The sequence below is a fragment of the Saccopteryx bilineata genome, chromosome 4 (genome assembly GCF_036850765.1).
Source record: "Saccopteryx bilineata isolate mSacBil1 chromosome 4, mSacBil1_pri_phased_curated, whole genome shotgun sequence".
NCBI lineage: Eukaryota > Metazoa > Chordata > Mammalia > Chiroptera > Emballonuridae > Saccopteryx > Saccopteryx bilineata.
The window spans coordinates 135314267-135457275 of NC_089493.1; the positions used below are offsets into that span (position 1 = coordinate 135314267).

The 143009-nt window shown below is 46.7% G+C and overlaps 3 protein-coding genes across 6 annotated transcripts; all 3 read right to left on the reverse strand.

Moving 5' to 3' along the window:
* Window positions 1-7588: 7588 nt before the first annotated feature.
* On the reverse strand, window positions 7589-34266 carry LOC136336590 (organic cation/carnitine transporter 2). Of its 3 annotated transcripts, none has more exons than XM_066278400.1 (10): window positions 33628-34266; window positions 26119-26222; window positions 19547-19720; window positions 18404-18466; window positions 17172-17298; window positions 15053-15153; window positions 13250-13464; window positions 11721-11903; window positions 10589-10724; window positions 7589-9920 (listed from the first exon to the last, which is right to left on the reverse strand). In XM_066278400.1, exons 1-10 carry the CDS (start codon window positions 34018-34020, stop codon window positions 9833-9835), a joined length of 1584 nt encoding a protein of 527 aa, XP_066134497.1. In that variant the 5' UTR covers window positions 34021-34266; the 3' UTR covers window positions 7589-9832. The 3 variants fall into 3 exon arrangements, with proteins under 3 accessions (XP_066134497.1, XP_066134498.1, XP_066134496.1); XM_066278399.1 differs by having other exon boundaries at window positions 7590-9920; window positions 18404-18575; window positions 19566-19720; window positions 33628-34265; XM_066278401.1 differs by lacking the exons at window positions 18404-18466; window positions 19547-19720 and having other exon boundaries at window positions 33628-34265.
* Window positions 34267-51918: 17652 nt separating this feature from the next.
* On the reverse strand, window positions 51919-104985 carry SLC22A4 (solute carrier family 22 member 4). Its single transcript, XM_066278408.1, has 10 exons — window positions 99593-104985; window positions 82630-82733; window positions 81169-81323; window positions 72759-72930; window positions 67826-67952; window positions 64089-64189; window positions 61942-62156; window positions 60497-60679; window positions 56706-56841; window positions 51919-54155 (listed from the first exon to the last, which is right to left on the reverse strand). The coding sequence occupies exons 1-10, from the start codon at window positions 99983-99985 to the stop codon at window positions 54080-54082; spliced, it is 1662 nt and encodes a 553-aa protein (XP_066134505.1). The 5' UTR covers window positions 99986-104985; the 3' UTR covers window positions 51919-54079.
* Window positions 104986-119917: 14932 nt separating this feature from the next.
* PDLIM4 (PDZ and LIM domain 4) lies at window positions 119918-134681 on the reverse strand. Of its 2 annotated transcripts, XM_066276462.1 has the most exons (7): window positions 134471-134677; window positions 129675-129826; window positions 125704-125785; window positions 121156-121334; window positions 120792-120955; window positions 120365-120482; window positions 119918-120241 (listed from the first exon to the last, which is right to left on the reverse strand). In XM_066276462.1, the coding sequence occupies exons 1-7, from the start codon at window positions 134561-134563 to the stop codon at window positions 120037-120039; spliced, it is 993 nt and encodes a 330-aa protein (XP_066132559.1). In that variant the 5' UTR covers window positions 134564-134677; the 3' UTR covers window positions 119918-120036. The 2 variants fall into 2 exon arrangements, with proteins under 2 accessions (XP_066132559.1, XP_066132560.1); XM_066276463.1 differs by lacking the exon at window positions 120365-120482 and having other exon boundaries at window positions 120032-120241; window positions 134471-134681.
* Between the last annotated feature and the right edge of the window lie 8328 nt (window positions 134682-143009).

Below are 143009 nucleotides of genomic sequence, written 5' to 3' on the forward strand. Positions count from 1 at the left end.
TGGAAAACTTGAAATCAGAATCAGAAGAGTGAATTCTCTGACTTAAATATTTCTGATATCAGGCCCTGGCTGCTGGCTCAGTGGATAGAGCATCAGCCTGGCATATGGATGTCCTGGGTTCGATTCCCAGTCAGTGCACATAGGAGAAGCAACCATCTTCTTCTCCACCCCCACCCCTTCCTCTTATTCTCCTGCAGCCAGTGGCTTGATTGTTTCAAGTGTGGCCCAGGGTGCTGAAGATAGCTTGGTTAATCGGAGCATCAGCCTCAGACACTAAAAACAGCTCAGTACTCGAGCATCGGCCCCAGACAAGGTTGCTGAGAATCCTGCTCCGGGGGCATGTGGAAGTCTGTCTCTCTAGCTTCCTTCCTCTAACCTAAAAAAAAAAAAATGTTTCTGCTATCAGCCTTGGGCAGCCTAGAGTGTCTTCCTCCACATTGAAGGTCAAACAACCTGCTGGGAGGTCTGGTCACTCATTCCCGCTGGCCTGGCTGGCCCTTCTCCATGGGAAGATGACCGGTGGATACTCCATCTGTGTTGCCCAGCCCCTCTTTATTATGCTACCTGGGCTGCCCCTCCTCAGGTGGACACATTTCTTTTCTTAGATAAAGCAAGGCCTGACAAAGTGTAATAGTACTGTTAGGCTCCTGGAGTCCTTATTTCTCTTTATGGAAACATTTTGTATATATCTTTGCTCTGATTTGCTAGATATATAATCAAACTTTCAAAGAGCAATTTTGTATCCCAACACTTAGGAGGAAATCCACTTTCTTTTCCTTCCTACTCTCCCTCACCTTCTAGTTCTAGAATGAAATCTTGTGCAAATAGCAAGTTCTGGAACAAGCACTTTCTCCAGGCTGCAACACTCATCAATGAAGACCCAAAATTCCAAGGCCAAGGCCAGTCCTCAAAGATGTTGTTACCATTAGGGGGCAAGGTGGGGGCAATCAGGCATCACAGCTGGAGAACAACATCAATGAAAAGAAAGAATTTTCTGGTTAGAAAACACCTGGTGTATGATTCAAATAAAAAGAAAGAAAATGTCAACCCTTTTATAGACTCCATTTATTCAACAAATATCTTGTGAAACTACAAAATGTAGCCACTCTGCTAATGCTACCATTCAGTAATGAGCAAAAATAGACATGGTCTCTATCCTCAGGAAATAATACCTCAGTGAGGCAGTCAGACAGACACACATTCAGTAAAATATAGAACACTATCCTAGATGCTACAAAGTGGAGTTCATTCTATGAGAGGGAATAACAAAGGATTTGAACTTGTCTGGGGGTCAGAGAAGTCTTCCCTGAAGTGTTGTTTGAATTGGGAGCAAAGGAATGAGGATTAATTAACTGAGTAAAGGCGCATGGGGCTGGAGAAGAGAGAAATGGTGGTGGTGGAACAGCATGTGCAAAAGTCCTCAAGCAGAAAAGAACTTGGAGCATTCGGGGACTGGAAGCAGGTTCTATTTGAACCATTATCTTCTATCTGATTCTCAAAGGTTAAATGGAGCAGAGAGAGTCCACAGGAGGCTGGAGAGTAAGGCAAAAACTGTAACAGTTGACTCTTTAAGGTCATGCTGAGGACTTAGGTCTTTATGAGCATTGATGTTATGTAGGGTTTTATCTTCTGACCTATGTTCTGAAAAGACTGCTCTGTTTGCTGTTTGGCAAATGAATTCAAACATAGTCACTGTTTGGGAGCAAGATGATTGTGGTAGTGGTGGAGGAGATGAAAAGAAATGGACAGATGAGAGAGATTTAGAAGATAAAATGATCAGAAACATGGTAACCTGACCTGTGGCAGTGCAGTGGGATAAAGTGTCGACCTAGAACGCTGAGGTCGTCGGTTTGAAACCCTGAGCTTCCCTGGTCGAAGCACATATGAGAGTTGATGCTTCCTGCTCCTCCCCTTCTCTCTCTCTCTCTCTCTCTCCCCCCTCTCTGAAAAAAAATTGAATAAGAAACATGGTGAGGGGTTGGGTGTTAGAGATATAGGAGAAGGAGATATCAAGCACACTTGAATGAATGTTGTGGCTGCCATGTAGGGACTCAGCTCTCTCTTCAGCAGAACCTTCTACAAAGAGCATAGTTAGCCGCCAGCGGTCACACTTTCCCATCTCTGCAGTGTTCTCACAAGGCCACACTTTTGGGCTGCTCCCAGCCAATAAATGAGCATGGGGGGGGCAGAGCTACATCATTTCTGCCCAAGGTGGGACTCCTCTAACAGGCAGCTTCTACTCTAGGGGTCCCATCAGTGTGGCTAGCACTTTCTCAGAACTGCTTGGTGTCTGCTCTAGGAGGACCCAAACTAACATCATGATGCCTTTTATTGAGCTCAATGATCTTAGAAAAGGACCAGGTTTTGGAGGGCTTTAATTTTGCCCATGTTGGGTAATGTATCACGTGGGTAGGGGACCTCCATATCTGCTTTCCCACTCATAAGATATGTGTTTGTGCTTTGCTATGAAACTATCAGCTATGTCCTCTGTGTGCACCAGTGTCTGGTCTTTGTGAGATGCTTGTTGCATGGATAATTTCCAAACTTCAATTTGGACCTCGATACTAGAACTATCTGCCTCTAGAAAAATATGACTTGCCAATAGCAAACATATTTTGTAACCTCCTTGAGGAGAAGGCAGAAGTAAATAAATAGAAAGGGAGTGAGCGATTATTCTTGAACAGTCAAAGGTAAATCATTTTGCTTCGGGATTAGTTTTCTGGGAAAAGGAACAGTCTTTTAAAAGCGTTCCTCAAGAAAAGCAATTACATATTTGGCAATACAGAGGGAAACCTCTGTTATATTACGTGAGAAAAAGGAGCTAGTAGTCCAGAAGGTACTCTTGCTCTGCCATCTGTCTCCCTGAACAAGGTGCCTTTGTAGAGCTTGGTGGCATGGGATGACCCTTGCACGGAGACTGCAGTCACGACCAGCCTGTCTGGGTGAATCACTGTGAGAGGGCGGAGCTGTTCAGGTCCAACGTTGGCTCATCCTATTGAAGCAGACTTGAACAAGACCATGATTGCTATATGATATTTGAACACTGAGCGCTCTCGTAGGCCAGACATTTCCTTCACTAATAGCAGACCCCAGACAGCCCACGTCCATCTCACAGTGAGGTGTGGAGGCTGTCAGAAGGTGAGTTACACCTTTTGTTAGCACTTTCAGGAAGCCCAGAAACCATTAGTCTGCTTAGACTGAAAAAAGAAAGAAGTACGTGTGTAGGTGTGGGCATAATGAGGTATGTTTCCTGGAGACTTTGTCTCTCATTGAATGATGAATGAGTCAATATGTGTGTTAAACTTTAACAAACTACCAATTTAAAGTAAATGTACTACCTAACCCTTAGGGACAGGAGACCTGTTTTTTCTCACAAAGGTAGTTACAATGTCTCTCATAGAACCAATCAGACTACAATAAGGAGGAATTATTTGTAGAGTCAATAATTACATTAGGGAGGTCAGAAGGAAGAGCAAAACTATTAGTGTTAACACAAATTTAGTACAGTACTGCTAAACACTTTACATACATGATATAATTTAATCCTTTAAAAACCCAATGAGATAGGGTATCTATTTTACATGTGAGGAAACTGAGTCTCAGAGGAGAAATCTACTTTTGGACTGCATGGATCACATATCTGCTCCTGGTGTGGGCACTTCAACAATGAGTCATAGTGCCTCCCAGAACAAATAGGTGCTTGAGGTGAACCTCGAACATGGGTAGAATTGGGATAATCTGAGACAAGGGAGGGCAATATGTGGATGGAGTCAGGATTGCCAAGGAGAAATATAAAACGTCAGAAGTGTGTCGTATCAGGAGTTGAATGAACTACATTAAAAGTACGTGGGCCCTGGTGGGTGGCTCAGTGGATAGAGTGTCGACCTAAAGTATGGACATCTGGGTTTGATTCCTGGTCAGGGCACACAGGAGAAGTGACCACCTGCTTCTCTCCCTCTTCCCTTTCCGTGGCTCAATTGGTTCAACTGTGGTCCTGGGCACTGAGGATAGCTTGGTACTCAAGCATTGGCTCCAGACAGGATTGCCAGGTGGGTCCTGATTGGGGCACATGCAGGAGTCTGTCTATCTCCCCTCCTCTCACCTAAAAAAAAAAAGAAAGTTTGGGAAAGGATTGGAGTTTTTAAAAATACTGAAAAGTACACAGAAGAAAATAATTCATCCTTGTCCTCATTTTGTATATTTACTTCATTATATTTTTATTTAGAAATTAGATTTAATGAAGTGACATTGGTCCAGTTTTACTTTTTAATTAAAAACTACTAACCTTATGCATGCTCATTATAAGGAATGTAAACACTATAGAAAGTACAATATATGCTTTAAAAGCTCCTCCCAACTCTGACCATCTAAAAATGAGTATTATTGTTAGAAAAATATGAGATACCTTTTCCTTTGCATTTATACAGAAGAGAACGGATAGGTGAAAATGATATCTCAATATACTTCTCATATGTATTGCTCTTATTAGGAGGGAGATATAGGACTTTTTCATATGTTTAAAAGTTACCCTTATTTCAATTACTGTATATTATTTATATCTCTTGGGGTTGTTGATTTTTTTTCTTAATTATTTGTAGTTTTTATTTTAGGCAAATTGGCTCTTAGTTATGAGTTGCAAATAGATTCCTTTATTAATGAGCTGTATTTCATTTTTAAATACTTTCTTTCAAAAAGGATTCATGGTTACCTTATAGCTTGAATTTAATGTTTAAGAATGTTTGTTTATTGCCCTTATACAGTACATGAACATTTAAAAAAATTAATTGTAAAATATTCATAACATAAAACTTACAATTGAAACCATTTAAGGTACATATTTCAGTGGCAATGAGTGTGTTCAAGGTGTTGTGCAGTCAATACCCCATCCAGCTCCAGGACTTCATCATCAGTTCAAACTGAAACTCTGCACCCGCTCAACACTGATTCCCATCACTTCTTCCCCTCAGCCCCTGAAAACCAATCTTCTACTTGCTCTATTAATTTGACTATTCTAGGTTTCTCATATAAATGGAATCACAGGATATTTAGCCTTTTGTGTCTGGTTTATTTCACTTAGCATGTTTTTAAGGTTCATCATGTGTGGCATGTATCAGAATTTCATTGCTTTCTAAGGTTGAATAATATTCTATTGTATTTATATACCAGTGTGTTCATCCACTCATCCATTGATGGGCACTGACTTGTTTCCACCTTTAGTCTATTGTAAATAATGCTAGGAACATGGGTGTTCAAATAAGTTTGAGTCCCCGTTTTCAGTTTGTTTGGGTACGTACCTTGAAGTGGAATTGCTGGATCATATGGTAATTGATTTTTTTGAGGAAATGCCACACTGTTCCCCATAGCAGTTGTTGCACCATTGTACATTCCCACTAGCAATGTATGAGGGATCCAGTTGCTCTACATCCTTGCTAATACATGTTGTTTTTTATAAATATTTTCAGTAACAGTCATCTTAATGGTTGTGAAGTGGTATCTTACTGTGGTTTTGCTTTGCATTCCCTAATGATCAGCATATTTTTTCATGTGCTTATTGACTATTTGTATATCATCTTTGGAGAAATGTCTACTCAGTCTTTGGCTCTTTTTAATTTTTTTTGAGTTGTAGGAATTCTTTATATATTGTTAATATTAACTCCTTATTAAATAGTTGCAAATACTGATACTGATACATGTGTGTAGCAGTCTATCCCTGCCGTCCTCCACACATCCACGAGGCGGCTCTCCTGTGAGACTTCTTCTAGGATAACAAGTGTCAGGTGTCTGGCTCTGCCCTCTGGCTATCTCAACAGAGATGTGATGGTCCAACGTCCCTGGCAGCTTCTGGCACTACTGTCCTTTAGATTAGGTCCCTTCTTCCCAAGGTGAGACCGTCTGGGGTGGATCTGCCTGAGATTTCAGTGATTTCTGCTGAGAAACATCTGCTTCTGTCATCCTGGGCATCTTTCATCAATCTCATTGGATTTTATGAAGGGCAAATGAGAAAATAGTGTTTTGTATTTTCCAAAGTACTTTTTCTATAGCAATGGCACACAACATTAGGTATTGCTAAGGTTGTTAGTATTGGATCGAGCCTCTTTGTTTCAGCCTAAATTGCATCGAGCCTCTTTGTTTCAGCCTAAAAGCCCTCTAGGGAAAAGAATGAAATGAAACACCCATGGAGAGATGTGTTGTGCTACTTCCCAGCTGACAGAACAGGCCCTCTGCCCCACTCATTTACCATCACTTAGACTCAGTGCTGAGCAGAACAATTCTCTTTGGCAAACATCAGCCCTTCTGGAACTCATGAGTATGTTCAGGGAACTCTGATGGAGACAAAAATTAGTTCCTAAGAATAGGAAAAGATTGAGGTAAACCATTCTTTTTACTATTAATGTGGTAGATTGTTAATTGTATTTATTTATTTATTTTTTTATTTTTATTTTTTGCATTTTTCTGAAGCTGGAAACAGGGAGACAGTCAGACAGACTCCCGCATGCGCCCGACCGGGATCCACCCGGCACGCCCACCATGGGGCCACGCTCTGCCCACCAGGGGGCGATGCTCTGCCCATCCTGGGCGTCGCCATGTTGCGACCAGAGCCACTCTAGCGCCTGGGGCAGAGGCCACAGAGCCATCCCCAGCGCCCAGGCCATCCTTGCTCCAATGGAGCCCTGGCTGCGGGAGGGGAAGGGAGAGACAGAGAGGAAGGCGCGGCGGAGGGGTGGAGAAGCAAATGGGCGCTTCTCCTATGTGCCCTGGCCGGGAATCGAACCCGGGTCCTCTGCACGCTAGGCCGACGCTCTACCGCTGAGCCAACCGGCCAGGGCCTGTTAATTGTATTTAAATTCTTTTATCTTTCCTTTCCTTTCCTGTTTTTAAGTGAGAGAAGGAGTGATAGTGAGACAGACTCCTGCATGCTTCCCAACCAGGATCTACCTGGCAACCCTCATCTCAGGCCGATGCTCATATCAACAGAGCTATCCTCTGCACCTGAGGCTGATGCTCGGACCAACCGAGCCACTGGCTACAAGAAGGGAAGAGAGAAGAGGGAAAGGGAGGGGTGAAGAAGGGCCACTTCTCACGTGTGCCCTGACTGGGAATCGAACCTGGACGTCCATTTGCTGGGCCAGCCCTTTATCCACTGAGCCAGCCAGCCAGCCAAAGCCTGTTAATTGTATTTTAAATCTGAATTGTTTCTCCACCTCCTTTGCTTTACCCTTCTTATTTCTATGGGTATCCTGGCTTCCAATTCTTACAGGTATTAACTGAGCACCTCATTGCTTATCAGCCATTCCTGTGACTATAGGTTATGCATACTTCTCTTCCTGAGGGTGCTCCCTGGTCAGGATAACTTGGTCAGTCATCCCCAAGTCATGGCCCTGATGGAAACAAGCCACACATGAGTCCAGGTGGTGGACAGAGGCCTGGATTTCCAGACACTTGATTCATCATGGGGAGTAGTGACTTAAGCCACTATAAGATCTCAAAGCACTGAGGTAATTATGATTTTTTGCTCCCAAAGGCCACAAATAACTGGGGTCAGTGACATTGAGAATAAGAAGGAAAACTCAGAGACTCTTTATTCATCAACAGGAGAAAGAAGAGCAGGACTGTAATCCATATTCTGAGCCACTGCATGGTTAGTGATCAGGAACCCAGCACAGGGTCAGGTCTGAGAGTGGAGAAACCAACAATGTTAGAGGCGACGAGCTTCCTTCCTTCCCACCTGAGTTTGATGCTGCTTTTGTTTTGTTACATAACACATTATCACGTCTTTTGAGTTATCTATCCAACACTGGAGCTTTTTACTGCGATCTATCCACATATCCTAGCTCAAACTGCCCTGTGACAAATTATATACATACACGCACACCATGTCTCACCCTTGTCCTCTCAGCCCCACCCGCTGTTGTTGCAGTGACCAGTTCGTAGCAGCTCTGACCACTGTAGTGCAGTCTGATGGGGCATCACCTCAGGCCTGCCATGGATTACCTACTGCTTTCTAGGGGACAGGACCTGTTGGGACTTATGCATGTACAACCTGGAAATGTGGGAGCTGACACCTATGGGGTACCTTTGATGCATGAGGGATGGAGGCCGTAGGCCGTACATAAATGCTTCCCCCTTTTTACCTATGTGCAGGTACTTTTGAGATATATTTCATAAGGTTCCTCAGACGTTTTGGCTGGATGGAGCCCTTGGTGCTGGTCAACCTGATAATACATCCCTGTGTTGGTTCTTGCTCCTTCCCTGCTTCCTCCCCTTCTCCTTTACTCCTGCTCCCTGGGATGCTGTCCCCAAACACCAATGCAGAAGTGTGGTCTCAGTCTCTGCTTTCAGGGGAACACAGGTTAGGACATTTATGTGAAGGCTTCTAGCACACAGAGATGAAATCTTTGCCTTAGAGACTAATCACAAACCTCTGCTAGAATTAGCTCAATGTGAAATTGAGAAAAGTCAAGTGATGGTGTGGTATGACTCACCAAATTGTGGAAAGAAAGGTTGTGGGCAGGTGCTATTATTAAAAAAATCATTTTATTTATTAAAACATCTTAATTTCCCAAGGCACTTGAGTAGCTTTCCCCCAAATGTGGTTTTTTAACCAGCTGAAGCCTATGCTATTGGAGTACCATGTTAACAATTACAAAAGACAGTAACACTGAACACAAAGGATTTCCCCATGTCACATGACTGAAGTGAGCTACCCTGAAAGACTGTGAAAGTGATCGAACTTTCTTCTTTGTAATTTTCTTCCAGAATTAGGTATCACAAAAGGAATCCACACAATGATGTCATTTTGGACACTCAGAGAAGTGCTAGTGGCTACAGTTGGCAAAGCTTTGCACAAGTGACAACTGCAGACCACTGCCAGTGACTCTGGGTTGGAAAAAAAAAGACACAAATGAAGAGGCTAAGGAACCAGTCTTTCCTAAGTCTATTCTGAAGGGCAAATAACTTAAGGAGAAAAAGAAATAACAAATAAAAAACAAATAACACACATACAAACAAAACCCACATTATAGTTTGAAAGACACAAATTTGCTGGTCTCTTTTTCACTGATACACTTCCTTCAAACCATACTTTGAAACCACAGTAGCTAAGAGGTTTGATTCACATGGTATGAAAACAAGAATAATAGGTTCAATGATGCATTTGTTATGAGCCTGGACAAGCCCAGTGCTGTGATCAGATGTAAACAAGTCTACTTAGTAGTCACACTGAGTGGTCCAAGAGCTCACAGTCAATGCACTGGCCTGTGTTTGGTACCTGCTCGGTCCCCTTCATGTTAATCACCTGCAGGTTCCCCAGACCTGGGCTCTCCTGTGCTGGGGAAGCAACAATTTCAGTTAATAACCTTTGAAACTGAGAAAGTGTGAGAAACCAAACTCCCTGTGAAATGATTTCTTTTCCTCTAAAGTGCACCATTAGAAGGAAAGGGAAAAAAGATTTGAGGGTTGAGATTTAGACTGCCAGTTTTATCAGGGGGCCTTTTCAGAAGTCTGAAATTAAATATGTAAATTTAACAGATGCCTCTCATATTCTTCCAAATCCCACTGGTTCTAGTTAATTTCTTAGGAAGTGTCCCACCCATCACTGTATTATGACTTCTCCAAAGTTGACTGTCGGCAGCCACAGTGTCACTGGAGAGAGGGGGCGTTCTAGGACCACACACAGTCTCTTGAGTCCAGGTGCCCATCTGCGAGCAAGTCAGACAAAGGGTCAGCAGAGTGATCAGAAAAGACCTTTGTCACTGAAGGGCCTGGTGTTTACACAAACCATTTCTGATGAGACGCAATCTTTCCTTTTCACTTTCTCACTCCCAGGAGGTTGTTAGAAGGCTGTGCTCTTGAGGACTGTGGGGCTGTCTTCACTATCTTTTAATATCCTCGTGTGGCTTGGTGTTTGCCTGTATTTTATTCTATTAAAAACAAGAAAAACAAATGTTAGTAACAACTCTTAAGATGTCCACTAGTCTCTGCCTGACTGGTACTGATGCAGTGGATAGAGCATTGACCTGGGATGCTGAGGGGCCAGGTTTGAAACCCTGAGGTTGCCGGCTTGAGCATGGGCTCACTAGCTTGAGCAAGGAGTCATTGGCTTGGCTTGAGCCTCCTGGTCAAGGCACGTATGAGAAGCAAGCAATGAACAATGAAAGTGAAGCAACTCTGAGTTGATGCTTCTCATCTCTCTTCTCCCCTTCTCTCCCTTTCTGTGTCTCTGTCTCTAAAAAAATAAATAAAATAAAATAAAATAAAATAAAATAAAATAAAATAAAAAGATATCCACTAGTCTCAAACCAAATAAACAAAACCTAGAACTGAGGATAGCTCACTCAAGGGGAAAACCATATAGCAGATTCTGAATGGTTTCTCCTATTCTCTGTACCATCCCAGAGTTCCTGTTGCCATGGAGATGGACATGATGACATGGTGGTCTGTGGCAGATCAGAGAGGAAAGAACATAATATCCTCACCATTTCTAACCCTCTGATGGCTAAACTAGTCCATGGCGTTCGTGAGAGTTTGAGGGGAACTCTCTGCCAGGCCCAGACCCAGTGCATCAACATGGTGAAGAAGGCCTCCTTACCCTTTGACCCTTAGCATCTGTTCAATGGTGTCTGGGAGGGGGGTACCGAAGCTCTCTGGGAGGAATAAGGTGAGGATGGCTGTCAGGATGGTCAGACTGCCCATTAGAATGTAAGGCAGGAAGCGGTCATAGGCACCTAGGGCAAAGCAGACAGAGCCCCAAGCCGGGGGTACAGTTAGACACTGTTTCCCTCTATCCCGTGTGCTCTCTAAAAGGGATCATCCACTCTCTCAGCCTCAGCATGTGCCACAGTCTGAGCTGCCAGATGGGAGTCTGGCATGTAGACAGGTCTCAGATCCCAGTGGCGCCAACATGCCCAGAATTCCAGCAGTGCCTCATGGTGCAGGGGAGGGGAAGGGAGCTATAATGATTACTATTCCTGTTTCCCAATGCTGGGTTTCCACAGAATTCAAGATACCTGTCCGGGGACAAGAATAGCTCCCTCACCCCTCCAGATGTGTTACAACCCATTCGATTTGCCTACAGGCCAAGCAAAAAGGTGTTTCTGCTTGTCAGATCTATGGAGTGTGTTCACCAAGCATTCCAGGTACTCTCAAGGTGGGTGCACCCCTTCCCTGAGATGTGCCAGCGAGGGACGTGCAGGGCACAGCAGCTGTCAGGAGAAAATAACTCTGAGAAAGAGAAACAGTGCTCAGCTACAGCAGATGGCTCTTCACACAGAATTAAACCAGTGTGTCACATGCTCCAAGTCACAAAAATTCTCAGTTCATCAGAACTTTTAAACGGACATCTTTCCTTCTTTCTGTTCCTTTAAATTCTGATTCCAAGAAAAGATTTCCCCAATTGAGCACACTGGCTCCCGAGGCCACTCTATAGTTTCTAGGATAGGGGAACTCTGTTCTCCAATGAGGTAGCTAAACCAGGAACAGTACTTCTTACTTTTCTTGCCAATTTCTAGATAATCTATAGGCTGTTTTCCATTTACAAGTGGGTGCCTCCCCACAGCACACGCCCCTGGACAGAACCTTCTCCAGGCACAGATCCAGTCTTAGATGGATCCCATTTGCTGTGTGTGCTGTTTTCCTGTTACCAAGCCGCCTCCAACTCGTATTAAAGCTCACCAGTGCTTCTGCCCCATCGCTCCTGCGTGCCCTCGGCCCATGGGACTTACCAAGGTAAACGAAGTAGGGAGACAGGATGCTGCCCAGGCGGGATGCCGTGGAGCTCACTCCCACGCCCATGTTTCTGACCACGGTGGGGTACAGCTCAGCTGTGTACACATAGACCATGGAGAAGGCAGCAGTGACTCCAAACTTGCCCACCATCACCAGGACAGTCGACAAATAATACAGGTCTGGAAAAGTAAAGGGAACAAAGTATACTGATCACAAAAATTAGGGGATATTCTATTGCTTCATATTAATTTTGAAATATCCCCTAATTTTTGTGAGCAGTATAAAAGGAGGAACCAACCCAAGGTACATTGCTATTGAGAATCTCATTTTTTTTTTTTTTGCCCAAAACATATTTTCTCCCTTTTGCGGGGGGCAGTTTCTGTAACTTCCTATTATTGGATAAGGGGTTACAGCCAAGACATCCCTCCAAATTGTTACTTCTGAGGAGGTTGGGACCTATAGCTGTGTGAGGACATGCTCTTCCCCTCATCCTGACAACCACCAGAGTGAGCCCCTCAACAGCCCCACAAACCTGCTTCTAGCCAGAAGTCATCAAACACACATCTGTCAAGGGGTCAGTTGCGTCTGGAACTAAGGGCTCGTGAGGACTGGGAAGCTTGGTTCTAACCCATTTCAGGCTTTTGTTCTATTCAGACCTCAACAAGTCACAGACCCGCAGATCCCCAGAATGGCCCTCCAACCTGTCCTGCCCATTGTGCTGACGAAGAGATGCTGTGAGGGATTGTGGTTGCCCTGAGCTCAGACATGAACCTGCACACATTTCTGGGCTCCCGCCATGCCACAGTGGGGGCTGTGCCTGTGTCACCAGCCCCAGGGACCCACAAACGATCCCACAAGCCCCCAAATCCATGGGTACACTGACAACTAACTCTAGGTACCATAGTGAGTCCATCAACTGTTCTATGAATTGTCGAAAATGGCTGTCTCTCCCATCTCTAGGGACACTGTCTATGACTACTCTACAGAAACTGGCTCTCCAAAGCCCTTTCTCATTATTGTAAAGGTGACAATAGCCTGTACTCTATTAAGCCTTGTTTGTTGCCAGTCTTCTCAACTAGAGTGCAAGCTGCAGAAGGGCCTGGGGTTCTGCTTGACCCTTTACTCCAGCACCTCTGGCCCCAAAACCTCAGTGCCCAACAGGAACTCCCTAGCTACTTGCTGAATAAATAAATGCCTCAAGACCAGCTTAAAAGTAATGGGGAGGCTATCTTTCCCTCCCCTGATTTTTTAGAGAAAAACAAGTATGCAGAGACTATCCTAGGTAGAGAAAAAACTAACGACCAGCCCCACCTGGCTGCTCTGTTCACTCCCCCCAAGCCAGGCCATGACAAGTGTCTGGTCTCAGGAGACACTAGCTCTTGATTTTTGGGCCAAGAATGAGGCTATGCAGGTGAGCTGTGATGGCATGCTTTTATCTGCCTTATTAATTGGGGGAGACAGCTCCCAATTGTAGAGACTGAGTGACTCAAAGAAGACCCTGACCCCAGATGCACATGATCCCTACCTGAGGGCACCAGCTGAACGAAGAGGAGAACGCTGCCACCCAGAAAGAGGGCGGTGGCCATGGAATAGCGTCGGGGCAGGTATTGCAGCAGCAGCCAGGCCAGCACGTATGCCGGGACTTCAACCACTGCTGATAGGAAGCAGTTCAAATAGACGTCGCCATGCAAATTTGGAGTGTCAAGGGAGAGCCCGAAATAGCCCACTGAGATGGTCATCCTGAAACCGAGTGCAGGAGAAAGCTTAAAGGGCCACATCCACCGGGGTGCCTCCCAACCGGGACAACTTTTCAAATACAATTATTGCAGGAAGTTCAAAATGATCCCTACAGGAGGACAGCATATGGAACTAAGTCTTATTTCTTAGAACAGAAGGTAACTCCCCCAACCCAGTGTAAACTTGGGGCAGAGCATTTTCAGAGCGTCCCAAAGAGCAAAAGGACTTATACAATTCAGACAGATTTATTTTGTTGGGGAAAAAAAACAACACTCCAACTCGAACCTGCCTACTGGCTTTAGAAATTTGAGACTGAAGCTCTCACAAAGCCCACTTCCCAACTCTCTGGACCTTCCCAAAGGCAGCAACTACAGAGGAGCTGGGGAATGAGTCAAGAAGCAGACTGCAAGTGGGGTGGGATAAGATTGGAGGGATAAGACCAAATAAGGAACAATCAGCATTTGGAGAAAGAGCCCAAGCAGACCCTCTGTGGCAACCAGCCAGGAAGAGGCTGGTCAGAGGCAGCTGACCCCAACACCACCATGCTCGTCGAGAGGAGAGGGCGCTCCCAATGGTGGGGCCTCATCATCCCTCATCTATATGCTCCCTGGTGTCCCTGGCCTAGTCCCTGACCCTAGTAGGTATTCTCTCTGGCAGACTGGACTTTATGGGCTAGACTGGACTCCTCTGCAGGTTGGAAGCACAGCTAGTCCAATCCAGGAACAGGGCACGTACAGAAGCCTGGGAAACCCAGGGCTGCAGGAGTGCGGGGTGAACCCCAGAGCTGTCAAGTCTGTGGTACAGACTGTCTGAGACCAGCTACTGGGCAGGGCATTGCCCTGGGGGATCCTGGGCTATTCTTTGGATATGGGTGACTCATTGTAATCTCTAGGGAACAAAATGGCTGGCTTCCCAAAGACTAGTTGACTCTAGTAGTAAGACTCTGAGGTAAAGTCCACCTTCCTCACCAGAAGGATCAGGTAGTGGCCTCTAATCCCAAGGGCCTGGCCACTGAGCAAATGCTCGTCCGGCACTCAGATGTGTTCCCTCTCTGGGCAACTCAGCTCCCCTCCTAATCCACTTGACGAAATGCCTGTGAGAAAGAACCTGACAAGGACATCCAGGCTGTGGCCCTGCTTCCGGGACAGTGTCCAAACATTACAGGAGAGATCCTGCTTCCACATACATTTCCAGAAAGTACTTAGCATCCTCTGTAACTGAAAGAACAAGGTCTCTTCACTTAGAGTCTTCCTGAAGGCTTCACCTGGCTTCCTCTATCACGCCTAAGGCACAGGGGACAGGTACAACCCAACTAGGACCCAGAGTGAGCAAGGATTTGCCACAGGGCCTAGAGGAATCCCCAAAGGTCCCATATTTTCCCAAAAAGCCTTCACCGCAGTTTTTATTTTCCTTTTCTGAGATTCCATCAAGAATTGTGACATGTCCATTTCTCTGATGGCAGGACATATCCCTTTCACTTTATGATGATGTGGGCTTTCAGTTTTGGTCTGGGACACATCTGCCAACAAGAGGAATGGTAGCCACTGCTGAAGGCTCTGCATGGAAGCCTTAGGCAGTCTCACTTACGCACCACAAAATTATGGACATGATGGTGACCATTCGGATATTCCGGGTTCGGAGGAGATCCAGAATGCTGTGGGACTGCTGCTTCTTGGAACTCAGGTCTTGGAGCTGTAGACATGAAATGACAAGAGTATAGGAGGGAAAGAAATTCAGAGACTCAGAGATCCAATATCAGCCCCCAAACCCTGGCATCTTAGCTTTCTGGTCTCTGAGTTGGAAAGTGATTTATTTCTTTCTTGAAAAGAAGAGTGAGTATAGTGACTGTACCTTGGGCAATGGAAGACTTCCCCGACCCTGTCAGTAACAAATTAGTGATCAAGAATGAGGAGGAAAATAGGTGACCAGTCCCTCAGAGGCCGCAGCCAGGCTGGAGGCCCAAGCTGACTGCTCCCTCGGGGCGCTGCCCCATTAGTGGCCACCTTCCTGGGAGGCCTCTACGCGTTTCTTCTCAAGGCTGGACCACTGCCCTCGCTCAGAGAGAGAAACTGGCTGTGCAGTTTATTGATCTGCTATTTTAAAAGAATGAATGTTTTGAGTCTTCATACCATGTAGTTACTGGTCTACTTCCAAAAACAAAAAAACATTTCAGATAGAAAAACAGGAAAATTGACCTTAGCTTCACCCAGAGTAACTTCCTCTGAAATTTGGCACAGCCAAGGACATTAATAAACCACACGTCTAAACACACTGATGTTTCTTTCTTAAGCAAACCCAGCTTTGGGGCTTGTTTTTCCCGAGTTAGCAGTTCAACAAAAGGTCAACTTTGGACTTAATGGATCCCCTGAAATAGCCTCATTTCCTCAAGGGTGCCAGTGGGACTTAGGGTTTACCCAGACTGACCCCTCACTGAAAAACTCTCTCTGCCACCTACTCTTGCCCGACCTCTGCACCAGAGCCCTTTCCACTCCACTGGGAGGGAGTGGCTGCAAGGCTACCACTTAGCTGTGAGCCAGGCCAGGCTGGCCGCTTCTCTGCTGCGTGTCAGTGGTCTCTCTTTCCCAAGCCCCACGCCTGCATCTTGAGTCCCAAGTGTCTCTAACATGCCTTCCACACACATGACTGCCGGTGACTATTCTCACAGCCAGTCCCCTTTCTTCCTGTCAGATCAGACACACATTTCAGACTGCAGCAGCCAGCAATGACATTGTCTGACCTCTCACTGTCACAAGACTGAAGAGAGCTTCCTGCTGCAGAGGGTGGAGAGTTGGAGAGAATAGGAGAAGCAATGCCCAGAACAAGGAGGAGCTTGGAGGTCGCTCATGGCGTGAGAATAGGGTTTGCAAGGAGGGCTGGGATGGGGCAAAGGGTCTGATATGAAAAAGGACCTCGCTGCAAGATCATGCAACCACTATCCACTGGTGGTGGAAGGAGACAGAACACTTCTAACTGCAAATCTGTGTTTGCTTCAGACTTTATGTACTGCATTTTTTTACAATGAGAAACTACCTAATAGCAATTTCCCAAAATGTCAAATTCATGAAAGGCCCATTACTCATAAAAAATGCTTATTATTAAAAGTAATGGCCCTGGCCGGTTGGCTCAGCAGATAGAGCATCAGCTTGGCATATGGACATCTTGGGTTCAATTCCTGGTCAGGACACACAGGAGAAGCGACCATTTGCTTCTTTCCCCCTCCCTCATCCCCTCTTGCAGCCAGTGGCTTGACTGGTTCAAGTGCTGGCCCTGGGCACTGAGGATGGCTTGGTTGGTCCCAGCATGTCAGCCTCAGGTGTTAAAAATAGCTCAGCTGATTGAGCACTGGCCGCAGATGAGAATTGCTGGGTGGATCCTGGTCAAGACACATGCGAGAGTCTGTCTTACAATCTCCTCTCTTCTTACTTAAAAAACAGTATATAAAAATAAAAAAACAAGTAATGGCAAAACTATATGATTGCCTAGAAGTGTATAAAGTGGAAAAACCTAAAATCCACAGAAAAGATGAAGAGATTCAGGCAATTGGCACCTTTTCCTCAGCTTCTGAAATGTAACAGGGCCTGCCGGGGACAGCTGGGGCTCAGGGGGAGAGAACTGGGCTCCTGTACAAATGGAGGGCTTCTAGCCTTTGTAGTGCTGCCCTCAAATCATGGTCACCAAGACCCTCCCAACAACTCCCATGCAGTGCTTACCTCACTTGGTTCAAAAATGGTTGAGGGCACGACAATCCCATTGATTTCAGCAGCCCTGTGGATGATCACCTCTGCCTCTTTAAATCGTCCCTGAGAGAGGAGCCATCGGGGGGACTCGGGGATGAACCTGAAGGACAAGAAGCAATCTCACTGAGGCAGTCCTGCCAGCAGACCAGCTGTGGCGTGAGTGGAGGTGGGAAATAGGATCTCAGAGCCAGAGCAGAGAGGTGGGCCGTACCACACCCAGTAATGCTCTGAAGTGTGTGCTTTTGAATATACTGGAGTGCACAAAATTTGGATGGGACTGCTCACCAGGATGGGAGCCACCTCCATTTCTGAGGAGCGGTGGTGCCACCTGCTGGACACTGAGGAGACCTGGCAGGATGGACTCCTGAAGCCTAGCTTCTGCAGCGGGCTCAGCCCAGCCCAGGTCCTTGCCCACTTGTACTCCCTGCTCATCTCTGGCATCTACAGAAGTTTCCACACTAGCCTCTAGTTTTCCCTCATCCCCACCAGATTCATCCAATTGACTTGTCAGACTCTCTACCTGTACTTATCAAGGCACCTGGTGCTTTGAGATTATGTGGCTCTTTTCTACCTCACCAGGTGGCCACTGTCCTGTGGTGGTGACCAGGACCCATGCTGTGCTCTGCATCCTCTCCCACTATGCTCTGAATGTTTGCTGTGCCATGTGGGGCAGTGCTCTTACCACCCCACCTGCAAGGGGCGATGCCGCCTCAGGCCCTCTGCTGTGCCCCCTCCCTTGGTAAGGACTGGTCTTCTCTGGCCGGCCCAACTCCTGCATCGGAGCTGGCTGCCTCTGTGGAGCCACCTGGAAACTCCCGCTTCCATTGCCCTTCCTCTCCTCCCAGTGCCCGTGTCATGAGGCCTTGGCGGTAACACAGCCAGAAGCGGGACCCATGCGGCCTTGTTCTGCAGTCTGGTAACTTCCTGGAGGTCATGGAGGACCCCATCCAATCGCAGAAACTGCTTCTTCCTCTCCCTAATTCAAATCAACCCAGCACAGGGCTGAGGACAAAGCTCCTGATGTCCAGAGATTTTGTTTTGTCTTTTGAGTGGGGAGAAAACATTCTGAAACAACTTATAAATAATGTATGCTTCCCGTCTCTGGGAGCTCAAATAGGGATTTGTGGGTTACTGCTGCCCCCTAGTGAAGACCAGGCAGAAGATACCCTGTTGGTGGTCACCCTTGGGCACAGGGCCACACTCACCACCAGAGCGCTGCGCACAGCAGCCCCGGCACCGTCAGCGCCAGCAGCAGCATCCGCCAGTCTCTGATGAAGTAAGCAAACAGTGGCAGCAGCATGTAGCCAACTGCATAAAATATGCACACTCCTAACGTAGAGAATATAATACGCACTGACTTGCCAAGAATTTCTGTTCCTGTTCAAAACAAGGGAGGAGTCACGTTAGGATTTTATTTACTTCTTTATTAATTTTCTCTCGTATAATTGTCAACATAAAGACAAAAAAGCAGCCAGAATAACCTCTAAGTTTTCTAAGCCCTCGTGCGGCATGGAATTCTGAACCCAGCCCAGTCCGACCATCCGCCGGGAGTGCCTCATTGTGGCCCTTCAGGCCCCTCACTGACACATCTCTCATGAAAATTTTACCACTTCCTGAAGCCATATGTAAAGATGCCACATTAGGGCTCAAAATTTAATTCCCACATGAATAAAAACTGATTAAAGGAGAAATCATTACTAAGGCTATGCACACTGACTTTAATCCTTTAAGGAAAAAGTATTCTGTTAAATGTGAAGAGAAGAAAATAATCCTTTCAACAATAATACCCAAGGAACCCAAGACCAGTAGCTAGAATTAGACTGCTCCAAATAGTAAGGCCGGTCACTTTTCAGTGAGAACAGGCAAAGCTCTGCATGGTGAACTCTGAATGAAAACCCAGAGGTCACACGACTAAAGCCCACTACTCTTAATTCCTTCTTGCCAGTCGATCTCACTGGCCACAATGCTTTGCAGAAGAGGCAGTTTACTTCCTTGGCTCTTGTTCCTCATGTCATACCTTCCTTTCTCCTTGGCCAGCTCAGCCCTGGGCAGTGACAGGCCCCTTTTTCTTTGATGGAGGATCTTGGGTGAACGCTAGTAAAATGGCCTTCGAGTACTAACAAGACCAAGGTGCCACATCTTGGAGGCCAGGAAAGAACTAGAATGCAGCAGTTAGGCTACTGTGCTTCTGGGGACCCAGGGCTGGGTAACTGGTAGGCTCAGTTTCTCTGGGTCCTCCAAGAAGCTCTCGTCAGTGATGCTAGAGACCACTTCCCCTTGAGGGGCATCACAGCTGTCTCTAGAAAGTGGTGGTAAGATGATGGGGAAACACGGTTCAAGTACTCAACTCCAACTTGATGGTCATACCCAGGACAAATGCTGCAACATAGTTGGAGATCTGGCCCATGCCTACAAGGACAAACAGCAGAGCAAACATCTCGAAGTTCTTGGAGAAGATCTGCAGGAAGCTGAAGCCTGTCTGCATGCCCATGGTCACAAATAGCACGTTCTTCCGACCAAACCTGGGAAGGAAAGGGGAGTGGCAGAACCAGCTGGGAGAAGGCGGATGAGCTCCACCAAGAGGGGCTTTCCCCAGGACCATTCAGGGAGGGGTCATGGACCATGCTGCCAGAGAACCTGGTGCACAGACAGTGCCAGACTGCCGGCCCCTATGCTGCTATCTACCTTGCACTCCCCACCTCAGGACTAATATGCAGCCTGGGCACCAGAGTGGCCCAAAAGGCAGTGCCACAATTATGATAATGATTGCAAAGGATTGCAACACATTTATTATGCTTAAATCCATACATTCTTAATGCATTTAAAAAAAGAAGTCGTTTACTTTGCAGGGTGATGGAAAAAAAATTCAGTACAAATGAAAACTGGTAAATAAAGGGAAAGAAACATTTGTCTTGACTTTCCTATGTAAACTCTTTGAATAGTAACCAATCATAGATGGAGGGAAGCATTTTATAAAAGTATTCCAACTATTAAATGAAAAACAAGTGATCAAATTAGAACATCACTATTTTACAACCCCCAATCAAATGAACAGATATGGGCATTATGTTTTAACGACTATTCACATCATAAAAAAAGACAACTAAACATTGTGAGACTCCTATAGTCTTTCTAAAAGGACTGAACCTGAATCTTATCAAGTCTCTAGATCTAGCTGCCAATCTGCAAGAAATAGAAAAGAGGAATATACTGACTGCACCATATTATGCAATCAGCCAAACCAGTCTGGGAAATTGTAGAGGTGGAACAGCCCAGGGTTCTTTGGAGGGAGAGTCTCTAGATTGAAGTGATTATTACAAATGTCAGGCTAGTGGTTAGTAATGAGGGAAGGACACATGGACAGGGCCCCTTGGTGGCCAGCAAAGTTCTATTTCTTAATTTGGTAGAAGTTATGAAGTTCTTTCCCTGAAATAATTCACCAAGCCACATATATGTTCTGTGTAGTTTTCTGTATCTGTGTTCACTTTAAAATTTAAAAAAATAATTTTTTTTTTCAGCAAGAGAGAGAGAAAGAGAAACAGGAAGGGAGAGAAATGAGAAGCATCAACGTATAGTTGTGTTACTTTAGTTGTTCATTGATTGCTTCTCATACGTGCCTTGACCAGGGAGGTCAAGGTGAACCAGTGATGCCTTGCTCAAGCCAGCAGCCTTGGACTTCAAGCCAGTGATCTTTGGTTAAGCCAACGACCATGGGATCATGTCTATGATCCCACACGCAAGCCAGGTGAGCCTGCACTCAAGCCAGTGACCTCAGGGTTTCCACCTGGGACTTCAGTGTCCCAGGTTGACACTCAATCCACTCTGCTACCACTGGTCAGGCTGGTTTGTTTGGTTTTATTTATTTATTTATTTTAAATTTAATTTATTGTGTTTACATAGATTGTGTCACCCTGAATGTATCTCCCCTCCCCACTATTCCCCTCAACATCTCCCTTGCCCCCTTCCCATTATCGCCCTCCCCCCTTCCCTTCAGGTTTATCCCATCCTATCATCCCCTTTCCCTCTGTCCTCTTTTCCTCTGGTCTCTTTGATCTCTCCTCTGTCTCAATTCCGTTCTTCAGTTCAAATTGTTCCTTGGATTCCTCAAATGAGTGAGGTCATATGATATTTTTCTCTTTCTGCCTGGCTTATTTCACTCAACATAATAGTTTCCAGCTCCATCCATGTTGTTGCAAAAGGTAGTATTTCCTTCTTTTTCATGGCCCCATAGTACTACATTGTATATGTAATACAGCTTTTTAATCTACTCGTCCACTGATGGACACTTGGGCTGTTTCCAGATCTTTGCTATTGTGAACAATGCTGCAATAAACATGGGGGAGCATTTCTTTTTTTGAGTCAGTGATATGGTGTTGTTGGGATATATTCCTAAAAGTGGGACGGCTGGGTCAAAAGGCAGTTCCATTTTTAAATTTTTTTGAGGAATCTCCATACTGTTTTCCACAGTGGCTGCACCAGTGAAATAAAAGACAGGATAAACAAATGGGACTATATCAAACTAAAAAGCTTTTGTACAGCTAAGGACAATAAGAACAGAATAAAAAGACAAACCACACAATGGGAGAATATATTCAACAATATGTCTGATAAGGGGTTAATAACCAAAATTTATAAAGAACTTGTAAAACTCAACATCAGGAAGACAGACAATCCAATCAAAACATGGGCAAAAGAAACGAATAGACACTTCTCCAAAGAGGACATACAGATGGCCAATAGGCATATGAAAAAATGTTCAACATCAGTAATCATTAGAGAAATGCAAATTAAAACCACAATGAGATATCACCTCACACCAGTCAGAATGGTGCTCATTAACAAAACAATACACGATAGGTGCTGGCGAGGATGTGGAGAAAGGGGAACCCTCCTGCACTGCTGGTGGGAATGCAGACTGGTTTGTTTGGTTTTAAAGACAGTGCCCAACTGGGGAGGATTAAGTCACCCTGATGGGTTCATTCAACCCATCAGATTCAGCTTGAATCTGGCCAGGGCAGGCTGACACCCATTTTCATTCAATGAATGCTTATTTGAACATCTATTATATACTAGGCAGTAGGGATATATCCGAACAAAAAAGGATGCTGTTTCTGCCCTTGAAGGTGGTAACATAGACGGTAATCACATTTTAATCAAACAGCTACATTACTGACTACACAGGTGACACACTAAGACAAGCACACTGAAGGAGCAGTTCCCAGGCCCATGAGGACACAACAAAGGAACCTACGCTGGCCTGGGAATGCAGGAATTGAGGGAAGGTCTCCCTGATGATGGGACACTGAGATGAGGCCCAAAAGGAAAGTATTTGTTGACAATGAGGAGTAGGGATTCGGACCAAGCTTCCAATGCTATTCATAGGACAGCGGGAAGACCAACATTAATCATATGTGTACACCTTCCATTCAGCAACTTCGGAAGGTTGCTTGGAAGGAATGGCACATGGAACCAGTTAATGTAAATCAGGGACCCTGAGTCAGCCTGCAGGGTCAAGAAAGAGCCTGGGGTTAGGGTGAAGAATACCTCAGACAGAGAAGCACATACAACTGTGGTTGGAAGGGGCATGACAAACACAAGGGGCCAGTGTAGCTGGAGCCAGCTGTTCACCAGGAGACTGCAGAGGTGAGCAGGGGCCATGCTGCAGAGGCCTTGCAGTCATGTTAAAGACACTGGTGCTTCTACTGTACTGCAACGGTGTTGTTTTGTTGTTGTGGATTTTTTTGGGGGGGAGGTTGGGTCTGCTGGCATCTAGTAGGCAGAAGCCAGAGATGTTTTAGACATCCTAAAATGCCCAGGATAGCTCCCCACCCCAACAAAGAATTCTATGGCTCAAGATATCAATAGTGTCAAGGTGGGGAAACCCTAGCCTAGAAGACTTTGTCCCCTCTACCCTCGCCAGTGTTTCTTGTTACAGAGCACCTACATGCCAGTCCCTTATGGTATGCAGAGCCAGAACCTCTACCCTTGCCTTCTCTGCCTGGAATGGTGGGGAAGAGAATGACCTAGGGATCCCTGACATAGCAGCAGTCCCTTGGCAGTCTGGGGTCAGAGCCAGAAACACTCACTTTTAAGTGAGTCAACAAAACACCAAACACATGCATGCCTACAAACCAGGAGATAACATTCTACTTCCAGGTGTTCCTCTCATAATTCATGCATAGCAAGGTAACTCAATGTCAGATAAAAGGTTTTGACAACCCAGGACTATTTTAGAGTTCTTGAATTTCAGCCTCATCCACACTGTCAGACTGAAGGCTAACCCTCTGTCCCATATACAAAGTTATTCCTGGTATCCCAGGCAACAAGTTAAGGTGATGAATCCCTTGCTCTTAGGTAATCTGTTTGACTAAGTTTTAAACTGGCTTACTTAGAGGTAACGAGAAAAACTCCCACAGAGCCCTGTGCCCCCCATCGGGTGCAGACAAGCCTGAGGAGTGGCACTGGAGCTGGCAGCGGGGGCTGTCATATACTGGACTCACGGGTCATACTTAAAAGAAGTCTGCTGACAAAAAGTTTTAAAGTTTTAAAAAACACTGTCAAGGACTTCTGAAGACTAATGTAGTCTTTAACATAGCCGTTAATTTTGTTTGTTTCCTTGGGAATCCAAACATTTTCCTCAGATGATCAGGGTGGTACAGGCTAATCAGGGTCTTAGGCTAGCCCACAAAGACCTACCTAACCCTTGACACAGCTGGCCCAGAAAAACGCACAAAACAGAGGAGCACGCCTCTCTGGGCCCAAACCCTAGCTCTGCCACTTGCTGGCTGTGTGACACTGGGCAAGTCATTTACCTCCCCTGGGTTTCATTCTCCCCTTCTGTAACATGAGAATACTAACACTTCCTGCTTCATAGGATTATGAAGTTATTATTATTTAATTTGTACAGTGCTTATAAGAGGGTCTGGCACATATTAGGTGTCATGTGTTTGTTAAATAAATATCAGTGGCCCTGGCCGGTTGGCTCAGCAGTGGAGCGTCGGCCTGGCGTGCGGGGGACCCGGCTTCGATTCCCAGCCAGGGCACATAGGAGAAGCGCCCATTTGCTTCTCCACCCCCCAACCCCCTCCTTCCTCTCTGTCTCTCTCTTCCCCTCCCGCAGCCAAGACTCCATTGGAGCAAGGATGGCCCGGGCGCTGGGGATAGCTCCTTGGCCTCTGCCCCAGGCGCTGGAGTGGCTCTGGTCACAGCAGAGCGACGCCCAGGAGGGGCAGAGCATCACCCCCTGGTGGGCAGAGCGTGGCCCCTGGTGGGCGTGCCGGGTGGATCCCGGTCGGGCGATTGCGGGAGTCTGTCTGACTGTCTCTCCCCATTTCCAGCTTCAGAAAAAGAAAGAAAAAAAAAAAAAAGAAAAAAAAAATCAGTAATCAGCTGAGGCTTGCTGCTAGGTTGAGGATCTGGGGGAGCACAGCCTTTCCCCCAAAGGAGCGAGTGGAATCACCAATTGGTGATCATGGCCTACTTTTTTTTTTTTTTTTGTATTTTTCTGAAGTTGGAAACAGGGAGGCAGTCAGACAGATTCCCACATGCGCCTGACCAGGATCCATCCAACATGCCCACCAGGGGGCGATGCTCCGCCCATCTGGGCCATTGCTTTGTTGCATCTAGAGCCATTCTAGCACCTGAGGCAGAGGCCATAGAGCCATCCTCAGCGCCCAGGCCAACTTTGCTCCAATGGAGCCTTGGCTGCGGGAGGGGAAGAGAGAGACAGAGAGGAAGGAGAGGGGGAGGGGTGGAGAAGCAGATGGGCGCTTCTCCTGTGTGCCCTGGCCGGGAATCAAACCTGGGACTCCTGCACGCCAGGGCAATGCTCTACCACTGAGCCAACTGGCAAGGGCCCATGGCCTACTTTTAATGCTCACTGGTGACTATAGGAATTTGTCCCTTTTTTTAATCACTAGATGATACTCTAGAAAAGGCAACCCTAGTGAGAAATGCGTGTATTTCTCATGAGGAAAGGCTTTTCAAGTAAGAACAATAATCCATAGATGTAAACATGCCAAAACATCACCTGAATGTGTGCTACAGGATAGAGTGGCTTTGTTCTTATGTAGTGTGACATTCCCATCCTGAACTTCTCTATTAGAGACCCCAGCCAGCTGGGACAGCACACTGGGTGACACAGGTGGCCAAGGACCTTGCTGAAAGCACTCTTCTTGCATGGGTTTCTCCGACAGACCCTGAAGCTCTGGGCTAGGGAGGTAACAATATAACAGACCCTCTGAGAGCTCCACAGACACTCCAACCACTCTTCAGAAAAATGCTCACATACAATCTCTAAAATTTTGCCAATAATTTCAAGAGTATATGAACTCCCTAAGTCATGAATGGACCGTGAGTTAACAGCCTTGGAATTCCATAAAGAACCTGCTTATGGGTGAAAATAGCACACTTCTTGCTTGCTGTGAAGTGAATGCCATAGTCACAGGCCTCCTAGCGAAGGGGCAGCAGTGCTGTGGACACGAGTTTTGCCTATCACGCCACTGCTGGCTACTGAGATTTCCTCTAACCTTGCAGAGAGAGCAGTGGCTTTGGGAATACAGAGACAAGTGATATATCTTAAAATCTACAACACAGTGTATGTGGTGTCCATCTCACCCATGTGTGGGAACATGGAAGAGTTACACTCACCTAGGGAGGGCCAGCCAGGCTGGTATGGAAGTGAATAATGGCATATTCCCTGGTCAAATTCGGTTGATTCAGCATGGATACACTCCGCTCAGGTTGTTTTGTTCAGCAAGAGTTAGGGAGAAGGTTGTAGCTCTCTTTACTACAAACTGGGCTTCCCTTAGGCTCTGGGCTGAATGAACACTACCATTTGAAGTCACGGGCCAGGCACATACATACTCCCTGGGCAGTGCTGGGGTCCCCTGCAACTGCAGGAGACAGACATCCACCTTACCTGTCTGAGAGCTGCCCCGAGATGAAGGAGCCCACCAGCACTCCCACGAAAAACAAGGAGACTGTGAGCGGGGCCTTCCAGTCATCTTCACACACCAGGTTCCACTGTAAGAAGAGCAAAGGGATGCATCACTCACTTCTTTTAAAAATGTTTTAAATTTAAGCTTTCTTGGAATATGAAATCAGAACATCCTGCATCCCTGCACTCTGGTTTGTTTAGGCAGCAATAGCTGATCCGGGCAGCAAAGCAGGGAATGGGCTCCCCTCACAGGGAGACTGGGCTCCCTCCCTGTCCTGTTTTTTCATAGCTTTTAGCCCCCAGTGTTTCATTTTTAATTTGAGGAAAAGAGAGGCAGGAACTAAGTACTCTGCCCATCCTCCCATCCAGAAGGCAAGGCCTCTCATCGGCAGTCTGAAGTATCTGGGCAGAGCCCTGGGCTGTGGAATTCAGGTCATTGGCAGGACGGCACAAGAATGGGTCTGGAGCAGGGCTCTAAGGGTCAAGGCATTCAGCAAGGAACCGAGACCAGAGGGCCTGAGATGTGGCATCTGGATCTGTCCCAGCTCTGCGCAAGCCCCTGCCCTGGGCCACTGGCTTCTGGGTCCTTCTAGTGATGTTTAGAGCTAGGATCCCTGACACTCCATTAACACGTGGCCTCACTGTGGCCAAATCTCTGAGCTGGGAGTCAAGAAACTGGGTTTAGCTTCTATTCTATTGTTAACTGGTTAACCAACTTCAGACAAGGTCTCCTCACTGTGCCTTAATTTCTTCATTTGTAAAACACAAATTGGTGCAGGGAATAGGCTACACAGCACCCTGTGTTTCCTAGCACCCAAAGTGTAGTTTCATGTATGGTTATTATAAAAAGGTCTACAGGCTTAGGGAAGCAGCTGAACACCCAGAGGTGAGGTCACTCCAGCCTAATAAGGAGCCAAAAGGAGAAAGAAAGCCCAAACAGGAAGCTTGGTGGTTCCCAGAAAAATGTTTTCCAGAGCACAGAGATGGTGTTCTGCAATACCCAAGAAGGCCACCCACCAGGGAAGTCAGACCCCTGCTTGCCTGGCGCCAGGCTGCTGGCCAGCCCTCCATGGAGTCTGCAAGCTCTGCAGTAACAGAGAAGCAGGGGACGTGTGTGGCTCTCAGGCACAAAGCACCTCTTCCAGGCCAAGTGACAGAGGGGAGCAAGTCTCCTTCTGTGCTTGCTGGGTATGTGTGCACACAGCCTTTGGGCGCCTTACCTCAGTGGGGAGAGCAGCCCTCAGGTTGAATGACAATCCTACAGCCTGGCCACACAGCTGACTCTCCACTCTGGGCTTTCAGATGGGCTAAGAAAAGGGTGGTATTCTCACCCTGGGAAAGAATTGGGTGTCTCCAATTCCTACATCCAGTGGAAGTCCAGTCAAGCAGAAGGCCAGAATTTCAAAGCATTATGGCCTGAATGCTCCAGCTATGGCCGCCTTCCCTCCCCGGCAGCCTCAATGGGGCCGGCACCCAGACACTTCCATGCAGACAGGGCTGCTAGAGTCAGGATAGGAGCAGCAGGGGAGTCAGAGCTGAGGGCCTGGTGATGGGTGCTGGTCTCTGGATATTAGGCAGAGTGTTAGGCAGAGTTTCATGGGCCAGATCATGGCCACTGCTGCTTTGAATGCAAAGGGAGGTATTCCCAACTTAGCACACATTACTCTTGTAGCAATGGAGATGAAAAAAATGAATAAAGATTTGAGTAGCTATTTCTCAACAAGTTTCTCATGAAGACTGGGCACTAATACAGCTAAGCTAGACTAGAAAAATATAAGGGCTTCCGCAGTGAGTTCTGGGGGGACAGTCCCCCCAGCCCTTGTCAGGTCTCCCAGCATAAGCTTTCAGAGAAATCTGGGCTGGCGAGGAGCCAAGGTAACTAGTGCTCATCTTGGGACAGGTCCCCAGCTTACGTCTCCAGCTCCAGCAGCTTCACTGATGCCACTTGGTCCAACCTGTTCTTACTCTGGGCAAGCGTGTAACTCCCTGGAGTAATTGGGCTCTCTATCCACCACAGACAATTCTGTTTTCTTTTTAATTTTTAAAATTTATTGATTTTTTTAGAAAAAGAAGGGAGGGAGAGGGGGAGAGACACACACACAGAGAAACATCAATTTGTTGTTCCATTTATTTATGCATTCATTGATTAATTCTTTTATGTGCCCTGACTGGTGATCGAACCCATAACCTTGATGTATCAGGACGATGCTCCAAACAACTGGGCTGCCTAGCCAGGGTCACCACTGACAATTCTTGACCATTCTCGGGGCCTGGCTTTGGATAGTCCAAAAGCAAGCATGAGTTAATACTTCCTACTAGCCACAGGGGGGGCTGTGTATAGGGTTGGGAAAGGTCTCAAAAAATAAACACACACGGATTAGGTTCCACCTAGCCAACCTGTTCACTTACCTGTCAATCACCAAATAGATTGCAGTGCGCTCTAGGACTGAGCTTGAATTATCCTTAGGAGGGGTGGGATGAGAAGCCTGTAGAGTGCAGGCTATGTACCCTGGGTTTGTTGTATTTACAAAGGAATCTAGGGTTCCTGCATTGAGTTCCTAGCTCCAGACTAAAGCAGCTCATCAATGCCTCCACCTGGTACAGTGAATGGATTGGGCTGGCTGAGGATAACAGGTATCAAAGCTAGAACTAATGTGTGGGTTTAAGATTCACGTCATGCCTGACCAGGTGGTGGTGCAGCGGATAGAACATCGTAATGGACGCAGAGGATCCAGGTTCGAAACCCCAACGTCGCCAGTTTGAGCACGGGCTCATCCGGTTTGAGTACAGACTCACCAGCTTGAGTGTGGGATCATGGACATGACCCCATGGTCACTGGCTTGAAGCCCAAGGTCCCTGGCTTGAGCCCAAGGTTGCTGGCTCGAGCAAAGGGTTATTTGCTCTGCTGGACCCTCCGCCTCCATCAAGGCACATATGAGAAAGTATCAATGAACAACTAAGGTGCCGCAACAAAGAACTGATGCTTCTCATCTCTCTCCCTTCCTGTCTGCTCCTCTAGCTGTCTCTCTCTCTGTCTCTGTTACAAAAAAAAAAAAAGATTCAGGTCATGAGTCTAGGCATCATGACCCCTTAGTTCGGTGAGCTGTGAAAGGGGGATTCTGAGGACTCAACCTGAAAAAATCTGGACATGATTCTGGCATGATTCTAGACTTTTTCCTTCGAAGAAATGTGCCTTTCATATCCATGAAAGTTTTTCATATTGTACATTTTAGCTATGTGCAGTTTATTTGATGTCATTTATACCTCAATATATGATAGTTGTTAAACAATTTTTAAAAAAAATTATTTAAGTGAAAGGAGGAGAGACAGAGAGACAGACTCCTGCATGCGCCCTGACCAGAATCCACCCTGTGACCCCCATCTGGGACTGATGCTCTGCTCATCTGGGGCCCAAGCTTGCAACCAAGCTATTTTTAGTGCCTGAGGCAGAGGCTCCACAGAGCCATCCTCAGCGCCTGGGACCAACGTGTTTGAATCCAGCAAGCCATGGCTGTGGGACTGGAAGAAAGAAGAGAGAGAGAGAGAGAGAGAGAGAGAGAGAGAAGGGGGAGGTGGAAAGAAGCAGGCAGTAGCATCTTCCATGTGCCCCAACTGGGAATTGAACCTGGGACTTACACACGCTGAATTAACACTCTACCATTGAGCCAACTGGCCACGCCTATTAAAGTTTTTAAGAGAGAGCAGTGTGTCTTTTGTATGTAGTACACAGTTGGTGCTGTTTCTTGGTTATGGTAAGTAGAGAGATGATGTTTCCTGGAACTGTATGTTCTTACCTGTGACTTGGCTGGAAGGGAAAAGAGATAAGATCAGTGCCCATAAGGCAGAAACTCTTCTGTAAGACGTATCTAGCCTGACCGCCTCAATAGACAAGTAAACTGGTAGGCACCACTTGTTACTGAAGGCCGTGTATTCCTGCTGCAATTCAGGGCAGGTCCTTGCCCCAAAGGCTGTCAGGGCAAGGAGAAGAAGTACCTGCTACCACATCCTCTACAATGTCTGGCAGTGCCCTGTACAGGTGAGGCTCAGTAGCTGTTTGGTATATAAGTGAGTGAAGAGATGGACAAAAAAGGGCTGTGAACCTTCAACAACACAGGATGCTTCGGGCTTGGGCTTTGGGATGAACCCTGAACTTCGATCTCTAGAACAGATTTTCTTCCATTCCTCAGCCCCTTCTCTGTGTCAACCAGCTGAACTTTGACCCAGGGTGTGAGGCTCTCAGCTAGCTAGAGAGGAGCCAAATCTGGTTTTGGTGCCAGATGGGTCTGCTAGGACTGCACGTGCACAGGGGCCTTGCTACGACTGTGTGTGCACAGGGGCCTTGTAACAACTGCATGTGCACAGGGGCCTTGCTACTACTGTGTGTGCACAGGGGCCTTGTAACAACAGCATGTGCATAGGTGCCTTGCTATGACTGTGTGTGCACAGGGGCCTTGTTACAACTGCATGTGCACAGGGGCCTTGCTATGACTGTGTGTGCATGGGGCCTCAGAGACCCAGCAAGGGGTTTCTCTGGCCGGCCATGAGGTGCAAAGGCAGGGATAAGGGTCTGCATTCCCCTTAAGTTAGACAAGTCAGCAAGGACATAGCAGTGAGGTACAAGCTCCACGTCTGCCCTGATTCTCCACCCCAGAGTCAGCCCAGCCCCACCTCCCCAGCTGATGTGGCCTTTCTTCAGGTGATGTGGGCTAGCAGGTGACAGTGGGGACTCTCCTATCTTACAAGACTATCTATGTATGATATGGGCTGATAGAAAAGCTAGTTCAGAGAAAGAGGCTTTCTAGGACAACAGAGAATGAGTCCTGCCAAGGCTAAGCCAGGGGGCTTCTGGGAAGCAGAGACAGGCAGGGGGTAAGGGGACAAAGAGGACTGCCAGACCTTAGCTGAAGCGACTCCAACTCATGGGTACCAGAGCTGGAAGTTTCTATAGGAACTTTTCTGGCTGCAGGTTGGGCTTCGGAGACACCAAAAAGCCGGTGACCCAGGAAGCCTGAGAAATCACCCAGGTTGCCAGAGGAGGGGGCAGTCCTTACTCAAGAAGCACTCAGGGATAGGAGCAGTATAGCAAGGTGGGTGCTGATTCCCCAACACCAGGGATGACTGAGAGGCCAGAGAAGGGGCCAGCAGAGAAGCACGTGTTCCTGAAATGTGGGAGAACAACCTCTTTCATTTCATAAACAGTGTTATCTTCTGTCTGCCAGTCCCAATGCTTTGTTATCGATCCACACAGGTGCAAGCCCCAGTCCGTGGGGTGAGAGATTACATTTCCTTTAAAATATTTCAGTCAATGCTTTTCAACCACCTTCAAGTTTCCCTTCTATGAATGAAATGGTTCTCGCTTCTTTAGTTTTCAAACTTTTGAAAAGATTTCTTAAATTATTCATTAAACCATTCAACAAGAATTTTCCTGATTACCCACCCTCTGTATCCAGCATCACATCAGGACCTGCAGGAGATGCAAAGATGTCAATCCACCACCAACTCCAGCACTTACATGTACACACTTTAATTTCAACAAAGGCAAAAATCAAACAGGAGATCTGAGGTTTTCATCTTCTGTTGAAAAACATGACTAGAAATTCAATACCAGTGTTCTTAGAACACCTTTACATGTGATGTGTGACAGAGGGCAGGCCTGGGGACACTCAGCAGGCGCAGGCCTAGCGGTAGTGATTAGCACACCGTCTATATTGAAAGAAAACAGGCCTTCAAAAAATGGAGTCGGAATGTAACATGTAACAGCTTCTAACAGTGACTGTTCACCTGAAGGAATGAGCAGCCCTGAATGTCAAATCAGGCATTCCAGCATCCCCAAACAAAGGGCTAAGTAAGGTATTAATCTGGCCTCCCAGCAAAGACTGACAACCTGTCAGTAGGTAAAAGGGCACACAGCTCTTATGAAACTGCTAAGACAGTGAAATAAATAGGCTAAGTATAAAAATGGAAAAGCTGACATTGGCAGCAACACAGCTCAAGGACCCTTCTGGCAGTCAGCCTTGGGGAGCTCATCAGTGTCACCACCACTGTCAGCTGAGGGCAGGATGACAGCAGCAAGGCAAGAGCAAATAACTAGAGTAAGGTGAAGGATCCTAGGAGTCAGGGTAAAATCCAGAGATGCCATGAGCTTCTTCTGAATTCTTCCTTCCACAGGCAACTAGAAGTAAAATTTGTAGGGACGCCTGTGTTATGGAGTATAGCTTCCCTCTGTGGTCTCTGCCTGCAAGAGGGACAGTCTCTGCCTTCACAACTCTTTTGGGCTTCTTGGATGGTGACAGACTTCTTGTGAGGCTAGGAATGAGGAATTGTGATGAGGGGAAGTTCTGATTCTCTGTGTACTCTTGGATCACAAAGCACAGCCAGCAACCTTTATTCAGTGACTCTTTTGTCAACACCTCAGGATACCAGAATGATGTCACTAGCTGTGAGTTCCCAGTGGGGTTCCCCTTCAGCCCCCTCCCTCTTAACTCTGCCCTACTTCTAGGTTGTTTCTTGCTGTTCCAGACTTTGCATCTGCTGAGCTGAATATCCCAGACTCACCCAAAGGCATCCTATTCCAGGAAGCCTCCTCTAATCTGCAAATCCCTGGTCCTGATACTCAGTGAACCTGGATGCCCTAATGCCTAGCAAGCAGGTCTCTTTCACTGCCCTGCCTGCTTAGTTCTGCTTAGACTCCAGGGACTTAATGCCAGTGTCTGATTAAGATGCAAAGCACATCCACACTCATTCATTAACATTATGTCATACATCCAGCTCTAAATGACTAGGGGATCACCATAGGATTGACAAAGCCATCCAAAACAAAAATCCAAGGGGCTGGGGAATGAGAAAGCCTTTTCCCTACTGACTATGAACTAAGGTTGTGTGCTTTAGCTGTAACATTTCAAGTCAACAAGTCACCCTGAATGCATCTTCAGATGCATGAATCCTCTAACAGGTTAATAACTAATCAGGAGCAGAGTAAATAATTCCTTATATGACGTGATCAGACTGTCATTTTGCGGTGAGGGTGGGTAAGGAAGGAATAACTGGAAAAAGGAGCAGAAATCAGTTTTAAACACACACTTCCCTTAACTTTTAAAGTTTAGTAAAGAAGTATTTCCCTTCTCTCTGAACAAGTTCCAAGAAGCATCTGTAAGAAAAATGATGACAGTCCCTTGGCCCAAGCCCTGGTTCTGCTCCTCAACACCCGACAACAAGAGGAAGTCTTTGACAACGCAGGGCCTTCATGGCTCCCTCTCCAAGATGACCATCAGGATAGATGGCCAGCTTGACACCCTGCGGCAAGAGGGCATCTTTGGTTTCGAGCCATCTGTATGTTGAATGGATGACCATCACCTGTGTGCAGTGTGTTGGGGGAATGGGAGTGACAATAATAGCACGCACCTTGCGCGGGGCGGAGTGCGTGAGTTCCAAGACTGCGAAGATCCTCCCCCACACCCCGGTCCTAGGCACCGGCGCGGGACTGGTACCCACCTCGGTCACGATGGTGGACAGGTAGACGTCCTGGCTGAACTCCCAGCCATCCAGACAGCCCTCCTGCTCCACCTGCTCCAGGTCTACGTCGCGCCCCGGCTCCAGCCCGAGCGCCGAGAAGTTGGCGATCGCCGCGAGCCGGTAGCGCCGGCAGCTGTGAGGCACCTCGCGGCCGTCCTGCAGCCGCAGCGGGACACTGTGGTTGCGCCAGGCGCTGCTCAGGTTCGCGGTGTCCGGCACCCGGCAGCGGTGCTCCGGGGTCCCCGCCAGGAACACGGCCGATAGGCCGTTGAAGCCGTTGGGGATGATACTGGCGCTGAGCAGAAAGAAGATGAGGCGCTGGAAGGGCCCCCACTCGCCCAGGAAGGCGGTCACCTCGTCGTAGTCCCGCATGCCACCCTCTGGACCGTGGCGCGCGGCGCGGGGTCGTGGGACGCGGCGGCGCGCTCAGGTGGGGCGCGGAGTGCGTGTGCGTGTGCGCGTGCACACCGGACGTCCACCGCGCGGCCGAGCGAGGGACGGACCGGTGCCGGCCGCCGACCGTGCAGGCTCTGAGCTCCCGCCGCTGTGACAGCCCCGCGCAGCCCCGACCTCACATTGAGTGCGAGGCCGTAGAGGGTTCTGGGCTTGGCGGCAAGGCCCGCCCCTAGGCCGCAGTGCGGCGCTGGCGGGGGCGGGGCTGGGCGGCGCGTGACGGCAGGTGGGCGGGCCCGGCCGCCGAGTGCACCTGCTGCTCGGCGCGGGGGTTCCAGCCCCAGAAGCCCTGGCTCCAGTAGGAAAGGCGGGAAGACGGGTGGTCCCCACGTGGAAGCTAAGAGCGCTGCCCACCGCGCCGGGGGGCGGAGAAGATAGGGGCCGGCACACGGTGGCTAGCGGGTAGCGAGACTCAGTTACAGTTTTAAAAATACCGCCCACCTGGAAGGAGACTTGGCTTGGGTTAGTGACCATACAATGCAATACACCTATGATGTATTTATTATAGAACTATACACCTGAAACCTACATAATTTTATTGACCAGTGTCACCCCAATAAATTCAATTTAAAAATACCTCCCTCACCCTACAACTTTTTGCGGAGGCTGACAAGGGAACTGGGACTGGCCCAGGGTCTCACTGTGGTTAGCTGCTGCTGACACCCATATATGAGTGACAGGGGTTATTTTCAAACCGGAACTGTTAACTACACAAATGGAGAGACTGGGAGCAATGACTTTGAATTCTACGTCGTGTCCTTTCCATGTTTTGGTCTGTAACAAGTCCTTTTGTTGTCCTTTAACGTGTGGGAACAAATGTAAAAATTTATCTTCAAGGTTATTGTCTATCCTACCCTAGGATTCTTCTCAGATTAGTTGTTTCTGCACAGATGTTAACTCGGCAGTTACTGGCAATTAAAAAAAACAAACAAAAACCCAAAAAACCATAAGGCGATTCTAAAACTTCACTGTCCAACAAAGTAGCTAAGTTTGTAATTTAAAATTTTCTAGTAGCCATATTAACAAAGTTACCAGATTTAGCCACTAAAAATATAGGACATAGTTAAAATTTGAATTTCAAATAAACAATAAATAATTTTATTATACTAAAATATATTAAGGAACATATGAAACTCAAATGAAACTGGGAATCCTGTATGTTTTCTGGCAACCCTACATATTAAAAAAGTAAAAAGAAATGGGTCAAATTAATATTAATATACTTAATATGTCCACAATATTATCATTTTATCATGTAATCAATATAGAAATTATTGAGACATTTTACATTCCTATATTAAAAATATTGATCAGCCTGACCAGGCGGTGGCGCAGTGGATAGAGCATTGGGCTGGGATGAGGAAGACCCAGGTTCGAGACTTCAAGGTTGCCAGCTTGAGCGCGGGCTCATCTGGTTTGAGCAAAGCTCACCATCTTGGACCCAAGGTCACTGGCTTGAGCAAGGGGTTACTCATCTGCTGAAGGCCCGCAGTCAAGGCACATATGAGAAAGCAATCAATGAACAACTAAGGTGTTGCAATGAAAAACTAATGATTGATGCTTCTCATCTCTCCATTCCTGTCTGTCTGTCCCTGTCTGTCCCTCTCTTTGACTCTCTCTGTCTTTGTAAAAAATAAAAAATAAAAAAATCAAATATATATAGGTCAAATATATATAAATATAAATTTTATTTATATATAAATAAAATCACACACACACACACACACACACACATATATGTCAAGAAACCAGTGTGTGGTTTTATAGCACATTTCAATTTGGATTAGCCACATTTTACGTGCTCAGTAGCCACATGTAGCTAGTGGCTGTTCTATTGGACAGCACTGTTCTAAAGCCTGTAAGAATTAAGGCTGCTAGCCAAGGCTCCATTGGAGCAAAGATGGCCCAGGCGCTGGGGATGGCTCCTTGACCTCTGCCCCAGGCGCTAGAGTGGCTCTGGTCGCGGCAAAGCGACGCCCCGGAGGGGCAGAGCATCGCCCCCTGGTGGGCAGAGCGTCTCCCCTGGTGGGCGTGCCGGGTGGATCCCGGTTGGGCACATGCGGGAGTCTGTCTGACTGTCTCTCCTCGTTTCCAGCTTCAGAAAAAATAAAAATTAAAAAAAAAAAGAATTAAGGCTGCTAAATTTAAAATTGCAGCATATTCCTTTTTATAATAATAGTGGCTTAGTGATAGAAAACTAAATGTACATTTTGAAATGTAATCTGTTGGATAAACACTTCAATAGTGATTATATTCTAAATTGAAAATAAAGAGAGAATAAGAAGGTAACTTTGCCAGTGTGTTTTACACAGGAAATATTAACATTTCCATAAAGCATAGTAGATTTTTAAAAATATTAGGATAAAAAATGTTAACACAGGTTTTAGTCATTTTATTTACATTTACTGTTCAGTATTCCTGCTTCCTGAGGGTGGTTTGCTATCTCTTCAGAAATGTACTTCTTTCCAACATCTTATCTCAAGTAACAGTCTTTTTCTGGAACTAACTGAAAAGGAAAACCAAGCTACTTAAACATAAACTTGTTTCTTGTATGGACTGTCAAATTTATTTGACTATTTCAAAATAAATGAAAGCTTCTACCAGAAGGCTGCTGATCTCTGTTCAGACTAAGGAGTACAGTGAAGAAATATAGTCAATCTGCTAAATCACTAAAAGTAAGTAGGTTGAGGCATGAGGCAATGATTCTGTTGTTGTTCTAATAGCTGATGGGCTTGAACATTTTGAACTTTCTAGTCCCCGAGTCAGTGCCTGGATATACATCTGGATGTATAACAGACCTTCAGAAATCCCTCTAATTACCCCCCCCCCCCCAAGGACCTAACAAGACCATCTGACATCCATTATCCTGACCACCTGGCATCTGACTGAAAGCTGTCTGGGACTAGTCCTGGATCAGTGGGTAATTTGCACTACAATAAGAACTTTTAATGTTTCTTTCTTCTTTGGGTCGCTTCTGGGCTTTTTGCCTAGCTGTGTTCCTATTTGCAAACTTAAGACCTTTGAATAAACATCATTTATTTCTAGGCAAAGCCTCCAGACTCTGAGTTCCTTTGACAAGATCAAACAAGTTGAAAAAAATCTTATTCTAAGAAATATCAGTTGGGCAACAGAAAACAATCCTGAAAGGGTCTGAAAATAATTTGATAGGCTACCAAAGAAGAGGCAGATCTTTAGAAAAGAAAAATTTGTCATTGATGGCTTGTCTACCTGCACAAAGAGCAACCTGGGAAGGTACCTTCCAGTTCTTGGTGGGGCAGTATCTGAAAGTCTTATTATTATTACTTTTTGTAAGAGAGAGAGGAAGGGGCAGGAAGAAGAGAGGTGAGAAGCGTCAACTTACAGTTGCTTCATTTTAGTTGTTTATTAATTGCTTCTTATTTGTGCCTTGACTTGGGGTCTCATGCCAAGCCAGTGACTCCTTGCTCAAACCAGTGATCTTGGGCTCAAGCCACAGACCATGGGCTTCTAGCTAGCCAGCAACCCCATGCTCAAGCTGGCAAGCCTGCATTCAAGCCGAGGAGCTTGGGCAACCTCAGGGTTTTGAGCTGGGGCCTTGAACATCCTGGGCCAGTGCTCAATTCACTGAGCCACCACCAGTCAGGTATGAATGCTATTATTATTTAAATTACATTTTTTAAAAGACAGATTGAATTCTGAATCTGAGAGACTCAGTTACCTGAGGCCCCTTAACCTTCAAGATTTTGAATTAGCACGTTCTTATCTTACACAGAGAGAAAATAAAACATATACAGTGTGTCTGTAAATTCATGGTGCTCTTTTGACCAGTCACAGGAAAGCAACAAAAGACGATAAAAATGTGAAATCTGCACCAAATAAAAGGAAAACCCTCCCAGTTTCATACCTATTCAGTGCAGTTCGATTGTGGGCTCACGCACAGATTTCTTAGGGCTCCTTAGGTAGCTATCTCATATACCCTCTACAGACTCGTCACTGACTGATGGCCTACCAGAACGGAGTTTCTCCACCAAACTGCCAGTTTCCTTCAACTGCTTATCCCACCGAGTAATGTTATTCCTATGTGGTGGTGCTTCCTTATAAACGCGCCAATATTCACGTTGCACTTTGGTCACAGATTTGAATTTAGCGAGCCACAGAACACACTAAACTTTCCTCTGTACTGTCCACATCTCGACTGGCATGGCCGTGGGCTGCTCCGCTGTATACACGGTGTTAAGTCATCATCTGCGCATGCGCACATGCTGCCACATCATCCTACAGAAACTTGGAAGGGTTTTCCTTTTATTTGGTGCAGATTTCACATTTCTATTGTCTTTTGTTGCTTTCCTGTGACTGGTCAAAAGTGCACCATGACTTTATGGACACACTGTATATGCAAAGAGCAGATTCAGGGTTAGAACTTTAGATTAAATGGATTAAAACTCTAGCAGATGTGGTAGTTGGTCTTCAAGATAGCACCCAATGATTCCTGGTATTCATACCTTTGTTAGGTCCCTCCTACTTTGTACCAGGATTGGTGACCAATAGCATTAGCAGAAGTGATATTTTGTCACTTCAGTGATAATATTTTAAAAGATTTCCCCTTTCTCTCTTTCTCTTTCTTTGGGAGAAGCAAGGTGCCATATAGGCCCATGTGGTGGCAAGAAATGGAAAATCCTGCCAACAGCCAGTGAGGACCCGAGGCGTCTGACCATCACATAGGTGAGATTGTTAGAGCCACTTCAGCACTTGAGTCTTAAATGGCTGCTGCCCAGTCAAGAGCCTGACTGCAACCTCAGGAGAGACCATGAGCTGGAACCACCCAGCTAAGAGGTGCCCACATTCCTGACCTTCAGAAACTGTGAAAGATAAAAAATATTTGTTGTTTTAAGCTGCTAAATTTGAGGGGGTAATTTTTTATGCAGCAATAAATCACGAATACACAGATTATTAATACATTGAATTAAAATTAGCTATACTTATGAGTTTAATTTTGATTATTGAGCCTAAAGAAGCACCTTATGAACTGTGTTCTCCATAGATTTGGATATGTCTATAGGTTATATGGATTAGAGCAGTCAGCAGCTACTTGCCTGAGGAAGAGGAAACTTGCCAAGAAAGAACTGCTCTGGGAAAAGAGAGTAGAGAGTCCAGACTAAGCCCAATATTCCAGCTTCAGCATCAGAATGGAGGATGATGCAGAGGATCTGGCTTGTCCAGCTTCTGCTGCTGATCTCAGAGTTTTTGGAAAGTGGACCTTGAGTAAAATCTGAAATATCTATTTTTTTTTTGTATTTTTCTGAAGTTGGAAATAGGGAGGCAGTCAGACAGACTCCCGCATGCGCCCAACCGGGATGCACCCGGCATGCCCACCAGGGGGCGATGCTCTGCCCATCTGGGGTGTCACTCTGTTGCAACCAGAGCCATTCTAGCTCCTGAGGAAGAGGCCATGTAGCCATCCTCAGCGCCCGGGCCAACTTTGCTCCAATGGAGCCTTGGCTGTGGGAGGGGAAGAGAGAGACAAAGAGGAAGGAGAGGGGGAGGGGTGGAGAAGCAGATGGGTGCTTCTCCTGTGTGCCCTGGTCAGGAATCGAACCCCGGACTCCTGCACGCCAGGCCAATGCTCTACCACTGAGCCAACCGGCCAGGGCTGAAATATCTATTTTTGCTAAGATCTCTCTGAGACATTGTTTGCTGCGGCCCCAGAACATCAGTGTAGGACCCAAGAATGGAGGAACAGGAGTCTGTCCACCTCATCAGACAGCATTTCTGGTGGCATGTCATCACCCATGCATGTCAGCCTTAGGGGCCCAGTAGAGCAGCTGCAGTGGAGCCTGCGCAGCAGGACTTCATCATCGGTGGGTCTGCAGTACTTTTGTGCTCTTCCTCAGGTGCCCACTGCAGACTCCTCCAAAAAATTGACAGAAAAGGCTGCCCAACTGTGAGCATTCATGAGCCCGACTGTGGTGGAGGTTTGACTCAGAGGGTGAGGGGGGTTGCATAAATAGAAGGGCCAGAGAAATCACCTTACTACTGTTAGTGGTCCTGCATTTTAACCCCGAACTGAATTGGTCTGGACACATAGGTAACTAATTATGATGAGAATGGGCTTTGTAACATTCTGCAGATTAGAAAAGTTAGATTATCAAATACTTTGAGAAATTTTTTAAGGACCTGGATATCCAAACTTTCACTTTGAATGTGTGTAATTTCCAATGTGAAAGTCCACAATTAGGCTTCATGAGCTACAGGAGAGTTTTATAATCTCATATAAATAATTACACATTGCTACCAACTTGAGTGACAGTAGGAATCCAAACTCATTCCCTTCCAAGTATACTTACAAAAAATAAAATGTGAAATATATTGCTTGTATTTTAAGGACTGGTTATCACATTCTAGAATAGATGGAAAAGACACTCATAATGGCTAATTTTAGAAATACAAGTTTTCCGAAAAGGGTTTTCTGTATATATATATGTGTGTGTGTGTGTGTGTGTGTGTGAGAGAGAGAGAGAGAGAGAGAGAGACATAGAAGGAAAATTGGATCACTAATGTTATTTACTTCTTCATTCATTCAGCAAATATTTGAATAGAGTGTTATGTGCCCAACACTGCTCTGGCTTATGAGAATTGAGAAAGAGACAAGATATTTGTTCTCTTGAAGCTCATATTTGAGTTGGGGGATAGGGAAGCTGACAATAAACTTGAAAAAATAAAAACAAATTTCCAATACAGGTATACCTTGGAAATATTGCAGGTGCAGTTCCTAAATAAAGAAAATACTGCAGGCCCTGGCCAGTTGGCTCAGTGGTAGAGCATTGGCCTGGTGTGTGGGGATCCTGGGTTCAATTGCCGGCCAGGGCACACAGGAGAAGCGCCCATCTGCTTCTCCACCCCTCCCCCTTTCCTTCCTTTCTGTCTCTCTCTTCCCCTCCCACAGCCAAGGCTCCATTGGAGCAAAGTTTGCCCGGGTGCTGAGGATGGTTCTGTGGCCTCTGCCTCAGGCGCTAGAATGGCTCTGATTGTGGCAGAGCATCGCCCCCTGGTGGGCATGCTGGGTGGATCCCGGTCGGGCACATGAGAGAGTCTGTCTGACTGCCTCCCCGTTTCCAACTTCAGAAAAATTAAAAAAAAAAATTGCAGTAAAGCAAGTTGAAACCTTTTTGCTTGTAGACGGTCCTGCCTTCTATTTGTAAAAATCATAACATCTGTCAAGTGCAATAAAGTGAAATGCAATAAAACAAGGTCTGCCTGTGGTGGTCAGGGCAAAGAAGAAATAAAAGAGGGTGATGGTATAAAGAGTTACCATCTTTATAGGGATGAGAAGAAACCTATCATGTGAAGATCTGGGAAGAGAGTGTACCAAGCAGTGGGGCAGCGAGTGCAAAGGCTGTGAGGTAAGGGCATGCACTTGAGGGGTTCAAACCGCAAAGGGAATACCAGCATGGTCAGAGCATACTGATCAAAGAGAATAGCCATGCAACATGAGGTCAGAGACCTTGACCAGAGGCCAGTACATATGGAGACCACATCATCTAGTGCCTCGTAAACAGTGGCACAGAGTTCTTTTTTGTTTGTTCTTTGATTTTTCAATTGCAAGTGGCAAGAAGTATGAATTTTATTCCAGGCACAATGAGAAACTATCAGAGTCTGTTTAAGCAGAGAAAGGATAAGATGTGATTTCTAATAATAAAAAAAAAGGAGCACTTTTGCTGCTATGTGGAGAGTTAACTGAAAGGATTAATCAGGTTGATGAGTTAGGGAATTATTGCAGCATCATAGGCAAGAGCATGTGATGGCCTGAACCAGAGTAGTGTCCCTGGAAGCTATAAATGGATTAATGTAGGATACATTTTGGAAGCAAAAGGTAACATGACTGGATATGGGCATGAAGGAGGAAATTAAAAATGACTCCTAGATTTTTGGACTAAACAACTTGGTTGCTTTGGTGACAGTATTTGAAAGGAAAAAATTGAGTGTTTGGGAAATTAAAATTTTCCTTTAATTAAAAAAACTTGTCTGACTTATGGTGGCACAATGGATACAATGTTGACTGGGACACTGAGGTTCCAAATTTAAAATCTCAAGGTCGCCAGCTTGAACACACTCATCTGGCCTGAGTGCAGGCTCACCAGCTTGAGCACAGGGTTGCTGACTTGAAGCCCAATGTTGCTGGCACGAGCAAGGGGTCACTGGCTTGGCTGGAGCCCCCTGGTCGAAGCATGTATGAAAACCAATTAATGAACAACTAAAGTGAAGCAACTACAAGCTGATGCTTCTCATCTCTCTCCCTTCCTGTCTGTCTCTATCTTTTTTTTTTCTGGCAAAAATAATTGTTTTTATTGTGGTAAAAGACATAAAATTTATCATCTTAACCATTTTTAAATGTGCAGTTTAGTAGTATTAAGTATATTGTGTACAACCATTACCCACGATCCATCTCTAGAACTCTTCATCTTGAAAAACTGAAACTGTACCTACTGAACAATAATTCTGCATTTTCCATCCTCTTCCAGCCCTTAGCAATCATCCTTCTGCTTTCTGTCTCAATGAATTTGACCACTCTAGGTACCTTATATAAATGGGATCATACAGTATTTGTTCTTTGTGACTGCTTTATTTCACTCAGCATACTGCCTTTAAGGTTCCTTTGTGCTATAGTATATATCAGAATTTCCTTCCTTTTAAACACCGAATAATATTCCACTGTGTCTATATGCCACAGTTTGTTTTTCCATCCACCTGTTGATGGACACTGGTTGTGAATAATGTTGCTGTGAACATGAGTGTATAAATAGCTCTTCAAGACCTTGCTTTCACTTCTTTTGGGTATGTGCCCAGAAGAATTTCTGGATTATATGGTAATTTTGTGTTTCATTTTTTGAGGAACTGCCACACCATTTTCTATTGGGACTGTGCTATTTTATAGGTCTAACAACAATGCACAAAGTTTCTAGTTTCTATACATTCTCACTAATATTTATTATTTTCTATGCTTTTATAGTAGCCATCCTAATGAGTGTGAGGTTCTATCTCATTATAGTTTTGATTTATATTTCCTTAATGATAGTGATGTTGAAGATCATTTCATGTGCTTGTTGGCAATTTGTATATCTCCTTTGGAGAAATGTTTATTCAAGTCATCTGCTCATTTTAAACTCAGGTTGTTTGCTTGTTGTTGAGTGTAGGAGTTCTTTATTCTGAATATTAACCCTCTCAGCTATATGAATTGCAAATGTTTTCTTCCATTCCATAAGTTGCCTTTTTACTTTCTTGACTATGTCCTTTTATGTGCAGAAATTTTAAATTTTTATGGAGTTCAATTTATCTATCTTTTCTTTCTTTGCTTGTTGTGCAAGAGTTTTATTTAAAACATAAAAAATAGGCCCTAGGTTGGCTCAGTGGATATAGAGTGTCAGCCCGGCATGTAGACATCCCAGGTTCAATCCCTGGTCAGAGCACACATGAGAAGCGACCATCTGTTTCTCTTCCCCTCCCTCTCTCTGTTCTCTCTCTCTTCTTTTCTCTCAGCCAATGGCTTGATTGGTGCAAGCATCAGACCCAGGTGCTGAGGATAGCTTGGTTGACTCAATCATTGGCCCTAGATGGGGGTTGCCAGGTGGATCCCAGTAGGGGCGCATGTGGGAATCTGTCTATCTCCCCTCCTCTCACTTAAAAAAACACAAAAATAAACTTATATTTAATATATTAATATTTTTTACTTATTTTAAAGTATAATTTGGAGACAGCTGAATATATGGACCGAAGGTCATAGAAGAGGTTAGCATGAACTGTAAATTAGGGAGTTATCCACATGTGGACAAAAAAGGGGCCACACACTAAACCTGACAGGCTCAGGGGAGGCTTTAAACAGTCAGAGACCGAAAGTAACTTCATAAGGTGGTCTGAACATAAATAGTCCTCACTCAAAGCAGGTCCTAGGCCTGTAGCTTCCTTGATAAAGGTCAATCTTTACCTTAATGAGCCTGTCTATTATCTTTTTGCATCTAAGATAATATACCTTTGAAGTGTCACAGTAATCTTCTTTCCAGACCCCTCAGAGCACAGTCTCCCGCCAGAACAGGAGACCGCAGAACTCCCACTGTTATCTTGTTCCTTACATAACATCTCTGTGTGCTGTGAATGATGACTGTTAAGTATTCTGTACCCATCAATGTAAAAGAAGTATGCATCTCTCCATTTCACTTTTTATTCAGCCCCAGAGATTTTCCTGTTTTGCTTTTTCTCCCCTCCCTAATCTACCACCAGTGTATCCCATGTAACCCTCATCTCTCTTCCTTTGATTCTAATGTAGAAAATGAGGGCAAAACTGCCATCCTTCAGAGCATTTTCTGAGTCTGTTGAGATTTTGCTTCTCAGCCCTTGTCAGTTTGGCTCAATTAAACTCATAAAAATTTTCTATAGGTTTGGACGTTTCTTGCAGTGATACACATGTTGATGGTATTTAAAGCCACAGTGTGGCCTGACCTGTGGTGGCGCAGTGGATAAAGCATTGACCTGGAATGCTGAGGTTGCCAGTTCAAAACCCTGGGCTTGCCCAGTCAAGGCACATATAGGAGTTGAAGCTTCCTGCTCCTCCCCCCCCTTCTGTCTGTCTGTCTGTCTCTCTCTCTCTCAATCTCTCTCTGTCTCCTCTAAAATGAATAAATAAATAAAAATAATTTTAAAGCCACAGTGTGGACAAAATCACCCAAGAGAGAAGAGACATAGGAATTAGGTCTCCTTATCAGATAGAGTCATCTTTGAGTAAGATTCCATAGGAAGGTATCAAGAAGCTTTTACTCAGTTAAATTTGGATAATATAAATTGATGATCTTAATATGCTCTTCTGAGCTAGATGCCAGGTTAGGGTGGAAGTTAGAAAGCCCTGGGCAAGTATTAAACCTGCTTGCTATTGTATTATTACAATAATAACATTAAAAATAGCCCAAATTAGAACACTGGTTGTTCTGCCTCCAAGCCTACATTCTTAATTATTAATCCTACATACATCTCAATATACTAAAAAAATGGAGTCTAGCCCTCAGCCCTTACCAACTTACTACATTTGATCTCCTTGGGTTTCATTCATATCACCACTGTCACATCTTTGTGGTGCCAAGACAGATGGCACTGAACCTGTCACCTTAGTTAGGCTGACTTTCAGTCTCTTGTTTGTAACACACTGGATCTAAACTTAACACTGAGCCAAGTTCTCATACACACCAAATAAAGGAAAAAAAGGTAGATGGACAGAGCATATTAGGACCAACAGAAATTGTTGTACTTTTTATACCGTTTTCTCTTCAATCTAGATACTATGGTCTTTTGCTTTAGTTAATCTCAGTTCCTCCATTGTCTTGTCGTCCTCACCTGGACTGCAAAGCCTCTGATCCAACCATTAATGCATATCACTCCAACCCTGGGACACTGGGGGAAATCACACAACCATGTGAATTGGTGTCTCTACAAATTTACATTTCCAATCACAGCTGGACCTTCAACACACTTGAGCCTCTGCCAACCTATATGGTTCTCCAACCCATAATGATGGCCCTTCTCTCCTGTATCTTAATTCGGCAGCTTTGATTGAGAGTAAAAGTCAAATGGTTTGGCTTATCATGGGCTTAGATTTTGCAAGATGAGTAAACAAAAGGACTAGGATATCATGTGAATGAATTGAGGGGATCATGAGTGGAAGGGAAAGGAAAGGATGTTAAGGTCAGAGCTGAAGGGTCAGGAGGAAAATAAAAGGTCCTGGAATGAGGTGGTTATTGTGACTGATAGGGTCATCTAAGGTGTGCCCTTGGCAGGGAGGCATTGAGGTACAGGTAAAGATCAAGAGCTATGAGGTTGAGGTGCAGGATTACTCAGCCTTCTAAGCACGAAATGCATCACTACTCCTGGATGGGTTCCAGAAAGCTCACAGAATGTGGACAAGAAACTGGGCAGATTGTTGGTAACAGCAACCAGAAGGTACAGTGCAAACCTTGAAGGAGGCATTTTATAGATGTGAAGGTGAAGAAATTATGGTTTGGAAATGGCAGTGGGGAACAAGCAAAATGCTGAGACCTTAACCGGCTCTGAAGTCTCAGGAAGTGGAAAATGAACAGCCTCCATTTGAGAGGAAGAACCCTGAGGGAAGTGGAGTGATCAGGGGAAGGCAGGTCTCTGTCAAGGCCAGGAATAGAACAACAAGGGATGTACTTGCCGGAGGAGATCTGTTTGTCCACAACGGAATGTGGGTTTCACAGTAGCAGGGAAAGCAACAGTTGGAGGGTGAGATGTGTATGAGTACAAGAGAGTATTTGACAAGAAGGATTATATTTGCCATGTTGGAGAAAGATGATTTCAAGGTTCTCAAATTTGGGCTTAATGCCTGACTGGTGGTAATGCAGTGTATAGAGCTTTGACTCAGAACTCTGAGATTCCGGGTTTGAAACACCAAGATTGCCAGCTTAAGTGTAGGATTATCATAATCCCAAGGTTGCTGGCTTGAGCAAGGGGTCACTGATTTAGCTTGAGCACCCTCTACCCCTACCCCTGCCCAGTTAAAAAGCACGCATGAGAAGCAATCAATGAACATCTAAAGTAAAGCAACTACAAGCTGATGCTTCTCATCTCTCTCATTCTTCTCTTTCCCTTCCCGTTTCTATCTCTAAAAAAAAAAAAAAAAAAAAAAAAAGGACCCACCAATGAATGCATAAATAAGTGGAACAATAAATCGATGTTTTTCTCTCTCCTGCTCTATCTTTTAAAAAAAAAAAAAAAATCAAAACATTAAAAAAAAATCGGGTTTAAGACTTCTGGCCAGGGCCAGAATCTTTCCCAATGTTCCAAGGCATTGGGTAATAGTTCAAATCCTAATAACATTTTATAATCCATTCAGTGGCCTGTTAAATATAACCTCAGTGATAAGGCAATTTGCCTCAACGGAACAAGTTTGGCTGGGTCCAAATCAGGGGAGAGGTGACTGCTGCTCACATTGAGTGGAGAAAAGATATAAAAATGTCCAGGCCTTGGAGGGAGAAAGGACTTTGACTTGTGTTTCAGTTCTACAGAGCTCTGCCCCAAGTTGGGCACTGGGCTAGTTGCTGGGGCCACAAAGGATTTACCATCTGGCTGGACGGAGCCCACTAAGATCAGGAACTTTGCATTTTTCATGGTCTTCATTTTTGCTTCCTAAGACCTCATACTTAGTTGAAACTCAATAAAAGTTTTTATTTTTATTTATTTATTTTTGACAGAGACAGAGTCAGAGAGAGGAACAGATAGAGACAGATAGGAAGGGAGAGATGAGAAGCATCAATTCTTTGTTGTGGCACCTTAGTTGTCACTGATTGCTTTCTCATATGTGCCTTGAATGGGAGGCTACAGCAGAGTGAGTGACCCCTTGCTCAAGCCAGCGACCTTGGGTTCAAGCCAGCGACCTCTGGGCTCAAGCTAGCGACCATGAGATCACATCTATGATCCCATGCTCAAGCCAGTGACCTCGCGCTCAAGCTGGTAAGCCCATGCTCAAGCTAGATTGATGAGCCCATGCTCAAGCCAGCAACCTTTGGGTTTCAAACCTGGGTCCTCCACATCCCAGTCTGAGGCTATATATCCATTGTGCCACTGCCTGGTCAGGCAAAAAGTTTTTATTTTTAAACATCTTTATGATTATAAAAATAATTTTTTATTTGTAAAACACTTAAAAAAATTTAAATTATTTATTTATTCATTTTAGAGAGGAGAGAGAGAAAGGGGGAGGAATAGGGAACATCCACTTTCATATGTGCTTTGACCAGGAAAGCCCAGGGTCTCAAACCAGTGACCTCAGCATTCCAGGTCAACGCTTTATCAACTGTGCCAACCCAGGTCAGGCAAAAATAATTCTTAAACACTGCTGTTTTTAAAGGGTGAATAATCTTTCTTTCTTTCTTTTTTTTTTTTTTTTAACTCAGTGAGAGGTTGGAAGGCAGAGACAAACTGTTGCACACACCCCAACCAGGATCCACCTGACAAGCCCACTAGGGGGTGACTCTGTACCCATATGGGGTGTTGCTCCATTGCTCAGCAACCAAGCTGTTCTCAACGCCTGAGGCAGAGACCATGAAGCCATCCTCAGTGCCTGGGGCCAACTTGCTCCAATCAAACCATGGCTGCAGGAGGGGAAGAGAGAGGGAGAGAGAGAGAAGCAAGAGTAGGAGAGGTGGAGAAGCAGATGGACACTTCTCCTGTGTGCCCTGACCAGGAATCAAACTCGGGACATCCACATGCTGGGAAGATGCTCTATCTACCACTAAGCCAATCAGCCAGGGCCAGAATACTCTTTCCTAGGGACACACCATTATTTATTTAACATTATCATACTTGTTTTTTATTGAGGTAAAAAAACCACTTAACATTACATTTTACCATCTTAAGCATTTTCAGTATACAGTTCAATAATGTTAAGTATATTTACATTGTTGTACACAGATCTCTAGGACTCTTTCATCTTGTAAAACTGACACCCACTAGTGCCCCCTCCTCCTTTCCCACCAGCCCTTGGTAACCATTTTCTACTTTCTGTTCCTACAATTTTCAGTATTTTGGATACTTCATATGAATGGACTCATATAGTATCTGTCCTTTTGTGATTTGTTTAGCATAATGTCCTTGGGGTTTATCCATGTTATATAGCATGTGACAGGATTTCCTTCTTTTTTAAAGACTACATAATATTTCCCTGGATGTATCTACCACATTTTCTTTGTAAACATATGGGTTGCTACCAGCTTTTGGCTATTATGAAAAGTGCTTTGATAGACATAGGGGTGCAACTAGCTGAGATCCTGTTTGAATTATTTTTGATATATACCCAGAAGTGGGGTTGCTGATCAGATAATACTTCTATATTTAATATTTTGAGCAACCGCTATACTGTTTTCCACAGTAACTGCACCATTTTACATTTCTACAATGGTGCACAAAGATTTTAATTTCTTTAAGTCCGTATGAACATTTATTTTCTGTTCTTTTGATAGAAGCCATCTTAATAAGTGTAAAGTGGTATCTCGTTGTGGTTATGATTTGCATTTCCTTGACGATTAGTGATGCTGAGCAGTGTTTCACATGCTTGCTGACCATTTGTCTTCTTTTGAGAAATGTCTATTCAAATCCTTAGTTCATTTAAAACCAGGTTGTCTGTTGTTGAGTTGTAAAAGTTCCTTTTACATTCTGAATAGTAACCCTATGTCAGATATATGATTTGCAAATATTTTCTCTCATTTCATAGGTTGCCTTTTCACTCTGTTATTTCCTGGGGCACTGAGAAATGTTTAAGTTTGATGCACTCCTATTTGCCCTTGTTTGTTTTGTTGCCAGTGCTTTTGGTGACATATCCAGGAAGTCATGGTCAAACTCAATGTCCTGAAGTGTTTCTTTTCGTAGTTTTATAGTTGTAGGTTTTACATTTGGGTCTTTAATTTTTTAGTTAATTTTTATACATGGTGTAAGGTGTGAGTCTAAACTCATTCTTTTGCATGTGCATATCCAGTTTTAACAAAACCATTTGTTGAAGAGACTATCCTTTCCCCATTGTGTAGTCTTGGCACCCTGTTGAAAATCATTAGGACATATATGCAGTTTATTTCTGGGTTCTTTATTCTCTTCCATTGGTCTCTAGATCTCTCTTTATGCTAGTACCACATTAGCTTAATTACTACTGCTTTGTAGTATGTTTGAAACCATAAAGCAGGGGTCGGGAAACTTTTTGGCTGAGAGAGCCATAAACACCACATATTTTAAAATGTAATTCCGTGAGAGACATACAATGACTCGTGTACAGTACGCATTATCCAATAAAAATTCGGTGTCTCAGAGGACAGCTGTGATTGGCTCCAGCCACCCGCAACTACGAACATGAGCGGTAGGAAATGAATGGATTGTAATACATGAGAATGTTTTATATTTTTAACGTTATTATTTTTTTATTAAAGATTTGTCGCCTTGGCCGGATGGATTGGTTGGTTGGATCATCATCTGGAAGCGCAGAGGCTGTGGGTTTGATCCCTGGTCGGGGGCACATACAGGAACAGATTGTTGTTCTTATCCCTCTCTCTCTCCCTTTCTCTCTCTTAAATCAACAAAATAAAATAAACATTAAAAAAAAAGATTTGTTTGCGAGTGAGATGAAGCCATCAAAAGAGCCACATCTGGCTCGCGAGCCACAGGTTCCTGACCCCTGCCATAAAGTATAATGTCGCCAACTCTGTTCTTCTTTCTTAAGATTGTTTTGGCTATTTGGGATCCCTTGAGATAGCATATGAATTTTAGGATGGATTTTTCCTAGTTCTGCAAAAATGTCATTGGGATTTTGATAGAGATTGCACTGAATCTGTAGATCACTTTGGTTAGCATGGACATTTTAATGACACCTGAGTCTTCCAATCCATGAACATGGGAGGTCTTTCCATTTATTACAATCTTGTTTGGTTTCTTTTAGCAATGGTTTGTATTTTCAGTGTACAAATCTTTCACCTCCTTTTTAAGATGAGACTTAGTTTTTAAAGATTGCCAATAATTCTGTGATAAACATCTATGTGCATAATTATTTCATATCTCTCTGATTATTTCCTAATTATAGAGTTAATACCTCAAAAAAAAAATCCAAGCATTTTAAGGCTATAAAAACACTTAGGCAATTTGTTTTCTAGAAAAAAAAACTACATTTCCACCAGAAGAATATGGGAATGTATTTAATTATATTCTCATCAATCTCAAACACTGTCATTCTTGTACCTTTGCCATGTGCTAGTTGAGAAACCACATCACATTGTCACTTCAATCAGCATTCTTTTGGTTACTTATGAAGCAGAACACTTTTTGTATGTTTATTGACCAATGTTTTCTTGTTTGAAAACTAATAATTAGTTTTGCTTCTCTAACTATAATAATAATAATACATTTATTCATTTTTCAACAAATATTTATTGAGCATCGACTCTGTGCCAAGCACTGTCCTAATATTGGGGATGTAGAGCAGTCCTCATGGAATGTAAGGGAGCACTTCATGCGGAAGGAGGACAAGAATCAAAATGAAGCAAACTAGTTAGGATGTCAGAGGGTAACAAGCACTATGGAAGAAAATGAATCAGGGATGGGTACAGTGAGGACAGAGAACAAAATACAATTTAAAATAGAGTGACCAGGTAAAGATTAAGCAGATGACATTGGAACAAAGACAGAGGAAGTAAGGGAGCAAGTTATGCAGATTCCTGGGAAAAGCATTCCCAGTAAGAGGGAACTTATAAAGGCATATCTAGAGTGTTCAAAGAAGAGCAAGGCCTGGGTAGCTGGAATAAGGAAAGCAACTGAGAGAGTAAGAGGAGATGCAGTCAGAGAGCTAGAGTGGGCCCAGTGCTCGCTTCGGCAGCACATATACTGAAGAGTGGGGCACAGAGGGGGGCCCTGGAAGCTGGGTGACCGTCCCATTCTACCCACTCAGGGTCATGGCATGCTGCTGTTCAAGGCTTAATAAAATGGAATAACTTCTTCACTTAGGTTTTATACTTTTCTTATTAATATTATTTCTAGGTGTTTTATGTTTTTATGATTATTAATGGAAGCTGTTTCTTCCAGTATATTTTCTAGCTGGCTATTTCTAGCACATAAAAAGTGGATAATTCTTATATGCCTCCACTTAAACTGAACCTATTATGTGTAAGAATTTTTAGTTAATTCTCTTGAATTTTAAAAAGAGTGTCATTATATGCTCCTCAATATTGCTAATTTTGTCTATTTTCTATCAGTTTAACTTCTTATCTACATTTTATACTATGACTAGTTACTAAATTTTATTCAAAAATGTTGAAAAGGTGCTAAAAATGTGTATCCACAAAATTCCTGTTAATTGGATGCCTCTAGTGTTTCATTCCAAAATGCAATGTGATATTGGCTGTCAGTCTGAGATTGATATTCATGAGCAAGTTCAGGAACTTTACAGACCAAACTTTAAAAGTAGTTTCTAAAGACCAGAAATATATCCTGAATTTAACTAAATACTATTTTGTCATGTATTGATTGATCCATGTGGTCTTTGGATTACAAAGAGATCATCAATTGGGTGCTTGTTGCCTTTTTATAAACAGATTTTAAGAAGTCATGTCTTCCTATTATAAAATATAAAGCACCCATACAAACAGCAATAAACGATAATTATCACATGGTTGCTTTTTATATTTAGAAAGAGCTTTAAGAGCATTTTATATTTAGGTGTTTAAATATTCAAACATCTATGTATCAAACATAACATTTTTACCAACCTAGAGTTATAAAGTATTTTAATTAAAATAAATATTCATCAAAAGATGGCCTCCCAGAGGCAAATGGCCACATGGGGTGGGGATGAGAGAGAACAAGATAAGGGCCCAACTGAGTGAGGGTAGCAAGAACTAGAACACAGCAGAGCTTCTTGGGAATCAGCATGACTTCCTCTCTGCGGGACAGGCTACCTGGTGCCCTGCAGGGCAGGCGGAATGGCAGTCAGACAGGCTGCATCGTTGGGGGAGATAAAAGCACTAGCTGTGTCAAGCTGCTCACCTGTATTCCCAGTGATACAGCATAAACTAAGATATTCTAGTGGGTGTCAGTAACAATCAAAATGAAGGATCAATGTGTCAGTAGGATATAAAATATGTATTAGAAATATGGCAGTATAGAGAAAAAATTCTCAGCTAATCAGAAAAGTTCCAGAGAAAGGTTTCAAAATAATGAGTGTATCAGGATGTTACATCAAAGGCTCCTTGGAAAATTTTTAGAGAATGAAAGACATCATTTGGGGATAATTATTTTGAAGAGATGATGTCACCAAGCAGTATATTAAAAACCAGTGGCTGCCTATTTCTATGAGCACAACATAGCCCTGGATGTGTTAAAGGGTCATTCAGTAGCTTGTCACGCTGCTGCTCTCAGAAACTATCAATGAACGCATGCTGCCCTAAGTCTCCACAATTAATTTCTTGCTATGTTATCATCTCGGCCTGCCTAAAACATGGTGCAATATAGAGCTGACATCTATTTTCTGAGCTTATGGTAGCTTTTATCTTTTATGCTGCTCATTCATGGAACAGAGATATTGCTGAACAGATGCGCCCCTCGTTGGACAGGCTACAGCTGCATACTGTGCTTAGGAAGGTGTATTAGTGAAAAGAACTGTTTTTATAAGGCTCCCCAGACCTGACTTGGCTGTGGGGCACACAAACCATCCTTACCAATCTGTTTGGCTGTTTTCCTGATTCTCTGTTTACCAGTAAAATATCTCTTAAACCAGCCTTGGGGAACAGGTTTAGTCATGTGCTCAAAAAAGAGCACAACAAAGGTGGGTCATTTAATAGGCTGTGAGCTATAGCCCCTGACACTGTAGCTAAGAACTGCATTGGTTCCCTTCTTAAAGGCCAACAGGCCATAGGAGCCAGGCTACTTGACCTCTTGCAAAATGCTATTAACATTTGCCATCAATTCCTCTCAAAGGAGTGTATAAAAATTTCTGGCTAGGAATGCTGCCTATAGTCATTTGATTAGAGCAGTATGAGTTCATTTCAGAAATGACTATAATTTCGAAAGTGCTAGTTCATTTTTACACACACACACGCACACACACACACACTGCTGTCACCTGATAGTTGTGTTAATACAATGACATCATTTTTATTTGGATAGCAGCTGTATGTTTGGAAATGAGTGTTAATCTTTATATGGATTGACCACTTCTTAACCAACACATTTTTAAACAAACAAACTCATTTCATGGAATTAATTAGTAAGGAGGACTCTACAAGTGGTTAGTTTAAAAAAAACCCCAACACAACAGATTATCTGGGAGAGTGTTCCAGAATTTGCTATATGACAAGCATTCCTCAGCAGCAGGGCCCGTTAGTGGTAGCAGTCGGTCTGTTTCATCAGGAAAGGCTTTGGCTCCTTCAGTCTAATGTCTCTGTTTTCAGTTCACCAAATGGAGTGGAAATTTTTATCAGAATGAAGTTATTAGGACTTTGGGATTTTCTTCATTGTCCATTGAATCTCTTGTTTTTTTCCCAAACCTGAACCTGAAAATAAGATCAGTGCTAAAGAAAATTAAATATTCAAGACTATCTTCCTTAGAATGCTGAACTGACACTGAAAACCATTTCTTCAGCCAAGGAGCAAGTAATCATTGTAACTCCAATAGGAACCTCCGAAGTCTAGAGGTTTAATATTTAATATTTAATTTTAAATATTTGGAGTCATTTTCTTAATTTGGAGTCATTAAAAACAAAACTCGGAACTTACACTCATTTAATTTCCCCAAGGAAAGGCTAGATTGGTAAGAATGAAGTTCTTGGTGAGTTAAAGTTAATATTGCAGGCCCTGGCCGGTTGGCTCAGTGGTAGAGCGTTGGCCTGGCGTGCGGGGGACCCGGGTTCGATTCCTGGCCAGGGCACATAGGAGAAGCGCCCATTTGCTTCTCCACCCCCCCTCCTTCCTTTCTGTCTCTCTCTTCCCCTCCCGCAGCCAAGGCTCCATTGGAGCAAAGATGGCCCGGGCGCTGGGGATGGCTCCTTGGCCTCTGCCCCAGGCGCTAGAGTCGCTCTGGTCGCGGCAGAGTGACGCCCCAGAGGGGCAGAGCATCGCCCCCTGGTGGGCAGAGCGTCGCCCCTGGTGGGCGTGCCGGGTGGATCCCGGTCAGGCGCATGCGGGAGTCTGTCTGACTGTCTCCCCGTTTCCAGCTTCAGAAAAATACACACACACAAAAAAGTTAATATTGCAGTGGTTGTATCATTACAAGAAAACAACTTAATAAAAAATGGGCACCTTTTGCTGTGCATGTTCTGTCAGGGATCAGACTCCATTCACATGATAAAGACTTATCTTTGCAATGGCCAGGCACTAAAAACACATTATCTTATATAACCTTCCAATAACCATAGGAACTATTCCCATATAACAGATGTGAACACTGAAGTTTAGTGAAAAATAAATCTCCCCAAATTTATGCAGTGGATTTGGGACTTAAAATCAGGCAGTTTCATTCTAGAATCCAAATATCTCCTACCACTACTTGTCTTTTAAATCTGTGATGTCATAGAAAGACATTTGCTTTTGATCCCCATTCCCAATATAGAGCTCTAAAATCCCTTGTAATTTCCTGAGAGATGGGGGGCAGTAGGAGTGTATTGTCTTTTGCTCAAATGAGGCGACTTTTGGCTGGGCCCCCTGAAATAACTTTTCTGGAGGAGCTGGTCACCAGCAAAAGGAAGCCTAGATTAGGATCCTGGAACTTTCACCCCATTCTCCAACCTCCTCGGAGAGAAGAGGAGCTGGAGATTGATGAAACCTACATAAAACCCCCTAAACACTGGGTTTGGAGAGCTTCTGCATTGGCGACACATCCATGTGCTGGACTGGTGGCACTCTCCAACTCCACAGGGACAGAGGCTCCTGCCCTCTGGACCCTCTGGACCTCACCCATGTACCCCTTCATCTGGCTGTTCATTTGTGTCCTTGGCAATAAACCAGGAATAGTAAGGAAAGTGTTTTCTGGAATTCTGTGAGCTGTTCTAGCAAATGACCAAGCTTGGCTCAGGAGGAGGGTTGTGGATACACCTGACTTTGTAGCCAAGATGGACGGAAGAGCTGACACTTGTGACTGGCATCTGACGCAAGGACAGTCTTGGGGGCCTGAACCTTTAAACCTGTGGAGTCTGATGCAGACTCCAGGCAGTTAGTGTTAGACTTGAATTAAATGATATTCAATTGGTGTCAGAATTAGTTGGCATCAAGAGGAAAAACCCTCACAATCTCATGGGCCAAAAAAATGACACTGAATTGTTTTATGTATTTTTATTAATGTGGCCGATTGTTTTTTTCAGATATATATACAGTAGATATATCTATATATACCTGTCATTGAAACGTCTTTTTCTGTAAACTGCTTGTTAATGACCTTTGCTAGTTTTCCTACTGAGCTGTCTTTTCCCCACTAATCACTAAACCCCTTGTTCACTAGGTGCACCAGCCCTGGGTTTATGTTGTGTCGCAAATGTTTTCCTCCTGGCTTGTTGACCTTTGTCTTTATTTATGGTTTCTATTTTGCTGTGCCAACAATTTCTAAAATTACATAATCAGATATATCAATCTTTTCCTTTATGGCTCTTGGCTTTTCATATCATGTTTAGAAAGGTCTTCTCAAAAGTTCTAAAAATATTTATGTTCTCTTCTGGTATATTTAGGATTTTACATTTTTAACCTTTCTGGAATTTATATGGTTGCATTTAAAGTAGGATTTGAGTTTTTATTTATCCAAAATGGCTGGCTGAAGATTCTAACACCTTCTACTAAATAATCTAACTCATCCCCCACCGATTTTGAATTGCTACTTTTTATCATATACTGGTATCTCATATTTTCTTGGGTTTAATTCTGAATTTTACTCCAGTGATTTCTATTCCTACAGCATTAGCACATCGTTGTCACTACTATTGCTTAATAATATGCTTTATTATATGATAGAGCTACTCTCCACTGGTTACTCTTCTTTTTGAGAAACTTCTGAGCCATTCTTGAATGTTTATTCTTTCTGAAAAATTCTGATATCTTTTTTTTTTAATTTTACTTACCATTTCACTTTCTGCATCTCCTCCAAGGTCTCTGGAAGAGTCATTCCAAAACTTTCCGGGAAAAACAGGGTGATGATTCCGATCAGGACAGTCAGGCTGCCCATGAGGATGTAGGGCAGGACTCTGTTGTAAGCGCCTGTGAGGCACAGGACACAGTGTTACAGGGGTTCTCCAGGTGCTCATGAGAAGCACTTTGTAAAGGTGGCACACAGTATTTGACAGCAGTTTTGAATTAGAACATTTTCAGAAGTTAAAAAGTATGCAAAATACACCATTTGTTTTTGGCAGATGTCATTGCCTCTGCATTTCCATAATCATTTACCTACTCAGTTTGGCATTATCAGAAGGTCTTTCATGTCAGCTGATACTCTCTAAGCTGCTATTTAATCATGTGTGACAGATGTTCCTTTGATAGAAATCTTTGTCTAGTGAAGATCTCCTCTCAGGGTGGAGATCATTGGAGATGGGGGGCATGGGAGGACATCAAGGGGAAAGATATTGACTAGGATATTGTAGGGAGAGGTACTATGACCTCTGCTTTGGCTCAAACCAGTAGGCTGCAGTGGAAAGCTAGGTCCACAGAGTCATGAGAGTATTAAAAATAAATAAGTCTACGTAATATGTTCAACCTGATATAAGTCAACAAATGCCAGGCACTGTGAAAGCCGTGCCTTGGTTTCTTTCTGCAGCATTTTTAAGTCTTGGTTTTGTACGTAACTAGAAGAACCATTCCACGTCTCCTTTATATGGAGTCACTCAGGAGAATAATAAATCCTCATTTTGTTTCCTACCTCTACACAGAGATACAGAGGAACAATACACCCAAGAATTGTATTTGACAAAAAAGAACAACATTAATCTTGAAACTTTTCTGAGGCCTATGTGTCACAAACAGGAGTAGCAACTGTGGGGGCGGCTGTGCAGAGGATGTTTAAGACAGGAAAATGTTTCTCTGAAGGAGCGAGTGTACCTTTTCTGAGAATTCATATATTCTTTGGGGATGTATATTTGTGTGTGTTCGAACTACAGTGTGTCCGTAAAGTCATGGTGCACTTTTGACAGGTCACAGGAAAGCAACAAAAGACAATAGAAATGTGAAATCTGCACCAAATTAAAAGAAAACCCTCCCAGTTTCTGTAGGATGATGTGGCAGCATGTGCACATGCGCAGATGATGACGTAACACCGTGTATACAGCGGAGCAGCCCACGGCCATGCCAGTTAAGATGTGGACGGTACAGAGGAAAGTTCAGTGTGTTCTGTGGCTCGCTAAATTCAAATCTGTGACCAAAGTGCAACGTGAATATTGGCGCGTTTATAAGGAAGCGCCACCACATAGGAATAACATTACTCGGTGGGATAAGTAGTTGAAGGAAACTGGCAGTTTGGTGGAGAAACTCCGTTCTGGTAGGCCATCAGTCAGTGACGAGTCTGTAGAGGGTATATGAGATAGCTACCTAAGGAGCCCTAAGAAATCTGTGCGTGAGTCCACATCGAACTGCACTGAATAGGTATGAAACTGAGAGGGTTTTCCTTTTATTTGGTGCAGATTTCACATTTTTATCGTCTTTTGTTGCTTTCCTGTGACCATTCAAAAGTGCACCATGACTTTACGGACACACTGTAGTAGGTAACCAGTGGATGACCAGGAAGAATAAGGAGGAGGGTCTACTACTCTCATCAGTGGGGTCCTTAATGAGGACTAGGCTCAGCATGCCAGATCTTGCATCTATTGAGTATCCATCCCACAAAAACCCCTCTGGGGTGTTATTTTAGCTTGATAAATTTGATTATATAAAAGCTAAACTTTCCTACTTTGCAAAAAATATAAAGTCAAAATGTAAATGATAAGCTAGAAAAAATATTTACAACATATATATAAAGAGCTAATTATTTTTTCAATTACAAAGACCTCTCACAAATCAAAGATAAAAAGTTGAAAAAAAGACCTATTAGAAAGATAGGCAAGGCCCTAGCTGGTTTGCTCCGTGTATACAGCATTCGTCCAGTGTGGGGACATCCTGGATTCAATTCCCAGTCAGGGCACACGTGAGAAGCAACCATCTGCTTCTCATTCCCACCCTCTCCCCCTTCTCCCTCTTTTCCCATCTTGCAGCCAGTGGTTAGATTGGTTCAAGAATCAGCCCCAGGCATTGAAGATAGCTCGGTTGATTCAAGCATCATCCCCAGCCAGGGCTTGCTGGGTGGATCCAGGTTGTGGTGCATGTGGGAGTCTGTCTCTCTACCTCCTCTCCTCTCACTTAAAAACAAAACAAAACAAAATAAAAAAACAAAGGCAAAAGAAATGGACAGTCAGATCACTGAAAAATAAATAGAATGCCAATAAATATATTTTTAAAATGCTCAACCTCATTATAATTAAAGAAATGCAAATGAAAGCCATAATAATATCCATTTTTCACATAATAAATTATTGATGATTAAAAAACTGGGATAATCCCCATTGTTGATGAGGATACAGAGAAACAGGCATGCTCATGTACTGAGAGCTGAATTGTGAATTGGAACAATATTTAGAGATCAATTAGGCAATATCTAAAAAAATTTTAAATTGCTCCAGTAATCCATGAATTCAAATATACACAATCAAACAAACAAAAGTTATAGGGGCATAGGGAAATGTTCATTGTAGTATCATTTATAACAGGGGTCAGGAACTTTTTTGGCTGAGAGAGCCATGAACGCCACATATTTTAAAATGTAATCCTGTGAGAGCCATACAACAACCTGTGTACATTATGCATTATCCAATAAAAATTTGGTGTTGTCCTGGAGGACAGCTGTGATTGGCTCAAGCCACTCGCAACCATGAACATGAGTGGTAGGAAATGAATGGATTGTAACACGTGAGAATGTTTTATATTTTTAACGTTATTATTTTTTTTAATTAAAGATTTGTCTGCGAGCCAGATGCAGCTATCAGAAGAGCCACGTCTGGCTTGCGAGCCATCGGTTCCCGACCCCTGCTTTATAATAACACAAACCTGAACATGGCCTAAAATGTCCATCCACTGAACCTAGTTAAATAAATTGTGTTTATACATACATTGGAAGAGTAAGTACTAACTAAAAAGAAGGTAAACGACTATATATAACAGTATACATAGTCTGATACAATGCTAAGTTAAAAAAGTGAAACAATATATATAATTGTGTGTTTTAATATATATATATTTATTAAAACAAAATGTCTGAAGGACTACTCACCAAACTGTGAGTAATTAATATTAATTACTTTTAGGGCTGCAATTTAGGAAGCTGAGAAAGATAAACTTTTTCCAGTATTTTCTATGTTGTTTGAATTTTTCACAATGGGAATATATTACTTTTATATTTAAAAAAGAGCAAATGGCCTGACCAGGTAGGTGGTGAAGCAGTGGATAGAGCATGGGCCTTGGCCACAGAGGACCGAGGTTGGAAACCCTGAGATTGCTGCTTGAGCATAGGGTCGCTGGCTTGAGCGTGAGATCGTAGAAATGACCCCATGGTCACTGGCTTGAGCTCAAAGACTGCTGGCTTGAAGCCCAAGGTCGCTGGCTTGAGCTAGGTTCACTCGCTCTGCTGTAGACCCCCGGTCAAGGCACATATGAGAAAGCAATCAATGAACAAAAAGAATTGACGCTTCTCATCTCTCTCCCTTCTTGTCTGTCTGATCCTGCTGTCCCTCCTCCCGCCCCATATCTCTCTCTCTCTCTCTCTCTCTCTCTCACACACACACACACACACACAGACACACACACACAAAGAGCAAACCAATAAGTTGTATCTCACCAAGGTACACAAAGTAGGGTGCGATGATGCTGCCCACTCTGGAGGCCATGGACGTGAGCCCCACGGCCATGTTTCTGACCAGCGTTGGGTAGAGCTCTGCAGTGAAGACATACAGCATGGAGAAAGCTGAGGTGATCCCAAATTTTCCTAGCATCACCAGACCAATGGACAAGAAGCTGTAGTCTGGAAAAGAGACGTAGTGTAAACAGAGGTGCTTTCAGAAGTGATACGTCTCAACTCAGTTGCTTTTATTGTTCTGTTTGCTCAAATGAGTATGTTTTTGTTTTTTGTTTTTTTACAATGTAAAGGTATTCTCCAAATAACACTTTCTCTTCAAATGTCTTAATAATCGACATGGACAAAGACGGAGAGTGAGGGGTTGCTTTATGATTCCCTCTGCTGTTATTCTAAAATTTATGCATTCAGTGACCTTTGTCCACTTTTATTTGTTACAACACTTTCATGGTAAATTGTTAGCATGTTAATATAGTTAAGTTTCACCTTCAAAGAGAAGAACCAATCCGTTCTATTCTGTTTATTCTTTTTTTTTTTTTTTTTTTTGCATTTTTCTGAAGCTGGAAACAGGGAGACAGTCAGACAGACTCCCGCATGCGCCCGACCGGGATCCACCCGGCACGCCCACCAGGGGGCGACGCTCTGCCCACCAGGGGGCGACGCTCTGCCCAAACTGGGCGTCGCCATGTTGCGACCCTCCTGGGCGTCGCCATGTTGCGACCAGAGCCACTCTAGCGCCTGGGGCAGAGGCCACAGAGCCATCCCCAGCGCCCGGGCCATCTTTGCTCCAATGGAGCCTTGGCTGCGGGAGGGGAAGAGAGAGAGAGGAAGGCGCGGCGGAGGGGTGGAGAAGCAAATGGGCGCTTCTCCTATGTGCCCTGGCCGGGAATCGAACCCGGGTCCTCCGCACCCTAGGCTGTTTATTCTTATTAAGAAATACATGTTTCTATGTATAATACTATGTATCAATAATCTATCGCCTTAACATTTTAATAATATGAGAAGGGGAAGAGGGAAACCTGTGTCCCTTTGTGTATCCTTTAACTGAAACATTATAGACCCTAAAAGTCACTGAATTTATACTGGAACTGGCATGTACTACCAACTCTAACATTTGAGTATATGCCTCAAGAAAATGTGACTTCAAGAAAGAGCTTTGAGGGTTTAGGTCAGTGTTTCTGTGAAGGGGTAACAGGGAGCATTATTCTTCCTCTTTAGGCAGTGATTTCCGGTTCTCCAGACTGACTCATCTGTGTGAGGGCTGCTGTTTCGAACATAGAACGTCATATAGCTAGCTATCATTTGTCTAACTGATTTATGAGTGGTATGTGATATATAAGGCTACATAAACAAGGAGCAGTGACTAATAATTAGCCTAAGTCAGGTGTAGATCTTTTCTATTAAGTTCTTAATATTGGTTAACTTCTTACCTGCAGGTACCAATTGAATTAAGAGAAGCACACCTCCTCCCAAAAACAGCACTCCAGCTATGATATAACGCCTGGGCAGGGTTCGCAGGAGCAGCCATGCTGTAATGTAAGCTGGAACTTCAATCAAGGCAGAGAGGAAACAGTTCAGGTAGGCATCTCCATGTAAATTAGGAGAGTTGAGAGACAGAGCAAAGTAACCCACTGAGGTTAGCATCCTGAAAGACAAAACAAAAAACAAAAATGACAAAAGGATGGCATGAATCACTTTAAACTTTCATAGTAGTCAAGAAGTTGTCTAGATTCTGTTTTTCTATAAGTAGCCACTAACGACACATGGCTATTTAAAAGTAAATATATTAAAAGTAAATAAAATCAAAGAATCAGTTTCTCGATTGCACTAGCCACACTTCAATTGCTTAATAGCCACATGGTGGCTAGTGGCTACTATAATGGACAACAGATTAAAACATTTTCATTATTGCAGAAACTTCTATTGGGCAGCACGAATCTATATATACCATACCTATCTGGTCTAGTTAATTTTACATTTCAATATTTTCTGAACAGTTTGTACATCCTTATTCCCTTAGAGCTATTATTTGAAAAAAGGTGTGTCAGTCACGTCAGTGAACATAAAATCCAGACTTCATTCTCACACACAAAAAAACAACAAGAAGGAGGAGAAAAAAAGAGGGGGAGGAGGTGGGAGAGGAGAGGCAGAAGAAGGAGAAGGAGAAGGAGAAGTATAGGTAATACTGTGGGATCCACTTACAACCCTCTTCTGGGAAAAGAATGAAAATACCACAAAGTGCATACCACATATCCTGTCATTATAGTTAATTATCACGTAAAAGTTTCTCTGTGGAAAGATTACTGCCCTATGCTTATTATTAACATGACTGAAAAGCAGAGGATATCTGAAAAATCTTTTCAGGACATTTGGATATTTTTATACATACTTTACGAGGTAGGGTAGCATAAGGGCCAATTCAAAACACAGCAAAAATGTTAACTTCATTGCTTTAGGAATCTCAGTCATTTTCACATTTGGTAATAAGAGCGGCTTAGATAAAAACCAGTGCCTTGCCTGACCAGGCAATGGTGCAGTGGATAGAGCGTCGGACTGGGATACGGAAGGACCCAGGCTCGAGACCCCGAGGTCGCCAGCTTGAGCATAGGCTCATCTGGTTTGAGCAAAGCTCACCAGCTTGGACCCAAGGTTGCTGGTTTGAGCAAGGGGTTACTTGGTCTGCTGTAGCCCCACGGTCAAGGCACATATGAGAAAGCAATCAATGAACAACTAAGGTGCCACAACGAAAAACTGATGATTGATGCTTCTAATCTCTCTCTGTTCCTGTCTGTCCCTATCTATCCCTCTCTCTGACCCTTTGTCTCTGTAAAAAACAACAACAACAAAAAAAAAACCCAGTGCCTTGCTGACAGGTGAGAGCTGAGGGGGCTGCAGTGAGGGAAGAAAGCCAGGTTCCTGGACATATTTGCTTAATTCAATCATAAGCACTGTCGTTGATTTTCTCCAACTGCAAAGCAGGATGGCACTAAAAGTAGACTAGCGGCAGTCTGAACCCACTAGTTCTGATGATCATCTTTTTTTCTGTTGCCATCATGGAATAGGCAGGTTCTTTTTTTCTCCTTCCTTGTTTCTTGACAGATTCATTATTCAATTTGGTCCACAAAGTCAATTCATCATTCCACTGCCTTAAAATCAGTTTGCAATTGGCAAGTATGATAAGCTTGTCAAAATTCCGATCCAGGCCATCAGGGTTCAGGTTATTCTGATGTCACTGTTCCAATGCCAGTTCAGCTTCAGGGAGCAGGAGCAAAATTAGCATCTTAGCTTCAGGCACCAGGACATCATTAGCCTCCATCCCAGTAACTTTAGGAGGGTAGGGTCTCCTTCCCCATGGGCCACAGTGCTGCAAGACTTAAATATTGTTCCCTGTGGCTTTTTTTTCTCAGTACCCAGTTCCATGAATTCAACTGAGGCATCTCCAAATAACTTATGAGTTTATAATTTTATTTTGTCTCAGAAAGGACAGGGCCTTGTCCTGTTGTTCTCTTGAATTAAACAATATTAGTCGTATACTTAAGGTGCTGTATACTTCACTTCTGGATGACTTCCTACTTACCATAGCAGCAAAAACATAATGGTTATTGTGGCAATATTCCTAGTCCTGAACAGGTCCAGAATGAAAACTTTCTGCTGCTTCAGGGGTTTTAGTTCCTGTAGCTAAAATAATACAAAAATCATGAGATTAAGAGGTAGTGAGGAAGTATCTTTGACCATGACAGCGTGGGAAAGACTTATGCATGTAACTCTTACTTTACATTGAATATGTTTAGAAGTCTGGAATTCGAGAGGAATAAGGGCATCTACATATGTGAAGCTTTATTCTAACAAAGAATGTAGCCCAGTCTTTGACGGAAGCCTTTTAAATATATAACATTGGTTCTACTGTCTCTATAGAAAGCCTAACTGCTACAGAGCCTTTCCTTGGCTCATGCTCATCACTAAGGGCATCTGAATCACACTGAGCTATGACCTTAAGGGCCTGTTGTGTGGGTAGAGCCACATGGACCCAAACTGCCCTTAGGTCCCTGTCTTTTTATGCTCTTCTTGGTGATGACTGCATGTCAGGAATGACTTGGGTAAACTGTGGGACCTTGGGAAAGTTAGTATTTATCCTCTCTGAACCCCATTTACTTCTCTGTAAAATGGGTATAATAATTAGGAGTTAAGAACATTAATGAGATCATATATATATATATAAAGCTTAGCAAGTACTTGAACTACATAAACGCCCAACACATTTTAACTGTTAACAGTATGACCGTACCACTGAGAAAACGCTGGCTGTCAGTGGTGAGTGGCAATACTTTCCTGCTGTCCGTGGGTCAGTGGGCTCCTGCCTTTACTTTTTTTTTCTGAAGTGAGAAGCAGGGAGGCAGATAGACAGACTTTTGCATGCGCCCGACCGGGATTCACCCGGCATGCCCACCAGGGGGCAATGCTCTGCCCATCTGGGGTGTTGTTCTGTTGCAACAGAAGCTATTCTAGCGCCTGAGTTGGAGGCCATGGAACCATCCTCAGTGCCCGGGCCAACTTTGCTCCAATGGAGCCTTGCCTGCAGGAGGGGAAGAGAGAGACAGAGAGAAAGGAGAGGGGGAAGAGTGGAGAAGCAGATGGGCACTTCTCTTGTGTGCCCTGGCCGGGAATCAAACCTGGGACTTACACACACTGGGCTGATGCTCTACCACTGAGCCAACTGGCCAGGGTGCCTTTACTCTTAATTTACAGATGTTAATTTGCCATGTGTTAGTTATCTAGATAATCAAGCTTATTAACATTGAAACTAAAAAGTTATAAGGCTCTGAGGTGGGGAATCTCTTTATAATCAAGTGCAAGGTCTTTGTGGCCTTATGGTATGTGTGCAGTGAGGCTGAGGAAGGAGATGCTATGAGGAAAGAAGTGAGGGGACCACCATGTTATGTAGATATTGGCACCCTTCTTTCAGAAATAACCAGACACCTCCTCATGCAGCTCAGATGCACAGTATCTCATTTATACACTATTTGGAGCATGCTGCTCTCTGTTATGACAAAAAAGCAAAGTGCCTGCATAGCTGGAGGAAACATGGCGGGGGTGGGGGCACTCTAGGAGTGGTGCCATGCACAGATGGGACACATAGGTCAGGCCTATGCTAACACTTGGTGCTTCCACAGAGCCCCTGTGAAAACGCAGGTTGCCAGGTCCCACCCTGAACCTGGGGCCTGGGAATCTATATTTTTAAAACCCCCTTAGGTGACTGTGATAAGCAGTCATGTTTGGAAATCTCAGGACAATAACATTTTTGTAGTCCATGCTCGTGCTTGGCCTGTGAGGAGCCACCACAATGCCTCTGGACTAGGTGCCACAAGCAGGCTGAAGGTGCTTCCGAAAGGACGTCAGCAAAGCTTGAGACTTTCCAAGAGGACATTTCTTGATAGCCTTTCCTGGCCAAGTCAATGCACTGCCCCTCACGTCAGGTAAGAAAGCCCACTTAAGTGATACTTCTAGCTATGTGATCCTAGGCAAATTACCTAACTTTTCAGAACCTCAGTTTCCTCTCCGGAGAAGTGGGCCTATGGCTAGCATAAGCATCAGACGAGCTGAACACAGTGTCCGGCATCTGGCAGGTCCTCCATTTGCTGGCACAGGGCTCTGCAGAGCTTCCTAAAGAGAAGCCTGCAAGGGAGGTGAGTGGGGCAGAGGGCTGGCCCTCAGGAAAGCAGAGCTCCCTCTCTCTCCGTGCACTTGTTCAGTTCAGGTTCAGTGTGCCTCACAGATGAGAAAAGGTACTGTCAGACTTGATTCTTCTTTTTCTGTAACTCTGTGTCCCTTATATGTCTCATGATTGCTTTTATCTGTGGAGTTCTGATCGCTACTACTAGACTGTAAATTCCGCAGGATAGGAATCAGACTGCATAGCCAATAAACACCAGTAAATACCCTGCAGCCCTGGGGGCAGGGTGCTAAGACACTCCCAGTGTTGTTTTCGCATCCAGTTAAACTGACTAAAGCTGAGAATGGAATTTTTGGTCGAAGAGGGAAGGATTAAGAGATGTTTATCCTGGCAGCCCTCTGAGAGCTTGGGTTCATGGTCACTGTAACTAATCCTCCAGCCATCACCACAGTAGCTGATTCTACCAAAGGTCCTGGAGGCCAGGGGTGGAGGAAGCCTCGGAGTGGAGCACTAGCATGCCTGCCACCTTCCACGGAGCCCTGCAGACTTGCATACTGTCACTGTAGCCACCTTAGATTCTCATGATGTTCTGAGCAGCCCCTGACCCTTCTCCTAGCCTGGAACACCCTGCCCCATCCTCACCTTGGCTTGGACCTGACTCCTCAGCCCTGAGTCACTTGGCTTTCGCACTCTCTCCTGGCACACTGTGCCACTCCTTGGGTACTTAACATTTCCTCCCTCATGTCATCATGTGTCTTTCAGCTAATAATCTTGACAGTCTTAGTTACATTCCGCGTTCCTTAAATGTAGGGACTGTGTCCGGTTTCTCTGGTTTTATTTAGGACCAGCACAGGACACAGCAGAGAATGTTGCGAGTCCTCACTGACTGTTAGGAAGGGTGGCGCCTCTGCAGGGATCCACTTTTCCTCATGGCGTGGCCTCCTCCTGCGGGAAGAGTCCTCAGCCTGCGCTCTCAGGCTTGAAGGTTCTCGACACAGCACAGCAAGACAAGAGACATGTGCAGCTTGCTCAGCAGCTTTGGAAAGACTCAGGGTTTAAGGAGGAGCCCGTCATGGAATACCCCTCCAACATACTGTTTCCATTAAACCTGGACATTCAAACATCAGTAAGTAGCTGCATCAGTGGGATGGAGCAATACCAATAGAGTTGGAGATGCACTTGCAAAAGGGAAGGGAATGGATATTTATATAACATTTGCTCCATGCTAAGCAGTTTACATATATTACTGCACTTAATTCACACACAGCTTTTTGAGGTGGGTTTTATCCCAGAATTTAATCCTCACTGTGTCTCTAAGGCCTCAGACAGAGTCTGGTACATGGTGGGCATGCAAAACATACTGAATTAAGTTAAATTCCAACATGGCCTGTGGTTGTACAGTGGATAGAATGTTGACCTGGAGTGCTGAGGTCCCTGGTTCGAAGCCCTGGGCTTGCTTGGTCAAGGCACATCTGACAAGCACACAATGAACTACTAAAGTGAAGCAACTATGAGTTGATACTTCTTGCTCCCCACCCCTTCTCCTCTCTCTGTAAAATCCATAAATAAAATCTTTTTAAAAATTAAATTTCATAAAACCAAGAATGCATGGCTGACTTCAAGAAGAAACATCATATGCTTACCTCCACGGAGTCAAAAATCGCCCCTGGGACAGCTACGTTGTTCATTTTTGCAGCTTTTTGGATGATATCTTCAGCCTCTCTAAATCTTTTCTGGGATATCAGCCATCGGGGAGATTCAGGAATAAACCTAGAATTCATTTTTAATGGTTTATAATTTTTCCACAATGGCAGGGTTTGATACAATTAACCTTAAGTTTCCCCCTAAAGAGCTTTTATTTTGTAAAATTCTATTTTTTTTTAAAGAAAATCAGGGGGTGGAGGCCTCACAAGATTTCTATTGATTATAGGAGTAAATAAAAGCACCTTCAAGTTTCAAAGTTCTGATTAAATCATAAGACTGATCATCAGTTGCAGCTGAAACCAGGAGCAGACCATAAGGGGAATGCAAACTGCGTGTTTAAACCAGGGCAGCTGGACAGCCCGTCCAGGATTCCGGAGCGAGTGGCTCACGAAGGAAACAGCCTGGTGTCTTTCAGTGTGTCTATCCCTAGGAGACTTCCTGGCACCCCAGCTGCAGGGGCTTGCAGGTTTACTCTGTCAAGGACAGCCAGGGCCTCTGTGCTTCAGCTCCCTGTGGTCTGAGGAGAAGGAGAGTGCACTGATACCTCCTGTGGGCTGTCCTCCTGAACGTCAGCAGGTTCCCAGGTTAGTGAGTTCCCAAACCAGTTTTTGAGACACAGCCAAAGTTGTCTTTTTTTTTTTTAATGTCTAAATTTTTAAATTACACAATCTTTCTCTTTTTTTTTGTATTTTTCTGAAGCTGGAAACGGGGAGAGACAGACAGACTCCCGCATGCACCCAACCGGGATCCACCCGGCACGCCCACCAGGGGTGACGCTCTGCCCACCACGTTGCTCTGCTGCGACCAGAGCCACTCTAGCGCCTGGAGGCAGAGGCCAAGGAGCCATCCCCAGCGCCTGGGCCATCTTTGCTCCAATGGAGCCTTGGCTGCGGGAGGAGAAGAGAGAGACAGAGAGGAAGGAGGAGGGGGTGGAGAAGCAAATGGGCGCTTCTCCTATGTGCCCTGGCCGGGAATCGAACCCGGGTCCCCCCGCATGCCAGGCTGACGCTCTACCACCGAGCCAACCGGCCAGGGCTTAAATTACACAATCTTTCAACATGTTAACTGATAGTCAAACACAATTGACTTTTTCCTCATTTTTCTATTACTTTTTTATTTATTTTTATCATATATACATTTATTTACATCTTTAAATTCTTTCCTAATTTTTATTTCTTAGAGTCTTTTAGTCATTCTTCTGCCAGTGTTTATTTCTTACTTATTCGTCAGTACTTGGTTATCTTAGAAGTACAGTACTGTATTTCCCCATGTATAAGATGCACCTTAATTTTGGGGCCCGCAATTTGAAAAAAAAAAGTATTACATAAAGTTATTGAACTTGTTTTATTCATCATAAAATTCATACAACTCCTCATCACTATCAAAACTCCCATCCATTAGCTTATCCTCATCTGTGTCTGCTGACGAATGACTGTCTTCATATACTGCCTCATCCTCAGTTCTATGGCATTTTTTATTTATTTATTTATTATAGAGAGGGAAGATGGGGGGGGGAGAGAGAAGGAAGCATCAACTCCCATATGTGCCTTGACCCGGGAAGCCAGAGTTTTGAACCAGCAACCTCAGCGTTTCCAGGTTGACGCTTTATCCACTGCGCCACCACAGGTCAGTTCTATGGCATTTGAAATGTCACAACCACTGTATAAAATGCACCCAGGTGTTAGACACCAAATTTTTTGGAAAAGGGTGCATCTTATACATGGGGAAATATGGTACATGTAGCAGACACAGAGGCCTCCAATAATTAAATGGGCCCCTCCAAAGCTTCATTTAGTAGGAATGATTTCAGAGCAAAACACAACTTATCAAATGGCCACCCCCCCCACTCCTTGCCCCAGCCTACTAGCACAGTAGTATTTTTCAGAAATGCCCTTACTTGGTCCCTGTAGCAACTGTGATGATGTTAGGTCACTGACCTGCAGTAACTAGAGCTGGGCTGTCCAGTACAGTAGCCACTAACCACACATGGCTATTGAGCTAGTACAACTAGTGTGACTGAAGAAACGAATTTTTAATGTTATTTACTTTTAATTAATTTTAATATAAAAAGCAGCATGTGTCTAGATACTATGATCAGAGTGCAGAATTAGAGGTCTTACTACACAGCCACTGTGTATGTCATGGGCACGTCCACCTCTGAGAAGTACCTTTGCCTAACCAAGTTGTTCTTAAAAATATTCTATTTTTCTTACTGCAAGCCCTGTGGTACATGATTGCCTCAGGTTCCTGATGGCCAGGCAGCTAGATACTGGAAAGCTTTCCCCATGTTGCACCTATGGGCTCCTTCCCCACTCCTAACACATTCCATTTATACTTGTGGTCACTCACTGCCAAGACTTTTAAAGGGAACTTGGGTGGTAAAAACCCCCAGCCTACCTGCAGTGACGCTGGTAGGCTCCCCTCCCATTTCTAGCGCCCACATACTGAGGCTGGCTGCAATCTCTGCTAGTGAACTGCCATGGCTTTTTTGTGCATGAAGAATCAAGTCTAGCTGATCATTTCAAAAGGTAGTGGAGTGCCAAACGAGTTGTACACGATAGCCTCTCTGCAGCTTTAATTCAGACTGAACAGGAGAGGGATGTTACGGGAGAGTCTATGTAACACACTGAGCAGGCATCAGGGAGCCCAGTGGCCCAAAGCAGCCCCTATGTCACCTCACTGGATGGATCAGCCTCACTTCAGGAAGGCCCACCCACAAGGACGAGATGTTCAGAATAAAACTATTGTGTTTTTATAGGAAAATGATAAGACTGTTGTTTTGACTTTTCAGAACAAGCATGCTTGTTAGTGCTGGCCTCAGGCTGCCTCTATCTGGGGCAGTGCTGCCCCTGGAACACTATGCCCATGGCCAGGGGCACTCTCAGACCAGTGTGTGCAGCACAAGAAAGAACTCTCCTTAGGGCAAGAGTGAGGCCACTTCCTATAGGATGGGTCTTCTCAGCTGGAAACTCAAGGGGCTGACCTATCAGAGTTATTCCTCACTGTGTTATTTGGTCCTGAGGCAAAGATTCAAGCCCCACAAATTAAAATCCCTACTAATTTCTTAGAGTCGGTCAATCAGAACCTCCTAATTTTATTCTCTTTCTCTCTCTCTGATAGAATTATACAGTTATAAGTTTGACTAGAACATATTTTAAAAGTACTGGTCTCTTATGCAAAAAAGACAACTAGAGGCAGGGAACATTAATAATTAAAATCATCATCTGGTCCTGGCCAATAGCTCATTTGGTTAGAGCTTCATCCTGAAGTGCAGAAGTTGCCGATTCGATCCCCGGTCAGGGCACATCCAGGAACAGATAGATGTTTCTGTCTCTCTCTCTCTCTCTCTCCCTTCCTCTCTCAGTGAAATCAATAAATAAAAAATTTAAAAACATAAAACCATCATCTGAAGAGGCAGAAAATAACCTATGAGTAGTAATCTTGTATTGTGTCTTAGAGAACCTTGGGTCACCGTTATTTACACTAGATTCAGTTAGCAAGGAGGTTGTGGAGACAGGAACAGTGGGTGTGATGATGGTGCTGATGATGATGATGATGATGATGATGATGATAACTGCTATTCCAGAAAACTGCCCTGCTTTTGTAAATCTGGAGTGCTTGCTTTCCTTGGAGGCAGAGCTGTGTAGATAATGGCCTGCCCTTGTTCACCAAAAGCTTTCCTGAACTCCAGGTTGGGTTCCAGAGGAATCTTCCAAATCAGGGTACTAGCTAACTTTTAATACACTGTCTTTCAAATTCTAGGAAAGTAAGAAAAAATAAAAGTGCTTTCCCCCCGCCTCCCCCCAGCCACACACCAATGCCAAAAATTTACACTGGTAAACCATAAAAAGATAGTAGTAGCTTGCAGTGGGTCCAACCTAAGCCATCTGGTCCAGCAAGGCCAAGATGTGCTACCTGTCAGCCTCTCCGGCTGCCAAACAATTGCAACAAGATGAAGTACCTTTTAGTCAACTTCCCAGGCAGCATGTCCATAGGACAGGGCAACCATGAGCTAGTCTAAACTGTGCCTTCTAAAAAATGATCGAAGAAACATTTATTGTGGGTAAACAGGTAGAGATTAAACAGTTCAGTAGAGCAGTCACTGCTGGAAGATTTGATTTTGATATCATGAAACCAAACCAAAAAGTTAATGAGAGAGAGAATGTGCCAGACCCGGCGAGGGTCTTACACATGAAAATCCAAAGAAATGGAAAATCCTCCAAAAGAGGGTATGGCTAGAACCTTAGTTATTCCTTTTTTCTTAATCTGTTCTCTCACCTGAAATTTCCCATATAACAATATCGAGTAAAACCGGGGCCTGTATTTCCAGTCCCTGTGATTCCCATACTGGTATGTCCAAATGAGGTTGGAGGGTTGAGGGAGGAGATATGAAATCACTTCTCTGAAAACTCGTTAAACGAAAGTAATCCTCTCCCCCTTCTGGACAAAGCAGATAAATAGGAACATATTAGATGCTCAAGGGAAGAAACTACATTAGTTGAGACTGTAAGAGGAAAGAGATTTCCTAGAGAGAGGAACGTTTCAAAAGAGCAGGGGGTGGATTTGAAAACAGCAAAACCCAAAAGGACCATCTCCATAAATAAAAGCAACCATAAATAGCAGACAAGATGGGGAGAACTGGGTTGGGGGGTACGTGGGTCTGGATTTCTGGAGAAGGGTGATTTGTGGGACAGTGGAGAATTAAAGCCCAGCACACAAGCCCACTCAGCCAGGCGCACAGTTGCTGGGCTTTGAGGCCGGCATCAGCCAGCTCTGGTGAGATCACACTAGGATCAGCACAGGCTCTCGGCTCCAGGCTGTGCTGGCCTGCAGCAGGGGGCTGTCTGGGGCCTGGGGCTGAGCCACACTCACCACCACAGCGGGACGCACAGCAGCCCCGGCACCGTCAGCGCCAGCAGCAGCATCCGCCAGTCTCTGATGAAGTAAGCAAACAGTGGCAGCAGCATGTAGCCAACTGCAAAAAATGTGCACACTCCTAACGTAGAGAATATAATACGCACTGACTTGCCAAGAATTTCTGTTCCTGTTCAAAACAAGGGAGGAATATTAGCATTTTAACTCAGTTTAATATTTGCTTTTTACATCATTACCTGGCAGTTAGAATTCAAACTACAGTCATTTACAAAAGAGAAAAGGCATTCGTCTCATGGCCCAGGGCAGGAATGGTCAGGATGGAAGAAGTGACTCAAGACTTACCACCTAATGGAAGTTAAGTTTTCATGAGATTTTAAAGGAGCCATAGTTTTTGTTTTTGTTTTTTTCTTAAAGATCATGCCATGTCACAGAAATAACAAGTCCAGCCCCAAGAGGTAATCTCTTCTGGGAATGCCAAATTTCCAAAATCAGAGAGAGGGTGTTCTGGGAGACAGTGGGGGCTCTTCTGTGGGGCTCTGTGGGATCACAGTGCATTTAGCCTTTCCCATAATTCTCCACTGGACATACACAGACACCAGCCTCTTGGGAAACAGAGGAGAGTTCCCAGTTACTGAGTGGTGTTAGGCCACTCTTTGCCACCCTTGAGCACTGAGAAGTGGTAAATGGGATCCAGCTGGCTCTTGAGGTGAACAGAGAAGGTCCCCAGAGCCAGGGGCTGAATTTCCCTGCAGCCACACTGTGCACAGAGATCAGCTCCAGGCTGACACAGTCCATTCAGACCGAGGAGAGAAAAGAAGGTGCTGTTCTGCTGGCCCAGCAGGCAGCAGCCCTGGAGCTGCCCACACACCTGGGGAAGTCCACAGAGCTCTCCCAGAACATCACAAAGGCCCAGGATTGCTTGGTATTGGGCCCTGTTTTGGGAAAGGACATGCAGGTGGCTGTTGGGTCCTGCTCTGCTCAGCGCCACATGGCTGGCTGGGCACCCGTTCTTCTAGAGATGCTGCCTACCCTTCAGAATCCAAGAACAGCTCCTCTGTTGTCACAGAGCTCCAGGCCCTTTCCAGAGTCCACTCGTGGTCCCCAGGGGCAAAGTGCTGGCCAATGGCAACTGCTTCGCCTTTTGCTGAAGTCTTTCCATCTTTACAGAAAAATAGCCCAGAAATTACAAAATGAATCATTCAAATGCCATCCAGGCTTGGCTTTCAATAGAGATTTTCTCAACCATGTTTACATGTCCTAAGCAGAGGCTAAGGAATAAAGGGCTAATACCACAGAAGCATAAAATTCCTTTTTTGCTGCGTTTCTCATGCTCCCTGCTGACCTGTTCCTATCCCCACCCCACTTCTTCCTCACTCAGCATCAATGAGCCCTGGGCCTCAGTGGCTCCCTCTGGAACAGCCATTTCTAAAACCAGACTAACAGAAATGGCTAGTACTGTGTGCCTCTTCCATCCTCGACTGTGGACCACCCACGGCATTTCTCAGCCTCTAACTTCATTTTCAAGGATTGGGCCTGACCTCTTTGAGGATTGTGAATGTTATTTCCAGACTTTCTCTTATTTCATTAATGACCTTCTTTTTTTTTTTTTAATTAAGATTTTTTTTTAAATTTATTCATTTTAGAGAGGAGAGAGAAAGGGAAAGAGACAGAGAGGGAGAAGGTGGGGAGGAGCTGGAAGCATCAACTCCCATATGTGCCTTGACCAGGCAAGCCCAGGGTTTCGAACCGGCGACCTCAGCATTTCCAGGTCGACGCTTTATCCATTGAGCCACCACAGGTCAGGCATTAATGACCTTCTTACTACTCCATAGGAAGGCTGTCCATGCTATGGTTTCTAAACACTTTGCCTGTGATTATCACGATATGGGGATGAATAGGGGGCACTTTATTCCTAAGCAGAGGCTCAGAAGTGAAGCAGCAGAGAATGATTGTGGGAAACAGAAAGCGCACAGGACCATGTGAGAATCTTGTAGAATTGTGAGCAAGGGAGCAACTCCATAGTTCCATGACCGTGACAAGAGAGAGAAGTTGTACCAGTGGGCTCCTGGAGAATCTAAGTCTAGACTCCAGGCCAGAGCAGAGTTATTCTTACTTTGTGGAACGACCATGGAGGACAGAAGCTTCATAAATCTGCCTCTCTACCTTTCTGTGTGTGGAGCAACATGGATGGCATGAACCTGAATAGTTCCTTGTTAGAACGACTTTCATTCCCTGACTTTTAGATGGTTGTTTCTTCTTCTTCTTCTCCTTCTCCTTCTCCTTCTCCTTCTTCTCCTTCTCCTCCTCCTCCTCCTTCTTCTCCTCCTCCTCCTCCTTCTCCTTCTCCTTCTCCTCCTCCTCCTCCTTCTCCTCCTCCTTCTCCTTCTCCTCCTCCTCCTTCTCCTCCTCCTCCTCCTCCTTCATCATCATCATCATCATCATCATCATCATCATTGCTAGCATTTTGCTGAGTGAGCACTTTATTTCAGGTTCCAGACTAAGAGTTTATCTGTATTATCTCTTTGAATCTTCACAACAATTATAGACAAATATTACTTCTATTTTATATGTAATCAGCTGAAAGTTAAAATACTGGAATAAATTGCCTAAATTCACACCTTTGTAAGCCCTGGCCAGGTGGCTCAGTGGATAAAGTGTCATCCCAGCACACTGAGGTCATGGTTCAATCCCTGGTCAGGACACATACGAGAGGCAACCAATGAGAGCATAACTAAGTGGAACAACTGAGTGGAACAATGAGTTTATGCTTCTCTCCTTCTCTTTCTTGCCCTTACCCTCCTTCTTTCCCTTCTGTTCTCTGTCTCTCTCTCTCTCTCTTATCAATGGAAAAGTTAAAAAAAATTTCACATCTATGCAATAAATGGGGCAGCCAAGATTTAAGTCTGATCTGTTTGACCTATGGATAATGCCTAGGAAAAACCACTAGGGGCAAAACCTTGGCCCTGTCAAGCAGTCCTTCAACTGAGATTCTAATGGAGACATGCACGGGAGATGAGGGAGGCCATATCCCCCTTCCAGAAGTGAGAATTTGAATTTTCTTTGCCTAGGTTGGTCTCTGAACCAACTGGGAACCAACCAGCCCCTTTTGAGGAACACTAAGAGAGGATTCAGACCTCAAGGCAACTTCGGACTCTGCCAGCTGGGGATTCCTGACCTGGTCTCTTTGACTCTCTAGGTGTTTGCTCCCAGGGTAAAGCTCAGTTGGTTTTGAGTCTGCTTGGGCATCTGAGTATCTTTTGGGAGTCACACTTCTGATATCTAAGCCAAAGGGGCATGTCCTAGCCAGAGTGTTCACCCACTGTCTGTCACTGCTGACTGCATCTGAGCATTTCTCTCTTCAAGGGAGTGACTCAGAGAGAGCCAGGCTCACTTCCACACTGAGCGGGCCCTTTCTGCGGTAGCCAACCATGGATCCGGTCAGGAACCAGTGAGTCCATTCAACATGGAGGCAAGACCAACAGAGTCCTGCAGCAGACCCCAGGCAAGAAACAAAACCATGGTTCAGTTGCCAGGTTATGGTGTAGGATCCAGAGAACCCTGGGCTGCGAGTGGTCTCCATCAGGCATGTGCAGAGAGCCTGGACTTCAGGAGAGACTTTGATAGTCTTATTTTATGAAGTTATTACTAGGGGAACTGAGATAATGTATGCAAAATGACTTGGAGAGAGTCTGGCACATGGTAGGTGCTCAGGAACAGATAATTCCTTTATTCTGGTAAAACTCATGTGAGGGGAATGATGGAAAGTACAGTGCCTTTGATAAACAAACAAACACAAAAAAAACACCAATGGGAGACAGCAAAATCTCTCTTTGCTACCTAGAAAATACTCAGAATTCTCTTCAGTTTAACAGATGCTCCCCTGCTCAGTGCCTTCTAGGTCTTGCATGAACCTTCACAGATCATTCTAGTTAAAAGTAGCCTTTCCTATCTCTGCATATACCCAGAAAAGTGATCTGTGCTCCCCCCACTCCTGCCCCACCCATGATGACCCTTGTCCATAGTAAAAACTGCACTGGCTGCCTCTGCCACCCAGATATGAGCTCCTTGAAAACACACAGGTGTGAGTCCTTGCTTCTTCCTTCATACAGTGCCTGCAAACAAGGGGTGTCCGCAAATTTCTGCATCTTTTAAAATGTATTTCTACCTTATTTTATCCCTTGAAGATTTTGAGATAGCTTATAGTTTTAATATAATAAAATGATGGCAGAATTAAATATTTTAAAATAAAATAAAAAAAGGTTAAAAGTTATGTCTTGGAGAAAAGAATAAAAATATGCAACTGATCACTTTGGAAAAACAGTCTGGCAGTTTCTTAAACGGTTAAACGTACATTAGCAAATGACCCAGCAGTTCTGCTCCTTGGTGCTTACCCAAGAGTACTGAAAACATATACACAAAAATCTTGTACTTGAATGTTCATAGCACATATTCATAATAGCCAAAAAGTGGAAACAACCCAGATGTCCATCCACTGATGAATGAATGAACAAGATATGGTGTGACCATACAATGGAATATTGATTCTTGCTCTGACATGGACCAATCTTGAAAACATTAAGTGAAGGAAGTGAATCACAAAGGCCATATATTGTATGATTCCATTTGTCAGAAATACAATGTCCAGAATAGACCAATCCATATAGACAGAAAGTACATCAGTGGTTGCCAGAGGCTAGGGAAAGAGGGGAATGGGGAAGGACTGCTAATGGGTACAGGGTATCTTTTGGAAGTGATGAAAACATCCTGGAGTTCAATAGAGTTGATAATTGCACAACTTTGTGAGTATACCAATAACCACTGAGTGATAAACTTTAAAAGAGTGAGTATAATGGTATGTAAATTATATCTCTGTTTAAAAACATTTTTAAAATATGTGGCTGAAGCCCTGGCTAGTTGGCTCAGTATTAGAGCATTGACCCGGCATGTGGAAGTCCTGAGTTCGATTACTGGTCAGGGCACATAGGAAAGACAATCATCTGCTTCTTCCCTCTCCCTCTTCTCTCTCTCTCTTTTCTCCTCCCACAGTCATGGTTTTATTGATTCAAGCAAGTCAGCCCCGGCTGCTGAAGATGGCTCTGTGGAGCCTCCGCCTCAGATGCTAACAATACCTTGGTCACGAGCATAGGCCCAGAGGGATAGACTATTGGCCCTGGATGGGGGTTGCCGGGTAGATTCCAGTAGGGGCACATGTGGGAGTCTATCTCTGTATCTCCCGTAACTTCATTTTAAAAAATAAAATAAATAAATATATATATATATATATATATATATATATATATATATATATATATATATATATATATATATATAAAGGCTGCATAATTGATAGAGTTAAATTTCAATTTTTCTTGAGCTTCCTGGCATCCAAAGTAATAAAGGAAGATGCAATCAGTTGCATACTTATCAAAATGAAGAACACATCTAGACATCAGAGGAACAGAACTTTAAGAAACAAATACTGCATAGGATGTCAATGCTATGAGTATTGGTAAAATACTGAGTGAGTGGATCAGTCAAGATAAAAGGCAGTTAAGTGTGCAAAATAAATTTAAGCAGCTAGTTATGAGGGAGGCCGCTGGCATTTTACCCCAAAGGCTGTGGACAGGTTGAAGGTATTATTTCTGGGAAACAGTAGGAGATTGTGATGGCAGCTGGAGTGTGGGGAGGGTCAGTGTCCTTGGTCCTGAGTGGTCATTTCCTTCTAAAACCGTGTCATTCAACAGGTCCCTCACTTCCAGGTGCAGCCACTTTATGTTCCTTTGGGTAGCACTGCTTCTCTATCCCTTTTTTTGTCTCCTATGATTCTGGAAGGCTTTTTAAAAACCAGAGCAAGGAGAGGATCCATTTTTGTACCGCTTAAAGAATAGGAGTAATTCTGCTTCTTGAATTAAGGTGAAGACTCTTAAAACTGAAGATTATGTGGTGTCTTGCTAACTCTTCCCTAGAGCCAGAGGGCAAAGTGAAGGCGTGGACACAACTTGTCAGCCCAGACCCCAGTGGCTGATTTTAGTCAAAACCAGAAATTCACTATTTTAGCCCTGAAACACCAGAGACAGCTGCTGTGCTGCAGGAAACAGCCCCATAGTGCCCTTGTTGGGTCCATCACCTCACCACACCCTAGGTTCTAATAAGGGAGCCTGGCTCTTCCAGGGGGCGGGTTGGTTTTCAGTGACTCTCTTAAGAAGGTTCAGACCTGAGAACTGAACACAGAGAGTCCCACACCAGGACAGCAGCTTCACATGGAGCATGGTAGAGTAAGACCACAGTCAGGGTGGCTCCCAGAGCACCCTATGACAGCCCCAGCTCAGGCTGATGGAGAGCCTGTTGCACCCAGTGTCTGCTCAGTGACCCTGGTTTGTACATCTAGGCTCTGGCTGACCTTCCGTGATTTTACTTTCCATTTGCCCCTCTCCCTCTTCTCAGCATGGACAGCAGGAAGGGGAGTGGACTGTAGTTCAGGGCCAGCTGGGCAGGACTCTCCTGTAGGTGGGATATCTCAGCCTCATCCGCTCACACAGAAAGGCTCCATGGTCTCAGGAGCACCCTGTGCCGCTACAAAGGCAGGTCTCAATGCCAGTCATTCAGTCATTCAGCAGCACCTGAGCAATACTGTCTCTGACACAAACCGTACTTGGATTCCAATTATAAGCCAATTCCAATAATAAGGCTTCTCTGGCTTCCCCATGATTCTCTGCCTTCTACTTTAGATAGCCCTTTATGCTCTCCTAAAAGGGTGTGCTGGCCTCTGGCAGAGCCCTCTGTTTTGAGGAGGCCTGTTTAGTCTCTGGTTTGTCTCTGATCCAAGCCAAGCCATACATTGGGCTTTCTGAGTATCAGGAGGGTTGCCACAAGGAAGACAGATTTTGGGGGATTTAGACCATGAGAACGATAGGCTTTGCTGTGCCCTAAAACCCTGTGTCCTTGGAGCCATTGGGTATTAGGAGTTTGAAATTTCTGCCTTAAATACCTCTACTCCCCAGTTTCCAGCACCACTGTCCTGAAGCTCTCTGTGACAAATGACCTTCTTTAAAAAGAAGCTTGCTCCCCTCTTTCCCTCTACAGTAAGGAGAGACACCCCTCCTACTGGAGCCTGTGAAGAGGGTGCTATCTGCCAGGCCCATGTGGGTTCAACATATTCTCCCCTCCACCCTCCTCAGTCATGGAGGCTGGCCCATGGTAAGGGCTCTTCAAAAATGATTAAAAGAGTGGAATTTGAATAATTCCATTCTGGCAATCTGCAAAAGGTATATATATCCTCAACTAAGAAAACACAGTATCTCCAAATCCGATGAGTGATCCAGACCTAAAAGTGATCAGAATCATCTTACCAGATCCAGACTTTTGAGACGACAATAATATCATTAGACTTTCATTAAAGAGGCACTGCTAATAATTACACAGTGACAACAGCACCAAGCCTACAAGGCTTGGGATAGTACCAAGCCTACAAGTTACAAAAATTAGAGGATATTTTTTTTGCTTCATATTCATTTTGAAATATCCCCTAATTATCACACTAAATAGTATGGGATATGGTGTCTATTGTCCCAGAGGTGCCCTTCATCTCCTCTTCTGTCACCTGTTCCGAGAAAGCAGGTAGGCTCAGAGAGCATGTTGGGGACTCTCACTCCTGTGGACTCCCTGACCAACCTGCCTGGAGCTCACTTGACTTCCTCCCAGGAGAAGCCGGTGAGTGCCCTGGCAGCCTTCTCATGGCCTTTAGCTTGTGAGTCCCTTTCATGCAGCCTGATATTCCACAAGCAAGGCTGTTATTAGGAGACTGGGCTATCAGCAATGGGGCTGGTTCTGCATGCAGCTGATACGCTCTAGGGGTGGGCTCCAACTCAGGGTGAGAGCAGATATGCTCAACAACAGTGGGCTGGAACTGAACTCCTGTCTGACCTATGCCTCTTCCACCTGTGTACTGGCCACGCCAACTAGCCTAAGTCCTTCCAGGGCCATGCACAGCTACTGGGAACATTCGCTTGCCCTGTCCCAGGCAGAAGTCTCGAGCTTTCACAGTAACCAGACATCCCTAGGCCATCCCCTTCACAAGACTCCCACTCTTGCCTTTGTCAAGCCCTGTACTCCTGAAACGTGTCTCAGTTTTTAGATGGCTGGTTCTCACGAGTTTCTTGTATTCACCACCACATTCCCAGCACAGAGCTGAGCCACCACATTCCTAGCAGAGCTGACTTGCTGTAAGTGCTGCCTTGCCCCATGGCTGCTGCCCCCTCCGCCCCATGCATGTCCAACGCTGATCCCAGTTTGGAAGCACAGCTCCTGGTTTGAGGTGATTTCTTCTGTGTCCTTTTCAGTGGCCCCTCTTCCTGGGCCTCTCAGAGGGCTGGAAGGAGAAGCCGCAAGGGTCAGAAGACATTCTTACCTAGTATGAAGGCCACCACATAGTTGGAGATCTGGCCCATGCCTACGATGACAAACAGCACGGTGAACATCTCCCAGTTGACAGAGAAAATCTGCAGGAAGCTGAAACCAGTCTGCACAGCCATGGTTGCAAAGAGGATGCTCTTCCTGCCAAACCTGTGGGGTACAGACAGCACAGAACATGGCACGTGCCCTCACAGCAGCTCTGTAACCTGGGGCGTGTGGGAAGTGCCAAGCCAGGCATCACTGCAGACCTCGTTTTTGGGGGGCATGATAGACTTTTCTCCCTGTCATTCACAGCCTCCCAGGTTCCTCCTTAGTGAGGCCTCAGGCATCCACCTGCCCTGGAGTTACCTTTTGAGATTCTAAGCCTCCTGTGGAAATATTATATCTTGAAAGCACAGAGCAACTTATGCAAGGACCACATGACCACATGACTACTCTTTAGAACAAGCCACAGGTAGAAGCTACCGCCACATTTGTAGAAGGTGGACACAGTGGCACATCTGATATCAGCAACATGGGAATTCTGTCAATCCAGAACAAAGACTCCCTCCATAGCAGTGGTCTTCAACCTTAGCTGCACTTCGAATCACCTTCAAAAAATACGGGTGCCCACATCGGCCTCCTGAGATTCTTATGGTCTGGAATACAGTTTGGCCATTGAAATTTGAGCATTTTTTCCAGGTAAGTCTGATGTGCAACCAAAATTGCAAACCACTGCTCTATGGGAAGTGTAACTTCCAGCAATGTCCATTAGTGATCCTGTAGTTGACTTAAGTCTTAATTTCACATCCGGATAGTGATAGATGGGAGGAATGGAGCACAGGTGTGAGCAGAACAGTCTCCTGCTCCATTTTCTAAATTCAGGTCTCAGGCTGTTGAGCTTGGGGTCCCACTGGGCTTTGTAACAAGAGAATGGACAGCCAACCTGCTGGGAGGTCTTCCCCAACACTGCCATTTAGCACTCCCACCTTCCTGCCCTGGTGTGCACAGAATATTCAGGGGTCAGAGGGTACTTCTCCTGTAGCTGTGATGCTGTCCCCTCCAGACTGTGAGCTCCAGGTCAGCTCTGTGGCCCCCGAGCCCAGTCAGAGGCCCGACCCAGAGCAGAGGTGGGTGCAGTTAGCGAGCATGTGCTTGCTATCTGGCCCTGGCTCTGGCTGACGGCTGTTTGTGGACAGATCACACATCATCCATGAGTTAGGGGTGGGGTGGGAGGCAGTGGTGATGGCAGTGTGCCTTTCTGAGGGTTTTGGTGTGTTGAGGACTCCGCTTCCTAGTGGGTCCTGGAAAGGGGCTGAGGTCGGGAAAAACAGGACAGACATCATGGCTCCTCCTGCCACTGACTTGTTGGCCTGAGGTGCCTCCCTTTCTCTGGGTGCAAATATTTTGAATTCAGTCCAACCCCAAGACAGGCAAGGGGCCCTACCCCACTTTTCCTCCCTCCTAGGCTCCTTACCTGTCTGACAGCTGCCCTGACACGAAGGAACCAAGGAGCACGCCTACAAAGAACAGGGAGGAGGTGAGGGGCGTCTTCCAGTCTTCCTCACACACCAGGCTCCACTGCCAGGGAAAACAATGTGAAGCATGAGCTCGGCTCCTCAGAGGCCCAGCCGCAGCCCAGCTCCGAGGGAATACTAGTCAGCAGCCATGGCAGGCTCACCTTTGGGTGAAGGGCATAAGCCTCACAGCTCTGGGGTCAACTACTGACTACCTTGTCCAGGGGCAAGTCACTGTCCTCCTCGAGACCCCTTCCTCTTCTGAAAGGGAAGGCGATGCCTCTGGCCCTGCTCACGTCACACAGCGAGAAGCAAGCTGAGGCCATGCTCGTGACAGTGACCTTCAGCTGCAAAGTAGTGTGAAGCCAAGATGGCATGTCTGCTTCAGAAGGCATTCGAGAACAGAGGGATGGTGTTACCAACTCCAGAGGGGCAGGACAGAGGGCATGATCACTTGGTCCAGGTGTAAAAGTTTATTCTTCCTTGCTGAGAAGTGCAAGTGATCACATGCTCTGGGTACGCCTCTGGAGCATCCTGTGTCCCTGGTCCATTCATACCAGAAGGCAAGCTTGATCGGGGCCCCCTGAACTGGAGGGTGAGTACCTTATCTCCTATCTGCACTCCTCTACCCTCCTTCCTGACCAGCCTTCCCAGAAGCGTGGGCCAGCCCCTCCCCAGGGTCACGGGCTGCTATGGATCTAGCAAGTCCCTGCTGGTTGGTCCATAAACTGAGGGTTTATGATTAGAGTCCTAGTTCCTCCCAGCTCTTGACTTAAGTCAATTTGGCAAAATCTCAAGGGAAGTTGTAAAAATTTCAATGTGTGTTCAATTAACTTTCATTTACTTAAAAAAAAATAAGCAGGTGTCAATGAGTATTTTGGGCTGTGGGTTGTGTGTGGCCAGATGGTCCATCTAGAGCAGTGATTTTCAACCGATGTGCCGTGGTGCACCAGGCTGCTGTGAGAACTTTTAAAGCATGCAGCACCTATTTAGTCTGGGGCACTGACCTGTTTTCCCTTAGATTGTCAACTAAAAAATGACAACAGGCAACACAACAATGGCCATCAGTGTGAGGTGTGAGTGAATCATAATTATACCTATTCTTTTTGTCAGACTGGCAAAAAAATATCATATATTTTTTTAATGTGCTGCAGAATTATAGTAATTAGCCTATGTGTGGCAGGAGATGAAAAAGGCTGAAAATCGTGGGTCTGGAGGAAACACCCCTACCCCCACCCCCACCATCCCAGTTCCACTCGCTGGTGGTGCTGCTTCCATGGCATTTGCAAAGCAATTCAGTTCTTTTTTGTTTTATTTTTCAATCTTTTTTTTTTTTTTTTTTTTTTTTAGAGACAGAGAGAGAGTCAGAGAGAGGGATAGACAAGGACAGACAGACAGAAACAGGGAGAGATGAGAAACATCAATCATTAGTTTTTTGTTGCGACACCTTAGTTGTTCATTGATTGCTTTCTCATATGTGCCTTGACCATGGGCCTTCAGCAGACCAAGTAACCCCTTGCTCAAGCCAACGACCTTGGGTCCAAGCTGGTGAGCTTTGCTCAAACCAGATGAGCCTGTGCTCAAGCTGGCGTCCTCAGGGTCTCGAACCTGGGTCCTCCACATCCCAGTCCAATGCCCTATCCACTGCGCCACCACCTGGTCAGGCGCAATTCAGTTCTTAATCCTCCCAACTTCCCTGAAACAGATTTAAAAATGAATTCACATACAGGGGTCCTCAGGTTATGACAGTTTCAACATATGACGTTTCGAGTTTACAACGTTCACTTCCATAAAAACTTTAAAACTTGAAACGTGAGTGTTTCGGCTTACGCTGTTAGCATCGTACTTATGGACTACGTGGGCGAACTAGTTTGTCTGGGCATGGTAGAAGAATATGCAGTAATGTGGCGTATGAGTCAGGGAGTTGGCGTCCCCCAGTATGCTTACCTATGCCATTCTGGACTGTTAAAAGTGCAAGTGTTCTGTTTGTCTTAGGCTGGGGTGTGTTTTGACTTACAGCAAAATTCAGGGTAATCACTGTTGTCGGAACAGAACTGTTTTGTAACCCAAGGACTCTCTGTATTTGGATCACAACTCATCCTGCAGCCGACAGAGGTGTGTATGAGAACATGGTTGAGAGAAATGAGTGAAACAGAAGGCCTCGGGAATTGGGGCAAACAGAAAGCACAGGATGGGGGGGGAAGGGCTGCAGCTGAACCAAGCCAAGGGGAGACTGACCACTGGCACCTTGCCCAGGGGGTGGCCCTGACATTGGGCTTTGCGGGTCCCCGCCGCTCAGCGCTCAATGACAAACTCGTTCTGCAGAGCACAGTCTTCCTGAGTACCACAACCTGACAACTTTCTCCTAGGCACTTTCTTCCACAAAGGATCACTCTATGATGTGAAGGGTAATGTCCTCAAGAACAGTCCTACCTTAGAGATGATAGCAGGATTCATGAGCCTGCCTCTCCTGATGCACATGATGCTAGCCACCAGCAGGATGTCCAAGCCAGCTCTGCAGGAGAAAAACAATGTGGCCCAGGATCTCGGCTCTCTACCCTTCAGGCACAATCCAAGGAGAAACCTGAAACCAAGCCTAGAGTAGGACTGCTTCACTGGAGGTCTCTGAATGGGTTTCAGGGGAAAGGTCACAAACTGTCCAAAATTATACGCCCAGATTCATGGGCCTGGCCAGCCCATGGATTGAGAAAGGTAGTTAGGACATGTGCCTGAATTAATGGCCACCCTCTCCCAAAACTCACTGGCCAAAGTGTCAGAAAAGAGCTTGAGATCTGTTACAACACACAGCAAGATTAGCAATTGAGCCTGACCAGGTGGTGGCACAGTGGACAGAGCGTCAGACTGGGATGCGGAGGCCTCGAGGTCACCAGCTTGAGCATGGGCTCATCTGGTTTGAGCAAGGCTCACCAGCTTGAGCCCAAGGTCATTGGCTTGAGCAAGGGCTCACTCAGTCTGCTGTAGCCCTTCGGTCAAGGTACATATGAGAAATCAATGAACAAATAAGGTGCCGCAAGGAAGAATTGATGCTTCTCATCTCTCTCCCTTCTTGTCTCTCTGTCCCTATCTGTCCCTCTCTCTGACTCTCTCTGTCTCTGTCACAATAAAAACTAAAATAAAAAAATTAGCAATTGAGACTCACATACACAGGCTCATGATGTGGAGTGTGACCCATTTTGCAGAAGAGTAAACTGAGGCTCTGGGGTCTTAACTGGGGTCTGTCTTAAGTCGTAGCAAGTAAAATGATATGCAAGTTACCAACTCAGGCCTCTGAACTCACCCTTGCATGCATCTCTTGCTTTGGACACGAACGCTAAAGGCCGGACAAAATGAACTTATTAAATTCCACCCCCTATACTTTGTCAAGGAATGTGACAGCAGGAAGAGGGGCAGGAGGCCTTGGACAGAGCCAAGATCTCAAGCTTAGTAGGAGTATTCATGTGTCAACCATCTGCAGTGGAGCAGAAAGGCTCTTCCAAAGATAATGTGCTCTCCTTCATAGTTTTTGAACGTTTTCTGTCAGGACTCTGTCTTGGAAGAGGCTAGATAAGACTTAGAGACTAAAAGGAAAGAGGAAGGCTGTCAAGTGTGGAGCCAAGCATCACATGAGCAAAGGACACGGGCAGGACTGGCTCCTTAATTTGCAGGCCATGTGCAAACTGAAAATGCAGGAACCCCCTTGTTCAAAAATTATTAAGAATTTCAAGATGTTAATATCAGAACATTAAAACCAAGCATGGCCCCCTTGTGACTGCACAAGTAGCATGCCTATGAGGTCAGCTCTAGTAGTGGGTCGAGCTTGGTCTCTTTAGGGAAGGGATCAGAGGAAGGATCTCTGAATTGGGGTGCTTGTAAGGGTGAGGTGAGATCCAGCTCTTCATCCTTCTCTTATTGGAGGCCATGCAGCCATGGCTCTAAGTTCCCCCTCTTTCTGTGAAGAAGGGCTCAAGAAGCCCTTTCAATATTATGCTACACAGGAGCTGGCCATGTGCACACAGTAGCCACCTGCCCCAGGCCCATGCAGGCTGCCATCTACCTGTAGAGATCCTGCTCCTACCCAGCAGTGGTAGGCAGCTGGACCTCATGGCCACCCATGGTTGGCTCCAGGGCTGGCCCTCTCTTGGGGAGTTGCTGTGCCCATGGAGAATTTTGGAAAGCTGCAAAGGGCCTAGTAATGGAACACAGGGTTGGCAAATTTCCAGCTGGGGCTTATGGGGTTTCAGTCCAGTAAATCAGCTGACAGCCTGCAGAGGGGCTCTTTTCACCAGGGGGGTATTCTTGGGGAGTCCAGGTCTTGCCTGCCCCCAACCTCTTGAGGTCTGAGGGGTATGTCCTGGGGACCCACTAACTGGGGCCCCAGGAACTCTGTGTTTAACAGTGACATGATAGGCTCAGAAGGAGACAGTCTTTTCCTTGATGGGATAGGTCTGTGCCTTAGGTCTCTGCGCATGTGTACACACACACACACACACACACACACACACACACACACACACCCCTACTCATCCAGCTCAGAGGCTTATGGCGGGTGCCTGGAGAGTAGCTAGCTGGCATTCCTCTGAGCCTCTGATTTCAGGTCAAACACTAACATTTGTGAAACATAACCTACCCACACCCCACACAAAGCCTGGACAGAGAGAGAAATATGGGCACCTACTGGCCCAAGCTGTGCAGGGTGAAGGCACTGGTTGTGCCCTTCCAAGGTTACTATGTCCTTCTCATCCTCAGGGTCTCAGACCGAGATTTCCCCAACAGCACAGAGTGAGTTCCATGTAGCTGGACCATCTAGTGTTCAGTTCTACTTGAAGAAATAAAAGCCCAGGTCATCAGGTAAAAGGGGATGGAAGGTCATTCTTGCCATAGAAGGATGTGCCTCTCTTCCCTCCCAACAGTAATAATGGGAATGACGACTACAGCGTACTGAGTGCTCACTGTGTGCACCGTATTATCTCATGGGATCTCAAAGTTGCCATGTGAAATGGTACTCTCTTTATCCCCATTTATAAATGAGGAAATGAAGGCCCAGAGCATTGAAGTGACCAGACCACAGTCTAGTGGATTGGTGAAAGGAATTGCTTAATCATTTATGCAACTGTCATTGAGCACCTGCACTGTGCAAACTCTGTGTAGGGCACAAAACAGACATGGTTGCTGTTTCCACAAAGCTCAAGGGCAAGCATACTTTATAGGACAGATCAGTTATGCACATATGCATGCATGAGGCCAGCAGTCCTGGGCAGGGCAGGCTCTGTCCTGGGCCACCGTGCCCTTGCACTCTGGTTAAAGCAGGAAAGAGGCACCCCTTCCTCATTCTCCTCCAGATGACAGAGTTCTAAAACCTGAACCTATTCATATAATTATTTAAGATAACTAATGCTTGCACAAGGCTAGGCACATGGTGGATGCTTAACAAATTGTTAATGAACAAATGTTGAGCCCTGACTGGTTGGCTCAGTGGTAGACCATTGGCCAGCATGTGGATGTCCCAGGTTCGATTCCTGGTCAGGGCACACAGGAGAAGTGATCAACTGCTTCTCCACCACCCCTACCCCCAACCCCTACCCCTGTCTTCCCCTCCCGCAGTCATAGTTTGATTGAAGCGAGTTGTCCCAGGACGCTGAGGATGGCTCTGTGGCCTCTGCCTCAGGTGCTAAGATAGCTTAGTTGCTGAGCAATGGAGCAACAGCCTAGATGTACAGAGCATTGCCCGGTAGGGGGCTTGCCAGGTGGATCCTTGTCAGGGAGCATGCAGGAGTCTGTCTCTGCCTCCCCTCCTCTCACTTAATAATAATAATTTTAAAAAGCTGAACAATTAGGAGTAATGGAAAATAAGTTTGGAAAATGTGTGGTATCACACACTATCCTTTAAAAGTCACCCTTAACCTTGATCTCTTCAAGTAGCCCAAATTTTAGCCTTTACTAAAGCCATAAAAGACCATAAAGAACTGCATAGAACTGAGAACTCTGGAAGATAGCCCAACACTAAACAAAGAGAACAGGTTGTCTTGGGTTCTGCCACTTATGGCTATGTGACTTTGGGCTGCTCATTCACTCCTACTAGCCTGTTTTTTCATCTTCAAAGAGGAGACACTACTACTCCTTCATGGGCATGCTGTGAGCACTGGACAGGAAAAGTAAGTAGAGTGCCTGACATAGTTCTGACACATTACAGGCCTCATTAAATGGCAGTACCCTTTCTACTAACCTCACACTTTTGTCCTAAGCAAAACCATGACTTAGAACAAACAGCATGAATGAATAAGCAAAGCAGGTTGTTACACTTAAACCTGACTAAGCAAAGACATTCTTAGAAACAAGAACTTTGTATTCAATGACCAAAAAGCTTTTACCATAAAGCATAAAATCCCTTTATAAATGGACTTCAATCTCAGAAATGTGTGTAAATGAAAAATTAACATTAATCCATTTAAGAATGAAAAATGGATTTCAAACACATCCTCTTATAGTTATTTTTCATTGGGGGGGGAAATAAGAAGTAGTAGGTAGCTAATAATGAATATATATCACCCCAATTTCTTTATAACTTAGTTGCAATTTTTTTAAGTGAGGTGGGGAGGCAGACAAACAGGCTCCCGCGTGTGCTTTGACCAAGATCCACCCAGCAAGCCCCCTACAGGGCGATGCTCTGACCATCTGAAGCCACTGCTCTGTTGCTCAGCAACTGAGTTATTTTAGCACCTGAGGTGAGGCCATGAAGTCATCCTCAGTGCCCGGGGCCAACTTGCTCGAACCAATCGAGCCATAGCTGCAGGAAAGGAAGAGAGACAGAGTAAAAGAGAGAAGAGGGAGGGGTGGAGAAGCAGATAGTCACTTCTCCTGTGTGCCCTGACTAGGAATCGAACCTGGGATTCCCACATGCCGAGCTAATGCTCTACTGCTGAGCAACCGGCCAGGGCCCTTAGTTGCACTTTAAATCTGGAAATTTCTTGATCTTTGGGTTAAAAGAAGATGGTTGTTTATTTATTTGTTTGTTTTGTATTTTTCTGAAGCGAGAAGTGAGGAGGCAGAGAGACTCCTGCATGTACCCAACCAAGATCCACCTGGCATGCCCACTAGGGGGCGATGCTCTGCCCAGCTGGGCCATTGCTCCGTTGCAACTAGAGCCATTTTAGTGCCTGAGGTGGAGGCCATGGAGCCATCCTCAATGCCTGGGCCAACTTTGCTCCAATGGAGTCTTGGCTATGGGAGGGGAAGAGAGAGATAGAAAGAAAGGAGAAGCGGAAGGGTGGAGAAGCAGATGGGCACTTCTCCTGGCTGGGAATTGAACCTGGAACTTCCACACACCCGGCCGACACTCTACTGCTGAGCCAACCGGCCAGGGCACAAGAAGCTGATTATTTAATTCTTTTTGTTTATAACAGCTATATTGAGATATAATTTACATGTCATATAATTCACTCTTTTAATATGTGCATTTCAGTGGTTTTTAGTGTATTCATCAAGTTGTGCAATCATCAGCACTAATTTTAGAATGTTCTTACCACTCCTGAAAGAAACCTTATACCCATTAGCAGTCAGTTCCTATTCTCTTCCCCCAGGACCTGGCAACCACTAATATATTATCTGTCTTCATGGATTTTCCTTTGCTGGACATCTACAATCTGTGGTCTTTCATGACTGCCTTTTTTCACTTAGTATAATGTTTTGAAGATTCATACATGTGTCAGTGCTTCATCCCTTTTTATGGATGAATAATATACCATTGTATGGAAATATCACATTTTATTTAACCATTCATAGGTTGATAGACATTTAGGTTGTTTCTACTTTTTGGCTATTGTGAATAATGGTGTTATGAACTTTTGTGTACAAGATTTTGCATAGACATATGTTTTTATTTCTTTTTGGTATACATGTAGTGGAATTGCTGAGTCATGTGGTAAATCTATGTTTAACCTTTTGAGGAACTCTCAAACTGTTATCTATAGTGGCTGCACCATTTTATGATCCCAATAGCAATGAATAAGGGTTTCAATTTATCCCTTTTCCTACCAACATTTGCTATTGTATGTATTTTTAATTTTAACCATCCCAGTGAGTATTAGGAAGTATCTCATTTTGGTTTTGATTTGCATTTCCCTAATGACTAATAATATTGAGCATCTTTTGTGTTGAATCTGTAGATTAACTTGGACAGTGTTACCATCATAACAATATTAAGTCTTCTATTTCATGGGCAGAACATGAGATATCTTTCCACTTAATTAGGACTTAACTTTTTTTCAAACCTGCTTTGTAGTTTTCAGAGCATGTTTTGCATAAAAAAAATTATTCCTGAAGAACCTCCTTTAGTATTATTTTAAGGAAATACTGCTAGGAAAAAATTCTCTCAGATTTTGCATATGTGGGCATATCTTTATTTCATTTTCAAAAAATAATGATGCTAGAGATAAGATTCCTGTTTGACATCTTTTTCCTTTCAGCACTGTGAATATGTTATTCCACTGTCTTCTGGCCTCCATTGTTTCTGATTATTAGACAAATGTAAATATTATTGGGGTTCCCTTGTACAGTATATGACAAATCATCATTTTCTTGCTGCTTTAAAATTTTTCCCTTTGTGTTTACCTTTCAGCCGTTTTACTATGTTGCATCTGTGTGTGGAACTCTTTTTGTTTCTTCTACCTGGGAGTTTGCTGAGCTCTCACCTGTGTAGATAAATGTTTCTCATCAAATTTGGAAAGTCTTCAGCCATTATTTCTTTGACTAGAGTTTTTTCTGTTTTCCTCTTTTCTCCTTCTAGTATTCCCATTATGCATATGTTGGTGTGCTTCATGGTGTTCCCCATTTCTCTAAGGCCGTGTTCATTTTTTATCCATTTCTCTCTCTTTTTTCTTTTAGCTTGTGTAATTGCTATTGCTCTATCTTCAAGTTTGCTTATTCTTTCTCCTACCTGTTCAAATATACCATTAAGGTTCTCTAGTGAATTTTAATTTCAGTTACTATATATTTCAACTCCAGAACTTCTATTTAACTTTTATATATCAAGTTAATTTTATCTCTTAATTGGTATTCTATATTTGATGAGACATTGTCATTATACCTTCTTTTACTTTTTTAAGTATGCTACTTTAAAGTCTTTGTTATTATGATATCTGGGCTCTTTCATTCAGTTTCTGTTGCCTGCTTTATCTGCTGTGTATGAGTCATATTTTCCTGTTTCTTTGCACATTTTGTATTTTTCTTGTTTAAATCTAGACATATTAGGAAATATATTGTGGAAACTCTGAGCATTGAACCCCACCTACACCCTAGGGAGGCTTATTTTTATTTGCTTGTTGATTTGTTTGGCTGAACTCCTAGTGATGTCTGGTTCCCCTTCACTGTGAAGCCTCTGATGTTCCTCCTCAGGGAGCACAGTGTTGGGCCAGGGCACAGACAGTCACTCTCAGATGACAATGGTTTTAGCAGGGCTCTCTTTGACTCTCTCTTTCCCTGATTTTTCTATTAAGCTGCCTGCCTCTGCTAATATCACACCCATCTGAGAGTTTTACTATTTTAAACAATGCCCTAGCATATACATCATCCCACAGTCTAGTTCAATTCATTCAGGTTCCCTTGCAGTTTCTGAGGCAAGTCTTTGAGGTTTGTTCTGACTCCAGGAGGGCTGCTCTGAGCTGGTTCTTTTTCTGGTTGCCACTAGTAAACTAGCTGACCTGTGAGTTAGCTTGTTGCTCTAAAGGAGCTCCCATTCTCTTCTTATTTATCACCACAGTCTACATTGTTTTCAATGGCCCTCTTAGTCTTCAACTTCTGCACACTCTTTCAAATGAAGTTATTGCTTGTAGGAACAGCTTCAGAGCTCTTTGTTCTAATGGGACTCCCTGCCCACCCCACCCCCGCAAAGTCTCTGAGCTCCTGCTCCAGAGCTGGGGGCAGAGAAAGCCGCCCTGAGTAACAACTTTACTTTATGAGTTGGATGCTGGGTGGGGGTGGTAATCTCTGTCTTTTTGGCTTGTGTTGCTTACGCTGGAACCTCCACCCTACAAATGAGCTGGGACAAGAGCAACGAGCCCCACCCTACAGACAAGTTGGGACAAGGGTCCCAATATTCTTGGCTTGTGAAACCTGGGGTAGAGCTGCCACCATATGGGAAGGGGCTGATTGGAGTGTGGGATTACATAATCTCCTGGCTGCATTTACCAGGAATTAAGTCTCTGCAACTTGGTGCTCAGGGGATTTAGATGGGCTAAACTTTCAAATGTTCTTGGTATCTTTCTTTCTTTATATTAAATGTTAAAAAAAAAGGCAACCCCAGGTGGAAAGGTTTCAGGGTTCTGTGGTCATCAGAGGCTTAACCAAAGCAAAAGGCCCCAGGAGTTTGAGTGGGATGGTGGGGATAGGAGTGCAGACCTGAGGGAGGAGAGGGGCACTCAGGGACCTGGCTCTTCTCTTGCATCCTGGCATTGAATCTATCGCAGCTCTACCAGCTCCACTCTAGGAACTTGAGCAAATGGAATGGATGTTGTTTTGCTGTGACCCTTTCCCTACACTCCAGCAAACACAGAGCTGGAACCTCTAGCCTTAGCCTGTCTACACCAATTGCTGGAGCATGTGAGTCAAATAAGGCTCTCTCCAGAGCCTCCATTCTCTCTGCACCATCTCTGCTCCTAATGGGGATCCTTGCCTTTCCTTGGGGCTCCAGAAATATGCTTAAAACTTCACCAAGGTTTCAGATAACAGGGCAGGCTGGCACTAGCCTTGAATATAAGTCAATTTGGCCTGTCACAAAGGAGAAATCATAGTCCTTTCAGAGGCCCAAGGCATCTGCAACTCCTCTGATCAGCCTTTCCAGAGCCTTGTTTTTGACTACACGCTACCCTATCTCCTGGACTCCATGTGAGGGTTCTGCTGCCCACCAGGAAGGATGGACAAAGTCTATTTATCCAGAAACTTGGCAGGAGGTGTAGGTGAAGCAGCCTCTGGACAAGGGCACATTCTGACATCCTGGTGACCATTGTCAGAGGAACATAGCTGAGAGGCCACAGGCAAACTGTTTGGGGTGAGATCGCTGGTAAACAAACAGGGAAGCACATTCAGGCCAGAGGAGGGAATGCCCTACTCTCTTTTATCTGTTCTCTGGCAAGCTCTTTCTGAAACACTGACTGGAAATAAAAGTCTTGCTGCTGTTGGCTGGAGGCAGAGGTCCCCACACCTTACTCCCTTGGGAATCTGCCAGAGGGCAGGTCTGAGTGTGAACTTGGTTAATATTCAGGCTATCATAATAACTAAACTGTCAGTCCCACACTGGCCAGCAGTATCCAGGCCCATGACAGCCTGCAGGCCTGATGGAGAGAAAACATCCCAATCCTTCCCATTGCTCCAAGTCTTCACCTTTACCAGGGCCCTCTAGGCCCGCCAGGCCCCAGGGGAGGCACATCCCTGTGTGCTGGCGTACATACCCCTATGCAGTAACCAGCCAGATGCCAGACTCAGTCTGTCTTACTATTCCCTCCTTTGCTGCTCCCAATGCCCTTAAATGTTCTGTTGGCAGAAATGAGGCCCCTTATTTAGGGCTGTGGGTAGAAATCAGTGTGTCCTGCTCTGTCCATGCCCTGATCCCAGGTCCCAGGAAAGATGCACACGGATAGTGTCTCCAAAGGTCCAGGTCCTTTGCTGGAGACTCTATCATGCTTAAAGGCATAACTATTAGCAGTTCCACTCAGAGGATCCTAGAAACATCCAGCTGCTAGACAGGCTACAGGTCTGTCTAGTGAGGAAGCAGCCCTGCCTCACGCCACTGGTGGCTTGCCACAGAAGGTTGGTCCTTACCAAAACCAGGCTCTCTCAGGGCCTCTGGAGCATGGGGCCTACAAGTGGCACCTGGCTCAGAGGTAACTGCTTAGTTGTCCTCCAGTGGTTGGTAAACTCATTAGTCAACAGAGCCAAATATCAACAGTACAACGATTGAAATTTCTTTTGAGAGCCAAAAATTTTAAACTTAAACTATATAGGTACATCCCTTATTGAGGTAGCGCCCGCACGTGGTATTTTGTGGAACAGCCACACTCAAGGGGCCAAAGAGCTGCATGTGGTTCGTGAGCCGCAGTTTGCCGACCAGGGCCCTAGCCCATTGACTGAAGGTAGTGAAGGCTACCTGATGATATATCATGGGAAAAGAGGACATGTCTGAGGCAGAGGTCAGCCTATGCTTAGACCCTGGCCGAAGCTAGGCTCACCCTACTGCTCAGCCTATGGTCTTTCTCATGAATATAAGCCCCCTGGAGAGCAGGGCATGTGTGCCCTCCCTGCTCCTTCAGCCTCAGGGCTGGGGGCCTCTGAGCTTCCTCACACACAGGGCCTTTGCTCTCTGGGGTCCACAACACGGAAGGGCTATACAGAGGGCCATGCTCATGGATACTGGTCTCACCATGAAGTAGGTCTCAGTGAAAAGGACTCCATCATCAGATGGTCTGGGCTGCTCAGGGTCCCTTCCTTCCCCAACAGAAACTTGAGTCTCAACCTGTTGGGCCAGATTCCACCATTCCTGTTCCCATTCCTGTGGTGACTGGCACACCCCACCCTGGGTCAAGCACAGGTTCCTCTAGCTCTGACTCCAGAAACAGAGGAAGGAGCTTACCCTACTTTTACATTCTTCATCCTTAAAATGAAAAGTAATTTGGTTCAGGCTGGCACAACTGAAACAACAGAATAAATAAAGATACTATTATATTATAACTCATGCAACAAAATAAATATGTATGAGTCTGTACCAATATAAAGTAATAATTGTATAAATAAATAAATGGAGTGAAGGAGAAGCTCTTTTTTGCAGAATTTCAATTGGTAAATTGGAAGGAATATGGAAAATGCAAAAATCAGCACTAGGCAACTTGCTACAGAAACAGTTGTTTTAGTTAAGGCCGTGTGATGGATGCTGTATTTGGTGGGTGTAGGGCCGGTGACTGTGGCCAGGCAGGTTCACATTGGATTTGGGCAGACGGTAGAAAAACTGCGGAGCCGGAAAGGGTTTGGCCTTTCCATTTAACAGAGTCTCAGAATGGCCGGACAAGCACACAGGCAGGGGAAATCGCCACTCAGGCAAACAAACAGCAAAATGGCCCCTCACAGTGGTGGGCAGGCAACCCGCACATCCACAATCCCCCATCTCTCTCAAGAGCAAGCACTCATAGCCTTATATAGGCTATGCACACGTGCCTCTGCCACGTGCTCACGCACTACTCAAGCAAAGTGCTTGCAGCTGGTAAACCCCGCAAGCAAGCCTAACACAGCTGCCCCACAGTGGGCCATTCCATTTATTAGAATCTCATAACAGTGGACAAGCAAGCAGGCAGGAAAAAACTGTTTCCCTCTCTCTCAGGGCTCCTGAGCAAACAGGCCAGGGAAAAAACCCCTTCTCTGGCAAACAATAATAGCAAACAATGGCCCCTCCCAATGGCAGCAGGCAATCTGCAATTTGCAATCTGCTGCCCTGAGGGCAAGCACCTGCAGCCTTACAAAGACTATACACACATAGTGCTGCCCCGTGCTCATGCACCAATCAGGCAAAGTATAAGTGAGCATGCCTAACACACTTAATTGCCCAACAGTGGGTAAAAGTTTGAGGAGAAACAGAATATTCATATAATCTCAAAGTATCTTCCCCAATATATTCATTATTTATAAAGGGAAAAAAGTAAGAGCTTTACAGCAGGGGTCTCAAACTCGCGGCCCGCCCACCAATTTTGTGCGGCCCGCAGACTAATCACGAAGTTTGATTAGTCTGCGGGCCGCACAAAATTGGTGGGCGGGCCGCGAGTTTGAGACCCCTGCTTTACAGTGAAGAAACCCAGCAGATAACCAACTTAAACACATGATCAAGGTTAACATTACCAGTAATAAGTCATACAGATCTCACGTACCCACTGGTATGATGCCCTGGGGACACATCCCTCCTCTGGTGTTCTTACCAAAAATCTCACAAACTCAGTCTCATTGTGAAACAAATCCCACAAATCCAAATTGAGGGGCTTTCATCAGGATAATTGATAGACTCGTAAGAAGTGTTAAGATCATGAAAGATAAGGAGAGACTGAGGAAGTATCACAGATTGGAGGAGACTAAGGAGACATGACACCCAAATACAGTGTAAAGTCCTGGACTGAACACTAACAGAGAAAAAGGACATTACAGTAAAGTGGGAAAATCTGGTGAAATTTGAACAAGGTCTGAAATTCAGTTAATAGTATTGTAACTAACGTTAATGTCCTGGTTTTAATAAATGGACTATAGTTATGTAAATCATGAACATTAGGGGAACCTGGGTGAAAGGTATATGTGACTTTCTATGCTATTTTCACAACTTGCCTCTAAATCAAAATTTATTTCAAAATAAAGTTTAATAAAAAGCGATTCTTAAGTGCACAGGACAAATAAATTGGACTTCACAGACTCTGAGGAAGGAAACTTCCATATGCATGAATATACACAAAGACAGACACAGCCATTGTACGTAGAAACCACATTTCATCTACTCACTCATCCACTGACAGACACCTGGATTACCCCTGCTTTTTCGCTATTAAAAATAATGCTGCAGTGAACATGGGTGTACAAATATGTCTTCAAGACCCTGCTTTCAATTCTTTTGTATAAATACCAAGAAGTGAGATTGCTTGATCATTCTGTAATTCTATTTTTAAGTTTTTGAGGAACTGCTATCCTGTTTTTCATAGTGCCTGCACCATTTTACATGTTCACTAACAGTGCACAAGGATTCCAAATTCTCCACATCATTGCCAACATTTATTTTCTGTTCTTTTTTTCCTTTTTGAAATAACAGCCATCCTTCTAATGGGCATGAGGTAATATCTCATTGTGATTTTAATTTGCATTTGTATTCCACTAATGATGTTGAGCACCTTTTCAGACACTCATATCCCCTTTTATAGATAAGGAAAGTGAGGCTTTGAGCAGTCATGTAATGGTGGTGGTTCCCCGTGGAGTCAGAACTGATGCTCCAGTCAGACTGCAGAACTCCTGTTGTGCTCCAACTCTCTGGGGAGACCCACCCCATTCTAGTCGCCTGGGGCTTCTCCTACTTTCCTCCCAACCACCAGTGCCCATTTGCCTTTTACTTTACTCCCACCACTCAAAAAGGAGGCAAGGAAGGGAAAGGCTGCTGACAAAAACATATCATGTGTACATGTGTGTGTGTGTGTGTGTGTGTGTGTGTGATATACAGTGCATCTCCAGAGGTGCCCACAGGGCCCCTCCTTGTGAGCATGGCACAGCAGGGAAGCTATGGACTTGGAGGCCAGCAGCTACACCCCTGACACCTGAGGTGACCAAAACAAAAACAGCAAGGAAGAGAAAGAGAGACTGGTCAACGCAGCTGTCAGGGAGGGCTGCAGGCAGGGGGCCAACTCCAGCTTAGCTGCTGATGTCATTTCCAGAAACTGAGGTGGGATGAGCTGGCCCCCAGTTTTAGGTGCCCGTGGGCCAGGCTGTGGCCAGGGCGTGTACAAGCACTACGAGGCCCTTCCAGGGAACCAAGCCAGAGAAGCATGGTCACCTCAGGGCTCAAAGTAGGCATGGCACCAATGCCAGTGGGAGCCTGAGGTGGTCAACAGGCTGAACCCACTTTCCACAGGTCCTACAGACCCTGCAGCCACCACTCCTGGTTGGCCATTAGTCTCTGCCAAGGCAACTCCTTCAGCTTCCTCACTAATCTTCTTACTTTTCATAGCAGCCTTCTAAAAGCCCAGATCTGCCCATGCTACCCTTGCTGTTCTCAGAATAAAGTCATCTCCTCTGCATCCCTACAAGACCCACTGTGAACTGGCATCTTTAGGCATTTTTAGCCTCACCTGTCATCCTGTGAGCTCTGGCCACCCTGATCTGTGGAATTCCATTCCCAGCATCTGCCTTTTTCTTTGCCTGGATAAGTCCTGCTCATATTTCCAGACTTAGCTCAAATTTTATCACTCCTTGGAGTATTTTTTCACCCTGTTATCTCCACAGAAAGGGTAATATATTTTCCCCAGGTCACACAGCAAGTCAGTCAGGATTTAAATTCAGGCTCTAGAACCCTGTTATGAACCACGGTTGATGTTAGCCCTCTAACATGGCCAGTGTGCCCCATGGGCGGCTGAGGTTTGAGATGTTGATAGCCCAGCACAAAGTGGGCCAAGGTGTTTTGATGGTTGCCATATTGCGCAAAGGGATAGCAGAGGCCACCCTCAGGTTTTTCTTGGGAGGAACACAGAGCAAAGGAGGGACCAGAAGCTGGGGAATCCCACCTGCCCAAACAATAGCTGGAAACTAGATGGTGAGGATACCCTTCTCAGAAGGAAGTGTACAAGGGGCCAGTGGCATAAGATGGAACCTTTGTCCACCACTGGGCTCTATGCTCAGTGGGGTCTCTGTGCAGCTGTCTCTTCATAAGTGGGTTGGGGCCATGCCTATGCCTCCTTTGGTTCCCTGCATCTTTTCCAGAGAAATTTGAGCCTCAGGACAGGACCCCAAGCTTCACCTTAGGCATATGGCAGAGCAGTAGGTCTGCTGATGCTTCTAGAAATCTGTGGCCAGGAATAGGCAGACCTGCCCATTTGTGTCTCACTTGGGCTCAGCAGTGTCCCCTACACCCCTCCTCCTGCCTGTACCAGAACTTGACTCGGTCTATCCATCTGGGAAGCCTGAGGCTGGGCCAACCTAGCATGTAGGCTCTTGAGAAATAACTTCATCTGTTATGAAACTCTGAAAGGAAAGACCGTTGGTAATAACACTCCCCTCTTCCTTCACACTGGACAGAAAGATAAAGAATGAGCTTCATGTGAGTTCTGCTCTCTCGGGCTGCACACGTGTGTTAGTAACCCAGTGGCGGGCCAGCCAGAGAAGGGAGTCTCGAAGGGGACTGACACAGAGGGTTGCTCACACACTCACCTCGGTCACGATGGTGGACAGGTAGACGTCCTGGCTGAACTCCCAGCCATCCAGGCAGCCCTCCTGCTCCACCTGCTCCAGGTCTACGTCGCGCCCCGGCTCCAGCCCGAGCGCCGAGAAGTTGGCGATCGCCGCGAGCCGGTAGCGCCGGCAGCTGTGAGGCACCTCGCGGCCGTCCTGCAGCCGCAGCGGGACACTGTGGTTGCGCCAGGCGCTGCTCAGGTTCGCGGTGTCCGGCACCCGGCAGCGGTGCTCCGGGGTCCCCGCCAGGAATACGACTGACATACCGTTGAAGCCGTTGGGGATGATGCTGGCGCTGAGCAGAAAGAAGATGAGGCGCTGGAAGGGCCCCCACTCGCCCAGGAAGGCGGTCACCTCGTCGTAGTCTCGCATGCTTCCCGCCGCTGCTCGGCAGCTTGCAACAGGAGGTGATGATAAGAGCGGTCCCCGGAGTGTGCCGCGCTGTCGAGGGCGTTGCCCGAGGGTGTTGGGACGTCCTAGCGAAGGAAGGCTGCGGAAACAGGGACGCGTGGCCCGGGCCGGTTCCCGGGAAACCTGCTGCTGGTGTTGGAACGTTCGTGGGATCTGGACGCGAAGCTGGAAGCCACCGTAGAAACTCGGGACCACACCCCCATCCCGGTTGGGGCTGGGTGGGGGAGGGCAGGGGGCCGGCTGGGGTGGGGCTCCCCGGCGGGCTCCGCCTAGTGTCCCGCTCTACGGCCCGAAACCCCGCGGTTGACTCTGCCGGGGCTCGGAGCACAGTGGGGCCACTTGCGTGCGGGGGAGGCAGCTGAGACCACTCCGAGTCCCCCGCGACCCCGCGGCCCTGAGCGACTGGACCCGGGCCTTCACTTGGGCTCCACCAGGCAGAGTCGGCGACTGGGAGGAGCCCAGGCTGGAGAGCAAAGTCTTTGAGAGGTCGGCCCTCGGCTCTTTCTGCTAGTGTCTGCCCCTCGTCCCGAGCAGGGCGTCTCTCCGCGGTCTCTTCCAGGCCAGACTCGGCTCAGGTGGCCTCGGGCAGGCGGAAGTCAGTGGAATCCGTGCTCCGGTAAACGCTGCGGGCGCTGCGGTGACAGCGCGCCCCCCTCCCCTGGCACGCACGCCGCGCAAGTGGCGAGCACCAGCTGACAGGGCGCTCACTCCCACCAGACCTAGGAAGGCTGGATTTGGTCACCAGCTGGCGGCGCCCAGAAAAGCGCCTTCGGGACGCCAGGAGCCTCACCTAGAAAAGAGGGGAACAGGCCTAGAGCCCGGAAGGGATGGGCAAGGTCATACTGCGTTAGAGATAGGCTGGAACATAGGGAGGTGGAGGGCAGGGGTCACCCAGGGTCTTTCCTGGGCCTCTAGAGAATTCAACACGGAACTTGGCCAACTGTGAGAGCACTTAATAGGGACGCTGCTATCGCCTCTCTTAAATTCTGATTTTGATCCCTGTGCTGTCTGCCCGCTTATGGGGCGCTGCCAGAGCCTTCTGGGACTGGAATGCCTCGTGTTGACAGAAGGGACCGCCCCCAGTCCAGGAACTAACTGGTAGGAAGGAAGGGAGGGAGGGAAGTGGAGAAGATCCAGTTTGGCGCTCAAAACTAGGGTAACCAGAACAGGGACCACTGTCTGCTCAGTGTCCAGGCCCAAGTCACCTCTGCTGTGTGTGAGCTGGCCTGGGGCTCATGAGGCAAATGAGATTGACAGGCTGAAGAGCCCGCCTCTTTGAAGATTTTGTAGAACTGTGTTTGCTTCTCCAGACCGTGGCTAAGAGGCCAAGGGACATTTCTGCTTCATTTTTTGTATCTTCCAGTCTTACCCCTCTTCTTAGCCTGGCTTTCCACCTTCTTGGCACATCAGTTTCCATGTCTATAGTAAGACCATATGTCCTGATGCGCCAGGACAACTCTGATTTATGCCTAGTGTCAACAAAAAAACACTTCCAAACCTTTGGAAATTTTTATGAGTTTATTTGAGCCAAACTGTCAACAATCGCCAGGAAGCAGTTTCAATGAAGTGAGACTGCTCTGGGAAATAGCACTTATTTTATACATCAGAATCAAACGGGAAGATTTAAGGTGATTACATGAAATTGATTGGTGATAGATTAGGGAGGTAGGAGAAAGCAAAGCGGGAAAATCTCTGGGATTGGGTAAAAAGTAAAAGTGTATATGTTGAAACTTCTTTACAGGTGGGAACAAATCAGTTAACAGTTAATGGTTCACAAAACAGTAACAATGAGGGGTCTATTGGCTTCTGCTCTGGTGGGATGTCTGACCCTTTTACATTCCAAAGGCATGTTATCAGGTACATTATCAGAGATACAAAAGACAGTAGACGGATTTGAGTGAAAGCAAACATTACCTTTGTTTAGAGAAAATTTTTCCCTAGGACAGTACTATCCACCATGAACTGCTTTTCGTTAGATAGGTTTGATTAGACCATCCTTAGTTTTTACCTTACTGCGGTGGTTCTCAAAGTGTGTGCCAGGGCGCACTGGTGCGCCCTAGATTTCCAGGTGCGCCCTCTGGTATTCCAGAGAAATATGTGCCTGTTGGAGACCAAAAAACCAACAGGGTTTTTGGAGTTTAGATTTTGGGGGGACAGAAGTGTGGAGAATTGGCTGTAAGCTGACAGTCTGCCCAACCCCCCACCTCACTTGCCTGATTAGGTTGCAAAAGGCTGTTAAGCTGTAGTACTGGATTGTTTACACTACCCCCCATGTTCCCCAGAAAGACTGGAGGCAAGTTTCTTCTATCCTTTGTTTGGTGTAAAGTTAAGATGATATGTATGGTGGGGGTTTTCTGTACTCAACACTGTAAGGTCGGTGGATAATGGGGGATGGTCACTTGGGGAACTCAGACCTGCAAACTTTGGCTAGGACCACCCACAACCAAGCGTACCAAAAGAGGCCTCACAGGAACCGTTTGGAAAAAGCGACCGTCTACCAGCCAGTGGGATTTCACCACGTCATGTTAGCTCGACTTCCCTAGAGGGACCTCTTTAAATATCTCCCATGCAGTTTAATCCATGCAACTTCCCTGGCCTCCATCTTACCTTGGGGCCAGGGAACCTTGCCGGGCAGGATGCGTGCTCTGTATTGAATGAAGCCTTTTTGTTATTCCACACTTGGTGGCTCTGAGCCCTCTTCCTTCCTTCTCTGCGGGGAAAAATACCTTACATTTTGGTGCCAAAAACCCGGAAGGAGTTAGAAGTCCACAAGGACCGCTCCTCTCCGAGAAAGAACCAGGATATCCGACCTTCCACCCACTTCGGCACACGGTGTGGTAAGTCCCTTGCCTCCACCTTCCTCTCAGTTCTTTCCTCCGAGACTCCCTGTCCGAAACCGTAGCTACATCAAGGAAGTCTTTTCTGTCTGTCCGAGTGCGTGTGCTTGTCCCCAAGCACATCCACTTTACCATTTCCATCCGTGGTCAGACCTTGAGTTTTTAGGATGCTAATACTAAAATCTGACCACTCCGAGGACTGAGGGCGGCTGTGGGGGCACAGGAATCTCCCTCCCTAAAGAAGAAACTGTTCTTCTCTGCTGTGGCCAGGCCACAGAACCCACTCAATTAGCCTCCTGAAGGGACTTTCGGTGTTAACACCCTCACCAACTTAACTATCGCCAAAAAAGCTGGGAACTGATTGGAGATCTCTTACATACACGGCTTCTAATTATTCGCGCACCTGTCCTTAATCTCTGTGCCGCCTGTTCCACCGCACAGGCCTTTTTCTGGCCAGAGAAACCTCACCTAAAACCTCCACTCCTGATCTTTCCTTCTCCACGGACTCCCAACTCTCTCTCCCTCCTGTCTGACCCCCGGGGGCGCCCCTCTCTTGGGACTTTTCTCTGGTCCCTCTGCGGACCTCTTTTGTGCTCTTCTCTTTCCTCTGAGAGCCCCCTCCCCTCCCTTTGCAAAATCCTGTTTCTTATTCACCACTACCATCTCTTTCTCCTCCCCTGCTGGCCAGGAGCCCCTCCCTTCACTGTGTTCTTAAGTCCCTCCTCCATCAGGCCATTCTCAGCCTGGCATTGGCTCTTACACCGGTTTTCAGGACATCCAACCCCAATTTTCTTGCAGGAAGTTCCTGCCCTGTCCTGCCTTTGGCTCCAGGGTTTCCTGCAGGATCTGGGTGCCGGCCTCCACATGAGCCCTCCTCCTCTTATTCTCAACCCCCCTAAACCCCTATCCAGGACCTGTGAACACGGCATTTAAAGTTTTTAACGGTCCAAACTAGTAGAAACAGGCCAAGGCTGTTCGCCAGGCCCGCATGCAGCAGAAGGTAACGCTCCAAACCCCGGCTCTTGTGGCAACCCTGAGACCAGCAGAGCCACCAGCAGCTTGCTTTAAGTGTGGCAAGCAGGACCCTGGTCCCGGCAGGGCCCCTGCCGGCGGCTGCCCACTGAGCCCTGCCCTGACTGCAAGCAGCCCAGTCACTGGTGGAGCAATTGCCCCTTTGGGCAACAGGCTTTTTTTCGGCGCCTCTACGTGGAGGACAAGCCGCCCGAATGGGAGGCCAATCCAGCCAGGTGGGTGCATTGCTCAAACTCCTAGGACATGGCCTGGACTTGGAGAACCCAGGGTATGCTGCAACAAGTGGGTAAGTCCATCTCATTTCTTGTGGACATGGGGGCTATCTTCTCTGTTTTTGCCATCACACTCTGGACCTCTAGTTCCCTCACAGGTCTCGGTTATGGGAATGGATGGGACCCCTTCCTTTCCCCTTTTTATGCCACTTCTGACATGCAGTTTTGCCTCAAGCTTGCCTCCTTACAGGACCACTGGCAGTCGGAACCACTGGACTCCATCCATCTCCAGCTCACCAAAAGGCTGGACCCTGCAAATTCCCCTATTACTCCTCTTTTTTTTTTTTTAATCCTTACAGGACCACATCCACGAAGTTTCTCCAGTCACAGCCACACAGATGTTCCTCTTGACACCCCTCAAAGCCATCACCTTCTGATCTCCCCCTCCCCACGATGCCCCTAATCAGCAGGAAGTAGCCAGATGAATAAACGGTGCCCCTTTTTCTATTTAACACAGAAGGTCAGAATGTAAGGTCGGTGGATAATGGGGGATGATCACTTGGGGAACTCAGACCCGCGAACTTTGGCTAGGACCACCCACAACCAGCGTGCCAAAAGAGGTTTCACAGGAACCGTTTGGAAAAAAGCGACCATCTACCAGCCAGTGGGATTTCACCACGTCATGTTAGCTTGACTTCCCTAGAGGAACCCCTTTAAATATCTCCCACGCGATTTAATCCGTGCAACTTCCCTGGCCTCCATCTTTCCTCAGGGCCAGGGAACCTTGCCGGGCGGGATGCGCGCTCTGTACTCAATAAAGCCTTTTGTATTCCACACTTTGCAGCTCCGAGCCCCGTCCCTTCCTTCTCGGCGGGGAAAAATACCTTACAAACACAATTAAGAGTAAAAAGAGAGGAATTCTTCAATATATTGATGAGAAAATGAGAGTTTGCTTTCAAATATATGCCCAAACATTGAAGAAATTGCTAGGACACATCAGGCTCATGTTTCACATAAACACAAGAATGAAAAAACATAACACATTCGCCTGGGACCTGCCAAATTAACTAAATCTTACTAAGAATGTATCTATATATATAAAAAGATAACTTTTTTGTTTTTTTATTTTTTAACCCTTCTCTTTTATGAATTCTAAAAAGCATAACTCAAAAAATGTAACATAAAATGTTTTTTAATGTCAGAATAAATTTAATTTTGTCGTATTTATTTCATTTAATTACCATAAAAGCACGCTTGGACTTTATATATTTTTTTCTTTAATATTTGACTTAATTATTATAACATATTTCTCAGAAATTTGTACATAATGTGCCTACAATTATTTGTAGAATTTTAAATGCTCCTCGACTTCAAAGGGTTTGGAAACCACTGCCTTAGTGTTTACCTTAGTTCCCTGAGTTCACAAGGTCATTGTGTAGGCTTTCCTGAGCTTGTCAGGTTAAGTTAGTGGACACATCTTGATTTATTAAAAAAAATTTCTTTTCATCCACACTAGTAATCCAGTAAAATTATTAATAGCACTTCCCTTTACTTTTAAAAGTATCCCTTTTGAAATATGAATACATGTCAGGTCCTCAAATAACATTTCATTTAATGTCATTGAAGAGGGAAAAAAGTTGATTCCCAGCCTGGACCATTGTCTGTGTGGTGTTTTCATGTCTCTCCGTGTCTGTGTGACTTTCCTCCAGGTTGTCTGGTTCCTCTCACATCCCTGTGCATGTAAGGTCAATCAGTCCAGTTTTAGTGAGTGACTGTGTGTGGGTGTGAGTGGTCCTGCCATGGAAGTGTGACCTGTCCAGGGCAGATTCTGCCCTTGCATCCTGAGTTTCTGGAATAGTCTCTGGCCACCCATGACCCTGAACTGAAAGAAACTGGTTGGAAGATAATGCTTTTACCTATTTGTGTTAGTTTTTTTAAAGTGTATGTATAACTCATATTTACTTCGATGTTTACTATTAGAAGTATTTTGGACCTTTATTTAGAAGTTTGGTAATGTATTTTGTGGCCAGAAACATGCCATGGGAACTCAATTCTTGTTTATATAAATTAGTCCATGGAAAAATTGGTTTCTTTATATGTTGTTTTGCTGAAAGTTGAAGTTTCTAAGAACCCATCAATAAGGCTGAAGACTTACTGTAATGCGGTCATTATCACACTTAGCTTGGATTTCATCCCTCCCCTCTTCCCTAGTAAAAAATCAAAGCCTGAGACAAGAACTTATGTAGAGATAGTTTGTTTTGAGTAGTAATCTTGGGGAAAGGAATAAGGGACTGGAGAGAGTGAATAGGAAATGAAGAAAGGCCAACACAACACTATATAATTGAGCTAGTCATTGGCCACGACCAGGATCAGTGACAGTGCTGTGCTGAGACATATTGGAGCCAGAAACCAAAGGAAAAAATTAGCAGTATTGATCCTATCTTTACTTACATTTTTAATTTTTTCTTCATATGGATTTTCATACTAATTTTGATTTTTAAAATATTTTAAATCATGATTATTGAATTTCTCAGTCCCCCCTTAAATTCTGCACGTAAGGCAAGTGCCTCACTCATTTCACTTGCCTTAGTCTTTTCCCAGTCCTCATTGCTATGAGTGACTGGGATTCAAGTCCACTGGGACCTTACAAGAACTATATTGAATGAGGTGGTATTTGCTTCCTAGTCCTGGCTTCATTGGCCAACTCCACAGCACTTCCAGGTTGCATATGTGTGAGAGCTGAATAGGATCATTCAACTAAACTATTTGTCATTACCTATGAGTATATGTAAATCCATATCTTGAACTATTTTGCCCTCCATACAAAATGAGTGCCCAAGTGTACCACTTACAGCAGAACCACTGGGAGGATTTCCCTCAGCATTGTCCTTTAGGGCCACCCTAGTGGGGCTGTGTTGCATTAATAATCCATTTTTTAGACTAGTATCAAATTAACCCATGTGTGAGTTAGGCCTGAGTATATTTCTTTCCTCCACCAGTTGGTTACAGAGAATCATCCCACAAGACCGAAGTTTTGAGTTAAAGGAGAAGTGTTGGTATAAAGTAGGTGTTATAGGAGTTTGAGCCACCTGTTCATTAACTTACATGAGCCTATGGCCCTGCTCAGTCCTGATCCTGACTCTATCATTTCTATTATAGCATATGCCTGCTTGCCTGACTTGGCAGTGGTGTACAGCATTGACCTGGGACACTGAGGACCCAGGTTTAGAAACCCCAAGGTTGCCGGCTTGAGCACAGGCTCACCAGCTTGAGCATGGGATCATCAACATGATGCTGTGGTTCCTGGCTTGAACCCAAGGGTCGCTGGCTCGAAGCCCAAGGTTTGGTGAAGCCCAAGGGGTCACTGGCTCAGCTGGAGCCCCCTGATCAAGGCATCTATGAGAAGCAATCAGTGAACAACAAAAATTGCCACAACTATGAATTGATGATTCTCATCTCTCTCCCTTCCTCCTGTCTGTCTGTCTGTCTCTCTCTCTCTCTCTCTCTCAAAAAAAAAAAAAAAAAAAAAAAAAAAAAAGATGTGCTTGCTTAATCTTAAGATTTGATAGAATCTGACAATCCCCAACTCATACTGGACATTTCTAGTTTCATAGACCCTAGCTGCTTTTATGAAACTCTTTCTTAGGGTTTGTCAGAGATTCTACCCAGCAGACTTATTACCACAAACATCTCTAGTACCATTCTTCTGTGAGGTCATATGGACCAAATGACAGGAAACCTTGGACTATATTTGGACACCCTGTAGAGCTCTCTTGCTCTGGACTTCACTAGCACCCAATAAATAGGTCATAGTAATATTCTCACCAAACATTAAGTCTTTTTATTAGTGGTGGAGAGTACAGGATAAAACAACTTGTCTTTACCTTATAGGGGATGACCTAGTATGCTCCAGACTACTGGATACCTACTAACTTAACCAATTTTCTTCAAAATAATAAGATATGGAAGAAGTGAGTGAGGATATAGATAAGATTGACTATGATAGCGGTTCTAGGGATTCATTTTACCAGTTTGTCTACTTTTATATAATTTAACTCATTACAGAACAAAAAGGTAAGAACAAACTTTCACCAGCATAGCAGGCCCCGAATCTTCATACTTTTTAGCCTCCAACTTCTTGCATATATGCATCTTATAAGGACACCTAAAGAAATTGGTCAAATTAGTATTATGCCATCAATACAGTGAGCCATCATGATGTTCTATGGAATATCAAGACAATCAAAGTCATTACATACTATATTGTGAAAGAGAGTAGAAGAATTTATATGGTTGGGAGCAAAAAAGTAAATATGTGCTGCTATTCATCCCACATAAAAGCAAACAGCTTTTGATCTCCCTCAATAAAGGCTGTTGAGAAGAAAGTCTTTGATGTTGGTGCTAATCTCTGCAGTTCTTCCCAGGATGTGATCTTATTTCTGAGTTAATGAATTGGTAAAGAGTGTGAAAATATTAGAGGCTTCCATTTGGCCCTTTCTACAATAATGGCTCTTATTGAATGAGACACGGGGTAAATGTTAGGGTCATGCCAGCTGCTAAGAGTATCTATCCCAGTTGTGCACTTAGGGATCAGGAAACTACATTGTGAATTTTTAGATCCATTAGACCTTCTTGCATGAGAACTCATTTACCACTTGGCTTACATGAGCCTCCAATCTAACCGGGGGGCCATGATGGTGTTTCCCATCCTCTGGCACCAATGCCAGCTCATATCCTGAACCCAACAGCCCTTGAAAAGTCTCGGTCTTTCCCTTTCTTCAGGACACAGTTATTCTGGTAAAAAGGCCAGGGCTGGGGACTGAATTGTGTTCTCCAAATTCATATGTTGAAGCCCTAACCCTCAATGTAAGGGCATTTGCAGGTAGCCATCTATAAGCCAAGAAGAAATCTCTCTCCAGGAACTGAATCAGCCAGCAACTTGATCTTGGACTGTCTGGCCTGCAAAATTGTGAGAAATAAATCTAATTTTTTAAGCCACTCAGTCTGTGGTGTTTTGTTATGGCAACCAGAGCAGACTAAGATAGTTGCAGGTACCTTATGGGAAAATAATTATCATACATACTTTGGGCAGTCCAGGGGGGTTCTTTCTTATGGAGACTTGGCCTACTTTTCAATCAATAGGCTCAGGGCCTGGATTTGGCAAGATTATGAAGAAATACTATTTTCTAGTGGAGCTGCTGACATCAGGCTTCTCACTAGTTTTTGAATCGGGGTGAAGTTGTTGTATAAGTAACACACAGTCATCTGCCCATTTATTTAACTCCTAGGAACACCATGATCTATTAGCCATCACTATTGATCCCATGGATCAAAGCAGTCTGGTTGCCACTTTGGTCTTATAATTATATCCACCCTACCTCTGTTGATTCAGTGTCCACATCAGTTTCCACTATTCTAGAGTCCTGTCATCCCACTAACACTAAACGTCCTTTACCTGTGCATTGTGTATTGCCTGAGAGAAGGGACTGTTCTCTGGACTTTCCTTGGGAATCTAAGTTGGAGTATACAATCTAACTTTCCCACTTCCCTGAGTCTTGAGACTCCTCAGACACTCTGTCAAGTAAGTTCTGGCATCACCACTTCATTTCTGTAGGCCATACTGTAGCCAAGCTTCAAAGGATCATCTCAGAAGCATATGATGATGGTTTTCTGTATCCTTGCTTGAATGTTTAACCTAGAATAAGGAGAGAGTGCTCCAGGTTAATAAATTCCCCTATGTCACCCCTGTTTCTACCAGAACATAGGTCCTGTCACTTTTTCAATACCTTTGCTATTTCCTTGTAGGTCAGCAACTATATTTCTGTACTTAGGCTGTGCTGAGACCTAACCCCAGGTAATGGTCTGGAGGCGATGAGGGGAGATAGGGGAGGATCTTAGGAGGATAAAAAATGTCTTTGGAGCCACTTGCCTCAGGAGGAGTCTTGGCAGGAATTCCAGGCAAGGAGAGGCTGCTTTCCTTTAACAAAGGGGAGAGATCTGCTGCTACTAACCTTGAAGGTTTAGAGGAATTCTCATAATCTACCCAAATCCTCACAATTTACCCAAATGTCTCTATTCCATGTTCTAGGGTTCTATGCAGGGCCATGACTTTGTCATAGTAGAACTGTCAAAGCTGTTGGTGCACACAGATGTTTTTGGTGGCTCTCCTACCCTTTCAATTAAATCAGTTAAATCCTGGGCTTGATTTCTAGCACAATCTTCACTGTGGCTGTGGGAGAGGGAGGATGGAGGCCTCCTGTCTCACAGTGTGACTTGAGTTTATAATTGTCTGATCTGGTCTAACATTTTCTTTTTAAGGCTTCTAAAGCCCTTAACAAAAGCTACTCAACTCCATGATCTTTATCATCTCCATTGTCCTTATAGTCCTTATAATCACTGTGTTCTAAGAGCCAAAACTGAAGTTTTTCATTCTTGGCATTATTGAAGTTTTGCCAGATAATTCTTTGCTGTGGGGGTTGTTCTGTGCATCTGAGAAGCAACTCTGGCCTCTGTCTACCAAATGCCAGTTGCACTCTCCCATACTTGTAATGAAAATGTCCCCTGGGGAGTAAAATCATCCCTGATTTAAAAACACTGACACAGGCAATGTTTTAGTTTCTATTTGCATCACATTCTAATCTAGCATCAGCCGAGTTTTGGTAACTGCATGCCAGAGATTATTATCATCCCAGTTACCAAAAGCAATGGGGATCTTATATGTGTTAGAAAGGTTAATGTTCCCATTCTAGAATACCTTCCAAGTCTGGCTTCTAGATTGCTTCTATTTGGAAATAAATCTAAGGGAACAGAAGTAAAGGACTATGGAGAAAAGCAACTACAAGGGTACAGCTTAGGGTTGTTTACAGCTGTGGGAAACTGAGGGGATGTGTCTGGGAAATATCTGTCTAAGGTCCAGAAGTAGGCAACATTAGTCTACAGGTGCCTATGCCTCACTGGTTCAGGTGTGGCCCTTTGGGTGTTAACTCCCCTACACGTCCATACATACATGAATGTTGAGCAGGTAATTTATCTGTAGGTGTCCCATGCCTCAGTGTCCAAGGTGTCTTGGAGCAGAAAGTAAGAAGTAGACAGCGCAAGGCCCTGGCTGGTTGGCTTAGCGGTAGAGCATCAGCCCGGCATGTGAAAGTCTTGGGTTCAATTCCCGGCCAGGGCACACAGGAGAAGCGCTCATCTGCTTCTCCACCCTTTCCCCTCTCCTTTCTCTCTATCTCTCTCTTCCCCTCCTGCAGCCAAGGCTCCACTGGAGCAAAGTTGGCCCGGGTGCTGAGGATGGCTCCATGGCCACTGCCTCAGGCGCTAGAATGGCTTCAGTTGCAAGGGAGCAACCCCCCAGATGGGCAGAGCATCACCCCCTAGTGGGCATGCCGGTTGGGTCCCAGTTGGGTGCATGCAGGAGTCTGTCTCTCTGCCTCCCTGCTTCTCACTTCAGAAAAATACAGGAAAGAAGAAAGAAGAAAAGAAGAAGAAGAAGAAGGAGAAGAAGAAGGAGGAGAAGGAGGAGAAGGAGGAGGAGGAGGAGGAGGAGGAGAAGAAGAAGAAGAAGAAGAAGAAGAAGAAGAAGAAGAAAGAAGAAGAAAGAAGAAGAAGAAGAAGAAGAAAGAAGAAGAAGAAGAAGAAGAAGAAGAAGAAGAAGAAGAAGAAGAAAGAAGGAAGAAGAAGAAGAAGAAGAAGAAGAAGAAAAGAAGAAGAAAAAAGAAGAAGAAGAAGAAGAAGGAAGAAGAAGAAGAAGGAAGAAGGAAGAAGAAGAAGGAGAAGGAGAAGGAGAAGGAGAAGGAGAAGGAGAAGGAGAAGGAGAAGAAGAAGAAGAAGGAGGAGGAGGAGGAGGAGGAGGAGGAGGAGGAGAAGAAGAAGAAGGAGGAGGAGAAGAAGAAGAAGAGTGAAGCTGAGATTGGGACACCTCATAGTCACTGGTTGCCACAGCAGTGGCTGGAGTAAACAGTACACCTGGAGACTAAAGCTACATCATCTTACTCATAAAGGACCCAGGAGGGCACAAGCTGTGCTACCCCTCTGAGTGCTGCCCTGGCAGCCTCATTCATACATTCAACTCCTGCCTCTGTTCTAGCCAAGAGGGCCTGGAGTCAACTTTATGGGGCAGGTGGGTTCACAGGCCACCTTCTGGCACTGGAACAATCAGATCCAGCCTTGACACTTGCCAAGTGAGCCCTAAAGCAGTGGTGGGGAAAGGCAGAGGGATGAGGCTGAAAAGATTGAAAGAGGCAAAACCATACCTAATCTTAAAATTCTTAATTTTTAGTGGCTTTAGATTTCCTTCTGAGCAGATGAAAGTCAGAGGGAAAACCTGATGCGATTTCTGTTTTTAGAAAGATACCTCTGGTGGCCAAGTTGAGATTGCAAAGGAAGAAGATGGGGTGGAAGCAGAGACACCAGGGAGGAGTTTGATTCCAAAGGGTGGTGGTGGTAGTGGTCAAGAAAGAGATGGATTCCAAAGCCATTAAGGAGGTGGCAAGGACAGGTCTTGATGACCAACTAGATGTGGGCTGAGGGAGGGGGAGAAGGCAGGGAAGATGCCAAATTTGGGTAACTAAATGGATGAGTGAAGAATAGGAGTAAGAGTAAGTTGGAGCAATGATGAGGTGGGTCCGGGATGTTTTGACATTAAGGTGTATTTGGGACATCCAGGTAGAGATGCCCAGCCAGTGGTTTGGGTTGGAGATGTATATTTAGAAGTGGTCATGACTACAGAGTTCCTGAGGCTTGGGTATAGTTCTTTGAGGTTGAGGCCACCAGAGAGCAGAGCCATCAGGGGTTCTGGGTACAAGCAGGCTCCAGACATTGGTGGGAAAGCTGTACACCCTGCAGTGATTAGCAAGAATCTGCTGTGGGGTAGCTGTGGGTACTGGAAAGTTGACAAACCAAAGTGGATTCCTAGCATGAACTAGCAGTCTGCTTAAGATTGAGCCTGTAGGACAGTATCTACCCCTTGGCTAGGCCAGGGTGGCCTCTGATCTCTGTCTTCCCAGACCAAATCCAGTGGGACTGGATGAGATGACAAATGGAGGGCAGGGGCAGTTTGGGAAGCATCCCAAATAACACAAGTCACTAGAGAATGGGCATATGAAGAGGACAGGAGGAGCTGGGCCAGAGCCCTAAGCCTCAGGGACAGTCAGGAGAGTGGACAGGAACACAGGCTGAGAAGGCGCAGCATAATGTGGGAGGACAGGGCTGAGGGGTAAGTGACTACCCCAACCAGGGCAGGTCCCAGTAATCAGAAACAGAGAGAGTTCTGGGGGATGGGTGGGGGGCACACCAGGCAGGTTCTTTCTGGTTATATCATCTCTTCCTATTTCTATTTCTATCTTTTTTTTTTCCCCCTGAGGTTGGAAACGGGGAGGCAGGCAGATTCCCGCATGCGCCCGACCAGGATCCACCCAGCACACCCACCAGGGGGCGATGCTCTGCCCATCTGGGGCGTTGCTCTGTTGCAACCAGAGCCATTCTAGCACCTGAGGCAGAGGCCATGGAGCCATCCTCAGTGCCCGGGCCAACTTTGCTCCAATGGAGCCTTAGCTGTGGGAGGGGAAGAGAGAGACAGAGAGGAAGGAGAGGGGGAGGGGTGGAGAAGCAAATGGGCGCTTCTCCTGTATGCCCTGGCCAGGAATAGAATCTGGGACTCCTGCATGCCAGGCTGACACTCTACCACTGAGCCAACCAGCCAGGGCCTCTATTTCTATCTTATCTCTATCTCTGTTTCTATCTCTATCATCTCATCTCTATCTGTAATCATCTCTATCTCTACCTCACCATCTCAGCAGCTCCAGAAACCAGAGGAACTAGTGAGCAGCTAGAATAGTTATTTAGCAGAGATTCTGACCTGACCTCAGGAATAAGTCAAGCAGACATGGGGTATGTTCATGTATGCTGGAGTTTATGATCAGGTATTGTGGGCACCAGACTTGTCTATACTCTGACCCTAAGCTTCAAGGGTCATCTTGACTCAGCCCAACTTCTCCCACTGCATTCCCCATAGAGGACTGAGAGCCCAGCCCCGTATGAGGGGCTGCACTCTGGGCTGTTCTGGGGACCTTGCCGAGCAGACACAGGTTAGCACCCTTCAGAAGTGGCCTGATCAGAGTCACCGGGCCATTGGTAGAACAAGCAATGTTCTCCAGGGAAGACACTATTTGAGGTGGCCCTGGGTGCCCCTGCCATCGAGATTAGCTAACCAGTGTGTGACTTTGGCAAGTTTTTCAACCTTTCTAAGCTCATCCATGAAATGGGGATAATAATTGTATTTTCTCAGGTTGATGTGAGGATTAATATCAGTAATATTAGTTCACCAAGACTTAGAGATGAATGCCTGGGACACATCAGCTCCTATTATCGTTACTATCCAACCTGTGTCCCTTCCTTTGCTCCGGCTTCCCATGGAAATGTCCACAAATGCCCTGGAGAGCCGCCAAGTGTCAGGCCACTGCTGCTTCTGTTGGTGAACAGGCTGCTGAGTGTGCTTAGACCTCTGAGCTTGGCTAAAACTGGGTCTGACTGGGGAGACAGACCTGCTCACAGGGCTGGTCAGTTGGGTTTCTGAGCCCTCATGGCTGAGGCCACCCCAGGCACAGGTAAGGCCTCTGGCGGCCTTTTCTGGGATTTCAGCCACAAGTGGTCCATGTCAAACAGGAGCAAAGATGAAATTTGGTTTCTGTAAGTATCCAAATAGTTTCCCACCTGTGGTAGTCGGGGCATGGGAGGACAGTCCTTGCTTGTTAGAGAGACTCCTTTATTACCCTCAATCCTTTTTAAACTTCTACCTACATTTGGGATCCTGAGGAAGATTGTGTGGGAAAATGGTAAATCAAGAAATTACTAAGAGTTGTGAAGAGTCAGGGACCCAAGGATAAGAAGCCGTTACCTTGGGTAAGAACAAGCCGTCCAGAATGGAGCTGGAGTGCAGGTGAGCTGGGCAGGGAGACCCAGAGGTGGAGGAGCAGGCCTGGCGCTCCCCAGGTGGGCGGAGGGATTCTCTGGGCAGGCAGGTAGCCAAGGATCCGGCCTCACAGTGCAGCTCACAAGCCCTCCTCCCCAACTTGGCTGTTCACAGCTGTGACCACAGGGCCAGGCTACTGGGACCCCTAGACGGGCTGGGTCTCTGGCCAGGAAGGGAGGAGGGCTGGCATGAAGTAGCCTCTAGCCTCTCCTGCCCTCACTCTTTTTCTTGGTTCTCAAGGAGGAAGGTGGGGCAAAAAAGATGTAACAGAGAGAACTAAAAGGAAGGACTTAGCTTTCATTTAAGGCTCCTTGGAAGATAGGCTGCAAGTATCTGGAAGAGAGCTTGATAAAGCTGAACTTGCAAGTCAGTGTGATTGCAATTGGGACCTGAGACAAGGCTGTCAGCAGAGGTCAGCAGGGGCTGCATGTCATGGGGCCTGTGGGAGGGGACTGGGGATTTAGACTTTGTCCTGAGAGCAATGGAGAGCCAGGAGTTTTAATAGACAGGAGTGACATAATCAGAATTGCATGTTAAAAAGCTCCCTTTGCTGGTGTGTAGAGATGGGACTGAGGGGACAGACAGATGACAGGGAGGAGAGGCAGGAGGCTATTACAGCACCCAGACAGGCCTGGAGCCTGGACTGGGGCTGGAGCTCTGGAAGCCGAGGAAAGTGGGCTAGTTAGGGATTAGTGAGGGATGAATGCAGTCATGCCTACTAACTGGTCCCCTGCTTCCACCTTTGCCCCTTACAGTCTATTCACCATACAGCACCCCGAGCAATCCTGGTTAAAACATAAAAGTCCAGGTCATGCCATTCCTCTGTCTTTTCATCTCAGAGTAAAATCCAAAGTCCTTCCTGTGGCTTACAAGGTCAACATGGTCAGCCTTTCTGTCCCCACATTGTTCTGACCTCATCTACTACTCCGAGCCACCTCACTTACACCACTGCAGCCATTTCTTCACTGTTCTTAGGATGAACAAACACATGCCTCCTCCTCTCCCTGTTCTACCCAGGGCCTTAGTATTTCCTACTCCTTCTGCCTGGACTGCACAGAGGCTTCCTCACCACCTCAGGTCTTCGCTCAAATGTCACTGTATCTGTGAAGGGATCATTTATTCTCTTCCATGATGGCCTATTTATTTCCTTTAGGGCACTGCTTGTAATTGTACTTATATGTTTGTTCAAAATGTTTTCCTAGTAGGTAGCACAATACCTGGAACATTGTAGATTCTTAGTAATTAATTAATTGAATGATTGAGTTGAGGTTGAGGATGCCTGTGGGAGGCAGTTGCCCTCAAGGCCTTACTGCCCCTTAAGGGTTTAGGCAGTATGCCTGCTGAAACCAGGAGAGCGAAGTGAGAAAGAAGGTGGTGGGAGGCAGGGAGAGAGGGGTGTGTGTGTGTGTGTGTGTGTGTGTGTGTGTGCGCGCGCGCTGATCCCAGGGCTCCTGCACCTCTCAGTGATGGGCCTGGGGCCTGGGGCTTGGGCAAGATGGAGGTAGGTCTTGGCTAGGCTTTGTCCAAGCTGATAACAGGGATGGAGGGGATGGAGTGAAGGGTATGTGGATGGGAACTAGTAACTGCCTGGGGATGGGCAGGCCAAGGCTTTGCTGTAGGTAAGAGAACAATGGAGATGGGTCTTCACAAGTGAGTAGGAGTTTGCTGGATGGAGAAGAAAGAAAAAAGGCATTTGGAGCTTGAGAGAAGGTTTGAGGTAAATGAAAAGAATGGTGAACTTTCTGGTGCATTAGAGGAAGTGAGACCAAGAAGTCAGCAACCCTGAGTTCAGAGAGGTTTCAAATGCTAGGCCCATAACTGATGAATTGGGGACTGTCGTCAGTGCCCTGGGGCTATGGAGGGATCCATGAAGCAAGGGAGAGAATCCTCCAATTCTCCAGCTGCCCTGAAATGGGTCCCAGAAGTGCTTAGGAGGCAGAACCCCAGAGTGATAGAGAGTTAGGATAGGATGGTTGGCAGGCATCCCCAAACTACGGCCCGCGGGCCGCACGCAGCCCCCTGAGGCCATTTATCCCTCCCCCACTTCCAGAAGGGGTACCCTTTCATTGGTGGTCAGTGAGAGGAGCACTGTATGTGGTGGCCCTCCAACAGTCTGAGGGACAGTGAACTGGCCCCTGTGTGAAAAGTTTGGGGACCCCTGGCTGTAGAGGATGTCCAAGTCTCTGGTTTGAAGGCTCCAGAGGTGAGGACCTGAGAGAGGGGCAGGTTTGGGGACAATAATGAGAGTTCAGCCTGGGCCAGGTAGGCTGGGGGACTCTGAGTTGGGGATTTTGGATCTGTCTTTCCTCCTGTCTCATCCCAGAACCAGGATGCTGGGTCACAGTGATATTTATTGTCCCAATGGGACCCTGTCCCAAGATCTTCATATCCACCATATTTGGGCTCAATCAGGGCCTCTGGGCAGAAAAGGGGTTTGGAGCACTGGGCAGAGGCTGGGTCGTGAACACAGGGAGGGGACAAATCAGCCTGGCTGCTCCAGGCGCCAGTCCTTTTAGCTCCTGTCTCCCTAGCCTTTGCCAGGATGCCTGTGTAGGCAAGGGCTGCTCTGGTTGCTGCAGCCCTGTGAAGGTAGAACTGTTGGTCTTGGGGGTGCTGATGGTGCCAAGGAAGCTCAAGGACTCCTCAATTTGGGTGGTAGTCCCTGTGGGGTGAGGGGTGACTGTGTTCCGGGATAAACGGGAGCACCAGTGGCTGTGGATCTAAAGCAGCAGGTGAGAGTGGAGCGGTGGGTGAAGTGGGGTTTGAGTCTGAGAGTTTCCACCCGTTTCCTGCATCTAATAGCTTCCCTGACTGCCCATTATCCCTCCATTCCTGTCTGTGACCCTGAACGGCTTGGACCATGTCTGCAGGCACGAAAGGGGTGAGGGGGCGGGGCAGACTCTACTCTACTCGGGTGCGGCCGCCAGGGGGCGCGGTGGTGGTTAGTCAGTGTGCGTGCGTGCGTGCGTGCGTGCGTGCGTGCGTTTGTGCGCGCGCGTGCGCGCCCGGCGCTGGGGCGGGGCCTCGCTGCATACTCTGGTTCCTAGGAGTAAAACCGGGCGAAGTTGGGGCGGGACGCGGTTCTCCACAGGACCAGTACCTGGGGCTCCTGTCCCCTCTTCTTACCTCACTTCGTAGGAGCACTTGCCCAATACCCTGTTCTGTACTCCCTCGGGGAGGGGAGGGGGCGGCGGGAGGAGCTTTTGGAAGGAATCCTAGGAACAAATCAAAGCGGGAACACAAGATCTACAAGGAGAAAACGGAAATACACATTTACGAGAATGCGTACCCGGCACCTGAATAAATGAGACAGTAAGCACAGGTCACAGTATTCCCCGGGAAGAAAGGACTCGTCGCCAGTTATTAGCAAGTGAGTCTCTGGATTCAGGGCAATCCCAGTCACAGTTCAGAGGTTTGTTTGCTTGTTTTTCCAGAGCCTGACATACTAAATCTAACTCTCTGACAATTGAAAAATGTGCAAGGATAGCCTTTAAATGTTTGTAAACGAAGGACAAGGAGGAGAGACTGGCATATTAAACTCTAAAACGGTAGTAATTAAGCCAATGTGATATTGTCACAGGAATAGGAAAATAGATCAGTGAGAGTAACAAAGATTCTTACCAAAATATGAGTAGTTCCTACCTGTAATAAAGTTAAATAACCCTTAGAAAAAAAGAGTGAAAGGTTTGGAGCATTTCACACAAGAACTCTTGGGAAGACCATTCTGTTCCCGGTTCGCTCAGTGTCTACCAACAAGCACAATATATTGTTGAGTGAATGCTCATCACTGGTAATCAGAGAAATGCATCTTAAAGCAACTACATATCGCGTTTTACTTAGACTGTCAAAAGTGGGGGGAAATGATAATGTCCTGTTGGCAAGTGAGGAAATGAGTACTGTTGTGTGCTGATGGGGAGAGCGTGAATTAATGTCTTTTGTGGTTTGCAATAGTACAAAATGGACAATAGCACGAACGTATATTATTCGGGCTCACTAAATAAACCGGGACCAAATAAACGAGGCTGCTTTAGTCCGGTGTAAGCTAACGAGAGGGGAATTGCACATGACCCGGAATCCAGGAGCGTCCATAGTTCACCAGCTCTGGCAACATTAATATTTTTAAAAAGTGCGAGTCTGTAGCGGCGTGCATGCCGTCAAAAGCTCGAGGCTGCTCCACACTTCGGTGGAGTTTACTTCTCAGCTTTGAAGACTGAGCATCTTTAAGGGTGCGGCCCTTAGCGAGTGTCCTTTCTAAAAACTTCCTATTCTCTCTACGGTCTGCGCCTCAGCCCCACACATCCGCACTAAGCGCGCCCCCTGGTGGTGACAGCGGGCAAAGGGAAAGAAAAAGGGGAAAAACACCAGAAGGGAGAATTCAGCGCAGGTAGACAGATATCGCCAACATGGTTCCGAGAGATTTCTCCGCGGGCCATTCCTACCTGTGGCTGCTAGGGGCCGCCCACGTTCGTGCTGGTGGCCAGACGGAGCCCTTCTGGCTGTGCTCACGCTTGCCACACATTTGCACCACAGTTCCTCACCTTATACAGCTCTTCCCTTTTCACCTTAGTTCTCAGCTGACATCTTCTCTGACTCCACCGAGGTCAGACCCCTTGGCGTGATGTGCCTCACAGCACCCCAGACCTCACCTCCCTTTGAATATAGCTACGCCTTGTGATTCACGTCTTCCATCAACCCAGGCTGTGGCTTTCTTTGACTCACTATGCCTGTCTCTGTCTTGCTTTCCATTGCACCCAGTGCCCAGGGTTTGCTTGGAATCTGAACAGAGGTAGCATTCTGGAGCTATAGCCAGCGCTGGAGGGAGACAGGCCAAGGCACTGAGGTATGTGGTTGAGGCCCAGCAGAGAGAGTTTATTAGAGAGGCAGGGGGCAAACACATATTTACACGGGCTGTGCGCGGGGTATTAAAAGAAGGCTAGGAGGGAGGTGGGTACTGGGGGCAGCTCAGACGAGTTCCACCTTGGCATTGGGGTACACCGCCACCACGTCATAGCCCTCAGGTGGCTTGACCCGCGCCTTGGCGTGGTTCTCGCAGTACAGACGCTCGTCCAGAAAGAAGTAGCCCCGCTGCTTGAGGTTTAGCCCGCAGTCACTGCACATGAAGCACTCGGGGTGGTACAGCTTGTCCCGTGCCTTGACGATGGTGCCCCTGATGGGAGACCGGCAGAGGACAGTGTTGAGTGACAGATTCGCGAGCATGCCTGGTCCAGGACGTCGGGAGTGTTAGGGGAGAACTGGGGTCAAGGTGGGAAAGGCAGGGACCGGTACTCACACGATGCCATGGCCGCAGCGCGTGCACTCGGGCAACCCCTGCAGGCCACTCAGCGGGGCTCCCAGCTTGCTGGCCATGGGCTTGAGGTTCCGGGGGCCGCTAGGCCCGGGCCGCTCCCCTGAAAGCCGGAGCAGGGATGGGCGGGGGTCAAAAAGGGGAAAACTTCACTTCTGCAAGGTGTGCGGTTGAGCCCAGCTTCTGGGAACACCAGCACTCAGACTGGGGCGAGGGTTTGGAGGGTGTAGGACAAGGGGCCTCGACCCGGATGGCGCAGCGAGGGGTGTGGTTTCATGTCTAGGATACAAGGGCGGGGCAGATCGCTGGGAGGCAAGAGGTGGGTTTGCGATGAGCTGGGAGGAGGAAGGTGGATGGCCCCAGGACCCTCCAGGAGTGGAAAAGCAGGTGGGGAAGGGGGCAGGCGTCTTACCACCCTCGCTAGCCTCCAGCATGCCCTGCAAGTAGCGGAAGGAGCCTGACTGCTTGGGTTCAGCAGCCGAGGGCTCGGTGGGCTCCCGCAGCATCCGGTACACCTCAGATCCCATGTCCATTACGCAGTTGTGGCTCTGTGGAAGGCCTCTGGCTGGGTCAGTGCTGGGCCAAAGAAATGCAGGAGGTGACAAGGTTACAGGACCAGCCTTCACTCTGCCCACTCAGGGGTCTGGTGAAAGTTTCATGGGTCACAATACAAGAAGCTGAGACGCAAGGATCAAGTGTCAGGGTCAGGATGGGACCTGATGAGACTTGAGGGATCAGGGTTTAAGATGGGATAAGTACCACGTTTCTGGTACTACCTGTGGGGTGGAGACACATGCAGGGTGCTCATCTGGGCCAGTAAGGTGGCCGCACTGCTGCTGCCATTGTGGACTAGGAGGCGAGGTGACTGCCCATATGAAGATCCCAGGCCTGGCCTGCCATCTTCTGGGCCAATCCCTGTGGCTGAGGGCCGCCTGCTGGTTGTTGGACTGCCATCCTATGAGAAAGAGAGGCCTGAGGTACTGGGAGACCCTCTGGGGTAGGGGCTCTGGTCATGCTTAGTACACCTTCCCCCTACCCTGCTATGTCAGGCCTTCTTGGGTGCTGGCTAGCTACCCCTGCTCTGGCATCTCTGAGTGATGGTGCCCAGCCAGGGAGGGGGTTGGTGGGGAAGGGCTAAGCCTTGGGCTTGGTTCAGCACGGCCATCCCCTACCATGAGAAAGGCCCATGGAAAGTCAGATGCAAAAATCTGGATGCCCGAGACAGCCCTGGCTCCCGAGCCCTGTGATGGCTCTGCCCACCAGTGCCCATGAGAGATGGTGTTGGGGCAGGGGCACTTTAAGGACAGCATGGTTGGAGCAGAGTGTGTGGTTTCCTTATAGTGGTGATCCTGGTGCCAAACCTTCCTACCTGCCAGAACTGTCCTGGGGGCTGGATGGGCCCATGGCTAACAGCAAAAAAGGAACTCTTATCCTGCAGCCAGAAAGGGTCATCCGTCATTGTGTGCCCAAGGACCTTTGGTGTGGGGGGGGGAGGCTGAGGTTCAAGTGTGTCATTGGAAGATCAGCCCCCTCTTGGCTTGTACCTCTGCTCCCATTTCCTGCTTTCCAGGCCTAAATGGTGGCCTTCTGTAGGCATAGCAGGTGAGGGGCAGAGGCAGGGCCAGGGGTGAAAGCTCCCCAGTCCACTACCCCATGGCCAGTCTGATGCCCGTGGCTGAAACATTTTGGGGAGGGGTGCCTGTACATGTTTCCTCAGCCTGCAAGAAGAGGAGTATCTTGGTGGGTGTGGGTCTGAAAGGGGACTGGGGATCTCTGTCCCTGTGGAGTCCAGGGCTGTGCTTCCCCACCTGTGGCACATGCCCATAGCAATGTAAACACAGGCATGCACACTCTCCCAAGTATGTTTACAGACATACACATGCATGAAGACAACACACAACAGCCAATTCACCTACATAACCCAGTCACACATACATACACATTTACATATATGCTTGGAGCCAGTGTTGGTCACCCTGGGGATGACCATGGTGACCTCTCTGGCTGGAATGAGGTTGGTGGCCAGAGTGGCCTGATTGTGGGGTGGGTCCAATTGTCCAGGCCATGAAGGTGATAGCCTGGAAGGTGATAGCTAAACTTCCCCTTTTCCCCTTTGCTCTACAGTGTAGACAGGGACACTGAGTGGGGAGGAAAGGACACCTAACTTAGGGGGAATGAGCCTGGCTTGCACTCAGGTTGCCTCCAGCCCTGGGGCACAGTTGGGCCTACAGGGTTTTGTCCCCCTGCCCTTGCTTTCTGCAGGCTCTGAGCTGGATGGGGCTTGGGTAATGAATGGGTAGACCAGCAGCTAAGTGGGGGTGATAGCATCACATCCCCTACCCTAGCAGACAAAGGAGAGGGTCTCTCACTGCCCAGGTGGGCCCCCATCAAGGAGGCAACAACAGCAGGAGAACCCTTATCCTCACTGGGCCCAATAAGAGCTCCAGTGAAACCCGAGCACTCCTGTGTGTGTGTGTGTGGGGGGGGGCAAGCAGGCAGGTGATGCTGGCCTGGCCTCTCTAATGGGGACCAGATGGGCCATTGGGGCAGGGTTGGGTCCCTTACCAAGAGGGCTTCAACAGGAAGGGGAAGTCAAGAGGGATCTGGAAGAAGGAGGCCCTTACCACCCAGCAGAGTGTGAGTCTTTTGCAGGATCTTCAGAGCCACAGCCCCTCCCACAACCACCCATGCAGCAGCCTCTCTAGGCCTGAACTGTGGTTAGGGCACACACGGTGACCTCAGTCTTGATTTGAGTCCCAGCTCTATCCCTTATTAACTGAACAAGTCACTTCACCTTTGAACCTGTTTCTTCACCTGTGAGATGGCACATGTGATGATCTCTGTAACATAAGTTCCTTGTGAGACAGTTGCATACAAAGCACTTAGCACCATGCCTGCCACACAGCAAATGCTCGTTGGATAAATAGCCAACGTGGGCATTGCTGAGCCCCATTCCTGGATTTCGCTCTCTGTGTGGGGTGCACCTGGTACCTCGTGCTCGCACTCTGAGTACCTGCTAGCTACTGATTTGGCTGTAGAAGCCTTAGCTGTGTCAGTGAGCACATGGGGCTTACTGACTCTGTGCTCATCAGCTCCCACATGACTGTGGGCAGAATGCGGGACACTCAGCTTGGATGGTGGTGGGTGCTGAGTCCAGATGAATAAATGGCATGTTCCAGAAGCCAGGTTCCAGCTCTCTGCTAGTCTGGAGAGAACAAGCCAAGTGTGCAAGGGCTGCCTACTCCACTGGCTTGTCTTAACCCATCACCTGGTTCTGGGCTTAAATGCCACCCTCCCGGAAACCCTTCCTTATCACCATCCTTCCTCTACCGTGGGTTGTGTCGAGTGCCTCCTGTGTTCCCACGTGAGGTCGGAGAGGAAAATCTCCTATAACCATACATGGAAGGTGGGCCTGAAGCTCCTGCTGGCCCAGTCGTATTCCGCGTGGGGCTGCATGCCAGGGTATCTTATGCTGGTCTTAGGGCCAACTGTGGTTTTCTCCTCACTGATGGCTCCAGCTGGGCCCACCCTCCACCTCCTTGCAGGCAGAGGGTGGGAACAGTGTGGGACAATGTTACTGAGGATACAGCCCTGCAGGGGCTCCGTGAGGGTGTTTCTTGCACCACCCATGGAGCTCATGGCCTTTTAAGTACAAAAGGCGGGCAGCAGCTGAGGGGCTGCCCTGTTTCTTATGGAAAATCGCTTTGCTTCCAGCCTCAGTAGTCTGGTCCTAGAAGAGGTTAGTGCGGGAAAGTGTGGGGGAAGGGGGTGTTGCTCCACAGCCCTCAGCCCCCCAGGTCCACTGGCCCTGAGTCTCTCCTGGAGACCAAACAGAGCAAGCTTGGGCCCCTATGTCCTATCCATCCTGGCACGAGCCTCACACATGAGCTGGGGGCTTGTGCTATGCTGTTCTCCTCTCCCTAGCCCATGTCAAATGTGGCTGATTCGTCTATGTGTCCCCCCCACCACCACCACAGGCCTCAGGTTTGTGGGACTACCAGAGCAAGCTTCTGAAACACAGGTATGGCCACGAGTCTCTGCATGAACAGCTGAGGTCCTGGATAGAGGAAACCAAGAGCCTCTTTGTGACCCTGCCCCATCATCTTACCCCTCACCTCTCCCCTTCCACCCCCTGGGGCCTTTCTTTCCTCTGAACCTATAGTGTACACACACACCTTTGGGTCTTTGTATATGCTTCCTGGCACACTTCCTTTTTCCATGCTTTTTCCTGCCTTATTCTTCTGCCTTCAGCTCTTGGCTTGGATACCCTCTCCTCCAGGAAGCCCTCCTTGATCCCTTCATAGAGACATGAGGACTTCTTAGACTCCTGGCTTCTGCCATCCCAGAACTGCTAAATATTTTTCCCCTTCCAAAACAGGCACTCCCTGGCATGTGGTAAGCATCTGGCCTCAGGGATGCCAGCAAAGGCAAGGTAGAGAAAAATGTCAGAGGAAGATGGGGACGGATATAGATGGTGAGGGAGAGACCACAGCAGATCCTTTCCTCTGATACAGCGAAGCCTCTATGGCAAGAGTGGACACAGCAGGAACAGGAGGCTATGGCCCCACATGCTGGGGTTCATGGTTCTGGCTCCATCACACACCAGTCCAACCTCTACCTCGCCCAAACTATGTGGCACAGAGATACTGAGCTGACTCTGGATTCCCCAAACTTGTCAACTGCCTGTCCTTCAAGGCCATGGCAAAAGAGGCCACACTCTCCTTGAGGACAGCCCCATGGCTGACTCTTATCAGATACGAAGAGGTGACTGAGTAGGTAGGCCTCTAGCCTGAGATCTGCCAGGTACATCATAGGATGACCAGGAGAGAACTTCAGCCTTAAATAGGGCAACAACATGCCTTACATGCTAAGGTTAGCCCTGTGGCCTGAGGTTGGCTCCATCCAGGGGATATCCCAGGCTAGGATGAAATAGAACAGTGCCCTATTGCCTGAAGTCACTCCACAGCCCGAGGTGGCCCCCTACTCTGCCCCCAAGCCTGATGACTTCCTCCTGGTCTGGCATCACTGAGCACCAGAGTGAAACCCATTTGGTGGGTGGTAGCCCTGATTCAAGGCCTGGCGCAGTCCCTCCCAACCATAGAAACCTTAGTTTCAGAGTCCAGGATTGCCTGGAGTACAAACAGAGCCCCTAACAGGTGCACATTAACCGGGGGAGCATGGGATGGGGTGTGGGCATGCCCCAGAAAAACCTGCTTCAATCTAGCCTGGGCATCCAAGAGCCTTGGTGACAACATCCAATGCATTTAAACCTTTCGGATCAGGTCTGGACCCTCTGCCCTGGGCTTGCTCTGAGTCTTACATACCTGGGCCTCAGGATCGATGTGGATCCTGTGTGCCTGAGCCTTGCTGTCCTCTGCAGCACTGGTCCAGCTCCTGCCTTCAGGCCTGTGGCAGGAATTAGGATGGTCAGATATATCTGCTCACTATGCCTGGGTCCAGAGCCACCCAGAACCAGGCCTAGCTTCCTGTACAGAGAAGGACATCACCCCAGTGCTTTCTCCTGCACCAGAGTAGTGGCTGTTGTAGCAAAGAGACATGACTCTGTGCCACCCACCTGGGATGAGGCTGTGTGTCCCTTCCCTACCAGCTGCTCCATCCGTCTCTGGTCTGATGCCTAGAGAGGGAGGTGCAGCTTCTCTACTCTTCTACTTTCTCTGTGGCCTACATAAACTCAGCAGAAAGAGGGCCACCTCACAGCAGGGTGAGCCAGGCCCCACACACCAATCAGCTAGGAGCTCATCCATGCAGCCCCCTTCTGTCCACAGTCTCTGGCTGGGTCTGGGAGTCAGGCATCCAGGGGCTCTGGGGGAGGTGGGATGGAGGATCAGAGGGGTGTGCCTCCCTCCTGCTGATGCCGCAGAGTCATCACCAATGTCTGCCCAGCCCAGATGGGAAACAGGCCATTAGGAAATTCCTGCTTCACCATAGAAACCAAAAACCAAACACCACTCAGGAGGGAGAAAAACATCATAAACCTGACATAAGCAGGGCAGACTGGCTGAGAGGCTACAGGCCTGGGGCCCAGTCCTGCTACTCAGTAGCCCCATGGGAAGGCAGGCCAGGAGGGTGCACGGACTTAAGACTGGCCAGTGGGTGTGAAAAGAGGCTGGTTAGACCACAGAGGAATAATGTCCTCACTCTACCCCACAGGGCCTCCTGGGGTTTCTTGAGGTCACATCACTGGGCCAGAGGCTCAACCCTACCTCTTTCCTCTACTCAGCAGAGGGTTTTAACACTCCGTCTACACCTGTAGTCCACACCCGTCTGCACTTCCTCACCTTTGCCCATTCCTTGCCCCCTGCAGACTGCCTCTCTCCCCCACAGCCTCTGGAGGCCTGCCCAAGGCAACACCATGACTACTGGCATTTGGCTCCAGGACTCTCAACCAGGCTACCTGCAACTGCCCCACTCACAGCTCTCACTGTGGCTTCCACCCACTGGGAACTCCGCCGGGATAAACCTAGGACATCTTGTGTGGCTATTTGGTGTAAACTTCCCAAAAGTTCTGCCTCAAAGAGGACAGGTCTGAGGTTTGAAGGTCAGAGGGCACAGTCTCTAGAGCCATACGGGTGTTCAAGGTATCAGATGAGAATGAAAGGCTTATTCATGTGTCGGCATGCATTTTCAGGCCTTCACTTCAGGCTGCTTACAGGTGGCTCCCTCGGCCATCTTTAAGCAAAATGACAGCAAAGGGTGGCTGTGCAAAATGGGCACATAATGGGGCACAGAGGCCCTACCAGAGGCCCCAGGGTTGGAGCTGATACTGGGAAAGTCCTGGACCTACAGATCATGCTCAGCAAGTGTGGGTTAGCTTGAATTGTTGGACACCTGGCTTTGAGTTTTAGACAAAATAAACATAGCAGGAAAGCTGGGCCTTCATTCCACTTTTCATCCTACGGAGAAGTGTGCAGAGGCTAAAGCCTTCCGTACACAAGTGGCCAGGTAGGGAAGCTGGTCTGGGTAGAGCCCATATTGAGGGGTCCTCAGAGCCCAAGCATAGCATAAGTCTTGGCAGGATAGAGAGAAGAGTCGGGGGCCTTGCAGGTGAGAACGGCCCAGGAGAAAAGATGATAGCCCAGAGGGTCAACGTAGGCCCTGTGTCTGATCCCCCAGAATCTGCATGTGTGGTAAGTGGAGATAGGAGCCTGGAGGACCAGACTCCAGGCACTCCAGTCCTAAGGAGTAACACTTTCACGGGGACCTGGCAGGTGCCAGATATGGGGGTGGCTTAAGAAGGGAAGAAGGCCCCTTTGAACTCAGGGCTGCGAGTGTGTTTGGGGACTTATGGCAGGGGGGTAAGCAGCCCAAAACCAGGGCTGAAATAAGACCGTCTGGAGGGATGACTTCAGTTCTTTCCCCAACCCTCGGTGACCAGCTTGATGACAACTTCAGAAAAGTTTCTTGTCCAACACCTTGTTTAACCTGCAAACCAGTTTTTTCCCAGGTGAAAAAACTGATCCACTCAATTGACCCACTGAATCCCAGGACCACAAGACAGTTCCCACTTGGAAGCTGAGGAAACTATGGGCTGAGATGAGATGACTTGCTGGAGGACAGCCATTTCCAAGTGTGGAGCTGGAATGGGACTGTGACAGCACAGAATGTGTGCGCACCTGCTCCATGGCCAGGCAGCATCTGGGGGCTGAAACACCCACAGCGGAACAGGTCAGAGGCCCCCTGGCTCCATCCATGCTGGGCTTGGAACAAATGACCAGGCAAGGAAGGAAGGAAGGGAGGGAGCTCTCCACCCTGCCCCTCCCACCACCCTGTCCTAACATCACTGGGAGCCTCTTAGGTCACCCTCTGTAAGCCTCCCCTAACACCCCTCCACCCTCAGCCCCCAAACCACCAGGGCTTCCCTTATTCAGCCATGAGAGTGGAGGCCAGGGCTGAGTCAGGGCCCAGGAACCCAGACAAGAGGGGTGGCCTCAGAGGCCACTTGTGGGCAGAGCAGTGCTGATGTTTCCCCAAGCCAGCCTGTACCTCAGTCTGGGAGAGGGTGAGGAATGTGATCCTGCTTTATGGAAACCCAGGCTCACAGAGGTCATCTGGGGTACCTAAGATCCTGAAGTCCGGATGAGGACCAGATCTGCTGAACTCCCAGGCTGGGGCCTCTTCACTATGCACCAGGTGTAGTACACAAGGTTTGGACTTATAGCTGGAACCACTCAGCACCCAGAGTACTGGTAGGGGCCCTGACCCAATCTGGACCCAGACCTGGGCCAGACACAAATGGGGGCTGCTTCAGAAGCCTTCTCACCATGTTTAATGACTCCAAACTGAAGGCTCACTCCCCCTCCCTGCCATCTCTAAGGTATGGTTAGCTGCATTGTGGTTTGGGAAGGCTTCTCCCACACATGTCCACAGGGGGTCGAGGAAAGTCCCTGTTAGCACTGAACATGGTAGAGCTCAGCAGTTATGTCTGAATTCTCTGGATCCAGGCAAGACAGGGGGTTAGGGAGATCCCACATAGCCACAACCCAGCCAACTGCCATCAGAGCTGAGCAAAGACCAAGCACCTGAACAAGGCTGGGAATGCCCCAGGTGGACCGTCCATCCTAGATCACCTGTAGGGCACAGATGGGGCTTGGTGACTCCTAGTCCTCCTCTTCATGACGGGCTGCATAACATTACATAGTCCCTGGCATCCAAATGTAACCAGGGCAGAGGCATGGGCCATAGTGGGGATAGCTGAGGCACAGTACCTATGGGGCTAGGAGGAATGGCCAGCAGCCAAGCAGAAAGAGTGGAATCTTTTGGAAGTAAGAAAGACCTGAAGCTAAATTTTCTTCCCAACTCCCTCGTTGTGTGATTTTAAGCACTCTTGAGTCTTTCTGAGCCTCAGTTGTCTCATCTGTAGAATGGGGACTATATTAGGTTTTATTTTATCAAGTTGGTTTGCAGGTTAAACAAGGTGTTGGACAAGAAACTTTTCTGAAATTGTCATCAAGCTGGTCACCGAGGGTTGGGGAAAGAACTGAAGTCATCCCTCCAGACGGTCTTATTTCAGCCCTGGTTTTGGGCTGCTTACCCCCCTGCCATAAGTCCTCAAACACACTCGCAGCCCTGAGTTCAAAGGGGTCTTCTTCCCTTCTTAAGCCACCCCCATATCTGGCACCTGCCAAGTCCCCGTGAAAGTGTTACTCCTTAGGACTGAAGTGCCTGGGAGCTAAGGCTATGAGGCCCAGCTCATCTGGATGCCTGCCACCTTAACTTATCCTCCCCTTGACTCGCCCCTTCCCCACTGTCATGGTGCAGCCTGCCCTGTGCCTACCTGCTCACAGAGAGCGTCAGGTGGTCGTGGCAGCCCTTGATGCGATTCTGTGCTTCCAGGTGTGTCATGAGCTCTGTGCTCTCACCATTGATGGCTTGGATCAGGTCTCCAGGGCATAGGGCAGCCAGTGCAGCCTTGCTGCCAGCATGGACCTGTGGGTGGACAAGCCAGATGGCTGGGCATTGGTCACTATGTGGCCTTGCTGCAGGCTTTGCCAAGACCCCTTTCAACCTCAGAACCAAGTCAGGATGTTCTTGCTGCCAACATGAGCTGTGGGTGGGCAAGTCAAGAGACTGGCTGAGTTCTCATGTGGCCTTGCTGCAGCCTCTGCTCTAAAGACCCCACTCCAGCATCCAAAGGCCTGGTGGCATGTAAGGACATATGAGAAGGGCTCCTCTGCGCTAGAACAAGTGGGATGTTACTCCTGCAGCCTGCATATGTACCCTAGGATATGCTAGGGACACACAGGGATACTTGTGCTCCTATATACATACAAAGCATGGACATGTCACAGACAGCCTGCATAGACAGAGCCCCACTCAGTCAGATCACCTAACAGCCCCTTGACTGACATTCAAACGCTAGTGACCTTGGCTCCCTGCCTGTTTCCTCTCATCCTCAACCCATATTCACTTCCACCCACCCTCGTTCTATCTAGATCATCTGAATGTCCAGGGGGTGCTCACGGACACCAGATCTTGCTCACCTTCCCATTTCTGCAGATGCTGTTCTCTCTGCCTGAGCATTCTTTCCTTTGACCCCCAAATCCTAATTACCAGCTTACTCCTTATCTTCCAGGTCTCAGCAGAGGTGGTTCCCCTGGGAGCCTCTCGTCGGGGTCTCACAGTACCCTGTGCATCCCCTGTACTACTCTGTTCCCTTAACATCGTCAGTGCCTCATTCTAGGTCTGGTCAGCACCTTCCAGGCACATCCAGGGCCACCTACTTCCAGTTGTCAGCCTGCATTCCTCGGTCACAATTTCACCTCCACTTCCTCTGTAGGACAGGCACTCACACAGGCCACCCCAGTGTCACTACTGACCCCAGAGGGTCAAGTAGTATCCACAGCTGGAGCCTCTTACAATGCTGGCCCTCTGATGAAAGCAACTTGCAGCTGAGCATTGGCTCACAGGGAGGTCTGAGTGGGCAGCCCAGGAAACCCTTTACCTGTCCCCGGTCCTGGCACAGCCTTTGGAAATGAATGTTAGGCTCCCTCATTCTTAGCCAGTCTCTCCAGCAGTGGCCATCTGTGGCTCAAGGGCTGCTAGTCACCCTGTTCATACTGGTGGGTAGAAGCTTCTGGAAACTCAGCCAGGTTCAGCTTAGCTAGTGCTCAGTAGTGAGTGGACAAAGCTAAGGTGCTGGCAGAAATTTGGCTGAGGTCCTGGTATGGGCACTGCCCGGGTTGACTTGCCCTGAAATAGGCTGCCTGGAGGAATGTTCTGGAGCATGACACCCGCAGTCACCTGCCACCATTAATATTTACTCCTAGGGCCTGGGTACCTGCACAGGCTTGTCCTCCTGGGAGAGACACCCACTTGGCTCCATCCCACCCTCCCCTCAGGGCCCTGCTCCGGGCCCCCTCTCCTTCATGGACACCTGCTCTGTGACATGGCCTGGGCTCAGTGCTTTACCCATAACTAGCTTGTGGCAACCTCTCAAGCACCTGGTGAGACAGGCCTTGTTACCCCTATTTACAGATAAAGAAAGGGGCTTAGGGGAGGGGCACCAGTCCTCACGCTGAGGAGGAGTCTTCTTTCTCAGGAGGCCCAAGAGCTGCAGGCTGACTCAGTCAGCACAAGGGCGCATTCAGGCCCCTGTGGGCGGGGGGGGGGGGGGGGGGGGGGGAGTTCTGAAAGCAGAGGTAGCTGAAACTCCTGCCAGCTCCACTAGTCCGGAGAGTTCTGGTCAGAGAGGGCACGGGTCCAGGAAATGGTGACTCTCCCAACTGACTTTCCATGCATTGTCTCATTAATCCTGAAGGCAAGCCCATTTACTAGATGAGATAATCAAGGCCCAGAGAAGTACAATGGGACACTCGATTGATAAATAGGAATTAGGATTTCAATCCAGGTCAACTGATTCCAAGTCCTGTGCTCATAACTACTGTGTGCTTTTCTGAAAAAAGGGAGGCAGGGGAGAGAGAGTGTTCTAGGTGGGAGGATCAGCATGCATAATGGCTCATCTGGGAGAGAGAGTAAAATCAGGCTTGTGACTGAAGGAAGTATCATTAGGAGAGAGTGGAAGAGATAAAGTCAGAGAAGGAGAAGGGGCCAGACCAACGGACCTCATAGGCCCAAGTGAGAAGCTAGCATTTCTCCTAGGTGGGTGGGAACCATGAAGGGTTCTAAGGGAAGTCAGGACAGGGTGAATTCAAGCCAATCCCTCTGGCTGCTGAGTGCAGGATAAACAGACAGATGGAAGAGAGAGGGGAGCAGTGAGTAAGCTGGGAAACTGAGGCATGAACCAGCCCCCTCACCTGTAGCCACTACTACATCCCCAGCTGCTACTCCACTCTGCCCAGCCTAGATGCCGTGGTGGGCTGGGCCCCTGAGAATCAGGTGTCATAGTATTCCATACAGTGGCAGCTAGCTCCAGAAGGGCCTGGATTTCTGTCCCTGTCCTGCTTCTCTGGGTATATAACCTTAGCCTTTCTGAGCCTAGTGTCCCCATGTATAAAGTAAGGTGAGAGGGAGTTCTTACTTCTAGCAGCTGCTGTGAGGACTCTCTCTCAGCAGAAAGTTCCCATGGCAGGCTGGGCACAGAGTGGTGCTCGTTCCAGACACCAGTTGCTGGGGAACTGGCCCGGAACGCTGTAGATACGCTGAAGCCAGCAACCACTATAGTCTGTGGGGAAGGAGCCCTGGACAATGTTTGTGGAAGCTTTATGGGCTAAGATTGCAAGGTCCCAGCTCTGCCAGGCAGCCAGCCTCCTCCCTGTGTGGCTGTCCCTACGGGGTGGGGTAGGCCCTGGAAGCATGGGAGGGTAGGGTCTTAAACTCCTGAGTGAGGACACTCCCACTCATCCCCAGTGTCTGCAGACCTGCCGTTGAGGTATCTGCTGGGCAAGCTGTGGCCTGTGCCTCCCCAACCCCGTAAATCTCCCCAGATCCACCCAAACCCAGGCTCAGCCATTCTGGCTCCTCAGACCTGAGCTATTGCCATGTGAATTTGGGGGACAAAGGGGCTTCTTCCAGTCAAACCACCTCCAAGCCTGACTGCTTGCCAGGGGCCTGCATCACTGTCAGCTCCAAACAAGGCCACTGCTGCCGCCACCACTGTGACGTGTGGAGGCCTTTTCTCCACGGGCAGGCAGCCGCGTGGGCAACAGATGTCTCTGCTCTCTGCTGCCTGTGGCCATCAGCCGCCGCCACTGAGCCTGTCAGCGGCCTCACGCCCAGGGTGCCTGGCCCACCAGCTGGTCTAGTGCCCCCATCAGCCTGCCTCTGCGGACACACAGCGTGACACACACAGACAGACACAGATGCTCACCCCCCTCCCCCCGGCCCCGCCAGTAGGGCTCCCTCAGGAAAGTGGGAGATGAAAGGCTCCCGATGAGTTGAAGGCCTACCTCACTCAGCCCCAGGGACCTGGTAGTATGGGGTGAGGGCAGATGTGGGAAGCCTCCCAGGACAGCTGGGCTTGCCTGTCACCCTGGCTCCCAGAAATGGGATTCCATGATTCCATGTTCCACAGGGTGCCTCTCCCAAGAACTGGAAAGAAGTGTCTGACAGTCCAGCCAGCTTGGTCTAGCCCCCATGGTGAGAGATAGGGGAAGGTGGTTCAGTTTCCCTGACACAGGCCCCCCAAATGACCAAAGCAGCTGTGCAGGAGCAAAGGATGGCTCTCAGATGTTCCCAGGTTCCCCCCTCTCTTCCCTCCAGACTGGGTGCTCCCAAGGGCAGGGCCTGGGTTCTCTCTTCTTCTATCTCCTGGGCTTGAACCCTCAGGGGCCAAGTCTAAATCTCCTCTTCTGGCTATTCAAACTATGGGACCCCAAGGCTGGCCAGGATCCCCTCTTACCCAGAAATGGTGATCCCCTCTTACAGGGCCCGAGTCTTTTCTGCTTCTCTGTTGTCAGATTAGCCATGGCCGAATGTTCTGTCCCCTTCTCTTCCTCCTCTGTCCTAAGCCTGGGGCAGTTCATGGTCCTGGAATCTTGAGGAACTGGGCTGAGGCTATCCTGGCCCCTGGCTTTGTGGGGAGAGGTCTCACAAACTTATAATCAAGTTTCCTTCCCCTGTAAACCAAAGATTCCTCCTGGCTACTTTCCCTTAGGTCGACTGAGTTCATTGATGAGAAACTGACCAAAACCAGAGTGGAGAAGTGGATGGATCTTTCTCTTTTCAGATTCAGAGAGGACCCCAGCTCTGCTGGCATTGGCCCTTGATAGGGCAAGGGATTCTCAATTATTATATTTTGCTCCAAATCTTCAGATTAGGTTCAATCTAGGCAGTGTTTCTGGGCTTCTAGAGATCTGTCCAGACCCCTGGCCCATGACTGCGGTCCTTCTCTGGCCTGCAGTGACTCCCCCCAAATGAGGCCAGTAGGGAGGCTGCTGTGTGAACTCTTGGGGTGTCCCTCCAAGGACAAGGCAGGCAGGCCCAATGGGAGGGAGGAAAGGGGGCTGGGCAGACACTGCCCAGCCTGAAAGCCTCCTCAACATTCTGTGGGTCACCCAGGTCAACCCTTAGCCTTCGAGCCCAGTAACGTCAGGGATCCCGGTCCCGGGTGGATCGAGCGGACCGGGTCTCAGATCCAGGACTTCCCCGCCGCCCCGTGGCCACCGGACTTACCCGGGAGATGGTGAGGGGCACGCTGAAGTCCCGGCCACCCACGAGGCGGAAGCCCCAGGGCGAAGGGCCGCGCAGGGTCACGGAGTGGGGCATCGCGGGAGCCGCAGCCGGAGCCGGAGCCGGACACTGAGGAGGAGACGCCGCCGCCGCTGCCGCCTGGACGCTGCGCCCCGCCCCCGGCCCGCCGGGTCCGGACCCCCTCCGCTAGGCCCCCGCCTCCGCTCCCCGCGCTGCCGGATTGGCCCCGTGGCGGTCCCGACCCTCCCACTTCAGGGGGCTCTGAGAACCCGCCCCTCAGCCTCGGCTGCCAGCCGCTTCGCAACCTCTCTGGGTTCTCCGACTGGGACGGCCCCGACAACCTGGATCCTGCCCCGGCTTGCGCTCTGCGGGCCGTGGACCCGAGCCCGGTGCGGAAGCTGGGACACATGCTCTTTGAAGTCAGTCGCTCCTACGGGGCGGTGCCCGACTGGGGAGGGCTTTGGAAGGGGAGGGGGGGGGGGCAGATGGGGGATGGGGCCGCGCCTTGCTCAGAAACCTCCTCAAAGTTCTTTCAGACAAACTTGCGCCCCCACCTCTCGGTGGGCCAGTGAGCACCATTGGGGAACCCTGGATCTGAACAGGCCTGGGTCAGGGACACAGACCCAGCATGACAGCCCGCATTGCCAGGTCCGAGGGTGGGAACAGAAAGGCGCTCAACTTTTTCTGGAGGCCAGGAAGCTATCTGGATGGAAGAGGTAGCCCCTGACAGAGTTTAGAAGCAAGGTGCCCTGGCTTGTCCTTCTAGGCATCACTGCTTCCGCAGGACACTCAGGCCTTCTGCACAGTCCTCTCCCCTCCTTTGCAAGGAGCTTTGTTTTCCCAGGCTCCCGGGGAAAAGAAGCATCTAGGCCCAGTCACTCTCGATTCTAGGGAGACTGGGGTAGCAGCGTGCCACAAGGAGGGAAGTGAAGTGCCTGAGGGGAGAAGAATTGTGAGCAGCCCTTCACGTGGGACCCGTCCTGGTCTTCTCTCCACTCTCAACCACTGTACTCCAGGAACGTCCATGAACAACAGCCTTTGCAGGTGCCAGGGTGCCGCATAGCACCCCCTGGCTCTCCTGGACACTTTGGCTACATCAGAGCGGCAGTGTTTGCCTCTCTAGACCCTGAGGAGGTCCCTACTTTAGCTATTCTTGACAACCCCATGTCCCCTCTTGGCCAAGTTCTGGTAAGGGCTCTGTCCTCAGGAAGTTAACAGGCTGTGGGGTGACATGTGTCTATAAGTCTCTGACACCCCCAAGGTGAATAGCTGCTTGAGACACATAAACCTAAGGTAGTGCAAGGAAGGGGAGGCACTCTGGCATTGAACGTGGATGTCTCTCTGGAAGATGGCATACTGCTGTCTGTTGAACTTGTGGAGAAATGTGAGTTGTGTGTATGGGGGTGTCCATACCCATAGAGCATCAGCCATTTGGCACTCAATGCTGTGAGGTGGAGCAGGTTGCTGGGGCCACATGGACAGAGTAAGACACCACCAGGAGAGTTGGTCTCTGGATGGTCTCTGGATGTCAGAGGCTCCCTAAGACTTAGATCTCACTGAGGGACTTGGAGAGTGAGCACCATCCCCCATCACTGATTGTCTCAGGGCTAGGTGTACAGTATGGTTGGGTGGTCAGAGACACCTCATTTGGACTCCGAGAGCCAAAGTGAATACAGATGATACAGGCCTCTGCTGGGTGGGAGAGGGGCCTCAAGAGTCCTCCCCAAGGCATCCCCTAGCCTAGTGGATTCCCGAAACACCTCTACTCATTGCTTCTTTCTCAAGTTCCATACTCCCAGGGACTGCCATCCCCCACCCCCCAAATCCTTTGTCTTCTTGACTACTTCCATTTGGGGGAGTATATCACCCCTTTCCTGGAATGGTCCTCCTGAGTATGACTTTCCTAGCCCTTCAGCATCTGGACAGTACAGTCCATCTCGGAAGGTTTCTCTTACAGGGCAGAGATGGAGGGCAGTGGGAGTGGAATGGCTCTCCTAGAATCTGGTACGGGAGCTTCCCAATCTCATTCTGCAGTTTCTGGGGCAGTTCCAGGGTCTGTTCCAGTCATACCCCACATCTGTACTTGAGGACATTAGGAATCCACTTTTGACAGGCCTAGGCTGGGCTGTATTCCTGGAGACTGGGGGTAGTTCTGCTTAGGGGTCACACTGTGAGCTTACTTTTGACGTTCTAATCTAACCTATCCTCAATACTTCCAGAAAGCCTTAGAATTTTATTTTTACTCTTTCTTTTTTGAGAGGGGGGGGGAGAGAGAGGAACAGACACAGGCAGGAAGGGAGAGAGATGAGAAGCACCAACTAATTGTTGTGGCTCCTTAGTTGTTTATTGATTACTTTCTCATATGTGCCGTGACCTGGGGGCTCCAGCTGAGCCAATGACCCCCTGCTCAAGCCAGCAACCTTGGGCTCAAGCCAGTGACCATGAGGTCATGTCTACAACCCCACACTCAAGCCAGTGACCCTGTGCTCAAGCTGGCAAGCCTGTGCTCAAGCCAAATGAGTCCACGCTCAAGCCGGTGACCTCGGGGTTTCAAACTGGGGTCCTCAACATCCCAGGTGAATGCTTTAGCCACTGTGCCACTGCCTGGACAGGCTATTTTTACTCTTAATGGCCTTGTTCCTAGTGGATTACTATGTTGCTGAATCCCTATCATGCTGAGAGACCAAGTCACAGGCAGTTACAGGGCCTGGGAGCCCTCTCCAAGGTGGAGATGGTGGTAGCTGGGTCATACCTAAGTCTGCTTTAGTGGCGTTCACTGGTTCACTGCATGTCCCATGAGGCATCTGTGCTGCTGGGTATAACCAGACTGCCCATTTCACACATTCTTTATCCACTCAACAAATATGTATTGAGTACTTTTCATATGCCACAGCCTGTGCCTGCCCTGGACTGGTATCAAGAGATCTGTGGGGGGCAGGGGCTATGTCTATCTTATTTATTCATGTTACCCCAGCACCCAACAGAGAACCTGGCACACAGAAGGTATTCAAACACATTTGCCATTAACAATATTATCATTGCTATGGGAATTATTATCTCAGCGTATGCCTTGGCCACAACCCAGAGACAGGCAGGGAGGGCATGAAGGGGCCTAGGAGGGGGAAGACTTTAGCTCCTGCTGCCTTGAAGACCACAACCAGTGACCCTGTCCTTTAAGGGAATCCTAAGCAGATCAGGGCACCATGCCCAGGTACTGTGTGCCTGGCCAAGTCTGTCCAAGGTCAGAAGAAACCATAATGCTTTTTCCTCAATGGGTTGGCAGGTTTCGGCTAGAGCAGATGCCCTTGAGAGGTGGCCTTGAAGCTGACTGGAAGGGAAGGACAGGGAAGGGTCACGGTAGGGACAACCTCAGGTTGAGAGTAAGGCCAACTCAGTGGGACTCCCCAGCAGTGGAAGCAGCACTGGGTGGAGGGTAGGATGCAGTTGATGGAGTAGCCCTTGAGGATATCTTTCTATGAGGTGCTAGGGTCTGGGTAGAGAGCTCAGACCCTGACTTCCTCCTCTATCCAACCCTGGCTCAGTGGCCAAAAGTCTCTTGGTGGAGTCTGGCCCATTTAGGCTCAGCTACTAGGGATCTCCTTGAAGGTGCAGCTCCATCCTCCTGGACAACAACCTGGTTTCCAAGGGGATTGGAACCCTTGATAGGCATCCCCTCTTGATGGGATGCCCAGTCCAATGCAGAGCTCCAGGAAGCAGCCGAAAAAGAATCTGAGAAGTGCCCACTATATTGTGGCCTGTCTAACCCAGCTGAAGGTTCTGAAGCTTCTAGCCACCCAGGAATCTGCTCTCCAAGAAGCCTGCTGGTCAAGGCTAGGGGGCTGTGAGTCTATGGAAGAAGAGGACAGCAGGGCTGGATAGGGTGGGGCTTGGTAGGCTTTCTGTGGTGCTAGGACTTGGTCCCACAGTCCTAAGGAGCCAAGGCAGGTTCTAGGTAGTATTTGTTGAGGGGCTCTAAAAGGGGTACCGGCAGTTAGGGGCATGGATACCAGGCCACATCCAAAAGGAAGGTATGGGGTAGTGTAGCCTATGAGGCAGGTTGAGGACTGATGCCCCACATATCCTGGGATGATAGGACTCAGTCAAGGAGGCAACAAAGCTGGTCTTTGAGCTATGCTGGAGCAGCGCACACAAGGGAGGGTGAGTCTGTGACAGAGGAAGTTTCCCAGCTCTAGCTTTGGGCCATTTAGTCCCGCGACAAACATTTATTGAGTGACTGCTGTGTCTGACCTAGACGTGATCAACTAGCCTTAGAATTCTGGTGACTCCCCATACTGCCACTGCTGTGCCTCCTCTGGGGGCTGAGAGTCTAGAAGCTCTAGAGGGAGCCTGTCTCTGAGGGTGCCATTAGGGACAAAACTAATTCTGAAAAGTGAAACCTAGTTACTGGCCCTGAGCTAAATTCCAGGGCTGACACTAAAGCAAAACTGGTCTTATCAGGAAATTGGGCCTTGAGGAAGGATGAGCGACCCCAAACTCACATAGCTTCTAAGTGGTAGTCTAAGCTTCTAAACAGGGTTAGACCCTGCATTGGTGACTTTATGCCATGCTCCTTGTACCAGGGACTAGACATGTATCAGTAATACCTGTGATCTAAAAACACCCTTATCAGACCTGCTTTGTCTGTTTTCACAAAGAAAACTGCCTGTTCTGGAACCCAACAAAGGGGCTGCCAGGCAGCAGGGCGGAGGCTGGTTTACCCAGCTGGGCCCAGGAAAGCCCTGGCCCTGAGGCCTGGGAGTGGAGGGTGTTGGGAAGAATGGAATCTCACACAAGGGGGGAGGCAGCAGACAGGTGGGAAAGCCAAAGGCGGCTCATCCCCATCCAGGCAAGAAAGTGACAGACAGATGGTGGCAATAAGACCTATGTGGTTGAGTATTGTGCAACTGGGGGCTCCAGAAGGCAGCTTACAATGGCGCTATGGTCTCTCCCTGCCTCAGGGACACCCCCATCCTTATCCTCCTTTCCATTTCTCTTTTAGCCAGAGAGTCTAGGCAGCCTGTTCTAGATCACTCAGCCTCCTATATCCTCCAAATAGAAGCCCAACACAGGGGGTCTCAGGTTTCCAGCTTCCCCTGATAGCTGAAGGCTTCTAGCACAGAGCCACACTTATCCTTATGCAGAGAGAGTGTCTCCTTTTACAAAGCAGCTCCTTCAGGTAGAGAAGCAAAGGGATTGGGGATTCTGTGCCCTGGACATTCTCAGACCATTTTCTGGGTTAAACAGGGTGTGGGACCCTTCTCAGCCCAGGGAAAGACATATGTCTATAGGTGCAGGTGAGGCTCTACCAAAAGCATAGGGATGACAAAGAGGAGACAAGTGTAAGATGCAGCACAAAAACCCAGGTACCAGGGCTCCTCAGACACACATTGCCACTCATCTGTCAGCTTGGGATATGCTGCCTCGGTCTGGACTCCTGGCCCACCTCAGCCCTGCCCCAGTCTACGTATCCACAGACACCTACATTGAGCAGTGGGCTTCCTCTTCCTAAAACTAGAGCTGACATGTAGGGCCACTCAGAGGGCTGGAAAAATCTAGGCCATTTTCATATTCTATAAAATGCAAGTGGAAGGGATGTGAAAATAGTGTTTTAAGAATTATGGCATATGCAGCAAAAGAAAAAAAAGAAACAATCCAATTAAAAAATGGGCAGATGTCCTGAGTAAACAGTTCTCCAAAGAGGACATACAAATAGCCAATAGACATGAAAAGATGCTCAATAGCACTAATTATCAGAGAAATGCAAATTAAAACCACAATGAGATATTGCCTCACACCTGTCAGAATGACTGTCATCAGTAAATCAACCAACAACAAACACTGGCAAGAATGTGGAGAAAAGGAAACCCCCACGCACTGTTGGTGGGAATGCAGATTGGTGCAGCCATTGTGGTAAGCAGTATGGAATTAACTCAAAAAATTAAAAATGAGACTGTCTTTTGATCCAGCAATTTCACTTCTGGGAATATATATGAAGAAACCCAAAACACTAATTTGAAAGACTATATTCATTCTTGTGTTCATTGTAGCATTATTTACAATAGCTAAGATATGGAAGCAGCCCAAGTGCCCATCAGTAGATGTAGATATAAAAAGGCTGTGGTAGCCTGACCAGGCGGTGGCACAGTGGATAGAGCATCAGACCAGGATGCAGAGGACCAGGTTCAAAACCCCCGGTCGCCGGCTTGAGCGTGAGCTCATCTGGCTTGAGCAAGGGATCACTCGCTTGGCTGTAGCCTTCTGGTCAAGTCACATATGAGAAAGCAATCAATGAACAACTAAGGAAACTAAGGAGCCACAATGAAGAATGGTGCTTCTCTCTCTCCCTTCCTGTCTGTCCCTATGTGTCCCTATCTGTCCCTCTCTCTGTCATTCTGTCTCTGTCACACAAAAAAATAAAAAAGCTGTGGTACACTTACACAATGGAATACTACATGGCCATAGAAAAGAATGAAATCTTACACTTTGCAACAACATGGATGGACATAGAGGTTATTATGCTAAGTGAAATAAGTCAGTCAGAGAAAGACAAATACCATATGATTTCACTTATACAGTATGATTTTACTTATATGGAATCTTAAAGAACAAAATAAATGAACAAACAAAATTGAAACAGACTTATAGATACAGAAAACAGACTGATGGCTGCCACAGGGGGGTGAGAGACTGGACAGAAAAGGTGAATGGATTAAGAAGGACAAACTGGTAGTTACCAAATAGTCACGGAGATGTAAAGTGCAACATAGGGAATATAGTAATATTGTCATGACTACACATGGTGACAGGTAGGTACAGGAAACACTGGGGGAGCACTTTGTGAAGTGTGTGATTGTATGACCACTGTTCTGTACACCTGAAACTAATACAAAATTATAGTAAATGTAAACTATAGTAAAAAGAAAGATATTTATTCTAAATAAATGACTGAATCTGCACTATTGGGGGTTTTCTTTTTCATATATAAAGCCCTTTTGGAACTCATATAACTCTTTTCCATCCTGTAAGAGAAAATACTGAAGCATTGGCCTCAGACATATCTAGCTTTGAATCCTGGACCCAACACTGTGTGAACTTGATATATTACTTGAAACATTTCTGAGCTTGTTTCCTTAATGAAACAATTCAGATAATACTAACTACTAGAATTGGTATACTAAATCACAGTACCAAATATATACTGGGTATTTATAAACAGTAGCTATTATGGTAATGGCTCATTCATTCAACAATATTAAAAGTCTTCCAAGAATCAAGCACTGTTTAGGGCACAGAGAACACAGCCAACTTCATGGAATCCTAGTCTTTGTAGAGATCGTAGCCTTTTATAGTGTTACTCAGGTTGAGTGGAGCTGGGGCGAATAGCCAGTTTGTTTCAAGATCATAGGTTGTCTCCTTGCTTCATATTTCCTGACAAAGTCCTCTAGTAAGATCATATCATCCAAGCCTCTCTCACCTTGTAACATTAAGATTAAGTGATGGTGTTGTCATTCTCCTCAGTAGAGAAAAATCCTCAGTAGGGAGAGGAACATGCAGCTCTCAGTGGAACAGCAGGTTAGTATCTTTGTGTGCAGTGGTTGTTACCGTTGGCTGTTTGTGTTTAATGTTGTAATGTTATACCATGTTGAAGTTCTGCTTTGGAAAAAGAAAAAAAGATACTTTTAACACCTGTACTATTTTTATAAGTAGAAAATAGGGATAATTATCTCCCTATACCTGTTGGCTTAGTAGGGCAACAGAGTCAAAGCTGTTTCTTCCCACTGAACATAGAGCACAGCTCAATCTGCTATGCTTTTATTTTTTCATAGTAGGAAGGTATGTGTGCAAAGGCTAGAAAGTGTACGCCTCTGGCAAGTAAGAAAATCAGGAGTTTAAATGCACACTTTCAAAAACAGAGCTTTACTTATCTCATCATAACTGATTGAAAATTTATTTAGTAGTAAAGTTTTATCTTAAGTACTGGATAAATATGGGGCTAAATATTACATGTATGTAAATTTTGAGTAAATAAAACTTTTAAGTACACAAAGGAAGGTTTGATGCTTAGTCATTCATTCTCTTGTTTTTAATAAAACCATATATTTTTAAATGTAAGTTCAGATTGCTTTACTTTAGTTGTTCATTGATTGCTTGTCATATGTACATTGACTGGGCAAGCCCAGGATTTTGAGCCAGTGACCTCAGCGTTCCAGGTGGATGCTGTACTACGCCACCACAGCCCAGGCTCATCTTGGTTTTTGTTACCTAGGATCAGTTAAGTTCCCATGATGTTGTTATATGTTCTTGTTACTGACTTCTGTATCTCATGCTGCTTAAATCTGACGCTCTTCATTTCTTGTTACCTAGCGCTCTAGGTCCCCCCAGGGCAGCTCGCAGTATGGCCTCAGTTCCCCCTCCTGCCTAATATTGACCAATGGGTCCTTCATGGTATCTTCCAGTGATGTTCTTTGGCTGGGACTGGGGGGTCATTAATTTTTTAAAGTTTTTGACCTCCTAGAGATAT

Excerpts from the sequence above, each read along its gene's own strand:
- LOC136336590 (XM_066278399.1), bottom strand. The coding sequence starts at position 34,020 with ATGCGGGACTACGACGAGGTGACCGCCTTCCTGGGCGAGTGGGGGCCC. Across the intron at positions 19,721-26,118 it reads TCGGGGCAGCTCTCAGACAG|GTTTGGTCGGAAGAACGTGC; the intron begins GTAAGGTGGATG and ends TTTCCTTCCCAG. Across the intron at positions 17,299-18,403 it reads CTGTGCGCAGCGCTCTGGTG|GTTCATCCCCGAGTCCCCCC; the intron begins GTGAGTGTGGCC and ends CTTGTCCTTCAG.
- SLC22A4 (XM_066278408.1), bottom strand. The coding sequence starts at position 99,985 with ATGCGAGACTACGACGAGGTGACCGCCTTCCTGGGCGAGTGGGGGCCC. Across the intron at positions 72,931-81,168 it reads TGTGGTGGCCTTCATACTAG|GAACAGAAATTCTTGGCAAG; the intron begins GTAAGAATGTCT and ends TGTTTTGAACAG. Across the intron at positions 54,156-56,705 it reads GAGATGCAGAAAGTGAAATG|GTTCAGGTTTGGGAAAAAAA; the intron begins GTAAGTAAAATT and ends TCTTATTTTCAG.
- PDLIM4 (XM_066276462.1), bottom strand. The coding sequence starts at position 134,563 with ATGCCCCACTCCGTGACCCTGCGCGGCCCTTCGCCCTGGGGCTTCCGC. Across the intron at positions 129,827-134,470 it reads TGCCCCTCACCATCTCCCGG|GTCCATGCTGGCAGCAAGGC; the intron begins GTAAGTCCGGTG and ends GTCCACCCACAG. Across the intron at positions 125,786-129,674 it reads CTGACGCTCTCTGTGAGCAG|GCCTGAAGGCAGGAGCTGGA; the intron begins GTAGGCACAGGG and ends TTCCTGCCACAG.